The 144,179-nt window shown below is 44.1% G+C and overlaps 5 protein-coding genes and 4 non-coding genes across 17 annotated transcripts; 6 read left to right on the top strand and 3 right to left on the bottom strand.

Moving 5' to 3' along the window:
• Positions 1–22,602: 22,602 nt before the first annotated feature.
• LOC117901935 (cytosolic non-specific dipeptidase-like) lies at positions 22,603–24,247 on the top strand. The gene has a single exon (XM_034812903.1). It carries the CDS (start codon positions 22,624–22,626, stop codon positions 24,148–24,150), a length of 1,527 nt encoding a protein of 508 aa, XP_034668794.1. The 5' UTR covers positions 22,603–22,623; the 3' UTR covers positions 24,151–24,247.
• An 8,143-nt stretch (positions 24,248–32,390) lies between these two features.
• LOC117902249 (serine/threonine-protein phosphatase 6 regulatory ankyrin repeat subunit A) lies at positions 32,391–52,310 on the bottom strand. 4 transcript variants are annotated; one of them, XM_034813504.1, is made up of 17 exons: positions 51,618–52,310; positions 50,135–50,236; positions 46,367–46,468; positions 45,012–45,128; positions 43,243–43,335; positions 41,946–42,159; positions 41,563–41,858; positions 40,997–41,299; positions 39,512–40,939; positions 38,917–39,453; positions 38,650–38,856; positions 37,887–38,580; positions 37,394–37,480; positions 35,852–36,063; positions 34,265–34,393; positions 33,742–33,850; positions 32,391–33,423 (listed from the first exon to the last, which is right to left on the bottom strand). In XM_034813504.1, the coding sequence occupies exons 1-17, from the start codon at positions 51,993–51,995 to the stop codon at positions 33,161–33,163; spliced, it is 5,271 nt and encodes a 1,756-aa protein (XP_034669395.1). In that variant the 5' UTR covers positions 51,996–52,310; the 3' UTR covers positions 32,391–33,160. The 4 variants fall into 4 exon arrangements, with proteins under 4 accessions (XP_034669395.1, XP_034669394.1, XP_034669393.1 ...); XM_034813503.1 differs by lacking the exon at positions 35,852–36,063 and adding an exon at positions 35,266–35,495; XM_034813502.1 differs by lacking the exons at positions 35,852–36,063; positions 37,394–37,480 and adding an exon at positions 35,266–35,495 and having other exon boundaries at positions 32,392–33,086; positions 33,206–33,423.
• Positions 52,311–53,122: 812 nt separating this feature from the next.
• Positions 53,123–54,886, top strand: LOC117901189 (cytosolic non-specific dipeptidase-like). Its single transcript, XM_034811841.1, has one exon. The coding sequence runs from the start codon at positions 53,123–53,125 to the stop codon at positions 54,884–54,886; it is 1,764 nt and encodes a 587-aa protein (XP_034667732.1).
• A 1,288-nt stretch (positions 54,887–56,174) lies between these two features.
• On the top strand, positions 56,175–59,309 carry LOC117902250 (medium-chain acyl-CoA ligase ACSF2, mitochondrial). The gene is made up of 3 exons (XM_034813505.1): positions 56,175–56,415; positions 57,487–58,939; positions 59,000–59,309. Exons 1-3 carry the CDS (start codon positions 56,342–56,344, stop codon positions 59,261–59,263), a joined length of 1,791 nt encoding a protein of 596 aa, XP_034669396.1. The 5' UTR covers positions 56,175–56,341; the 3' UTR covers positions 59,264–59,309.
• Positions 59,310–59,358: 49 nt separating this feature from the next.
• On the bottom strand, positions 59,359–143,557 carry LOC117902248 (mucin-6). 6 transcript variants are annotated; one of them, XM_034813493.1, is made up of 10 exons: positions 142,844–143,557; positions 120,683–124,104; positions 102,634–102,782; positions 89,626–89,763; positions 83,825–84,007; positions 67,442–67,740; positions 67,154–67,375; positions 62,737–62,932; positions 61,981–62,671; positions 59,359–61,909 (listed from the first exon to the last, which is right to left on the bottom strand). In XM_034813493.1, the coding sequence occupies exons 1-10, from the start codon at positions 142,850–142,852 to the stop codon at positions 60,880–60,882; spliced, it is 6,339 nt and encodes a 2,112-aa protein (XP_034669384.1). In that variant the 5' UTR covers positions 142,853–143,557; the 3' UTR covers positions 59,359–60,879. The 6 variants fall into 6 exon arrangements, with proteins under 6 accessions (XP_034669384.1, XP_034669385.1, XP_034669388.1 ...); XM_034813494.1 differs by lacking the exon at positions 89,626–89,763; XM_034813497.1 differs by lacking the exons at positions 102,634–102,782; positions 120,683–124,104; positions 142,844–143,557 and adding an exon at positions 91,537–91,877.
• On the top strand, positions 86,301–86,371 carry Trnag-gcc. The gene has a single exon. It is a non-coding gene; the product is annotated as a tRNA-Gly (tRNA).
• On the top strand, positions 86,636–86,706 carry Trnag-ccc. Its single transcript has one exon. It is a non-coding gene; the product is annotated as a tRNA-Gly (tRNA).
• On the top strand, positions 86,942–87,012 carry Trnag-gcc. The gene has a single exon. It is a non-coding gene; the product is annotated as a tRNA-Gly (tRNA).
• Trnag-gcc lies at positions 87,595–87,665 on the bottom strand. Its single transcript has one exon. It is a non-coding gene; the product is annotated as a tRNA-Gly (tRNA).
• Positions 143,558–144,179: the final 622 nt, after the last annotated feature.

Raw genomic sequence — 144,179 nt, 5'->3', positions numbered from 1 at the left:
AACGGTTTTTCCATTTTTCCATTTCCAATTGTATTTTTGCTTTGTTTTATGGCAATTATATTTGGTTGGGTTACGTGCGGGGCCATGCCAGTGTGCCGCCCACACACACGCTCTCGGAAACAGCCGGCACCATCAGGTGACAATATTATTTTGTTGCTTTGGGCCTGGCCCATGCAATTAGAGCGCAAACGGTTTGCATTTCGATAATTTTAGGGGCTTAGTGAGTTGGCTTAAAGGCAGAGGCGTTCCACAAGGGGTTGCGCAGAAAAGGAAACAGTAAAAGACACTGAGAAAGAGGCTTCATTGGCATAACAACCATGTTGCTGGAAGATATTGTGTCATTAGATGCTCATTACTTAGCCCATTATTCGCCATGGTCTGCTTATCCCTGATCCACCCATCTAAACACATATAATAAAGATATTCCACCCCCTAACTCCACCTCTGTGACAACTTCCATTGAGGCTCATGTACTGTATCTCTGGCTGACATGCAATGAGTGCCATTGGAGGAGTGTAAATGTGCGATGTGGGACCGCCATTACGACTAAAAATAATCATTTCAGAGGGTTACCAATCATCATTGGGTTTTTATCGTTGTCTGGTTGCCGCTTTGTTGCTCCACCTAATTGCAGCACGGTCTTTCAACCTACATAGAAATCACATGGAATAGAACTCAAACTAGCCACATATTCTCCTATAAAAGTTGTGACTATTGTTGCAAAATTACGGGCACTTTTTGCCGTGGAGCTTGTAAAATCAATTGGATAATGCAAATTGAAAAATTGTCGTCAATCAGCGCAATAGAAATGGAAAACAATTCCATTCAATTTGAATGCCATAAGTTGTTAAATGTCTCACAAGTACAGGGTAGTGAGCCTGTCCAATTGGTCATCAATATCTGTGTCCTGGAAGACGTCAAATTAGCGCAGACATTGGCAACTCCCTTAGACGACTCTGTCTGTGTTCCTCCATGCTCATAGAGTTTTGTCGCAAAAAGTGCGCGAGACGTTTAGACAGCTGCCAAATGCAATTTCGCGGCAAGAACTTTGCTCTTTGCGGTCAAAATATTGTTTCGCTGGCATCTAATCACACTCTGGACGGAGGCGTCAGCTGTCTGGCGGCGAGGTGCCCCTGGCTCGATGTCTATATTTGTGGCAGTCAATGTGATTGATGTCTGTGTCTCCAGTTCTGGCTCAGTCCCAGTCTCAGTCCCTGGCCGTATCCGTGTCCGTGTATTAAGTTGTAAAGTCATTTTGTGACAGTTTTATGAGCCAACATGTGTCGCGGTCTGCCAGGGATTCGGTGGATGTGGCTGTGGATGGGCAGGGTACGGCTTAATCATTTCCTTGGCAGCGAGAACTGTTTTTGGGCAAAAACTAATTTGAAGTTTGTGGAGCTAGCTGTCTCCTCGCAATTTCATTTACAAATATGGCAGGCAAATGCAAATGTCGCTCTATGAACTCATCCTGCCGTGATGTCCTGTCCTGTCTCCCTCTCCCGCTCCGTTTCCCTTTTCCATTCCGTTGTTTGTCCTTTGTTTGCATTTCGTTATTGTCTACATAGCAGAAATCATTGTCATTTCCACACGCAAAAGTCATTTGGCACATGTGACACCCTTTTCTGGCTTAAATTGCTTTGGCTTCTTCTTTTTTTTTGTTGCCAAGCTTTCCACTCCGATTGGCCTGGCTGGAGGTGGAGTGTGAGTGTGTGCCAGCCGCTGCTATCCGTTATCCCTTCGGGCCTGCTGTATCCTTTTAAACCGTGGCAACATTTGCACATGCATTTGTAGTCAATATTACACACGCTGGCACAAATATTTCAGCCCAAATGAAGAGTTTCCTCGCATCTTCCGCCTCGGAGCAGCAGCCACCCAATTCTGCTGTCCCTTTGCCGGGTTCAATCAAAGTCCAGAGGCCACTAACAATTTGACTACTAACTGCTTTTTCTTAACGCTCCGTTGGACTTTTATTAAGCCAGTTGAAGGGCTCTGGCGCTGCGTAAATTGCGTAGAAATATTAGATTGTCAATTCGCAAATTGCTGTGTGTGTCAATGTGGCAGAGAAGAGAAGTAAATTGAAGAATATTCAATATTTAACCACAAGCTCGTACTCATACTCGAAGACTAATCGGTTGACCATCAGCAGACATATTCCGCATAATTCTCCCAAGTGCAGGACACACTTGGACACAAAAAGAATGACCGAAAGACATGAGGAATAAACTTTGGGTCCGAACGTGGCGGCCATAAACCTAAACTTTGGCAATGCTTATCTCTTGAGTCGGAAGCGAAATTGTGGATATGCAAACAACGGACAGTGGAGTTTTCAAAACTTAATGTGATTTCCTATTTATGGGATTCCCCGTCCCAACCCCACAAAACAGAAACCTCTTTCCACTGGCACACACGTCGTCCAATCCAACATATGGACTTGCGTAAAAGTTTGGCATAAAAAGAAAAATGGTAAACCAACTCCTGGCCCCACCCCGACTCCGACTCCGACTCTGATATGTAAATCCTGAAGAGATAAGGCGTCGGAATAGCACAATGACAGCCGCAGGAATTGACCAAATGGCCCGGGCAGGGCCAACAAAAAAAACTTGATGCAGCTTTCGGGTGGGAGTTGCTGGAGTGGTGGGTGCCAGAGATACACGTAAAGTAATTTCATAAGTTTAGCAAATCACGAACCCAAGCAACAAACAACCGAGGGAGAACTCTGAAAGTTCCTTCTTTTTGCGGCCGCTTATTGGTCCAGACATGGGTCGCATATGTTATACTACGGACCATCCTTGTTCTTGTTATTGCTGCGGTGATTTAACATAAAAAGGTAAGCAACAAAAAGGAGAATTAGAAATGATGCATCTAACATTTGGACTACGGGATACCCGGGAAGCGTATTGCAAATGCTTTGTATAAAGAGATTTTTTCTGCATTCTGGAGATGCTTTTTTTCTTCATTCTGTCTTTCAAAATATTCAGAGCAGAACCATTTAGGGTAGTCATTTCTCTGGTTATATCACTAAAGACTCCACCCTAGCCATCTCCAGCAACACTTATCGACTGATCTGTTCAGTATAGTGGCTATTCTCCTCTGTTACATCCATTCCATCACATCCAAGACATCCTCCTTAAATGCCACAACTACCAGGTACGAAATGGCATTGGGGAAACTTTTGTTTTATTAGTTTTTCTTTTGTTCCGTGCTGTTTTATTATTAGAGCTGGACAAAACGAAGTAATGCCGAAAGCATTCCACATGACTTGCAAGTTTTCTGCTGACCAATGTCATAAGGGTGATGGGTGGGGCGGGGGGGGGCGGGGCAGGTGGTGCTGCCTCGTGCGGCTGTCATGCGTTCAATTTCGAAATGGTTTCGCATAATTTGCAAGACACCCAAGTCCAAGTCAGAGTCCTGGACCATTTGTGCTCAAAACTGCGTACGAAATCCATTTCAAAATTAGTTTTTTTCCCTCATCTCCGTTGGCTACTGTGTTGTTGTGTGGTATTTTATGACAAATTTACCTGATTTGATTACATTTTGGACCTCCTACCAATAGGAGGCTGCTTAGGCGCATTAGAGGACAGTTCTCTTTTTGGGGAAAATGGCGCAGAAACACAAAATACTCGTAAGAGTCTAACAGGTTGAGTTAGTAGAAGGCTTAACTGGAGAAGGCCCATGATGAGTGGATGGCAGCACAAGGAATTACTGGTTTATGGGAAATGGATTGTAGGAAATGGGGATTACCCGAATGTGGGCTTGTTGGGTATTTTACTAGCAAGAAGAATGAGAAATCTTGCAACTGACATTGCTGTTTTAGAAACTTTAAACCTGCATCATGATCCACGCTCCAGTGGCTGCTCTCGCGATGGATCAGTCGGACTACACTCTGAGCAAAAGTTAACAAATTCACGCCAAGTCACCTCGAAATCAGCAAGAGACCACCCAGCCGATTGACACTGAGCAGTGCACACTGTACACTGTACAGTGATGGCCTGCTAAGCCTGCTATACAGGCTGCCATATAAGGCCTGCTACTCCGGTCTGGGGCATTCATATATCAGCTTCAATTCCATTCGTCATGGCTGCTTAATGAGCTCCGAGTTGAGTGAACGACGATGCCATACAGGAGATACATTTCTGTATGTATTTGCGCTGCTGGCGAACTTATAATCTTTTCTTAATCATTTCATTTGTTGGCCTTTTGCACTGGGCAGCCTTTGTTAGCAGTTGGCAGCTTTTGGCAGTTGGAAGCTGACGCTGCGTTGATTGACGTCTCGCATTTAAAATTGGCTTTCGTTTCGAGGCGAGTCGAGTCGAGACGAGACGGCACTGGGCTGCCAACAGTTGGTCATGATCCCGCAGGGGGTTCGGGCATATTAGTCAAGATCTTCTCCTCCACACTCTTTACACTTTTCACGCTTAGGCCCATACCGATCCCGATCCGGATCCCTCATCTGCTGCTACCATGCATCTGACATTTAATTCTCGCTTAATCACTGTCCGGCAACGGTATTCCTGGACTCTGCTGCTGCTGCCGCTTCCTGCTGTTCTGCCGTAAGTTGACGGGCTCAGTTTCGGGATCCAGCCACATGCCCCCAGGCCTGTCAAATGAAAATTTCATGCCCCAGAGAGAGAGAAAGAAATTCGTATCAAAAATGTAAAAGAATGCGGCCTGAATGAAAGTCACACACAAAAAAGAAATGCACCCACAAGGCACATTGACAAATTAGGCTCATTTGTTGGCAAGTCGCGGTCAAAACAAACTCCCAAAGCGGGGCAGGACAATGCGATAAAGATCACTTAGTGGCTACGGTCAAGGGTGCAGGAGACTGCAGACGGAGATGGATAGGCATATGGAAGCATCGGGAGTACAAAGGTGAATTCAATTTGGATCTAAAGGAGCAGCTTCTGTTTAATCAAGGGTTGTTTGTGGGGAGATTTCAAAAGGGTTTTGGATATAAAAAATGTGTCTACCGACTACCTAAGCTATAGAACATGCAGAACATTATTATACCATACATTGATGCCGTATTAAGGGGCTAATTAATTAAATATAAATATGTACAATCCCCAAGCAACCGTAGACACCATTTAGCTTGTCTTTCCGTGCCACCCACATCGATATTCAAATGTGTCAAGTGATCCCACCTCCAGCATCTCTAGAACCATCATAAATTGTCCCACTAGATCGTGCCAAAAATGTAAAGAATAGAGAGGGGCACACATTGTCCATTGTGATAAATGAATCCGGCACGCTGTTCATCAGCTCGGGACAGTTTGTTTGCTCAAGTACCGATCCATTGTTGGGCTGCAACCGAAACCGAGCCACAAGAGACCACAAAGGGAGAGGCTGGGCCAAGCGATTTTCAGCTTTTCAACGAAAACCAGCAGTCCCCGATCAATCGAGTGACTTTTTGCCAGGTTAACACCTTTCGAGACCATCGGGTACCCAGAGAGACCAAAGACCATCGTTTTTGGCAAGCTGCATAAATACTGGAACAAAAAGCCGCAAACAAGTTTCACGTGAATTCGGGCCGTAAAGGCAAAGGAGATTCTCTTCTATTTGCACTAATGAGCAAATGCAATAAAATCATTCAAACAAAACCCAAACCCTGCAATTGTTCGGGCTCGTTCAGTGTTTGGTGTCCAATTGTGTTGCCCAACCACATGAAATGCCAACACACAAAACACAGAGAAAAACTCACACACAGACTCACACCCAAGGACGATATGATCCTTTGAATGAGGGGAGTGACAGAGCTCTGAGATCTGAATGTGTTGGATAAATGACTGTTTATGTTCTCGCTTGGCTTGTGAAGTTGCTCATAAATTACATCCAGAGAACGAGAGCGGGAAAGATACTCTCGCACAGAGATACAGATACTCCTGTCATGGCTGGCAGCTGGCCGCCGGCAGCAGCCTCATCTCTGCTTTAATTAGTTGGGCATTTTTATTGTTTTGACACAGCGAACGAACGGCATCGACTCCAGTTACATCCCGAGGCTTATTCCGCATCCTTTTGCCTGCTTTTCAATAAGTCAGCGTACGTATAATCAAACTCGATCGGCTGGCTGGAGCCCGCCCCTTCGCTTGCCTATTTATGCGCCGACTTTCCATGCCCATGCTCTCGGTTAGGCATCGCACATTACGTTGATTAGTGTGCGGACCGCTATAATTACCAACGACAACAACGACGATGATGCCGATGCAGATTCTCGACAACTTCAACGGGCATTCAAGTGTAACTTTTACATAGATGAAGTGGAGATGCTCTTGCGGCAGAAACTATGGGTTCAGGTGTGGGAATTCTTCTAGGCAGCAAGGCAGCATTCAAATTAGGAATCCTTTCAAAGCATCTACATTAAATCCTCTATAGTAATCTCTCTTTACTCAACCAACTCCACGATCAAGTGCATATACCCCACCAAACCTATCGTTCCACAAAAATTGCCTAGCGGTGAGCTGCAGACAAATTTACAGCGCAATCAAAGCGCAGCCCGGGCAATGTTCGACGGTGTTCGTGGTTCGTTCTTTGGTGGTTGGAGAGTTTAAGATTAAACACATTTTGCATTTAATTTGCCATAATTATGGCACTCAAAGCCGTGAGGAGAGGACAGAGGGAACGGAGCGTCAGCCGGCAGCCGTTGATGGCGCCAAATTAAGTTATAAATGAAGTTTCGGCGTCGCTTCGGTTGCATAAAGCGTCAAAAAGTGTTGTTCTCCAGTGGGAACCTGGTTGCACAGTGTCCCAGCCCCTGGTCAACATCACACATCCACAAATGTGCTGTGCAACAAAACCTGGGCTTAACAATTTTGTTTTTGGTTATTAATTTGCCTTCAGTTTTCGTGTGAGTTATTTTCTGTTGGCTCCAAATTAATGTTGCTCAATTAATTTGCGCCACTAAACGCTTCAGTTTTTCTCTGTTTCTTTTTTTCTCAAATTTATGTGTGGCCGAATGTGTTTTGACCAGCATCTGAGTGGGCCACACATTCCCGCACTCGCACTCGTATCATGTGGGGTTTTTTTTTCTATTTTGACGGCTTATTTCGGTCACGGATCTCAGCAGAGACAAAGCTGTTTTAGATAGGTGTGTAAATGTGCCAGAGGCTGTATGTGGAGGATTGGAGTCTTGAAATATTTATGGAAAAGAGATGGCCATTTAATCATTCGTTTGGTTCTGGCAGAGGTCAAGAAATTCATTTGAATGTGGTAAAAATTCCATTCTCTTGCATAACAAAACATTTTCCAGCCTCTTCTAATTCCTTCTAAATAACAGCATTTTGCTATATTTATTACCACACCGAATCATGCAGAATCTTCCCCCCCCATTTGGCTAATTTCAGCACTTTGACTCTTCATTATGTGGCGGCAATTATTCATGAGTGTATTCATTTACATGCTGCGCCCGTCGTGTGTGAATGCAATTGTGAATCGCATTTGCAATTGCAAATGTGAAATGCATTTTTCAACACTTGCGCCGTGCCAACTGCCGGTGCATTGAGCGAGAGCGTAAATAAGGAAAAAGAAAACTTCCTACCGGCCGGTATTTGTGCCGGGAAAACCTGTTAATTACTAACAATTTGTGCCAGCCTGCTGCGTGTCCGTAATTAGCTTTAGCTGCATTTCCATTGAAAAGCTGCAGCAATTAAAAAATAAAACCACAGAGACCGGCACACGCATTGCCAACTGCAAAGTGTTGCCAACTTAGCGTACAAAATTATGACACACCAAGAGATGCAACCGCAAGAGAGAGCGGAGAGGAGAGGCAGAGATCCATAAAGCAAATTCACCTGGAAAGACGCCCGAAAGCGGGAGTCTCCTGATACAACTCTCTGTGTGGGACTCTGTGGCTGTGTCGAAAGCCCGGGCAATTAAAATTCAAATTGCATTGCAACGAACTTAATTGTAGAGTGTCATAAAACGTATGCAAATAAAAGCCTCCGGGCTCCCTGGGTGAGAGGCGACCTAATAATGGGTGGAAGAATGGATTGTAAACGCTTGGCGAACTGCACTAATGAGAGATTGCTAATTAGGTGTTCATGTGTGGTTTAGCGATGGTGTGCGGAAGATTGGAAGCTCTCGAAGGCGGAAGCAATAGCCCAAGCTCAAAAGTGACCCAAAAGGAGACCAATCCAATGGGTTAAATTAGCGTAAATAATACTGGAGCAATGGTTGGGTGCATGTAATGAGCTCGAAGGTTTCTTAATATTCTAAAGGTTGAAATCTTCAAAAATTTATTCAGTTAATGATTGAAACTCCACCAACTGGAGGGACTTTTCTTTCTTTTATCATATTTTCCATTACATTTTTGTCTTTCCTCTCGGTTCGTCTTCACACACATCTTTACGCATAAACACATTGCCGATTGGAACAGACTGTGGGCCAGCACCACCCAAGTCTCGCACCACTCTCGTAGCACTCCACCTCCAAGCCATTTGCCACTTGCCACTTAAGCGCTGCATGCAAAGCAATTTAGTCAGAGCAGCTGCGTCCTTCCTGCGCCACGTTCCACATTCATATTGAGGCAAATCCCTCTCAAACCCGGCAGTGAGGTGGAAACTTTATCGAATGGGTGGGGGAGGAGGAAATATCTATATAAATGAAAAGAAAAGGCAAAGTAAAAAACGGTGGAAAAAAAAGAGAATACAAATAATAAAGTTCGCTTGTCAGTTTAGCAGCCATTTTGCGGTTCCACGGGAAGTTTTTTCCTGCCATTTTCCACCCACCCGCAGAGGTTCGACGAATGTACCTTCAGTCCACCCACTGCCAATATACCTAAGCCCTCAAACCCCCGCACTCCCCCAAACCCCTGCACATCTCTTGGTGCTTATCCGCAATTTCTTTCCGCTTCGTGTTCACCTTCCGCCTGCAAGACATAAACTTTTTTATGGCACCCACTGTCTTTTCCTCTCGGCTTGATAAATCTGCCTCAATTTGCCATATCGTGTGGGCGTGGCAGTGGTTCGGGTTCGAGTTTGGGTTCTGCTGGGTCTGGCCTATTGCTTTATTTACCTTTCCCTCCCCACGCCCCCCTGCTCACGTCATGAAAGACAAGTTTTATGTCAATTTTTTCTGCTTACTTAGTGGGCGGCTAGTTGTTGGAGGCGTCGCAGGAGGAGTGGCTTAAGCCTGATTTAGCTCTCATTACGCCCAGCGAGAGGGGTTCGGGTTCGGTGGGATTTGCTTTATTACAGTTTAATTAAATTTACCCCCGGACGGAATGTACCGTTGTCCGCTTGTCTTCAACGGAACGACTCAATTACGCAGTTAATCGTAAAAAAATCCTTGCACTGATTTGTTGCAGCTGAAACCGAAGCACAGAACAGAACGGTGGATGGTGGACGCATGCTTGGGCCATAAAAGTGCGCCACTCTCTCCGGCTATTATTGCTCTTCGAGTGGCAGTCGGACGAGGAGTTTGAGTGGGAGTTGCGAAAGCGGAGTGGTCCCTGCCGCTGTCCCGTTATCCTGCCATCCGGCGTGGCCTCAGGCCTCAGGTGCGCACGCCGGCGAGTTGATCCATTTATGGCCATCGTTTGGCCTTTTTTTTCTACGATTTTGCTGGCAATTTCTTTTTTCTTTTTGCTGCCATTCCTTCATCCACATACTTTTGCTACCCTATGACCAGAGGGTGGCTCGAACTGAGGTTCGTTTTGTTACGCGGGAGGGGTGTGGACTAGTCGGAAGTTCCTGGGTTATGTTTTGGGACTTATTTTGAATAATATTGAACTATCATCCTGAAACCCTCTTTGGTGAGAGCCTTTCAACAATGAATTTTCATCCCAAAACATCTGACTCTAGGCTTACACAGTATCCACAAGTCGACTCCTCACTGTTGTGTCTCCCCCTTGGTACATAATTTAAGGGATACGCGACTAAGAAGCTACATGACCGCAGTGAATGGAGCAGGGAGCAGTGCGGTCCGGCCTCAGCGCGGCTTCGCTTGGCTGTGGATCGGATCCCTCTGCTGTTGTATTAATTTGCCAGGATGTGCTGCTGGATGCTGCCGTTGGTGAGATTTACGAGCAAATCTCATGCAAAATGCAGCCACCGCAGCAAACCCTTTGTTAATCAAAGGACACACGTGGCCCGCTGGCTCTCGCCTTGATTACACTCCAGGCTGGCAATTAAGCGTATTCGTATCCGCTTTTGCGGCCATAAACCCGTGCACCAATCAAACGATTCCGGGAGCAGGCTGGGGCACGTTCTGGACATGCTTGTGGCAGGGGGGCACGCAGCAATGTAGGCAACACCTTGCCCCATCCAAGCGGGGATCGGGATCCCCGACAAAGCCGTCTAATGCTCGGGAAATTGTTTGCCTTTCGACTGCACACACAAAAAACCCACTAATCTATTTTAATTTGCTTATGCAAATGCCGAGTTGTTTACTTTTTGACACATGCGACGACCGCGAGTCCTTTTACTCCTGTCATAATTCCGCCGTATACCATCGCATATCCCTTCGGTGTCCTTTCATTATGCAAATGAGGGGCACACTGACACTACTAATCCCCGGTAGCTGCCTGCAATTATAAAACTAAGCAAACACAGCCAAACGGCGTGCAAATGTGACAGACCTTCGGCAGCAGTTAAAAATGAAATGCAAACATTAACAGAAAGGCCTGTGGACAGTATGGAGAGTAATTTATTGGGAGGAGGGTTCAAGGAAAACGAAAGCCATTTCATATTACAGTTGTGAATCCTGAGGGATTCGGTAAGGGCATCTTTGACTCTGATTGGTTTAAAGTAACTTCCCGTATGATTTTTGTGTTGATTCCTCTTAAAATATATTCCATTTCCTCTACGTCTGTTCGTACAATTAGATGAGATGGCTAGTTACCAATTAAAACGAATAACATTAGGTTTGTGCTAATATCTCGAGCACTTCATCAGAGTGCCACCTCTCCACTGCCTTGGCCCTGCTGCAATCCGATCCCCGTACATCGGTTCAACCCACTTAGCTATTTCACACCTTATTTATTGACCATTTATTCGTATTCGGTTCGCATTTCGTGCGCTTTCGGCATTTATGTCAAGCATCCCAAAAAGCGAACCGCCGCCACAAGATGCGCAGTCGGTGATAATTTCGCAGGGGGCTGGCCACACTGGCCGGGGCCAAAAACAGGCGGCAACCTGGCCGCACTCGCAAGCGTTAATGTGAATTATTAATAAGACAAAAGGCAGCGGCAAAAGGCGGCACTCTTTGATGATGCCTGGCTCTCAGCCAAACTTCGATATTCTCTGGGCCCCAGAAAAAAAAAACAACGAAAAGATGACCACGACTGCAGCTTCAGCCTCAGCTTCAGCTCCACTCCGACTCCCAGCCCGGGGTCTAATCAAGATGGCGCACAATTGCAGCCAGAGCCAAAGCCAAAGCCACGGCGGCGGTGGCAGCGGCATCGGGGCTTGGCGTTCGCTCTTTGGCGCGAAGCAAACTAATCAGGCGGTGAGATTTAAAAATTAACGTAGCTCAAAGCGAGATGCAGCCACAGCAGAATTTTGTGTGCCTCGGCCACGGCTCTGACGCTGACTCTGGCACTCTGTTGTCTGAATGGAGGGACGACGGCGTATTGTGGCTGCGAGGATGCAGTGAAAGTGGGTTCGGTTTTGGGGGCCCCGTTGATTTAGGCGCATTGCCGATAAGCAACAGCGAACACATTAAAAATGCATAAATCAATGCGATAAACATGATTTGCCGCATGTTTTATTGACTATTGTTGCTTATTCCCCTCCCCCCATCTGCGCCTCTTCACACCGCTCACCTCAATTGTCTTGGCTTGGTCTCTGGCTGGCGCGATTTCCTTTTTGGTCTTTTATTGGCCAGCACGATTGTGGCCCCAGAGGGCTTATTTCACATACATTTTCCCGAGTTCTTTGACTCTTCATGTGGCTGTGGATGTCACTGTGGTGCAGTTGCAAAAATTAAGTTGTAGAATAAACAAATTGGTGTGCAAGTCCATTGTTTTGGGATGGCATCTAATAATAAAATGGTTATCTGTTTTATGTTGTAACCTTTTGTGAACCGCATTCAATTGTTTTCAAAGTCTGCCCAATGTCTGACTGTAGTCTGACTAGTCCACAGCCACTGGAAACGAAAAACAAATGTTCGAGTACACACAAATATGTATCATTATGTTCCACATCCACATGACCATGCCCCATGAGTCCAAATAAAAGAAGGCCACTTGATGATGGTCGAGTGTCTGTATGAAAAGCACTCGAAAGATTTTTCCGCGACTGGCGCGCAAATAAATTGAAAACTCGTTAAAAATCCATAATGCTTGAGGCGGCACTCTCGAACGGGGAACTGGGCCTGGGACTCAGTTGGAAAATTCACTTTTCCATTCGCCTCGATGCGATATGGTTCAAGTCCATTGCGTTCAATTCCACTTTATCGTCACTGCGGGGCCATAAATCTGGCAAGTGGCTTTTCTGTGCACTTGCTTAATTAATAATTTTATGGCATTTTAATGGCTGGCCTAGCCAACAACAGGGTATTAATCAGCGGCGTGATCCATTGCGGTAGTCCGATCGGGCGGGCAGTCAGGGCGGTCTGCCAGGGCAGGGTCCGTTGGATCAGGCAATGGCCGTACCAATCCATTGATCTTGTGCGCCTCCACATCCACCTCCATCTGAAACTCTCGAGTCCGAAAGTTGGCCATTCTAGGCGCGTTTATCAGCGATAAATCTCTTTGTGTTTGCGCCGGCGCAAGTGAATTGAATTGAATTAAATTTTAATTAATTTTATCTGCACTTTGTGCCAAACACGCAGCATTCACCTACCCCAGACCAAGACCCAGAGCCACAGCCCATCAGCCTCTCCCTGTCTGTTGGGGGGGCAAAATGACTTCCCGTCGATCGCTGTAATTGTGGAAAATTGAAAATTACCTCCTTCCCCCAGACCCCTCTCCGCTGTCAATGCTTTGATCTCTTTCTTCTGGTTTCTGTTCGATCCGCACAATGGAATTTCTTTAAGCAAATCGACGCCATGCTTAAGCATTTTGGCAGTAAATTTCAAAAGAAATTGATAAAATTCATTATGCCATATACAGCAGCCTTCCTTTTGCTCTGCGTAAAATGTTTATGGCTGAATATTTTACGATGAATTCTTCTGGTTTGGAGGATAGCTTTTTATTTCCTTACGCTGTGTAGAGAGGAGCATTAGCGTTTTTTTGAGTCATTTCGAATGCGTCAATCGCTGGGAAAGATCATCGACGATGACCGTTTGTTGTGCGGAAACTTTTCAGTTTGTCGGTGAAAGTGATTCATTTTTGGGGAAATATAAAAACACTTTTAATATTTTCTAAGAAATTTTGCAGAGTACAAAACGAAAGATATGTTTTACTACAAATTAAGTACAAATAAATAAAGGCAGACATTAAAATTTCTTATCACAGAACTTGTTCTCTTAACAGCTAATCCCCATGTTTTCAGCTTCTCTTGGATACGGATTTGTTAACCATTTCTATCGGCATTCCACAGCCATCACTCTAGGAGTATTTCCCCTGCTTGATGCCCGAAAGCCAAATTGCCTTACCGCTTTGCCTTTCAACATGATCGCACTTTGGTGTTACCTTCAAAAGTGCTGACCGACTGGCTGCCTGGCCCGGCCCGGCCCGGCCCGGCCAATTGCTTTCTAACCCAATTCAAATGTCATTTAAATGTCAGAAATGTTCACTTCGATTTGTTAACAATGGAAATACATTTGCGTGGATTCCGCTTACAACGAACCCTCGAGGCAGGGGCAGCGGCAGGCATTCTAAAATTAGCTTTCAATCGTGGACGAGTGAGCCTCAACGGCGCGTTGAATGTTGAAACAAATTTGCGCTTAAATTGTCAATATGACGGAGACCTCGATACCCTCTGGATAAACCCCTCTCTGTCCACCCATTCCAAACGAAATACACATGAAAAGCGCCGCTAATTGTCAAAAATTGTTGGACATTTACGTGTGTAGTGCGTACGCGAGTTTGTGTCGATATCTGGGAGTTCCACTCCGATAATGGAGAGTGCCCCGGAGTGAGGTCCAAATCAATTGGCTAAATGTGTGTGGTCCGGTCCGCATTGGGTCAACGCTTTTGCTTTGATTTCCCAACTTTTTCAGCTGAATATTGCGTGACAGTTTGTTGAATAATTTACGAATTGTCTGCCGCTCGGAACGTAGAACCGGAGAACTTTCAATGGGTCTATCGGGGCTCTGTGTCTCTTCCTCTACGACCATTACCATTATTTTTTTTTTGTTATTTTCACGCGCACCTAAACACACGCAACACAATTTCGGGTATCTAATTGTCCGCATAACTGTGTCTGGGGAAAACATTTACATAAATGTGGAAATAATTAAACATGACACAAAAGTTTTCACATCGCAGGGAAATTTGTTGTGCGGCAATTAGTTGGTTTAAATGCCGCATAAATGTGCCCCCAAACCAAGGCCCAGAGAGCTTGTCAATTACGCGTAAAATGGTCGTCTGGTCTGGTCTGGTCGCCATTGTCATCCCGCCAAGCCCATCCGATCCCATTTCTGTCGCTGCGCATGCGCAACTTTTTGTTTGATAACTTTTTGGCCAGACACGAAATCAGATACTGTACCCGAGAGACAAAATTATAATTTTAATGAACGGTTCCGTCGCCCGAAGCGATTGTAATCTTCCATAATAATATTTACAGTAGTAATCTACCTCGAGCGATGATGGCGCAAGGTGTCGCCATCGATATGCAACCTCCATGCTATCCCATCCCATCCGATCCCATCCGATCCGAAGTCAGGGAAGCCGAAAATGATACCATAGATAGAGCGCATTCCTCATGGCTACCTGAAATAATTGCTGGGGCAGCTGTGCTGTGGCGGCAGGAAGGCAGGAAGGAAGGATGCCACACGGCAATGGGGCGTTCTGCGGTGGCATACAAAAAAAATAATTTGGCGTTGATTGCCATGTACGCGCTCATGTGGTCAACACCCAAATTTGACACCAAACGTCTCCGCAGACCTGCCCGATAAATTGTGAATGATAAGCCCCATAAAAAGGGGCACACAGAAGTAACCGAACATTTTCCTTTTACTTATATATTATATAAGAATTACTTTGGCCAGTGGGTAGGAGCCAGGAAGCCTTCAGCCAGCAACCGAAATACATAAATAAGCCAAAGGGTGATGAAGTGTTTCTTAATAAATGTAGATTACTCGAATTAGCTGCACGTAATTTGTGGTAATTATTTTTATATATGCTGGGTAAAAGTTGCTGAAATTGTAGATCCCAAGACTGATGTTGGGAAGGGTTTAAAGTTTCAAGTTGTGGTGAGAACTTTTAGTTCACTCTTTTAACTTAATCAGCTGCATTTATTTGTCTCTGAGAATCAATACCTTTCCTCTCTGCTTCTTCTGGTTCTCCCCTTCTTCCTGCAGCTCCTTTGGCCACTGCCTATTTGTTTCCATTCACAACGATTTCACCCCTGGGAGACGGCCGTTCCTTCAGAGAGTCAGTGGCAAATCTGTGGCAACGCAGAACATAATAAAGATTCCGAGTTAAAAGCGGCGCGCGCACAGTAGCCATTGGGTACCGTTAGTTGGCCTGGTTGGACCGTTATTTCTGCTAATTTAGCGGCAGGGCACAAACGGGACAGGGACCAACAGGGGGGCGGTAAAGAACCACAATGTAAAAGGGCCCAAAGCCAAATCGAGTTGAGCGAATCTCCAGACAATGAGGCCCCGGGTGAAGTCATTAATAAGCAAACAGCAAGTTGTCTTCCCATAAGTAAATATCCTTTAAGGACGCAGTCTCCGTGTGCCACACCATAGGGCACCATAAACATGCCGTACTTATGGCTAGCAATATTTATGCACACACATTTCAGGGCAGGGCAGGGGCCACTTTTCGATTCTGCATTCCCGATTTGTTTTGTCTTCCGCTTTGTCCGACTGAATGTGTTTTGCCATGGGTCCTGTCAGCTCGGACAACAGGAGACAAAGCGGCGTCGTTTTGTTTTGCACACACCAACTCCAAGGCCCAGGGCCAACTGCAACTCAAACGTCGCTCAGCGGGATCCCGAAGCGGGACCACATGTTGACAATACTCGTACTCCCTCCCCCCCTCTCTCTCTCTCTCGCGGAACAGGTGTGAAGAGATCGGACATGTGGGTGCAGCCGCCTGAGCAACAACTGTCCTCGCATTAATTTTAAATATTATTTTGGCAGCTCTTTCCTTTAATAAATGATATTTGGCATCCCATTGTTGGCGATTCTTGCGACATTTTGTTTGCCCGTTTCGCTGCGTCATATTTTGGTTATTAATTCTCAGCAAAGTATGTGAAAATCTTTATAAATATATCAGAGTTTCTTTGCAGGTTTCACAACTACAATCTAAAGTCTTTTATTCTGTATTAAATGTGCTTTGAATTTTTGTTTTCAGCTAAAAATCGTGTGACAAAATTCCAGGTGGAAGAAAGTGAACTCTTACTGGGGAATATATCCTTTTTTTTTTGGTCCTGGCAGCACCCCAATAGCACATTCGATTCATTTTTTATTGGCTAGCTATTGGTCTTAAGAGATGAAATAGAGTTCGGCTCTGCACAAAGATCTTAAGCCGAAGATTTCAAATAATTTGTATGCAAAAATGTGAATTTTGTTAGCCAACACAAAAAGGGCTGAGGCTTCGGTGGCACTCTTCAATTTCCATATTCGAAGTCATAATAAATGACACTTTTAATCATTGCATATTAACGGACTAAGCCCCGACGGACCCGCACTTTGTTGGCCTGATTTATGAACCTGACAGCGACATTCAACCAAAAATAACTCATTAACTAAATCCGCATTTAATAAATGCCAATAAGCCTGCGATGGCTAACCAGCCAAAGGCAGTGGAGAAGGTAAGACAGAGCCAGAGACAGACACAGGCAAGGAATGGCTACAGGGATAGGACTGGGGACGGGAACGGGAACGGGGACAGGCCCAGACAAAGTTGGCAGTTACAAGTTACAAGTTACAAGACCAGCAAATTAATCACGCTGACGAATGCGACGTTGTTGATGATATTGGTCGACTGATGCTGACATTGATGCGGCTGCCACGAGCGACTCCGTGCCCCCAGGCAACGCAGCTCGCAAAAGGGTATCCAACTGTGCACCAGGGCATCAATCTGCGGCCTGGCTTGGGGTTTGGCTTGGCTTGAATCTGGCACTGTGACTGTGACATGCGTGGAATGCAGCCAGAAACAGCCAGAAATCAGAATCAGAAGCGTTGACATGACAACTTGAGATGAGAGCCCCGATAAGGTCGCAGCATTGGATATAACTTTCTATGGCGCGAGCATGGAAAACCTTTTTAAATCGCTATTGTCTGCTGTCTGCTGTCCGCTGTTACCCAAAAAAAAACCTCCATCCCGAATTGAATCCAAACCCAATCCCCAGTCACGCAGTCAGGCCTCAACTTTGACTTGTTTTCACGCCATTGTGATCATGTTGGTGACTCGTGCGCTTAATTTCAACAATTTGTATATGAAATGCAATGAGTTTCTAGCCCCAGCTCCAGCTCTGCATTAGCTGCGAGGCCTCTGTCATTGATTGATTGGGAATTGGCTATGGAGTTTCGAAAAAGCTTTTCACTCAACTCTTGTTGTTGGCTGTGGAAAGGGGCTGTGGCTGAGGCTGTGGCTGAGGCTGTGGTTGCTGCTGCCAGGCCATGGAGGTTAGACATTACGTAAATCCATTTCTTGGTAAATGATGCTGACAAGGCATTTGATTAACACGATTAATTGCTGATAAAAATGTCTGACAGTTTGTTTTCTTCTCGAATATTTATGGCCCACTACCGGCGATACGCCCCAGGATCGCGCAAATATTAATATACCTTATAAATATTAATTGAAAAACGTTCATGCTCCACTCTCTGCCACTCTCTCTGGCTGCTGCGTTTCAATTTGTTATGAAAAATGCATTTCTCATCCAGGCTTCCGCATAAATTCATCAGTGGCCCAGCTCTGTGCTTCTGTCCAGTGGCTGTGGCGCCAGCTGGTGGCCACATCAGTATCATCAGGCAGCATCAGGAGCCACCGCGTATCAGACGCCACCCATCGACTACTGTGCAACGGACATCCCGTGGCGGCCACCCAGGATCGGGGCCGAGGTCCAGGCGAGATCCCCGAGCCCCAAGCCCCCGGCCAGACCGCATCAAACGGTGGCAGGCAGCAGCTGTCAACTGTCGCACACGACTTGTCCTTGTCAGTCAATGGATTGGCGTCCGCCTGCTGGCATGGGGCACGCGGCTGCACACTGCACGGGGCTTTGAGCATTTTCTATATTAAACTTTCACATTTTGTGACATTCGGTGGGGGGGGGGGAGCTGCAATTGGTATGCAAATTGACATTGGCGATGGAGCGGCACCAATTTCGGCATGCAAACTTCTTTAAGGCAAACGAAAATAGATCAAGGCTGGCCATAAAGGATTAAGGCAGGCAAAAAGATGATTCTCTAGAGATTTATTGACTCAAAACTAACAGAAATATATCCAAAAATAATCCTAAACCCATACCAACAAACTCGCAACCAGAGAAAATCCAAAATAATTTCATGCAAGCCCGAAACGAATATTTTCCTCAAAATTATTTGTTAAAAAACGAAGACAGAGAGTGAAGGAGAAGCGAGAGAAGTGCATCCCCCACATGGGATAATACGGTTCGAAGTGAAAAGCGAGCAAAAACCGATCTTCCGCTTAACGTGTGCAGTCACAGATACTTATGCTGTGAGATACATTCACACAAAAAGAGATGCAGCCACACACATGTGGCATCGGTTTACATGAAATGCGTGCAGCGGTTGAAAATTGGGCAGAAAGCGTGCTTAATTGTGAAAGAAAGTTCCATTTACGAGACAGACACACAGAGAAATTAGATGAGACTCAGGCTGAGACTGAGACCCGATCTCAGGCCTTGGAGAAGCATTCCAAATCGGTTGGGAATGACACAGGATACGCCCACTTCCAGGCACTGGCAAGTGCAGGAGGCGTGCAGTAAAAAAAGTGTGAAAAACCACACATTCGATCCCTAAGTCATCCATCAGAAGGGGATTCTATGGTAATCCCATTCACAGGCTGCCAACTGTGGCCTGGGGATAGGTAAGTAATTTTAGTAAAATTAATTATGTACATGTCCGGGGATGAGAGAGGGAACTTCCCTCGACTTGCCGCTTCATTGGCAGCCAAAACAGGAAAATCGATCCCCATTCTGTGTTGCGTTATCTATAACGGACCAGCTCGCTGTCATGATCGATGCGGATTGGAACAGCAATTGAGATAAGCCTCGCATTTCAGCCATTTTTTCTAGAGTCTACAAGCGGCAGTCGCTCTTCTTTTTTTTTCGTGTGCTCTGTGGGCGTTGCTTCTGCTCCATCATTGGCACTGATTCGTTCAGCCAAAAAAAGATACCAACCGTTTTGCCAACTCGTTTGGGCACCCGAAACTGGTTTGCACTCTTCGGGTGTCTTCTTCGCGGCTGCCTTGTTTGGGATCAGCAACAGCATCAGCAGCTCTTTAGCGCTCGTTCCCAAAGCTAAAGTGTTGGACCAGACCTGCCCTCGGAGATCGGAGACCAAAACCAGATCAGGCAAAGACCCAGACCCGATCCGACGACCAGTATGTACTTGTCATGTAGTTGCTTTGTTGGGGCCAGGGACTGGGCCTTTTTGAGTGGATCTTTTATGGCTCTGCCCACTTTGGAGGGCCGGTTTGCTGCCATGCCTCTGAGTGTTTTTTGTGTGGAGGTGGATCGAGTGGGCTGTGATCCACCGACGGGCTTCACGAACAATTGAGCTTGGTATACATAACTCAGACTTTGATCCAACTAAACGCACTCCAAATCACCATTTAAATTCAATTTAAATCAAATATTTATCCAAATTGACACTCATGAGTTGGGCATTTGGTGAGCATTTAGAATGTCTGCAAGAGGCCTGTAATTTGCCATGTAAAATCGATAATCATTCACAGCATTTTGTGTAAAGTTTTTCCGTGGCGCCGCCCACATATGCCACACATAAACCGCACAAACAGCAGACAGCAGACCTGCCACAGCATCCAACATCTACCTGGGCGTGCCGCAGTCGTGGGGCTGTAAAATTGTAAACAAAATGATTTGCCATAAAATTATCATAATGCCGCTTGAAATGCGCCAACAACATGTTGTCAACGGCATCGAGCTTTGGCCCGAGAATCCATCCCACCAGCCATCCATTCATATTCGAAACCATCCATCGAATCCCAACTTTGAGGAGCGCAAATTTGGCCGATGGCATTGTCAGGTCTGCCATCAAATTCTCTATAGATTCTGGCCCACACGTTAACATTTTGTAGCGCCGAAAAAGTTTGAAATAAAATTTCAATTTCTGGCTGTAATTATAAGCGAAGAGCAGAAGCAGCAAAAATCCCAAAATTTACATGCAAATCGGATTCTGAACTGCGAGCTGCGCCACGCTATGCTGCAGGAAAAAATGCTCAACACTTTGGCTGGCAAAGTGCTTGCCGCATGCAACATCAAAGTGGAAATTAAATGCGCGGTAATTTGGCAAAAGGCTCAAAGGATGCCGGCCTATGCCGGCCCCTTCCGCCAAGCGTGTGCAGGTTTTTGCCTGCTCTGCTCCTCAGTTCTGTGATTACTGATTGAAGATGCACTTGGAGTTCATTGGCAAAGTTTAAATTCTGTGCCCCAGTACTTTGATAACTCTGTTTTACACATCAGCATGCTTGTTCGGCTCATGCTGGAGGGGACACGAAATGGTTGGCTATTTATCGGATGCTTGAATGTCAATATATAAGTGCCATGATCAGAGTTTGTAAAGATTAAAGATCGGAATAGAATGGAATGCATTTAAATCAGCCGTAAGTAAAGCGCTTTTAATTACCAGCATCAATAAGTAATATCTACCCGTAGAATGGCCATCCCTCGACATGGATGAGCACTTGGCATGCAACATGTACATTTCACCAATAAAAGCGCTAATACATAACTTTTGTGGAGTGCCTTCCACCATGTCCAGCCCAGAGGCAAATCAAGCATGCACTCATAATCTTTCGTTCCCTTTTCCCCTTTTCCCCCTGGGTTCTGCGAGTTCTACCAGCAGATAAAGCTCGTTACAAGGAGGGGCAGAGCCTTGAGCGAAGACTCCCCGAGGTGTGAAATCGTCTTGTCATTTGCCGTAAGTGAGCAGCAGGAATTCCCACTAAGTGGAGGCCCAAGTCGACACAGTGGTGCCAGGAATTAAATAAACTATGCAACTATTATTTATACAACAAAAGAGCCATAATGCACACTGATTTGTGGTCCAGTTTTTCCTCACAACTGCATCCACACAACATTTATTATAATCCCAATATAATATATCTCCCATCTAATCGTTTTATTTGCACAAGTGTTCAACCGGTTTGCTCCACTGGACTGGACTGCAATGCAAATGGAAAGATTTCCTTAGCTAACTAATCCGCAATTGTGCAATATAATTTATCAGACAGCATTTGTAGAGCATTTGTTCCAATTTCAGGCAAAGGAATATAAATATCATAAAAATGCAGAAGCATTCTTTAAAATTATAATTAATTGGGAGGTGTATTTACCCCCTTTTTGAAGATATCCCACACCACTGTGCGTGCTGCCCCAGCAAGTAATCAAGAACACCTTGGACTCTTTGGGGCAGAAACCCAGTCAGTTGTCATGGGCACAGAACACAAACAGAAACAGGAATGGGCAGAGGGATGGTCGGAGGTGGCCAAGAAGTGCATGAGGCAAGTCCTGTTGCGACTTGCAACATTTTTATGATGATTTAGCATTCGCCTGCGGAGACAGCGCCGCGACTGCTGTTTCTGCTGTTGCTGCCGTGGAGCGATCTCCTCTCTATATAGCCATAAAATCGTGTGACATATCCGCAATTTTTCAAGCCACTCGCGCATGCGTTCGAGTGTCGAAGTCGGGCTTAACGGCGCTCCCCCGCTGGCAGCTGAAGCCACTGCACTCTAGAGCATTCTCCATTCTCCCGTTGCCGTTCGCTGGAAAAGTGTCAAAGCAATTTGTTGAAGCAGCCGTGAATTTGTGTGGGCGGCTGATTCGCAGAACGAGCGAGCACCCAGCCGCCAGAACGCCCCCGAAACTAGCGACGACAAAAGCTTTCAATAGTCCATTCGGTGTCCGTTGGTTGAGGGGCAATTGTTTTCCACCGAACCGATAACCATCGATGCAGAGCGACGGCGGCCCACGCCAATTTGTGAATTTGAACTTGGATTTGTGAATTTGTTTCGGGGGCCCCACAAGCAACTAATTGCCGCCGATAATGCCGCTCGATTCTCTCATTTTTGGCAAACTGCTGACAAATTATTTATGATATAATTTGAAATTTGGCTTTTGGGCTAGACAAATTACCATTACCATTATTACCATTCTCTGCCTCTGCGTCTATCCGAATGCGATAATGAATTATGTGACTCTGGTGTCGGACATTTAATTATTTTTACTCCGACTGACTGCCCCGCACGACCTTCAGCTGTGCTTCACCTTGGCACCTGTGCCTGAGTTCTCGAATTGAGTGATTACAGACAAAATTCATTTGTGATTTGCATCAAAAAATGTCTACAATTTCCCCATAAAAATGTCCAAATTAAATTTTAACGTGGTAGAAGCCGACGAAGGGGCGACGAAGTCCGTCTCCTTTGGTCCGAACTCCCCGCTGAAGCGCCTCTTCCAGATGGTTGTGATCAAGCGCGAGTGCTACGTGAACGATCTGTGGGAGCTGGTGGGCCACGAGACGGTGTCCACGCGGAACGAGAAGCGCGAGGATATCAGAAAGTCCGTAGACTGGTTACTGAAGCGTCTGGCGGATCTCGACGTGGTGGCCTTTGGGGAGCATCTGGGCATGCAGATAACCGAGTCATATCAGACCATTCGCATGCCCAGGGTAATCATTGGAGTGCTCGTCCATAGTCCCAGCAAGCCCACCATTCTGGTGTATGGCAACCTGGATGTGGAGGAGGCTGTCGTCTCGGATGGCTGGGGCACAGATCCCTTCGTGATGACGGAGATCGGCGAGTATCTGTACGGACGGGGTGTGGCCATGGACAAGGGTCCGCTGCTGTGCTGGCTGAACGCCATTCAGGCCTACAGGGACGCAGGGCTGCGGCTGCCCGTTAACCTCGTCTTCGTCATCGAGAGCATGGCCCACTGCGGCAGCCTGGGCCTCGAGACGGTGCTCAAGGAGCGCATCAGCTTCTTCCGCAATGTCTCCTGCGTGGCCATGGCCACTCGTCGCTGGCAGAGCGCCACCACCCCGGGAGTGGTGTACGGATCGAGGGGCCTGATCTACTACCACCTGGAGGTGCAGTGCTGCAACCGCGATCTCAGCAGCTTCGAGCACGGCGGCACCATCTTCGAGGCCCTGCCGGATCTCTTCTACCTGCTCAGCTCTCTGGCAGATCCCCAGCTGAACATCCTCATCGATGGGGCCATGCACGCCCACCCCGTCGACCTGAATGCCGTGCGCTGTGCGGACTTCGACTACGCCGAGTTTGGGGAGAACCTGAAGGTGCCCCGCCTGCCGAACCGCAAAAAGAAACATGTGGCCCTCGCCGAGAACTGGGCCATGCCCCATCTCTCGATACACGGCATCGAGGGCGCCAACTCCGAGGCAGATGTCCGCTTTGTGATACCCCACAAGGTGACTGGCAAGTTCTCCATTTCGCTGGCGCCCAACCAGAGGCCCGAGGACGTCACAAAGGCGCTGCAGAAGCATCTGGGAGTGGTCTGGCTGCAGCGGGCATCGCCCAACAAGATGATGCTCTGCGAGAAGTTCGTCATTCCCTCCTGGAGTGGGCGCTGCAACAGCCCAGAGTATCTGGCCGCCACTCGGGCCATGGGTAAAACCTACAACGTGAAGCCCAACTTTATACGAGACGGCGGCTCGCTGCTGGCTCCCTCAATCTTCCAGCGGGTGCTCGACAAGAATGTGGTGGTGCTGCCCATTGCGGAGCACGACATCGGCGGGTGTCCGGTGAACGAGCGCATCTCGGTGGACAACTACATCAAGGGCTCCCAGCTGCTGGCCGCCTTCATGTGGGAATATGCCCAGGAGAAGCCCGAGGGCGATTCTGTCCATGGCATGTGTATGCCAAATGACGGCTGAGCGGTTGAGCGGCTGAGCGGCTAAGCGGCGACTCCTTTGTTCTATGCCGTCAACACTAAATACTCACGTCAGCCAATAAATCCACTTCGGTTCGCAATCGGGAGATCTCTGGCTGAGGTCGGGTCTGTGGCTTCCAAATGGGTTACCCTGGAGATGGAGCTGAGGCTAAGACTGGAGGTGGAGCAGGAGCTGGAGCTGGAGCTGGTGCTGGCCAAAAGCCGGTTTCCCTTTAGGTGTCAAAAGCAATAAAACGCCGGCCTGTAATCAACGCGATCCTAAATAGGTGTACAAATTACACCAAAGTCCTTAATTATAGCGAAACCGCCATCGTATCGTCCAAGCTCCAGCTCCAAGCTTCACTCCACAGTGGAAGTCCCAGACGCTTAACCACAAAACGCCATCGTGATCGTCTTGGCTCTGGCTCTGGCTCTGTCTCTGAATGTTTACAGGAGGTTCTCGTCTCTCGGTGCTGGATTCTTTCATTCCTTTGGGTTGTGTGTGCGGTTTGCTCTCGTAGTACGAGTAGGCTTGCAACTATTAAGAATTTGGCACGGTCTCAAGCGGGGCTCCTACTGCTGCTGTGGCTTATAACTTACACCCAGATCGATCAGTGCAATTGGTGTAAATGTACTTGGCCGCAACAGCACAGAGAACGGATACAGGGGAACAGAGCCACATCGTCGAGGGCCAGCCAGCCAGCCAGCCAGCCAGCCAGCACTTGGCGCTCATAGTTTGGTCTCTTTTGGCCATGCCGCACGTTCGTGCTGCGAAAATTACATTTGATCGATTTGATCGGCGCTACAAGATCAAAGGGAAATGAAAGACAGCGACGAGAACGCCGACGCGGCCACAGACTCAATCCCAGTCGCAGTCGCAGTCCCAGTCCCGGATCCAGATGTGCGGCAGCTTCATCTGCGAGAACTCTGTCGAGGACCTTTGCTGGCGTTGAGCGTTTATTTTTTGCAGCTTTTTAATACAACAGATCTGCAAGCATTTCAGCATTATCATATTGATTGTTAATGGAAAGTGCTTAAGAACTTTGATGCGAAAACTTGCTGAAGAATGTAAGACTTTCATTTGGGATTGGAGACAATAACTCAAACTCAAACTTTGACTCAAAGAGTGTGTAGGCCAGAAACCATCTTAGAGATAAGTGCACATTATCTGTAATTATATTTTGATGTATTTTAGGGGTGGTAGAATATATATTTGGGGCTATCCCAACAACTTCCAGAGAGACATTAAGATATCCACCTCGAAGGTTCTTCTACTTCGAAACAGATTCTGCAGCCCATCTTCCACCTCTGAAAATTTAAATAACTTCTACTCTATTTGAAAAGATATTAAGAATTTGATGGCTATTTTCATTATAAATTCCAGATGAATGCCTCAAAATGTTTCAAGCCCTATCGACCCCTTGGCCACAATCGATCTGAAAGATAACTTTTCGACTGCCGCTGCCACAGATACACACTAAAATGTATCTCAATCTTTGGCGCTATTTTGATTTTCAAGTTGGTGCCGCTGCCACTGCGCTGTTGGGCTAAAAAGTGTGAAATGTGCTTAGCTAACTGGTGGACTGGTGGACTGGGCTGCTGGGTTGCTGGCAGTTGAACCCTGCCACACGGCCCCTGGGCTGCAGTCTTGGAGTAGGGCAGATGGATGCACGTAGGTCGACAGATAGGTAGCCGGGCGAAATGGCCAACGAGCCGTGGCCATGTGCACTTGGTAACGGTAGGCGAGGGAAATTCAGCACGCACGACACACACAGGGAAGACTGTGTGTGGGGATGGGAGGGGTCAAAATAGGCGAGTGTGACCATAACTTATGCGCAAATGATTCGATTTGGAGGCGTACCAAATGCAGATACAGCTACCCAATAATGGCCCCCGAACGGGTCTCTCTCCATCTACCGCAGAAGCTGTGAAAGTTGCACCGACTCGAAGCTGCGACTCCAAAACTGCGGGAGAAAGAGTAGCAAATTTGTAGAAAATTGAATGCCACCTACCCATCATCAGTAGCCAGTTGGCGATGGAGAGACGGAGCTGTAGATTCGGCTGACCACGTAGGCGGCACACGGATGCCAATGTGTAATTTTTGTGAATTTATTTTATTTGGCAACAACTCAGTCGTTGCTGACTTGCAGCTTTACAAAAATCACCAGAAGCAGCGGGAATTACAGAAATAATTGGGCAGCAGGCAGGCTGGCTGGCAGGCGGTGGGAAAGATTTCTCCCTAGGCTCTGGCTAATTGAAATTCCCATGCTCATCGCTTTGTGCCTCTAATGGCGACCCCAGCTGCCACACATTCGACCAGAGAGACACAATCTGAATAGCTGGCCCAGCCAATTTAAGCCAAATCGCATAGCAACACGCACTTTCCGCCACTCCACCACTCTGCACGCACTCATGGACTAGAAAAACTGAAGGAATGGGAACGGGAACGGGAGCGGGAGCGGGAATGGAGCAATGTCCAGCACAGGACAACAGGCCTCGGACTCTGACTCTGATTGTGCCTGTGATTGTGATTGTGTCCGTGTCTCTGGTTGCATTCAACAGCCATTTTCGGTGCTTTTAATTGTCAGTGACAAGGCTGGGAGGCCCCACAGTTCCTCCTCCTCATTCTCCCCGGCACGGCAATGGCCATCGGAATGGTTCTCATGTGACCTCGTACTCGGAGCGGGGTTCTGGCTGATTTGAATGCTGCTAACGAAATTTAATTGGCCTCTAAATGATTTTAATTGTGCCACTGATGCTGGCCATAAGTTACAACGCAAATGGCCGGCAATTGTAGATCCCACAGATTGCAGATTCGCCGTTCGTGTTGCACTTGAAAATGGAGGAGGCAAATTGCAGGGAGGGGAAGCTGCAGCTGCAAAGCTCTAATGAGCGGTAGAACACATTTGAACTGTGTCTCAGATTGTTGTTCATCAGGGAAAGGTTAGATAATTCTTTGTGGCTCAAGGATCCATTCGAACCTTTGCATATTTGTTGTACAAAACTTTCCCCATTCAAATTAATCCGCTGCACCGCACTCAGCTCTGTCATTGCCATTTCATTCGACATCAACGGCGCTGCTGGTGCTGGCATTCGTCATCCTCGTCGTCAGCGTCATGGCCACCGCCCTGTCAAAGTGCCATCAACATTAACCCAAATGAGTGGAGAGACGATTATTAACAATAAGACAGAGCAACGCCCCAGTTCCACTTGCAAATTAATAACCTTTCACCTGAGTTTTAATTTAAATTCCCGCGACTTATCCGCCCAACCATAACGATCTGCCACGGATCCACCTCTCAGCGCAGGCCACGGCAGACCTCCCATTGGAGACGGCTGTGAAAACCTTCGTCAAGGGCTCTTGTCCCGCTGCCTGGCTGACATTTCAAATTTCGCAAATGTCAAAAAAAGGAAACCATCGTCTGATAGCCGTGGCTGCTGCTCATTTGTCTTCAAATTTGCCATAACGGTGGACCGAGAGCCGCACTTTTTAACACTTTTCACTTAGGCGGCGGTCTGTCACGGGAGGCTCTCTCTCTCTCTCTCTCTCGTCGTCCCCTATCTGTCTCCCTGAGGAGTGGATGTGAATGTGGATGTGGATGTGTGGCCAGGGGCCAAATCTAAATGCTCTCGTGTAAGACCAAACGGAGTGCCGACCTGGCCGAGTCATCAAGCCCTGACCCACCTGGTGGCTCCTCTTGGTAGTTCCTTCTCTGCGGACCGTTCACGGCACGGCATGGTCTTCAAGCTGGAGCTAAGCTCTTGGCTCACTTTCCAGCCGTTGTTAAATAATTTCACAGTCTATCAATTAGCGTGGCGATCGCGTCAGCAGCATCATGCTGGAACAGTGGTTGCAAGTGGCAAGAGAATGCATATTCCGCTTTGGTTTTCCACATTTTTGCACACCACAACGACGTGTGCAACCACTGTGCATATGGTGTATGGTTGTGGGCAATTTTTCATAATGTTGCAGCAGCTTTGGCCACAGTGAGTGCAACGGCATAGAGCACTGGACACTGGACACTGGACTCTGGATACTCTGGCTCTTATGACCTTAGGGGGCTGGCAAAAGGTGGTCTCGCTGATGGCTTACGTCTGCGCTACTCATAAAATTTCAATTAATCTGCGTGTCACTGCACACAGACAAAAAGCCACAGCCAGGCATCTGTGTGTGGTGCTGTGCTAAATGGCAGCTACGGGGCTTTAATTAAATACTCGCACCGGAGATGCTAGCTGGAGCTTGGCCTGTATTAATAATAAGCCTTCAGTTTCCTCTGGCTTAGCCGATTATAATCTTTGGGTCTCTGTGCATCTTTGGGAATATGCCCTGGGGGCAGACAGCAAGCCAACAACAAGTCCGAAACTCGCACACAAATTAATCTTCTTCAAATTAGCATCTTGATTAGCCAATGAAATGTGTAACCCATGCCCGAGAGCCACACTGCTACCCGAGATCTCGGGGAGTTCGCTATAAAAATCAACAGAAAATATTCGAATTCGTTTGTGATGATCATTGATCATTTCTGTTTGCCAGCTCGAGCTGCGACTCCGTCTCCGTCTCCGTCTGCGACTGCGACTTCGATTCCGATTCCGTTCGCATGGCTCTGCTGTTGATGTGATTACAATAATTAATCTTGCACGAGATTATTGTTTCTCCCAGCCCAAAAACAGCCAACCAGCAGCCATCGCACGATCGCCCAAGACCAACACCAAGACCCAGTTCGGAGTCAGCGTCGAGAAGTTTTGAATCGAGGCTGGGATCGCTGCTGTTTGGCTGGTTTCCTCAGGGCGCCAGCCACGGGAACGGCGTCAAATTAAGTGTTTGTGTCGCTGGCCATTAATCAAAACATATCACAAATTTCGATATGAAAAAGTGTTTTGTATATCAAAGCAAGCCACAACACACACACAAACGTGTATCGTCGTACATCGCGTACAACTTGTTCCATGTCGTGTTGCCTGGGTGTCGTCGTTGTCTGTTCATTTATTTACATTTGATCGTACTCTCCTGCGTTTTTGCTGGTCTGCAAATGTCACCTGCTGTGCCAACACCACACACATGTTGGCTCCACTGATTCCACTGGCAGGCCGGGCCGGGCCGGCCCGAGCTGCTTCCTGGACAGGGAGGGGCCCGCGTGCAGAGCCAGAGACCGGAGACCCAACCTTTGATGAATGATGGACAGCATCTCCGTCTCTGCCAGCATCTCCGGTTGGGCTCATTCATTTGCTGCATTTGAATTCATTTGAATCGGGATGCATGCAGCTGGCGTTTTGTTGGGCTACTGAATCGGTGGGTTTGCTTGGCCCGTACATATCCGACGGCTGAAATTTATTTACTGCCTAATTGCTGCTTAAACAGACACACGCTTGTGGCCATAGGCCTTGGCTCTAACCACAGCCGAAACTTGTTCACTTTTCGTACATTTTATCTGTTGCAAATATCAAAGACAACGACAGTCGCCTAGCCAATGTCAACAGGCGGCAATCAGGTGACAGCAGCAGACGCAGAGGCAGAGGCAAGGCATGGGGCAATTATGTATAATAATATGTGCAACTGCAGCAACTGCAACAATTGACCACTTGAGGTTTTCAACAAGTTTAAGCAGAATGTGACACCTGCAAGCGAGTGTGGCACAGACCACGACAAAAGCGGCAACAGCAACAGCCACAAGCTTCAACTTCCAGCTTGTGGCTACAGTTAAGGCCAAATTAAAATGCAATTTCGAAGTTCAACACCTTGGTCAATGGGAGCCGAGCCGGACGGGACTGGCGATGTGGTTTCTGTTACTGCCGCTCCGCTAATGACATCTGTCTCGGTATATAAATAAACTATGAAGGAGACAAATAGAGTCAAGTAAATTGCGAATCATTAGTTTTATAGAACCAATTATATTCCATAAACGTAAAGATGTAATCCGAGAGGAAGTTGTTACCATGCCGGGCATACAGTTGCCATTGTGTTACTGTTTTTAGTTGTGCATATCATTTTATAGTTTATTTTTATAGCTTGATTGAACGATTTGGGCATACTTTGGAAACAAGTATTTATAGGATCTATCCCTGAACGCGTGTCCTTATGGAGGTTCAAACAGAATTTGATCTTTATAGCAAAATAATTCGTGCTAGCTAAGCTTCAAACCAATTTTATGGCACCTCGTTAGCGCCGCCAAGTTGGTTGGCCATTTTAGGAACTTTGACGTAAATTTTAGGAACTCGGACGGCAAAGTGAGAGGGTTTTTACATGAATGTATTACACAAGACTTTATGCATGCAAGTACTGGCCCCACCTATTGTAATAATATGACAACAATTGTACGTGTAGGTTACATTTCTTTGACATATTTCCTACATCTCCTCACACATGTACGTGTATGTGGCGCCATCATTTATGCACACATTTTCCTGCACTGATTTCTAATTACATGTAGAGTATATGTAATGTGGAGAGTAGAATGTTAAGTGTAACGACATACGTACAGTGGGGAGCAATGATGAGTACATGTTCACATTAACTGACTTTCGTCGCCCATAACTTCTAAACGCATAATGCAAACGTAACCAATTTTTTTGTAGATATCAATCACTCTATCCTTAACAAATAGGCAATACCAGAAAAATACAAATGTGAAGCTTTTAAATAGCGAAAAATAAAAAACTAAAAAAAGTCGCATGTACTCATTTATGCACTTTTCGTTGTTTTCACTTATTTAATATTTCAAAATTTTCTAATCAACAATATGCCTGCAGATTTGATGTTAAATATTTTTTTGGTTATATTCTAGTAATACTAACATCAAATTAAGACATTTCTCATAATAATCGAAGCAGATTTCATGAATTTATTAAATAGTGCCTATGTTGTACCTGAGACAGAAGAAACAATATCCAGAAAATTTAAATATTATTGTGTAGCTTACTGAAAATGGCTATACGACAGCTAATACTGCTGAAAAACATGGCATTAGTCAATCGGTGGTGATCAGAGCGGAAAAGACGCGAAATTTTGTCCCGAAACAGCAAAGCCAAGGTCGCCCTAAGGCGCTAGCAGACCCAAAAGCCACACTAATAATGTCGCATTTTAGTAAGAAGGACTTTCTAAGGCCCAAAGAGGTTATTTTCAATTTTGGTCTAGATGGCTAAGTATGGCCATCGTACCACCACCTGAAACATTCTTACACCATTTAACATCTACCGGCACTTTTCGCGTGGTAGGTAAATAATGGTAAAGCAAACCCGAAATTTTCAAATTAGCATAAAAATTTGACCACGGATGATTGAAAACGTGTTATCAGGTCTGATGAGTCCAAATAATCATATGGGTGGCAGTAGTGTTAGCGTAAGTCCGAAAAAAGGCTTTAAGGACATCATATCAAGCAAACCATGATACATGCCGGTAGATGTTAAATGGTGTAAGAATGTTTCAGGTGGTGGTACGATGGCCATACTTAGCCATCTAGACCAAAATTGATAGTATTATGCGAAAATAACCTCTTTGGGCCTTAGAAAGTCCTTCTTACTAAAATGCGACATTATTAGTGTGGCTTTTGGGTCTGCTAGCGCCTTAGGGCGACCTTGGCTTTGCTGTTTCGGGACAAAATTTCGCGTCTTTTCCGCTCTGATCACCACCGATTGACTAATGCCATGTTTTTCAGCAGTATTAGCTGTCGTATAGCCATTTTCAGTAAGCTACACAATAATATTTAAATTTTCTGGATATTGTTTCTTCTGTCTCAGGTACAACATAGGCACTATTTAATAAATTCATGAAATCTGCTTCGATTATTATGAGAAATGTCTTAATTTGATGTTAGTATTACTAGAATATAACCAAAAAAATATTTAACATCAAATCTGCAGGCATATTGTTGATTAGAAAATTTTGAAATATTAAATAAGTGAAAACAACGAAAAGTGCATAAATGAGTACATGCGACTTTTTTTAGTTTTTTATTTTTCGCTATTTAAAATCTTCACATTTGTATTTTTCTGGTATTGCCTATTTGTTAAGGATAGAGTGATTGATATCTACAAAAAAATTGGTTACGTTTGCATTATGCGTTTAGAAGTTATGGGCGACGAAAGTCAGTTAATGTGAACATGTACTCATCATTGCTCCCCACTGTACATATCTCGTTCCAGATGCTCGTTCGGGTTTTCAAAATTGGAATTCAATATTGATCTTCGTATACCACAATCTTGATGGGGCGTATGTTGCCATACCATTTTCTTCAAATATATCTTATTTATTTACAATTAAGTACAATTAACAATTTGTAGGCGTAGGTTTCTTATAAAAAATGAATCAAGCTTAGAAAATACGAAATTTCTATATTCTGGACAATGAGATCTGGAAAACAATGCGAGATCTGGCGGTATTACGATACAAAACGGTTTGGTTTGACGAAACTCCGACTGAAGCTAAAGTTAGGGATACTTACAGACTAAGATAATTAGTAGCTATGTTCGATCGCTCATCGTCGGATTCAGCTTAATACAAAATGCTAGGAGTTCGTTCAAAGAGTCGGGCAAAGTAGTCCAAAAAGGACTCATAAAATTGACTTATTTCAAAAATATCGAATATGGAAAACTTGTTTTGTTGTTCATCATTCATAATTGTCGTAGAAATGATATCCAAAAATAAAGAAACTTATCTGATGAGGCGCTTCGCAGGTTACCCAAAACAATTTCAATATTCTAGCTAAATTAGTTTACCTTAAGGCCACAGGAAGGTGAAGCTTAACTTAGGGTTAGTGCGGCTTAGCAGTAGGTTCGCTTAGAGTTAGTGTTAGGGTTAGGGTTAGGGCTTAGGAGTACAGCACAGGACAGACAGTACAGGCGGTTGGATAGTCGAGAAGAGATAGAGAGAAGTTGGTGGCGGAAGGATAGTTGGAAGAGAGAAGACAGTAGACAGTAGACAGTGGAGTGAAGTGAAGCTTAGACCTGCAATCGAAACTAATTTAGTAAGAAATCCAAGGGAATGTTTCTGTGGTGTTCCATTCAGAGTGCGAATTAATCTATTTGCGTTCCGAGGCGGCCTTAATGGCGGCCCTCTTTCCCACCTGTTGCGGCGGCTGCTGACCCCCGCTGCCCTCCTGGGATCCGCTCTCCGCATCCGAGTCCTTGAGGGAGCCGCCCTCCTCGTCGCCCACCAGAGCTCGATACTTCTTGGCAATGGCCTCCCAGTCGGCCACGTTCTCGATGCGGTTCTGATTGGCCTGCGAGAAGCTGGCCTGCGATCCCAACGGCGAGAGATGCACCTGCGACAGTGCCACCGAGTCTGAGGGGCAAACAAAATGGGATTAGAAATGCCAAATTCCCCCCAGCCAGAGGGTGAAGGAAGGTTGGAAGTAGAGGAAGAACTTTTGAGCTAGAGCGAGCCAATGTTTAGGAGAAAGAGAGACAGGAGAAACAGAGGAGAAAGAGACAGAGACAGAGATCGCGACAGTCTTACACGTGAAGAAAGAGACAGTTAGAGATGGAGATGGAGATGGAGATTGGTTGACAGCCCGCTGTTAGCTACAGAACTCCCGCACTTGACCAACGGGGGATACCCATGCTATCGAGTAGCAACTGCAGCGATACATACTTGTCTCACCTTTCTTGATCTTCGATAGCCACTTGGCGCCGGCCTTGGTGCGGGGACTGGCCTGACGTATTCCCATCATCTGTACCAGACTTGGACGCTTCTTTTTCTTCATGCGTGCCTGTGCGAGGCGTTTGGCGTTTGTGTGAGTTTGATCAAGATCAAGGCGCATTAGACACAGGACATGAATGACATACAAGACAAGAGACACAACATAAACGGCGATCAGCAATTGGTTGGACATCAAAAGCATATTCTCAGTGACAAGTGCCAGAGTGCTGACAGGTGCTCGGATATCACAGAAAAGTGCCAGGTGGAGAGTGGGTAGGTGTGTAGAGTGCAGAGTGGTGGCTGGACAACATTCACAATTGGTGAGATTCCTTTGCGGTTGTTGCCAAATTGCTTTAAATGGGTTGGGGAAAAGGTCAGTAGAGGCAGCGGACTGCACCCGTCCGAAGGACAGTTCTGATAGTTGGCAGATAGTAGACAGAATACGATAGACAGAGAGCGTTGCTTGGGGAATTCTTCGATTTACCTTGACCTTCTCGACGATCCACATAAACCAGGTGGTAACTAAATTAAGCGGCGAGGGCGCTGTTGTGGTGCGATGCATATTGCGTATAAGCTTTGACAAGCCGAATTTCCACTCGATGTCGGATTGTGCCTAGCATTTCATAGGTTTTGTTTTGTTTGGCAGAGTGTTTTGATGCGTTGATGGTTGGATGAGGCATGACATAGGAGTACAAGAACACAGAGTAGATACACGGGATGAGTTTTCGTGAGCTGAAGCCGGGTAATTTTCAGTTTCTTTCGTTTGGCTTATAAATATACGTAACTTAAGAGCTGCAAAAAGGATCAATAAGGGAAATATGCAAATGCAGACGCCCGTTTTGGATGGCAATCTCTGCTGGAAGTTTCTCCCGAAATTGTCATACAAAACCTAACGTGTTCATTGGTATATCTCTGTAGACTTAGGCCTAGGACACACAAAACACAGACACATATATGGACATGCAGCAACACGTTTTAAAGCATGCATTGGCCAGCACTGGCTGGCTGGCTCCTGCTAGGCGCTAGCTGTTCGTCTAAGGCTAAACACTAAGCTTTACTGTACTTCCAACTGCATGGGCTACTGGCACTAGTACGAGTCTAAGACGGCTGTGTGGCTGTTTCGGCATAGGCGTTTCCATCTTTGAGACACAGTTTGCTGCGAAAGTGTATCTCTCAGACTTGGCTAGAGGTTTGAGTTTTCCTGAATGAAACCTGGAAGATGCAAGTCTGGCAGGCGGTTGATGGATCTACAGAATGTGCCAGCAAAAAGTTCTCTAAGTTCAATTCTCTAAGAAATCTCTAATAACATTTCGACAGAACATCTCAACTCAAAATCGTTGCTTTGCTGAAAGAGACTTCAAGATTGATTATCATCATATATAAAGAAGATCCTTAGGTATAATAATATAATAATATTTATGTATGTTGTATGTATAGCAAGGTTGAAAAAGGATTGCTTAATAGAAGCGCCATTAGCAATACTACCTGGATTCGTTGATAGGTGTCTGACATCATAGCAATCAGCAGGTTAATTAGGACAACCACCGACACCAGCATGTAAATGCCAAAGACAATTTTGAACAGATACTCAACCCAGTACGGTTGAGTGGGCGTGGCTACATTTTTGATTTTGTCAACTTGCGTTTGCTCGGTCGTCGTCTGACCGAACACGGCGAAGAATAGCAACTCGAACGAGTTTATCGGATGCATGCGCACTGTGTCCAGATATGCCCCATGGAGAGACACCCCCGTTTCCGGACACGCACACACACCGCACACACACACACACCGTGGAAATTATATTGAAAAATAAAAAGATAACGGACGCCCATTTGTGCGACGAGCGGTTGGCCCATTCGTCGACCAACCCCAAGGAACGCCAATTGTGTTTCAAATTTTGACGGTACGGTCAGGGTTGTTGTAGTTATTACCGTTAAAAGCATAAACAATAAAATCATTCAATAACAAAGAGCAGAGTTTATGTATAATATGTTTAAGTAAAAGAAAGAGAGAGGCAAAGAGAGAGAGAGAGAGAGAGACATATTGGATTAGTGGCCTTGTCAATACAAACCTGAATGCGTTGATAAGTATCCGACATCATGGCAATTAGCAGGTTAATGAGTACAACCACAGACACTAACAAATAGATGCCAAAGACAAATTTGAAGAGCACCTCGGTCCACTCGGGACGCAAGTGTCGCATGGGATTGATGTCCAGGGTGGTCGTTTGTCCGAAGACGGCGAAGAACAGACGCTCGAAAGCCAGAAATGGCGTCATGGGTCCTAACACCGAACACATTCACATTATTCATTGACATTGACATTGACTCATACTTGATGCTGGATGGCATGGCTTGGCATTACACCGCATATATGTATATCGGAGAGATACAGGCATGGCACAGGCGTGTGTGCGAGATACGAGCGGTAGTAGTAGTAGTAGTAGATTGTTGGTTACATATTTTTGGGTGGATGGGTGAGTGCGTGTGTGGAAAACACGTCAAAAGCGGCAGCAGAACACATTCGCAGAACGCAGATCGCAGATCTCGCATTGGGCAGTTCGAGGATCGTTATATCAATACGATTCGCTTCGATTCGATTCGATTCGTTCTCGGGTGCAGAATTTGGTGGTGGGCAAGCGGGCGGGCACAAGCTGGAAGCCCCTGGCAGGCGGGCATTTGCGAATATTTATTGCAGAGTATACGGCGCATGATAGTTACGAATAATATTCTATATATTTAAACAGATTTTGACTTTGGCTAAACATCAACATGCAATATTGGAAAATATCAATTGATACACGCTTCAAGTGATTTTCTTTGGATAGACATCGACTAAAATCAGTAAAAGGAAAATTATATCAAAGAAATTTATAATACAAATATTTACTGTTGAACAGTTTAGACGGTTAAGGGATCGGAAAACAAGTTTATTTAATTTTAAAGAATTTTTAAATGGAAAATAAGTAACTTTTTTTGGATTGACTAATTTGTTGCTACTTTGCTTAGAAAGATTGAGTGGCAGTTGCCTCGAAAATATATAAGTGTCCATGACATTTATTAATAATAAAATAAAGTATAAAGTAAATAAGGTAAATAAAATAAAACTGAAATTGTTTTCATAACTTTTCTTTCATTTAATTTAAAATCCAATTCAACTGAAAACTTCTCGCTGCACAAGTTCATGTAAGGAAAGGAAAAATAAAGTTATAAAGCTTTGGGTATGATACCTATGATACATTGATCCACAACATCAAGGATATAGAAAAGATGGGAAGGACCCCAGGGTCCCTCTCCGGGAGTCCTGCCCCACACAGAAAACATGCCTCAAACGAAAGATTTTTGTAACTGAAACGAGCAAAGGCTAACGTAACGGCTGTTTGTTGTAAGGAACGAGGTGCGGGGAGCTGTTGCTTTTTCCATAGCACTGGAAAATAAGATGACAATAAAACTTTTACGCACAACATCGAAGGCGAGGAGGAGAGGAGCGGAGCGGAGCAGTGGAGTGGAGTGGCTCCAGCTCCGTTATGAGTAGGGGTGGGTAGGAGCACATGGGTGGACCATGCAAGGCAGGGAGAGAGAGAGAGAGAGAGAGAGAGAGCAATTGGACTTACGATCATCTTTGTGCTTGCGTCGGAACTCGCTGAAGCGATTATCGACATAGTTCTCCGCTGGAGGGGGTCGCGGAGTGGGCATATCATCTGTGTTTGATGCATTGAGATCAGAGAGAATGTGATTAGTATGGGCGGGGAGACAGAGAGGGGGAGCGAGTGTGGACACGACATCGAGGGGAGGGGAGGAGTTGGTTTGGTTTTGCTGTTGTTGGATTGGTTTGGTTTTGGTTTTGGTTTTGTTATTTGTACTTGTTGAGCATGCAATTGTTGTATTATGTGGTTGTACGAGTATTATTTCTTAGGTGAACATTGAGCACACACATAGACAGAGTTCATTCAAGGAAGGTTAGATACAGATACTTATCAAGACACATTGAACACGTTAAAGGAGGAAGTTTTGCGAGAAAACATTCCAGTAAAGAAACAGAAAAATGGGAACCAAAAACTAACGAGAAGTAGACTGGAGTAAAGCAAAGCAAACGTCTGGACTTACCGTCGCTGAAGTAGCCCCGATTGCGGTTCTTCTTCTCGAAGCTCCGCAGATCCTCCGGCGAGAAGTTGGCAAACGACTGATTCAGCGCCACTATGTGCATGGAGAAGCCGAACACGAAGATGGCCAGCACGGCCAGAAAGCGTGCCAGATCCTTCAGCAGGTCGCCAATGATGATGGCCCAGGGCCCGAACAGGTGGTGGAAGGACAGAAAGTCGAGGATTTGCACGCAGGCCAGCAGGAAGGCCAAAGCGAAGCACTGATTCCGACAGTACACCAGCGTGGGCCAGTACTCCTTCGAGACGAACACAAAGGCGGCCACGTGCACGCCCACCCCGGCCATGCCCAGCAGCAGGACCAGCACCTTGATGGATCCCAGGCCGGACTTATCCGAGGGATTCGTCAGCTCGAACAGCAGCAGTCCGCTCAGCCAGATGAGCAGCCCGATCTCGTACCAGTAGGGCACCAGGCTGAGGCGCAGCACCGGGTAGATGGGCGTGATGCCCACGATGCTCAGGTGGATCATGAGGTAAATGTGCGAGGTGAGGTACGACATGAACTTGATGATGGGCACCTTGTTGAACTTGTGGCCCATGGGAAAGGTGAACCCAATCCACACGGGCGGACACACAATGAAGGCCACAAGCAGCAGCATGATCTTCCAGGAGGCCCAGGTCAGGGAGCCGTGCCAGAGTTCCTGCAGAATCAAGCAAAGTTTAGTTCAAGATTATTCCAGTGGGACGGGGGACTCCCTCATAACACACACTTGAAGATATCGCTGGACCACTGTGTGGGCAATGACCTCCTTCTGCTCGTTCTCTATGAGGACGTCGAGGAACTCCACGTTGCGTTTGTCGGTGGCCTGCAGGATCTTGCCCGCTGAATCGGAGCCGGCAGCCAGAGCCAGCAGTTCGGTGGCCATCGTCTCGCATTGCTTGCCAGCAGCCACCAGATCCTTGGCGCGTTCTTTTTCCTACAAAATACCAATAAAGGTAAAGGGATTCGGAAGGGTAAAGGCTCACAGGAGACTCACCTTTGTGGATAGAACCATGTAAATGTTGGACAACTTGGCGGCCGTATCCACTGGTGCTGGGGACACCAGCACAAACTCCTGGATGGGCTTATTGTTGTGGTTCTTGGACACAACCATCAGATTGTAGACGAAGCGCTTGTCCTCCATGAGGCCGTAGGTGTCGTGCTCCTTGTTCATGAGGTAGCGCAGCACCTCGTTGTGGCCCTCGGAGGCGGCGAACCAGATGGCCGCACAGCCATAGTTCGTCTCGGACTTGGGCGAGGCACCGGCCTCGCACAGCAGCTTCACCACCTCCAAGTGACCGGCTTTGGCAGCACAATGCAGTGGCGTCCAACCGTTGCGATCGGTTGCATTTATCTCCGCGCCCTGTCCCAGCAGAATCTCCACCATCTGGATGTGGCCATGCATGGCAGCGATGTGCAGGCCAGTGCGGCCATTCCTATCCGTCGATTGGAGGAGTTCCGCCGACCGACTCAGAAGCAAACCAACCACTGACATGTGTCCGCCGAAGCAAGCCAAATGAAGTGGATTATAGCCCTGCAAATGTTGAGAAATGTTTCATTGAATGTTAAGGGAATTTTCTATATGGACTCACGTTTTCCGTTGTCGCCGCATCAACCTGTACGCCCGCCGAGTTGAGGAGCAGCCGCACCACATTCTCGTTGCCCGAGAAGGCTGCCAGATGGAGGGGCGTCATGCCCGACTCGGTGCCCAGCTCTCCGAACAGGCTCTGCCCCGTGGGCGTCTCCGATTTCACCGTTGCGGGGACACTCGTGAGGAGTTCTCGGACCGTGTCCGCTTGTCCGTAGTACGCAGCCACATGGAGGGGCGTTAGACCCAGCTTCTTGCTATTGATCCTCAGGGAGTTTGTGCTTTTCAGCACATCCAGCACCTGTCCGTGTCCGTTTTGGGCTGCCAGATGGACGGCGGTGAAGCCCGCCTTGTTCTCCTCGGTGCAGGAGGCGCCGGCACGGACCAGGGCCTTGACCACGTCCGCATGCCCGCCCTCGGCAGCCAGCTGCAAGGGCGTGGCATCGGTCAACTTATTTCTAGCCGAGATCACGCCAGACCGATCGAACTTCATCAGCTCCTCGATCACCTTCACAGATCCCTGCATGGCGGCAATGTGGGCGCAGGTGTTGCCGTCCTTGCTCGTCGCATTCACCAGCGACGGATGCTGTTGCAGGAAGAGTTTGGCCACTTCAGAGTAATTGTTCTGCGCGGCGACATGGATGGGCTTCTGGCCCAGGTCGTCCGTCGCGTCGATGTTGGCCCCCAGCTCGAGCAGCAGCTGGCAGACCTCCATCTGGCCACTGGCCGCCGCCAGGTGCAGGGGCGTCTGCTTGCGCAGCGTCAGGATATCGATCACCGCATTGTGGTCCTTGATCAGGAACTTGACCAAGTGCGTGAATCCGTTCATCGACGCCAAATGGAGGGCCGTGCGCCCCACGCGCGACTTCGAATTGATGAAGGCCTTGTTCGTCAGCAGGGCATCGCAGACGTGCAGGTAGCCCCGCTCGGCGGCCAGGTGCAGGGCCGATCGGCCCTCGGTGTCAAACACATCGACTCTGGCATGATTCGCTAAAAGGTTGTTGACCAGCTCCATGTGTCCCCGATGGCAGGCGATCAGCAGCGGCGTCCAGCCCACGGACGACTGCCGGTTCATCGCCTTCTGGATGTCCGTGGGATTCATGTGCGAGATCATCTCCATCAGCACATCGTTGTTGCCCGCCACGGCGCAGTAGTGGAACGCCGTCTCCAGCGCGTTCTTGGTCTGCAGCGTCACGTCCGCTCCGTTCTCGAGGAGCATGCGAACGATCTGCTTGTCCGACTCCGGGATCTTCACCTCCTCCTTGGTAATTTGGCAAGTGTAGTGCAGCGCCGTGGCGCCATCGTCGTTCACGGAATTAATGTACGTCGTGGCCTTGTCCGGGCCGTGCTTCTCCTTCACCGTCTCGATGAGGTGGCGCACGATCTCCGGGTGGCACGAACGGCAGGCCATATGCAGGGGTGTCTCGCCCGTCTACAAAGAGAGTTTATCACTGAATAATGCATCTATAGAGATCATTTTTCTACTCACATTGGACTTGTACAATGGATCTCCCTCGTCCTCCAGCAGCTGCATTAACGTGGCCAAATTTCCATGACGCGCAGCCACATGAACCGGCGTGAGGGCGTCGTCCGTCGTGAGGTTTGGACTGGCGCCCGACTTCAGCAGCATGAGGGCACAGCGATCTCCGTCCTTCACTCTCGCTGCAATATGCAGCGGCGTCTCTCGCAGCTTTCCGCCACGAACATGGACATCGGCACCAAATCCCAGCAGCGTCTCCACAACCGCAGGCTTGGCCGACTCCACGGCTATGTGCAGGGCCGTATAGTTGTCCTAAAGAATACTCGAAATATTATCTAGATCTACATTCGAGAAGGAAAAGACCCCTGCTTGGCTGACTGAACTGGGATGCTGCATTCCATCTGCTTTACTCGTGCCAAAAATTAACAAAAAGGCAATGGGAGCGGAGCTACCAAAAGTCTTAACAATCGGATAACTATTATATTATACGATAATTATTCTCCGCATCTTGTAATTCTGCTCCTAATATATACTAAGATCTATAGATTGTATTGTACAACCTTCCCCCAACTCACATTCGTGGTCACGTCCACCTTCTCGCCCTTTTGCAGCAGAGTGTTGATGATGCCCGTGTGGCCGTAGGCGGCGGCGGTGTGTATGCTGCGGGCACCATCCTTGTTGGGCATGTGGAGGTAGACACCCTTCTTGAAGAGCATCGTGGCGCACTCAGCATGGCCATTGAGTGACGCAATGTGCATCAGTGTGCTGCCATCCTTGGTGCGCTCGAAGATGCTCGCCTTGAATTTGTCCGCCAGTATTTCGATGACATGCGCATGCCCATTCTCGGCGGCCAAGTGCATCGGAGTGCGATCTGCAAAACGAAGCGGAAAACATGGAATAGATGGCATTATAACTAGCATTATCCTTGGTCCAGTTTCGGACTGGAACTCGCACTCACCTTGATTGTCCGCAATGGACGCTGAGGCACGCACGCCATAGAAGTACTTGAGTAGAGCCTCATCGCCCTCGGCGGCAGCGATATGCAGTGGGGTCTGTCCCTCGCCGTTCTGCGTGTCCACGTTGGTGCCGTAATCGACCAGGATCCGGACCATGTCCACGTCCCGCCGTCTGGCGGCCAAATGCAAGGCCGTGTCTCCATTGGCCGTCGTTGCCTGCCAACGAAATTCGAGCATGAGAAATTGCACTTCGTTTAGCGCATTTTATTTTAGTGAAGCGGAAGGCACAGGCCAGGTATGCCCCTCCCCGCTGTTGAGCTGCGTTTTGGCCACACATTTGACCCAGTTTGCTTGCCGACTGATTGCGTGTTCTGCCAGCGGCCAAAGTCAACCTCAACTTTAACTTTAACTTGAACCCTAACCCGCAAACTCCCTCGGGGCACCCCTTTCGGTTAATTTAATCGACACGCATTGCTCTTGGCATGTGTTGCACTTCAACTTCGCGGAATTGCCACAAAGTTGGGCTTCACGCAAATTGAAATTTTTGCGCAAACTTTGTCAATGTCGCGCACTGTTGCACTTTTCCCTATTGCCCCGCTGCACTGTTGCCGCACTTCACTCTCCATCGAGTGCGTAGCGCAGAGTAAAGGAATTTACATTTTTGATGTATTTACTTGGTTTGCGTACAGCTCAAGGCTCAACATGTGGACACAATCTGACAGCCAAGCTGGACACTTGATTGGCATTAATGAAGTTGGTTGTAAGGCTTGAGGCCTTGGTGGAACTTTGAGGTGTCTTGGGGGTTCTCTAGCATTGAATTTTCCAATTGCCAAATGCGTAGAATGTGAATGTGAATTTGCATGCATGATTTATTTGGTTGGCAGTTGAGATTGAAATCTCAGATGAGTTGAAAGTGATTGCTACAGAAGTAGGGAGTAAGTTTATGATTTATTTGCTAAGTTTCTTGCTCTGTTCTTAGAGCTCTGAAATAACGCTTGGCTCTCCAATGTACTCGCTTTAATCTCTTCCCGAGTCAGGAAGGCATTTAGAGCCCTTACTTCGACTCTAAATTCATGCCTATTCCAATTTGTGGGTTCTAAGTCCGTTTGAAGTCGATTTTATGTTACAGATACCCCAGAAAACTTTCCAAGGAAGTTTTTTTACAGCTCTAAAATATGGCCACAAACAGGATACCTTATCCATCTCTGAAATCCCGCTTAGAGCTGTATTAAGTGCATTTAAAATTATGGTTTTCGTAAGCGAAACATTTGTATATGTTTCATGTTGATTTGCACTCACCTTTAGTTGGTCCGCCGTTTGTGCAGAAAGCAGCTCTCTGCACATGGACTGATTGCCCGACTCCACGGCCAGAAGCAATGGGATTTTGCCACGCTAGGTGAGAGATATGTTGCTTGGTTAGCACACTAAATGCATAATTATGATAACCCCACACACACAAACATACACACACACACACACACAATCATAATCATAAATATCCAATTAGCCAATTCGAGCCTGAAGTGTTAACGGCAACATGTTCTTTCGCTATTTTTAGCCAACTTTCGCAACTTTCCGCTTCAACTTTGAAACTGCCAGAGGCTCCTCCCCCCTTCCACAACGCAGACAGCAGGAGGAGTGGGTGGGGGTGGAGCCATCGTTCCCAGCAGGAAGCGAGGGAAGTAAATCAAGTTGTACAGCGACTTGACCCCCTTTTTTCTGTTGGTATCCCCACCTTGTTGTTATTTGTTTGTTGTTGGCAACGAGTTGAGCGCCCTCGTGCGGGTGGCAAATTCCTTTCCCGAGAGAGAGAGAGAGAGAGAGAGAGAGCGCCTGGAATCCGCCTCGAGGTGCGTGCCAGTGTCATTGTGGCCCGAACAGCGTCGAACTGTTAAGCTATTTGGATGGTGTCCCGCGAAGAAAGAGACACCGCATCGAAGGCTAAATACTTCTTCATACTAATTTCGGCTGACAGTGCCATTATCGTGGTGTGGGTGCCGCTCTCTCCCTCTCTCTCTCTCTCTCGCTCTAATTGATTTAAATCAAGTTGCTGTTTGCCATTTACCGCATCGGAGCAGCACCAACGCATAGTATCGTATCGTATGGATGCCAAGCATTGTGTCTAGACAATCAATCGGTGGCCCGCGGATAGAGTCGATGGCAATTCGGAGTGTAATTTATGCGCTCCCCTCGCGTGCGTAATGGAAATATCGCCCCGTGCATTGGCACCCGTGCACGTGATGCGACAAATAGTTCCGCATTTCAGTTACCATTTCCCCTTTGTGGTTGATGGCGGGGACAGGGGAGAGCATTGTGCAGAAGGCGGGGTCCCGGTTTTCGGTTAGCCAATGCAAGTTAATCAGCGAGGCACGATGACGCTGATGGTAATTCAACTCTGACGGCAGCTCGCTGACTTTTCCAAGAGTTTTCTTTCGTATTTTTGCACTGTGAGAAAACGGAATAGCCTTTTCTTTCCATGGTTTCTAGTTTAACATTGCTTTTAGTTCTTTTTTTATGACAAACTTCTGTGCAGAAAAGTCATCCATAAATTCACAAATAATAAGTAATTAAAAATTAATTAAATAAACAATTCAACATGAAAATTTCCATCTAAATATACGATGAAACATAGCTACTATTCAGTGCAGTTCTCATATCAAAATCTCACAGTTATTTTGTTCATTAAGAAACAAATTTTTCTCAGTGCAAGAGGGACAGGACCATCTCCTATTTTTTGGTGGGCTTTCTGAATTTTCGGCTAGTCGAAATGCATTTGCTGTGGGCGGTTTTTGGCGTATCGATTTTCCACAAATTGTGTTTTCTTTATTATTGTTGATGTTGCTTGACTTTTTTGCATACATACTAAATATTGTTTTATAGTTCTTTTGGGGATCTCTGTTTACGTTGGCACCGCCTGGCACTGGAGTCGAGTGACTGCACTCTCTGCAGTGGGAGTTCGAGTATGTGCAGCTCTTGCAAGCGCAGATAACTTGGCATCAACACTTGTGGCTCTCCACTCTCGCAATTCATTCATTCACTCACTCACATGCACACTTGGTCACACTTACGCCGTCTGCTTTCACGCGTATGTCCTTGCCAGCAGCTGCGAGGAGAGTGCGCAGGATATTGGTTGCAGTTCCGGTCTGCCGACTTGACACTAAATGCACCGCAGTCTGAAAGCGCGACTGAAAGATGATACAAAAAAACGTCACATTAAATACGGATTTTCGTAGGTGTGCACACACTGGTTAGGTTGGGGTGGGGGGCACGCACTTATTGGCCTGGCAACACCTTAATATACGAGCAATAGACGGAGGGAATTATTGTGCTCTGTGCCGTCTATTTGGTTAATGTTCACACCCAAAAGACAGTTCCCATTCGGTTCAAAATCCCGCTCGCTACTGAATTGGTGTGTGGCTCGTTTTTGCGTTTATAAGCACATTCGTGTCACTTTTCCTCCTCTCCAGTTCAGCGGGGGAGCGCGCTAAGCTCATATCACAGATTGACAGCCAAAAAAAAGAGGAAAAAAAGAATGAAACTTATGCCACTACTCACACTGACAGGCCGCAGTGGGTGGCCACGGAGCACAGGAGCAGAGCTCTGGTTAGGAGAGCGAAGGGAGCGGCAGGTGTTGGTTGGATGGTGTAGGGGCAGGTGTGGCACGTGGATGTTGCCACGCACACACGCCAACGGCGAACACTTGAAACTTTGCTGTTGCCAAAACAAAAAAGTTTGCATCTGCCTCATACATCCCACCCGCTCTCTGTCTCTCTTTCGCTCCTAATGGGTGCTCTCTTCTGATAATCATCAGTAATTTAGGCACGGCACACGCCCCCCAAGCACTCACTGCGGCAAGAAAAATGAAGAAAATCGTATTAATTCTAACACGAAACTGAGAGGCAACAGAAAGACCCGGAGGATACCTAGGGGCTGCCTATTCCCAGGAGTAAAACTTGGTTACATTTTCTGTATAAACTTCAACTAAATCTTCGAGTTTTCGAGTTGTTTCTAACACTCTCTCGACACACTCTATTTTCCCTTCTCTTCCTTTAAAGCTGTGGCCATGGATTTAATAGGGTCGAGACTTTGCCATCATAACCTTGTCGCCAGTTTATTGTTGGCTGCCGCCAAAGTCACATGCAACATGCGAGCCACAAAGTGTTGCATCTTCGGGTCTGACCTTTGGCCCTGGCAGTATGCGTCTAATGGCCCCAAATTGCCCGTGAAGCATTCGTCATTAATGAAGCTGATAGCAGACCCCCAAGGTTCCTTGCCTCAATCGGGGAATAACCAAAGTGCTGCCATCGCCTTACGTGTCACCCCCCAGATGGTGGGCTATTAGGGAAAATTTCATAATAATACGAGTGCAGCGGCTACGAGAGTGATGGGAATAAATTGTAGATGTTTGGAAAGGAATACTTACGCCACCGGTGGAGAAGGGATCCACGCCGCGCTTTGTCAGCAAATATTTGACGACATCCTCGCGCGAATACATGGCCGCAATATGTAGCACATTATAATTATCCTGCAAGAGAGAGAGAAAGAGCAGAATGGAAGCTTAAATCAATTGCAATTCATTCGCAGGAAACTCCCGCACTCAGTGCCGGTTCAGTTCAATGGGTCAAAGTCAGCGCTGGTATTCGCTTTGCATGTGGAGCAAATCCGAGCCCAGGCATCAGGGTGTGGTTGTGCCTTCTTTGATTACTTAAGCCACAATCTTGCATGCGGACTTTCACTTACTAGAATTTCTTAATGGCCCTTGCAGTGGCCCAACCTCACATGCAAAAACTGCATCAGAGCTGCTCCAGAACAGCCCGAAAAGAAACAAAAACTGAAAGTGGAACGGAAAATTATGACCCTGACCAAATGACCAAAAAGAAAATAAACTTTAAAGATAACGTCCCACCAAATGTTGGCCTGTTTTTGGGCGACAAATGGGGATTATAGGGTGCGAAAGTGACTCATATGTGACTTGTGGCGATGGCACTAAATATTTATTGCCTCATATAATGAGCCATAACGCAATGTGTTAGCCGTCGACTGCTTTGACTTAATTTATAACTAAGCCTCCCCATTGTTCTCAACCAGAACGGAAGTGAACTGGTTTTATATGCGAAAGAATGTGTAATGGAAAGGTCTTTTAGCACTGTCATCGGGTTGGTGGGTGGAAACCAGAGCTGGTAAGTGGATACATTCGCTGAAGGTTTCTTTTCTGGTTTCCAACTTTAAGAATTCAAAACGCAAAAGGTGGTTTTCCAAGAAATTACAACTGAAACACCGCCTGGCGTGTAATAATCGAGTACTTTCCCATGGGATTTCCCCTTGAGCGTGGCGCACGTAGAGTGTGTGGGCTTCGTTGCATGTGAAATTTGCGGTTTCTTTTGGTTTATTTGCGAGTATTTCTGGCCGCAGCTTTAGCTCATTTGCATAAAACGAACGCAAGCCGGCCGAATAACGTCGAGTCGACGGCTTTGACACATGTCCAGAAAGGCAATCCAAGACGTTGCATAGCAGGAAAAACCAAAGCAAACAGAGCCACACTCCACGCGAGGAGGCAAGGCCTGGCCTGGCCTGGCCGGGCCGGGCCTGGACTTGGTAGCAGCGAGTGGCAGCCTGGCAGACAGATAATATTTCACGCGCTGTTTTGCATACTTTTTGAGTCAAGTCGTGGTGGGCCTCGTGGCTCGTCTTTGGGCCTGTGTCAGTCTGTTGTTACTTGGCGAAAAACGAAAGCAAAAACCGGAAACAAAACCAAAACGGAAGCGCAAATTTTCCAGCACATTTTTGCCTTTTGCCTTGGGTGAAAGGAGGGATAAAAGAGAGGCACGACCCAGTTTTTGTGGGTGTTTGCGGCGCAGATAAGTGTGCTACGCTTTCTTGGCCAGTTGACGCCCTGATGTTGCAAATGAAGTCATTCCGGCAATTACTATTACTCCGCATTGTCACACACCCTGCAGGAGAGTCAGAGAGTCCTCTTTAAATAATTATAAATCCGCATTCTTCCACACACCCCAGCGGCTAATGAAGTTAATTAATTTTTGGCACACGCACTTCTGTGGGTGGAGTGACAAATGATGGAGCACATTTTTATCCCGCTGTCAGCGCCACACATGGAGAGGCTTCGCAGTGGAGTCGTACTCCGTTTGAGCTTAATTAAAATTGCATATTAATGACGCCACTGGCCATAAAAATGTAGCGGATGTGGCGCCTGACGCCGAGGTCCTTCTCCTTATCCACACTCGAAAGGTCAGGCCCAAAAAGCCGCAAATGGAGTTCACGAACGGGGCGTACTTTCCAGTCATGTGCTTGATTAATTGGCTTTTAAGTTGCAAGGAGGTGTTGCCGTGCCACCGCCCCGACAAGATCCACCCGAAAGATGTTGAGAAGTTAAAAATGTTAATTAGCCAGCAGTTACATCATATAAGAGTATTCTTTATGGCCATTACAATGGTCACGACTCTCGGGCTCGACCTGTCGTGTTGTGTCGGAATTACTTTGGACTGACATTTGCCTAAATTGCAAATTGCTAATGCAATAAACAACATTTCTCTTTGGACAGAGGCAAGGCTGTAAGGCTGAGTTTTTCATTCATTTAGATGGCTTAGTGGCTGTAGCAAACATAAATGTAATTACATTCAGGAAAAAGTTTAGGGAGTGACACTAAAATGGGAAGATAGTATCTTAGAAAGGGGCAAAACCTCAAGTATTTCTCAGTAAGGTGTGCCGTGAATGGCGTAATGTAAGTATCTTTTTGTCACATATAATGTCATGAAAATAATTAAGTAAATGATGCAATCCAATCTTGAAGGATAGCCACAGAAGGAAAGGAAGAATATTCTGATATTGTGGGGCATTAAAATATGTAATTCAATATTCTTTCGAAAGATTATTAATGATATCTAAGGGATAACGATTGCGCTGTCAATTTATGGTAGATTCACTTTGTGCAGGGAGCATTCAGATGGGATCAACCAAAAATGTATCTACAAACAGATTTTCCTGGGAATGGGATGCCTAAAGATCATTTTGAAGGATGAAAAATCGTACAATAATGCCTGTTAACATTCAATAACAATGAAACACTCGTCAGTGCCTGTATTTTTGTAGTCCAACATTCGCGTGCTCAATTCTAACTTTAACATATCCCCAAAACTTAGTCGTCTTCCTCCATAAGCTAACAAGATTTCTGAGCATTATTTTATGAGCTGATGAAACAGAAATTTCTGTGTTTGTTTTGGTAATTTAATTCGCCAAGTCTGCGCTGGTCTCCCTGGGTTTGCCAACAATTATTTGGTAATTAGGTCAAGGATTTTTATCGTTTCAGGGCCCCAAAATGTAAGACCACAGGCAAGTGGAGTGCTCTGTGGTACTTGTGGCAGAGCAGCTACGAATGAAATGTGCTAAGTAATTGCGGCATGCAAAGGCACAAAAGCCAGGCCGGCCAAAAGGCCGCTGCCAATTGGTCACTTCATTTGCAGGGCAAAGGCTACGAAATCCTCCAAAAAAATTGGCAATAATCACGATTATAAATGGAAGACGATATAATGATGATGGCCATCATCGTTGACCTTTCATCTTCAAGATTTAATATGAATTGTAGCGATGACTTGAAGAGCAATTGGTTCTCGAAGGAACTTTTCTTACTTCTACTTTCTGACCGACTTTATATTTATTTCATGAGAGTGTAGATATGATAACATCCCCGCTTGTAGCTTCTATCTAAATATATTCCCTTAATGTTTTACTTTATCAAACGTGTAAACAAATCAAAGCAAGAAATTTCAGATGCCACCCTAAGGAACCATTGACGAAATTCCCAACCGGACTCTGGCGTGTTTACCCAAAAAACCAACTCGCAGTCGCTAAAGTTAACTGAATTCAATCCAACCCAACTCGACTCGACCATTGGCCAAGCTCTGTTCGGTTGACCCATTGAGGAGAGTCGCCGGGCAGCCGCGTACATTTTCCCAGCAGTGCGTGCGGAAAGTGCGTGGATGTGGCTGGTGTCGGGAGTTACCCACTGGCATTCCCTCTACGAGATTTAATTATGCGGTTTTTATTGATTTGACACAATTTCAGCGGCTACTGTTGGCACCGCCGGCTGAAACAGCTGGTCCGGACTATATCGGTCTCTTGTGGGTAGTAAGGAACCACTTTAAATTTCGATTGCTATTCTTAGCCAAACACTTACATTATTGCGGGCTCCCACATCGGCGCCCAACTCAATCATGCGATCCATTATGGCGGACTTGTTGTCCTTGGTTGCGTACATCAGCGGTGTCATGCCGGTATTCTGAAACGGAATATGATAGAGATACAATCAGAAATGTAAAAGTACTAACATGAGTGAGATTTTCTTGTAGCAGAAACATTTTGAAAGCAAAGTCCACTAGTTCTATTTCTACCTTCTTCAAAGTATCCCAAATTACCTTTCTGATGTTCGCACATTCACTTCAATTTTAGCTCCTTAAAAACGGATTAATTCTAGTTCAGAAATGTTACATTTAATAGCAGAAGAAAATTCATTTGACCAACCAACAGGTTCCCATTGTATCATTAGCTACTTTTGGTACCAAAATGGCTACAGAAAATCCAGATGCTGTTTGTAGATTACTTGTAGACCCATGTATTTAAATGCTAGAAAATAATCTAAAATAATACTTTAATATTTACCAAGTTCTCTAAAGAATTACTAACAGCAAACCCCTGTTGATATCCGAATCAATTTTCCCGAATCTCTGCCGCTTGACCCCATTCTCAAGCAGTCCAATTCATTATATTCATCATCATTATCATGGAATTGGAATGGTTTCGCAATCTGCAGCTGATATGCGGTAGTACTCGTTCATTTACATACTCATAGATTCCGATTCCATCAGTCGGCTGAGCCTTTAGCGCAATTATAAGGAAATCAAGAGCAAACCCATCAAGCCGAGACCTGAATGAAAGTCTCGAGCAACTGCAAGTAAGGCGAAAATAGCAGAGGCAAAAATAGCTCTGGCAGCGTGGATGGAGGCTATATTTATGCAAATATCGTCTTGGGCAGAGTCTAGTCTGGCAGACGTATCCCCTCGTATTCCCTGTGGCTGGTTCCTTTACCCCTTTTCAATGTCTAGCCTGTAACCCTGCATTTGATTAGCATTCGGCTGTGGTTGTCCTCGACTGTGCAACGTTAATATTATGTCAACGACTTTTTCGTTTGATATTTTTATGGTAAATTGAAATCGAAGCGCTTCAATTTCCCCAATGTTTTATGAGTTTATCGGTTGGGTAGTCAGCGCAACTTGTGGCCGTGCGCCACCGAGGCCCAGACCCAGAGTCACAGTCAGAGTCAGAGCCGAGCCATTGCCTTGGCAGCCAAACATTTGGGACGCGCTATCAAATAACACTCCGGGCCTGGCCTGGCCTCCAGTTTCTGTTTCTGTTTCTGTGCACTGTGTGTCGTTATTTTGGCTGGTAAACAACCAGAAATGGGAAAATGCCGCCGACGTTGATAAGGGCGACGTTTGTACATAGCATACATCCTGTTCCCTATGCCTACTCCTGTTCCTGTTCCTGTTCCTGTTCCCTATACCTATTCCCGTTCTGCCACAAAATTGATTTTACAAATTACTCTACCCAGCGGCGGGCGGGTGAGTGCCTGCGGGAGTACGAGTTCCAGTTATACCACTCACCATATCGTGTATGCCCGCCAGGGGTATGTGGTTGCCATCTTCCCCCACGTTGGCCACATACTTCTCCAGTTTCTTGAGCTCCGCTTCGATGGGTGTCCACTCGCTCTTCATGGCCAGGCTGAGCACCTTGTTGGCCGTGTCGCGTATGGAGGCGCCGGCACTGGGCGGCTTGGGGGCCGGAAAGAGGTCCATATCCTTTTTGTCGCCATTGCTGGAGCTGTCGTCCTTGGGATCGGAGTCGGCCTTACTCGCGGGCGTTGCACGTTCGCTGGGCGTTGCCGAGTCGTCCGGCGGACCGGTCAACGATGAGGGGGTCTTCCGGCCAACGCCAGCGCCCCCGGCACCGCGTCCACCACGTCCTCCGCGCGGCTGAGACATTCTGCTGCTGCTGCTGCTGCTGGTGTCCTCAGGCTTCCCCGTCCATTACACAAGAACGCCGGGAGGAAGAGCAGGAAGAAGGGGAACAACGGGTGGGATGGGATGGCCGAAACACTTTTTTGCTCCAAGCTAATTTATGTTTCCATTGTGCGGTTTTCGCAGCTTATTTCCGGATTATTGTAATTCCTTTATTGATTTGTGATATTGTAAAATTTGTACTTGGCACTCGCTTCGCACTCGCATTGCACAAATTCTGTCGGCCTCCGCATTTTACCAATATTTGTTACCAACAATTTGCATTTTCATTGGCAACACACTCACACCAACTCACTCAAACACACACACATGCAGGGAGCGAGACAGAAGTCAGTATTCGGAGAGGCAACAAAAGAGGTCTCTTGGCTTCAATTTGCCTTTTTGCAGCCCACTTTTCTATATGTTTGCTGCCTACAAGGAGCTGTAGCTATAGCCAACACATCCGCTTGTTATTATTCCACTTTGATTCTTTCGCTTTCTTCACTTTTACTACACAAATTTATATGTTTAGCCCCTTTTATGGTTTCGGTTGCGTGTGCGTCAACGGTTATGCCCCCGCTCGGCGGTCGGTATGTAGTGTGGTCCTTTGCCCCGTTCGACCACTGCCACTGATGCCGCAGCTCCAACTTGCACTCGAATTCGACTGAGAGCCACCAACCGTTTGCAACGAGCGTCTGCGAGTTTCTGATTTGCCAGCCCCAAAACTGCTTGCCACAGTGCCTCAGGTGCGACTCGAGTCGCCGCAGCACCTTGGCAACACGACGAAAGAGCCTCCGGCGGCAGCGAGCATCCGCGCAAGCGTCTGTTTACAATTGTTGAATCCCCACTCCCGGATCCACATGACACAGTTTTTGGCGCCAAAAGCGAAGCAGAAGAGGCATCCGTTTGGGCGAACTTCTCACGTTTCCTTGGGATTTCCACTCTCTCTCTCTGGTTGATTTGGGAACTGAAAGGGGTGATGGCTGAGAGATACATTGAATGCCTTTGCTTCATCGAAAACTACGCCATTTCCCATTTGGCTTTCATTTAAAAAATACACAAAATTGACCAAATTTGTGATTACAAAAATAAAACCTTAAAAGAGCATCAAAATGATTTGCTGGGGCCAGCGTAATGAGTGCGGTCTGCTGTGCAAAGACGACAGCTTCTGCAGATGCGGCATCGGGGAATGCGTCAAGGACTTTCCGGTTCACGAGCGTGTCCATTGGAAGGAAACGGAGCTGGCGGATGTCGTGCACGCCGCCCACCTGCGTGGCCACGAGTTCCTCAAGAATCTGGCCTCTCTGGTGCAGATCCGTTCGATCAGTCAGGGCGTGGAGTACGAGACGCAGAACAGGCAGATCGTGGAACGCGTGACCGAGCACCTGGCCGAGATGGCGTTCATTGTGGAAACGATGGAGGTGAAGCCCTCCGTCGGGGGCAGCGAACAAACGCAGTATGTGATCTTTGCCGAATACTTCTCATCGCCTGCCAAAACCAATGTGGTCATCTATGGCTACCTGGACGTGCCGCCCATTGGCGAGGAGGAGAAGTGGACCCACGATCCGTTCAAGATGACCCAGCTGGATGGGACAATGTACGGGCGCGGAGTGGCCACCTCCAAGGGTCCGCTCATGTGCTGGATATACGCCCTGGATGCCTGGCAAAAGGAGATCGGCGACCTGCCCGTGAATGTGCGCTTTGTGATCGAGACGAGCCACTACCAGGGCAGCCACGGACTGCGCGGCGTCATCCACGACCGACCGGAGTTCTTCCGGACCGTGGACCTCATCATTCACTGCAGCCACCTGTGGATTGCGGAACACGCGCCCATGGTCCCCACCAGCCACACCGGCTACATCTACTTCGAGCTGGAGGTGCGAGAGAATAAACAAGCCAGTCCCGAGAAGACTGCTACAACGGGCCACGAGCCCATGACCGAGATGTGCCAGCTGATGAACTCCCTGATGGACATCAAGAATGGTGTTCTGGTGAAGGACATCAACAGGCATGTCATGCCGCCCACGCACAAGGATTGGGACATTTTCTGCCTGGCGGAGGTTGGCACCTTGGAGTTCAAGGACACCTGCGACATCGATCGCCTGCCGTACGAGCGGTCCAAGCAGCAATACCTCAAGCACAAGTGGTGCCTGCCCAGCCTGTCGATACACGACGTTCGGGTCTACCAGCCGGAGAGCATTCGCAGCCTGTACAAGCCCACACGCATCGTGGCAAAGTTCTCGGTGCTGCTGGTGCCGGAGCAGAGCATGGAGTACGTGAGGTACTTGGTCAAGGATCACTTGGATCAGGCCTATCTGCGCCTCAAGTGCGTGCACATCGCCCGCATTCGGGTCGTTGACCAGTTGGCGCCGCTGAACGAGTCCCGCCACGACATCTTCCGCAAATCCTTCAAGGACGCCTTCGACAGGGTGTTCGACTGCAAAGTCCACATACCAGACACCATCACCATCAGTCTGCCGATCGTGAACGATCTGCGCAAGTTCTGCATGCCCACGGCACACACTTTGGCGGTGCCCTTCGCCTCCATCCACAACCGCCCTTACACCGGCGACGAGTCCATCAGCGAGAAGATGTATGGCCAGAATATGGAGCTGTTCCTCACCCTGCTCTACGAGATGGCCATGCAGGGAGCGGACTGCAAGTGCAAGGTGGAGCAGGACTACTGCTTCAAGCCGGGCCACGGCTCGGGCAGGGACTTCAGGCACATGGTGGACCTGGTGCAGACCACCCACGTTGTCCTCGAGATGGATGCGGCTGTCAATACAAAGAAGGAAAAGCTGCGCGAGACCCTCAAAAGGTCGCCGGACGCCAAGGACGTATTGCTCGGAGAAGACCGGGAAAGAACGCTCCAATAAGTTGCCACACAATTGCCGGTACTGCTAGATGTGTGTGCCAAAATTGAGTGTCGTGTGAAAGTCGTTAAGGGGTATAAATAGACCATCAAGGTCAAGCAAATAAAATGCTTAATGCCCATTACGGGGGGGCATTGGGATACTCAACCTTACAGCTGCGATAACACAAGTAAGCATTGAACGCACGGTGCTGGGTCATGTCTGGCTCACCTTATCAAAGATGCCAGATAATGCCAGCCGACTGTGTGGTACTAATTCTTATCTTCTGGGAAACATACCAAATCAAGTGATTAAAGGGTGAATGTGTGCAGACTATACATGCAAATATGTATAAATACTAGACTCAATGGAATTATATTTAATTCAAATTTTGTTTGTCTCTCCTCTGCTAAAAGCGTCTGTCTTTCACAGCTCTCCTATTACAGCAATCAAAAACGTGAATTAAAGTGTTTTCATTTGTATGTTGCATGTTTATTCTGGACATGTGAACTTTTTAAACATATCGAAAATATTGTAAAAATGGTACCGATATTGCATCGTACATTATATGTATAACTCTGTCCTTATCATCTAATTAATTCGTTTATGTACATAGTATGTGCTGCAGTATAACATTATTATTCCACATACAAACACACAAAAACCGTCAGAATCCCCAACAGCTGCACGACTCTTAATCTTCAGTAAGTAAATAGCGATACACCACATAAACAAGCCACTTATATATGTACAGACATGTATTAAATTATATTACCTACATATAAAATATTTATCAGCTGCTGTACAATCAGCAATCTAAGGTGTATTACATTATCACAGATTTCATGGGCAATAACAAACTACTTCTGAATATTCAGGCCCACTCTCGACTCGACAGATCACTGAAAAACTGAGAGACATAACCATACACAAGGTCCACCCTAATCGGGAGAGAGAGAGAGAGAACGCACAATTTAGGCAACTCATAAAACTACGAATCACGCCATAACAGAAAAAAGCTGCAAACATTAAAAACAACAAAAACCGGTCGTACGCCCCGCGACCAGACGAATGCGATTATACAGCAGACGCTGCGACAGCCACACGTGCTGTCTTTCGGGAATGGCAAACATAGAAAATAATAACAACAACAAATGAAAACAAAGCAAAGCAAAACAAAACGAAGCTGCCGTAGATCTTGTGTAGTCGTGAAAGAGAAAAAAAAGCTAATCACTAAAGCTACAGAGCGGGTGAGCAGAGCAGACCAGATGGGGCGACGATTAGAATGCCGCTGCTTATTCTGTTTTGGAACTTGGCGAGCGGCGGACGTCGAACTAGAACAAATACTTAACAAGACTTCAACTGAATAAAGATCGTTAGAATCGTTGAAATTAATTTAAATACCAGTGCGGTGTGGTACAAGTGAATGTGTGAATATTATGAACATTTAATTATAGTTTGAATTGTGTGATATCAAACATGATTAATAAGCGATTGCAGATTGTGTCTAGGCATGTGCTTCGACAGGGATTCCTGCTCCAGGCTAAGCGCAGGTAGGAACACCCTAAAGTTGAATCATCCATGAAACTCCTTTCAAGGTCATGGCTTCCCATGGAGGCAGCAGAGCCTTAAGTGCTTGGAGCCTTAAGATATTCCCACACCAAGATAAAAGTTCCAGGCAATAAATGCGCAGTTTTGACTGTGGCCTGTTCGCGTATCCCCCTCCATCCCCCGTTTAAAATCAAAATTCTGCACATAATGTTGCGTAATCATTTCGATTCCAGCTGAATTTTTGGTACAGTTGCCCATTCACAACTAGATCTTAGACCTGGAATAACTATCCAAGTGCCACGCCCCCCGTCATATAGTGCCAAAAATAGAACAGACTTGTGGCAGACTGGTAGTTTTTAATTATCGCGAATTAAATTGGATGACATCTGAAAGATAAGCGCACATTTGTGGACAAAAATTTCCATTCGCCTGATAATTTATGGGAGTGAAGACCCTCAAGTGTTAATTGATATTCGATAAACGCGTGCCGTGCCTCAATATTTATTTGATTTTTATCAAGTGTTAATTGATATTCGATAAACGCGTGCCGTGCCTCAATATTTATTTGATTTTTACAATTACATGCGTACATCTGTAAGTGAATATATGTACATAAGTATAGGTACCTTGTAGATCGTTGTTGGCATCTATTATTTCAATTATGCAACAATTATATTTGAATGTGCAATGTAACTCATACATTTTAGTTGTTGGGTAGATTAGATTGGTAGCTCAACCCCCAGCAGCTATCAAACACGCTTACAGCTTGCCAGCACATAATTCGGTGGAGAGAACACTTGCAATAAAACCATAATAATATCACACCATCCCACAGACACACTCACACCTCAATCTCATGCCATACATGAAGCTTTCTCTCGTAGCAAAAGCTTTTACCTTAGCAAAGACGTGAACCTCTACTGAGCGCAGATGCAGCCAGCATGCTGGGTGGGAAGAGTTTTTGACACGTAGCCAGCTCAGCTGTAAAAGAAAGGCAAAAATTAAGAAATTAGTCCCAGATTTATTTTAACTGATAATATTAATTTATTTATATTTTTCTCTTTCCCTTTTAGTGTCTCCACGTCCATGCCAGTTCTGATCAGCTACCGACATCATATTGGCAAAGAACCTCTTGTCTATCGCACTGTGGGCCAGGAGTTGGAGCTGTCGGCGTCAAAGTATGCCGATACGGAAGCCATTGTCTCCTGCCAGGAGGGTAAGCGCTACACCTTCAAGGGCCTGCTGGAGGACGCTGACCGTTTGGCAGCGGGATTCCGCAAGTTGGGGCTCCAGCCCGGCGATGCTGTGGGACTGTGGGCGCCCAACTATATGCACTGGTACCTGGGCATGATGGCATCCGCCCGGGCAGGCCTCACTTCGGTGGGCATCAATCCAGCCTTCCAGGGCCCCGAAATGGCCTACTGCCTAAATAAGGTGAATGTCAAGGCCATTGTGGCTCCGGAGACGTTCAAGACACAAAACTACTACGAGATTCTGCGCAGCATTTGCCCTGAAATCGCTGATGCCGATCAGGGAAAGATCAAGAGCGAGAAATTCCCACACCTGCGCTCTGTCATCATCGACAGCAAGGACGGCCTCAAGGGCGCTCTGCGCTTTGACGATTTCCTCGATCTGGCCAGCAAAACCGAGCGTGAGGAGATCGGCAAGCTTCAGCCCACGATCAGTCCCGAAAGTGCGTGTAACATTCAGTTTACGTCGGGCACCACAGGCAACCCCAAGGCAGCGGCTCTCTCTCACTATAATTTCGTGAACAACGGCATCCATGTGGGCAATCGCAACGAGCTCGAGGGGGAGAGAATATGCGTGCAGGTGCCACTGTTCCATGCCTTTGGAGTTGTGATCACGATCATGGCCGCCTTGAACAAGGGCGCCACCCTGGTATTGCCTGCGGCTGGCTTCAGTCCCAAGGACTCGCTGCAGGCCATCGTCAAGGAGAAGTGCACTGTGATACACGGAACGCCGACCATGTACGTGGATCTCGTGAGCACGCAACGCAAGCTCCAGGTGCCGTTGGGCAGAATCAAGAAGGCCATCACCGGTGGGGCTATAGTCTCGCCGCAGCTCATCAAGGATGTCAAAGAGGTCTTGGGCGTTGAGGCTATGCACAGTGTCTTTGGTCTGACGGAGACAACGGCCGTCATCTTCCAGTCTATGCCCGGCGACAGCGAGGACAGAGTACTCCACACTGTTGGCCATCTACAGGACCATGTCGAAGCCAAGGTAATCGACTCCGAGGGCAACGTTGTGCCTTTGGGCCAGCCCGGAGAGCTGTGTGTCCGCGGGTACACGACTATGCTGGGCTATCACGGTGATCCGGAGAAGACAGAGGAGACCATGGGGAAGGACAAGTGGCTGCGCACCGGCGATCAATTCGTGCTGGAGGCCAACGGCTATGGCCGCATCGTGGGTCGCCTCAAGGAGATGATCATTCGCGGCGGTGAGAACATTTTCCCCCGAGAGGTTGAAGACTTTTTAAACACACATCCGGATGTGGTCGAAGCTCATGTGAGTTCTAGTTGAAGTTAGACTTTAACAGATTAATGAATGATTGGATTACTTTTTCAGGTAATTGGTGTACCCGATGAGCGTCTGGGTGAGGAACTCTGCGCATTTGTCCGCCTAAACGAGGACGTTGATCCGGCGACGTTCACCGTGGAGTCATTGCGAGCATACAGCAAGGGAAAACTGGCGCACTTCAAGATACCGCGCTATGTGTTCCCTGTCGAGGCATTCCCCAAGACCACCTCTGGAAAGATCCAGAAGTTTAAGCTGGTGCAAGAATTTAAGGAGCGTGTCAAAGGCAAGGATCGCGAGGCCGTTAGAGTTTAGAGTTTTAGATGTGTAAATTGAACAATAAATTGTAAATGGAAATTCATTGAATAGTTTCTGAAACAATTACTTATTTATTTAAGGGCTTCTTGAAATTATTTAGCAAAAAATATTTATGGGGTTTTATTTGTTGCAACTTTTCTGCCGCGGTTTACTTTGATTGGCGCTGGCTGGGGGCTGAGTGTCCCTCTCAGCTGTAGTTCTCTCACACATAATAAAAATAACATACTTAAAAGTTAATGACAATGCCTGCGTGTTACAAAGTGTTGCGTATCCCGAATCTATACATATAAAACTCGCATTCTTCGGATACTCAAGGATAACAACAAAATTAAAACATATTCAACTAAAGTTAATACAAATTCATACGTACACGAGGATTATTATTATATTATATATGTATATGTATAGCTGAGAGAGAGTACTCTCGTATAAACTAGGATTTTAAACAGTTTCAATTTGCATTTTCCTTTCTCATTCCATAAGGCATTAAAAACTAAATAATAAATACGCGTACATCTAGAATTTCCATACAAAACACAAGAATAAAGCTTAAAGATCTGACATACTAATTGGTACATTAATTATCATAATTATTATTATTATTATTACACACGATTAGCGGGCGTTTAAGGACATCGAGTGAATGGATTTGTTGTGGGTTTGAGCTTGGGTAGGAGGATTACCATCATTGAGAATCGCTAGAGGCTAGTATTTGGATTGGGATTAACATATATGTATGTGTATGTACGATATCGGCGAGTCGCGGTTAGAGTACAATTTCAATATCGCCACGGTACGTGGTATAGTAATAAGTTTTATGCAAATATTCATACTGCTTCAGCTAAATGCTACCCATTACATTACTGCAGGAGTAATGCTCTGCTCCTCGTACTCCTGATTAGTTTGAAACATTTTTAAGATTTATATACTCGTATTTATGTGTGTGTTTATGTTTGTAGCTGCTATGCCCTAAACTTGGTTTAGCTTTCTGTATGTTTAATGTGTGTGTTCCATTAAAAAAGTTAGTGGTATACCATAACATTTATATGCTCTGTTCCATATACTATAATCCATATAATCCAATATTCCATATCCATTCCCATACTCGTATGACAGACGGACACTGTGACGGCTCCGCTTGCAGTGCTCTAATAGCTGTAATTCTTTAATCTGTTATATATCCATGCATTATCCTGTTATACGTAGTTAAAGTTGGGGGGAGCGTCTACTATATTCTACTATAATGCTAAATGCAATTATTTACACACAAACATTCTCAATTCTGAAATATTCACTATTATATTTGTTTGTTTAAATTATATCAATAATCATTTTGAAGGGTACTGCTGAAAGAATTGCCAAGCTATGCTTCCCCTCTGACTTCCATTTCATGTTCTTTCACAAGGTGTTTAAGCGCTTTAGAAGCTATCATCATCATCGTCCGCATCATCGTCATCATCCTCATCGTCGTCGTCGTCGCCCACAATGAGCTCCTCCTGCTGGACATCACTCACGGCATAGGCGGCCATTTCGTAAGCCTCTTCGGCTGCCTCGGCAACGGCAATCTGTTCAATGATTGCCCGCTCCTCGTAGCACACTCCCGGCATGTCCTGTCATGCCTCGGCCTCTGCATCGGCGGCATCCTCCGACCAGCTGACCTCCATGGGTGTGCAGGGCAGCGCCTCCTCAATGGACATGCGGGAGGACGGCTGCTTCGGTCGCTTGGACAGGGAGCCCACCGAGGCCGTGCTGGAGGTGGAGCTGCGCATCATGTCCTCCGATGAGGCCGAGCAGCTCTCGTCCTCGGAGTTGGCACCGGAGACCATGGCCTCGCCGGCCGACTCCTGAATCTCCTGAAACTTCTTCAGGGCATTCGCCTCGGACGACATGAGCTTCATGGTGGAGCTGCGCGGACGCATCTCCGACTGCAGCGTGGGATGTGGCGAGCTGGAGCAGACGGGATCCTCGTTCCAGTCGGGCAAAATCAGATCTCCGCCCAGCGTGGCGTCGGACGTGTGACGCTTCTCGCACACAGCGGACGTCGAAGCCGAGGCCTTGATGCACATGGAATGGGATCGGGTGCGGGACTCCGACTCGCCACTGAGAGAGTGACTGCCACGCATCAGCGCTGTGGCCGACATGCTCTGCGAGAGCGGATTGGGTCCATTCGATGATGAGCTGCCATTTCTGTGAGCCGACGATGCGGTGCCATTCCTGAGGGACGACGATGAGTGGCCATTGGCGTGTCCATTGCTGATCGACTGCTGCCGGCGCTGGATGGGACTGCGCTCGTTGCTGCCGCGTAGGGATCCATTGCGACGCACCATCTTAGCGGAGCTCACCTTGGGCGTCTCGCCATCAATCTCCAGGGTCCAGCTGATCGAGTCGTTCCTCTCAATCATTCCCTTGATCATCGGCGATGTGGGCGACGACGATGACTCGTTGGTGCTGCGGCTGAAGCAGTGCGAACCGTCCTGCGAGCTGAGGGAACGCTCCTGCAGCCGCGCCTCGGCATTGTGCAGCTTCTCGGTGCGCGTCCTGAGCAGGTAGGCCATCTCCTCCTTGTCGAAGGTGAGACGAGTGCGCTTCATGCTCTCATGGTTGTAGGCCTTCTGAAGTTCATCCAACTTTTGTTGAGTTTCCCTGCGAGAGAAGAAGAAAGGAGAATAATTAGCATGGAGTTCTTTTGGGTTGGGTTTCCTTTTGGTACTTACTTTTCTTTCTCGGCTTTGGTCTCTAGTTCTAGCTGCAGCATCTCGTTCTTGGACTTAAGCAGATCCAACTGATTGGCCAGCTTAAGGCGCTCCTCGCCCTCGCGCTTCAGGTCCGCGTTCTCCTTGGACAGCGTGGAAATCTCCGCCTGCTTCAGCTCCAGGACGCAGCGCAGGCTGTCGGCCTCGCTGGTGAGGCGGCACAGCTCAGCACTGGTGTCGGACAGGCTGGTGCTGTTGCTGGTGCAGGGACTACGCTGCTGGGACGAGGTTCGCAGCACGGATATCTCGTCCTGAGAGAGCGTCAGACGATCGCGCAGATCACGCTCGCTGTACTCTGTGTTGGCCCGCAGCGTGTTCAGCTCCTTGGTGAGGCTCTGGATGCGCTCGTTGAGCTCCTGTTCGCGCTGGGCGCCCTCGTGAATGCTGGTGGTGTGGATGTTCTTCTTGCGGATGAGTCTGTCGCGGAGCTCCTGCTCCAGGACCGCGGCCTTTTGCAGGCGCGACTGCAGATCCATTATCTGTACCTCGGCGGTGGTCAACTGATCCTGTTTGAGGGCCAGCTTGTGTGAGACCTCCAGCTGGTAGGCCGCCTGCACCAACTTGTGCTCCTCGTCCTTGGCCCGCAGCTGAGCCTCCAATTCGCAGAACCTTTGCTTTGCAAGCATTTGCACCTCCGTTACTTTCTCTTCAGCTAAACAAAAGGCAGATCTTTGGGTTAGTTTTGTGCAGCGAATAGATATAAATCTGAATGCTCACCTTGCTTCAGTTCAGTGCGATGCAAGTGCTCTCGTTCCTGCTGCCGCTGCGCCCACTCCACATCCTTGGAGTGCAGCTCTTGGCGCAGCTCCTCGCAGTCCCGCTGCGTCTGCTGCAGCAACCCAATCGTCTCCTCCAGTGCACTCCTGTCCCGTGCACACTGCTCTTTGGTCTCCGCGCAGGAGCAAGCATCCAGCTGAAATGGCAAGAAGGCAAAATCATTGTTAGAGTCGCTATAAACTGCAGTTCGGTTCGGCCCTGGCTGGGCTCTACCTGTACCGCTTGAGCAATTACAAATATATTTTGAAGAGTCTCTTTTCTTTTTGCACGGAAGTCGAAACAAAGGGAAATTGTCAAGAGCGAGGGAAATTCCCTCGGCAGACAATGACGAGGTCTAGACGGATGGAGAGGTCTGAGATGGGTCGCTTGGGAAAATCCCATAAATAAATGCATTTTTAATTTGCACAAGAGATTTCCACGGGCTCCGCTGCATACCTGTTGCTGTGCATAGCCCTGGGCATAGGCGATATTATCCATAAAGTTGCAGGGCATCCTGCTGTTGGCTTGGGTGTGTGGCCCCGTCCAGCTGATCAAATCAAAGTCCATCGTCTGGGAGGACAGTTTCTCGTTGGTGAAATCAAAATCGGCAAACATATTTGCTCTCGTTCTGTGCGCAGTTGTGTGTTGAACACGAATACTTGAAGTAGACTGATGGCCCAACGCAGGGAGCGAACTGCTTTTATACCCAAAGCGGCAGGTAGATCACGGACAAGGAAGAGATCTTGCAGGTAGCTGGATCAAACGAAACTCTCCCGGATATGGTGAGCAAAATATTTACAAGGGATTTGGATTTATGAGACGGAGACATGGACACGACGCACCAAATAAAAATGCAATTTTTAAAACATGCTGCGAAAAGGGTTCGCCAGTTCTGTCCTGGGTTTTGCTTCCTGCCCCAGTCCGCGCATGAGCAAAAAATACTAGAGGAAAATATGTAATGTGGGTGTAGCCCGCAGTGGCCAGGGGAAGGGTTGGACTGGATTCGCTTGGGCCACGCCTCGACAGCTTTCCAGCTCCGTCCAGCCCAGGATCGGCTTAGGCCTCGATCGCTGGCCAACTTCATGTGGTTTCGGATCAATCGCACAATGTGCCATTTGCTGCATTGGTCACGCGCTGCCCAGCGAAGGGACAGCAACTGCATTTTGGGGCGGCTCAATGTGGGTGTCTTGAATGCACTTCAAATTCACTGTAATGGCGCGCACCTTCTCTGCAACACTTTGGGTGGATGCGTGTCGAAGTGAGCCGTGAGCGCCTCAGAGGCACGGGCTGGATGGGCTCATGGTTTAGTTCTAAACACTTTTCGAGTGGATGTTTCAAATTTGATTTAACGAAAACCAATTGCAATTTGCATAGCAGTTTACTGGGCACTTGAGGGACAGTGCCGAGCCTCTACCTTAATTTAATTTCATTTTAAATCCCAAAACTATTTCCGAGACTATCAAGATCAATGGCAGACAGTCGACAGTCGCCTGGTTAATCCCGATCTACAAATTAAGAGCTGGCCGACCAATTGCATAGTGATTGCCATTTCCATGACTGCAGCAGTCGCTGTTTCGCTGTCCAGCAAATTAATTGCCATCGTGTCGCAGACTCAGTCACTGGCTTCGAGTCCGACTCTGCTGCAGACGGCTGACATTTGCTGGATGACAGTCAATGCAGACATCAACGGAGACGACAACTAAGACGAAGACAGCGACAATTACCTGACAAGGACGTTGGCAATTAAAGTGTTGAAATCGGTGACTTGCCGCCGGTGAGAGAGAGACTGGACCAGTCCACTGACTGGATTTAATCCTTTGGCTACGAATTGAGACAATTTCATGTTGCGCACTCTGCCATCTTAATGGATCGGCAATTGTCCTTCAGCGGACACTAAAAACCTCATAAAAACGAGCACGAGGCAGCTCGGCAATTCTACTTCTAGCCTTGTCCTTCCTGGCCTAATGTCCTTGCTGTTTACAGTATGGTACGCGTATATGTGGAGGACCTTGCCGCCTGTTTTTCCACGGTTTTCACACCAAACTGTGAAATCTCACTGGCTCGGATCATATCTAAATAAATATTTATGTTCCGTGCCACTGCCACATAAGTTTAGGCTTTTAGTGGGAAAATATTCAAACGAGGCTGGCCGTGTGCTGCCATCGCGATTTCCCGAAATCGTTATCCCGAAATCCCTCGCTGAAAAAACAAATCCCTCCGCGCGTTGCATGTTCGCAGACGGTAGCCGCATGCAACAAGTTACCCAAATATTGTGGTATGCTCTGCCACTCCTGATTCCCGATATCAACTATTTACATATGCACTCGTAAATATGTATATTCACGGCTCTCATGGGCCGGGCTTGTTTTTTCGAAATGTGAGTAAAGTAAATATGGGAAATGCACAAAATAAATACACAAATTGCATTAGGACATGTGCAAGCGCCAACGGGGAATATAGAATATTAAAAATTCAAGCGAATGCAGAGTCGATTTTTTGGCTATTTTATTATTACATTTTAAATGGAATTAGGAGCGCTGGAATCTGATTGAATATTTCATTTAAAAATGTGCTAAAAATTGTATAATATCCACACACAAACTAAACAAAAGACTTAGTTAATCTTTTTAGGCTTTCAGTTTCCCCCAGACTTCAAAGAATTTCGTTACCGAAAAGTACATAAAAAAGAGACTAATTTGAAAACTTCCGTAATACTTCCTGTTGCTTCACTTATTCCTTTCAAATTCCCCCAGCTCAATGTGAAAATTTCCGAGCAACAGCTTAAGGTATTCGGGAATTTTTCTTTATTTTAATGACTTTCCTTTCAGACCAGAACAAAAAAAGAATACGAGTAAGGGGAAAGGTTCGCAAATGGCCAACGCAAATGACATCAATACAATGGCAGCAGCTGATGGCACATATTGTGCAAAGGCAGGGGCATTATGCTGTCATCTTTTCATTGCATAAGACTGAGTTAAATCTGAAAATATCCCACAGATACAGGCAGCAGTTGCAGGAGTTGTCTCTTGCTTGTGTGCCTTGTGTGGCAATTGTTTCGATTATCCTCGAGCCTCGAAGCCAATGGATTTGCGCAATTGTTAACATTTTGCACGACTCAAAAGGCTTTGCTGCTGTCCAAGACACAATGTGCCTGAGGAAGTTTTGTGTTCTGTTCACTGAAAGTGGCTTTAAAGTCTCCACTGCTCTGTTCTACGATGTTCTTTCGAACTACACGAAAGTGACAAGTTCGGACAAATCGCAATTTGGCATCCTACCTAAAGCAATTGCGGTTGAAAAGTCAGCAGACAAACAACATCATAAATCGATTTATGATGCCCGGAGGCGATGATGTCTCAGAAGGATGTCTACTCCTCCACATTAACCTCACATATTCGCATATATGCAAATGTTAAACTAATGCTTTTCGCGTTTGTTGCTGATTTTTATGACCTTGTTATTGGTATTTAATAGAGGGCCGCCGCGGGTAGACGACCCTTCGAACAGGTAGTGTGTGTCTGCGCTCTGCTGGATAAAAAAGGATGGCCAGAACCTTGTGTTCAATCAAGGAGCAAAGCATCATGACGAAAAGGGATTTGTTCTCCACATCCTTTCAGTGGCAAATCTCGACAAAACTCACACGTGGCCTGGAAACTTCATTTGTCTGATTAAATCCTTTACACCGCAAATGGCAAACAATTAATTGAATGGATGGAACACGTTCTCGGTGTCTCTCTTCCCTGCTTGAACTAGAATGTGCCACTGGCTCACACCCTTTCATTTTGCGTTAGAGAAAGGCTTTCACACAGTTCCACATCCGCACAAAGGGAAAAGGGAAATGGGAAACGGGTACCTCTGGGGATTTTTGGTAGCATCTGCTGCCTGCGAAACTTTTGTGCAGCATTTTCAGTTTTTAATTAGTGCAAACACAAAAAGTGAGCCCCGGATCAGGTTCCGTTGAGGTTGAGGTTTTGGTTTCTGTTACTGTTTCGGCTTAGTCCGCACTGACACAATTAAACGAAATTAGCTCAACTTTAAGCATAGATTAAGGCAAATTTCTCAAACAATAGCAAGTCGGCCGGTCGATCCATCAATCCCTCGCAGAACATGTGGATATGGCAAGCCAAAGGGAACAATTCTGGAATTATTAGAGCAGGTGAACCCGTCCCCGGCACACACATATGTATGTGGAGGAGGACAATCACAATGGGCTGGGAAAGAGACTCGCGGATACCCTGAAAGATGCTCAACTGCAAAGGGCTGCAGAGACTCAATATCTAGGCATAAATCCGTGGCGCCTGCTTCAGCTAAATCCCCTCACTGATCCGCTACACATCGAAGAGCCGCACTCGTTGGAGAACACTCTTTACTCGGTACTAACCTTTTGAGACATGTACTGAACCATTACAGCGAGTCCCATCATCTGACGCTGCTCCTGCTGCCTCTCGTTGAGGTTAGCCTCGAAAAACTCTGCCAAACGATCATAGTCCAGCACATTGTTTTTGGTGTAGGGCTTCAGGGCGGGATACTGGATGGTTATGTCCACCCGGGGATGGGCAAGCACCGTCAACGAACTGCACGACTTTCCAGTGACATCGCTCGACTGCAGAATTATAGGAAAAGTAATTATTATAATTAATTTTGTGAGAGTAATAACATTAAATCTTACCTTATTTGTACTAGTTATACTACGGGCTATGTTCTGCGGATCTTTCGCATCCTGTTTGAGCATCTGTTTGTCTGATCCTGTCTGTTTCGGGGTATTGACGGGTTTGCACTCGCATTTCTTGAGCTTGGGCTCCGTCTGGCATTTGCAGCCAATGTCGGCGGCACCGCAAACGCAGAGCGACTCTTGGCTAAGTGAAGCCCGTTTCGAGTCCCTCGGCGTTGGCGGTGTCGGGCAACCATTTGAGGACTGTCCTTTGAGCTCCTGCAACTCCGTTTGATCCACGCCAGAGCGCAGCGATTCTGCAAAGAGATGGAACATCCAAATGTCATTAGTCAAGGGCCCATGATGAGGAAATATACATTAAATGTAACCCATAGATTAGCCCAAAACAGTCCTAAGACAACGACATTATGCAACTTTCCAATGGCGAAAGTCTTTGCTCATTAACTCATCTCCCAGTTGAAGATAGACGCGAAGACGCTCCTCCGCCTCGATGAAGATTAACCAAAAGATGAGTTAACACTGCTCCCCGATGAAGAGGAGGCTGAAGATGAGCTAACGATGATGAGGTAGGCCATGATTCATCTAACGATGAGCCGCACTCACTCTGCCCCCAACTCGTCCAAGCGTCAAGCAAAAAATGAGTAATTGCCTCGTGCCTCGAAAAAACAACTAAAAACCGCAATGGCAATACATTTTCCTTTTGCATAATTCCATTGACAAAAGGGAAAGCAAGGCAATCTTCGGCAAATGCCGCTACGAGGTGTAAGAGCTGCCACACCCAAAACACTATCTGGTGGTAGTAATGCCATAGGTCGGTGCCGCTGCTGGGGCCCATCATCATCAATTACCAGACGCTCTCTGTCCAGCTGCGAAGCTGTCAATTAGAGAGGATGCGTGGCCAGTTTTTTAGCCAACAAATTGGCCTTGACAAGCCCCAAGATAGGGAGGCTCCAAGACCCAAGCCAAGAGAGAGAGATAGGAAGTTAGGAAGAGGTGTGTTTGGGGTTCAGTAACCGCCATGATCCATCCATCGATCAGTCCATAATTTACACGATTTCCTTACAAGCCACGCGCCGAGTTGCGGTTCCAAATCGAAGCTGGTCTGGTCTGGTCTGCTCTTGGACCCAGCCTCTGCGGAGCATGTGTCTCGCATAGTCAACGGTTGACGGTTTTATGTTGCCACATAAATTTACGAGCATAGCCAAAGCGACATACAAAGTTGCCAATGTTTGCACAAGATTGGTTGGAGCACATGTCTCATATGACAATTGCTCTGGTCTCCGGTGTACCAGGAAAATTTGTTACTTGTCTCATATGAAAGGGGTGGAGTTGTCTTCCGCAGTTTGCCAGACATAAGATCATTACCGCCAGATGATTATTCAAATATTGAAAGCAAAATTGCCTTGTCACCAAGGTTTAGGTGAGCGGAAAACTCCATTGACAACTGGTTTTTCCAGCAAGATCACAACGAAAATGTGGGTATAAATATATAATAATTAAAATCTAAACAATATCAATCTGAAGCTCAACGGTAAGCAAGAACCTTTCCCTGCTTATTTCCCTGCTCGGTAGCACTGCCAAATATTTCACTGACAACTGTTCATAAATTGTTGCACAAAATTACAGCCTGCTCTTGCTTTAAGTGTAGCTATCAATGCATTAATTCAATTAATGAATTAGCCGACGACTGCCGCTGACAGGTGGATGCAACTGGAATTTGAGTGGACAAAATGTTACTTTCGGTTTCAGCCACCATTAAAGATTGTGTAACGTCAATAAATAAACGACGCGTGTTGCAGGAACTCCAAGACGAGGTTTGATTGAGAAGAGTGCAGGTTTTGGTGGCTCAAAAATACGAGTAGTACACGGAGCAGTATTTGGCAAAAACATTTATCTTTGAACAGCCTAATCAAGGTGGAATTATACAGGGGAAGAACACGGGTTTTTTGAGAAAATGTAGCAAAGGTTAGACTTGTGTTGCAGAAATGACAGCAAAGCAAATAGGTGCTCCCTGGCTTTCCCATTTCTGGAATATTTTTCCAAGAACTTATTTAATATCTAGCAATTATTAATGAGGGAACCTTCGACACTGTCATTGAGGAGCGGGCACACCTGATACCACCTCTCCCCTGTACTTCCTCAATGACACACGCCGTGCGAGCGACTCGAACGGGTCTGGCACACGACAGGCTCATGCTCATTCGAGAATTCAGCCAAGAAACAGAACATTTCGCATGGCAATTAGGCAATTAAATGACATTAGCTACGACCATTTAATTGCAAGGCCAACAATATTTGCCATAGCTCTGCTCTCACAGCTCAGTACACCTCGAATGGCCGGACCCTGCGTAATTTCCAGCAATTTCAGCCAGAATATTCTCACGGTTCGACTCTCGCGGGTCCTTGTCGAATCGCAACAAGTTGCTGACAGGCTCAACCTGGTGACAGCCGAGCCAACGGGTGGTGCTCGCGGGGAGTGAGACCCGAACCGCGATTCCATTCCATTTGGACGATTTTATGGCACAGAAACCGACCACCTCAGTAGTTATATGGTCGCCTTCTCTTTTCACAATTCCTATTCCCATTTCCCATACTATTTTTCACTTGGTTTGGGAAAAACTCAACTGCGGGTGATTTCATTCAGAAATTTGATTTTTGGTGGTGTGAAAAGTGTTTTTGAAGGCGTGGAATTCCCTAAATAGTTGAAGGGAAGGTAGTGACTTCATTAAGGAAACGAATATTGGTTTGAATTTAATTCAAGTTAAATCCTAACCTAAATTAAATAGAAATTTAAAAGATTTACGCGTAAAACTAAATAGCAGACAAATAAGTGCGTCAAACAAAATTTCACTCAACTCTCATGCAAATGCAAATCCCAACAGCAAATACAATTTTCGTATCTTTTATGGGCATTTTGCGCCTTAACATTGTTGGCGCATCAGTGGCAGACAGCGTCTGTTCACCTCCTGGACAACTCTCCCCCATACAATATCAATCAACATCAAAACCAACTGCAGCACACAACACAATCCATTGAATGTTCAGAGTCTGCAGTCTGCACATGGGGTTTGGGCTGGTGTTTGGGTTCGGTTTCGGTCAGCCAAGCTCATAATGACGGTTTGGTTTGGGTTTGGTATGGGTTTTTGTGTTTGATTTTCAGCTAAAAACTCAACATGTGTCAAACTGGGACGGTGTTGCCAGTCTCTCGCGGTGCACGGTGCATGGTGGGCTGTGATGCTGTGACACTGAGACGGACAGCTGCCTGGACGGACACTGTCCGGCTCTATGGATGTTTGCAGCGGCGCAACGACGTTTGGGCGACAGAAAATAATTGAAATTCCAAAATATCTTATTTGGCATTAGGCAGCTGCCTCTGTCTCCGGCTCATTGTTGTTTTTGCCATTTAAGTGAATTTTGGAAAATTCAACTCCAGCAACCTGTCCCAACCCGTGGCGACCTACAAAAAACACGTCCGTCCAATGGAATTGGACGAGCAACAACGACTCGAAACTGGCATTTCAATTAGCTGCGTTTGGAAAATGCTCAAAAACCCAAAACAAAAATCACTTCACTTGACTCGGACCCGACTTGCCTCGACTTGAAAGCTAAACGTCGCTTGTCTCTGTCTCTCGTTTGCAGCTGTCTCTCTCACTGCATTTGTAGCTGTCTGCTTGCCCTATCTCATTGTGGGTCTCCATCGTGTCTGCTGTCTCTGTTTTATTTCGCGCTTAGGTCGATGGACACAGCGCTTTTTTGGGGGAAATGGGGCTGAAGGTGAGGGTATACGGTAGGGGTAGACACTCGTCAGCCTTTGGGGTTTAGTGCTGTGTGTGGCAGTCCATTTGGTGCCTTGCTTTAATTGCAATTTAACAACAAATTGTTTTAGCAGCGAGCCACAAGCAGAGACAGCCCCTGGCCCCAAACACTATCAGTGGGCGAGAGTCAAGTGGCGGGCCGCAAATTTGTGCAAATTTGTACTCGACATGAGAGCATTTGAAGGAACAATTTAATAAAAAGTTGTAAAGAATGCAGGAAAATCTTTTGCAAGAAGGAATTTGATTATAATTTCGATAAGGCCTTAGCATTTTTTTTCCTCTTTTCCTCCTTAATTGTCTAAAATAATTTACAAACGATTTCGTTTAGAGTTTCTAGCAATAGTTCTAAAAGAAATTCACTGAATTTTGTTCAATAAAAACATTATTTTTATGATCTACAAAAAAATGGGGTTGGGATTGACGTCAATCAGAAGCAAACCAAACGAATTAAATGTAATTTTCCGATTCGTTTTTCTTCTAGAACACCTTAAAAAAAATTTAACCTCAACTGCAGGCTTAAAAGATTTTAAAATACGAGTGAAAGAAACATGTTCTTTCTTCTTATTTATATTCAGTGTCACATTTTGCTTAAGCAGTAAGAAACCAACCAGCAAATGTTATTCGTTAACAGCACTTCCCTTTAATTGAACACATCCCATTAACAAATCAATTCAAATAAGGCTCCATCGAGCCACTCCACTTCTTTATTTTCACTCAATTATGCATTCAGCCAGTCGGGAAGCAGCAGCCAGGTCATTTGTAAACAACTCTCATTGGATAAACATTAAAGAAAGGAACCGAAAGAGTCAACAACGCAGAATAAGGCCAGAAAATGGCCAATGGAAAATCGTTTCAGACCATTCGCAGTGCGGATGTATACAATACCATCAGTCGATTGATTTCTGCTAAATGTCAATCAGTTGCACGACTAAAGGGAAAAGTTTTTATGATGGGCGCGGAGACAGACAGAGACAGAGATCGCTTCGAACTGCCAGAGTTGTAGGCAGTGATGAAAGATACATATCAAGGGATTTATAGCACATCAGGGCAAGATTTTCATATCACTTATTTCAGCGGCATATTGCCGCTCATTGCGTATGTGTCTGGACAACAATGCCTATGGGAACGCACACATTTCAAGGTCGTAGAGTCGTCGTCTAGCTTGGCGCATTTCCATTTATTTTTCGCCTGTCTTATTTTCGACTTTGTTTCTGTTGCAAAATAAAGACTTTAAACATACTTTTTCGTTTTGGCTCAAGTTCTAATGATTATTTTTAGATAAGTTGTGCACGAAAACCACTTCTGTTCTACGAGTTTCTTGGCCAACCAAAAGTACAATGCCAGATACGAAAATAATGCAATCAAAAGCGAATTTGTCTAATTAATCATTACATGACTGAGTGGGGCAGGCGGCTGCGTACATACAGATACGTTTATGTCTATGATTTTCCAATGTTTGGGTATATAATGTATGTATGATTGATGTACTTATATTCCTTTCATATTATTTTTGCGGTTGCCACACAGCGGAAAGAAAAATAACAAAAATCCCACGATAGAGAAGACCGCAGAGAAAAAAGCTGCATGACTGGAAAGCCAATGAGTGAGCAAAGGAAATGGTGAAATGAAAAAGAGAGAATACTAATTGTGCGTGGACAAATGGAAGAACATGGAGAATGCTGAATACCCTAGAAAGTATCTAGATTAAGCGGTTAATTATTCCTTTCAATAGAAGACTAATTATTCTTTATTTGTAAACACCTTCTATGTATAGTCCTGCTATCGAAATATATCAATGTCCGCCTGTTTGTCCCAGTGATTGACAGAATGATTCATCACTGCACAGCTGAAAAGATCTCTGCCCTTGGTCACTTCTGCACTTCGACGGGCTCCCTCCCAATACTCTTTCACTTTTATTTTGTTGGTTACAGGGTACACACAATCTTTTTGCCAAAATTCATGTTTGTTCTGTGGCAAGCTCTAGGCCAGCCGTCAAAATATGTATTATTTTTCATTTTTGTTGCTGTATGCGATTGGCTTTTAATGCTTTTGCTGGTCCTCTTTTATTTATTTTGCACAATATTTTGTTGATGCACGGGCGCCAACTGCATTAAATGTTGGTTGATTGAGACAGTCGGAAATTGCGTCGCAAGTCACGAGCAGAAATATTTCGACAATCGGTAGCAGATGTCATGAAAATGTATTAAAGTAGAATTTTAATCGGTTCCATATTGAAGCAAAGTGTTTTCGGTTAATATTTGAATGGATAAAAAGGGAAAAAACGCAACGAAATTTATTCTTTTTCAATTTTTAAACTATATTTTTTCAGTTCCATCAATGAAACAGTTCTAAATTGATATGTGTATTCCCAGCACAATTTTAAAATGCAAACGGCAATGCCTTACCGCCAATTCCCTCATCCTCGGCATGCTCATCATAATCGCAGACGTTGGCACTAGCACAGTCACCCACAGCACCACCTACTACTGCACCACCCGTTTCGTACATTTCCATCATTACGGTACTTGCACACTGCTTCCGCTCTATTTGGTTTAATGTGGCCAAAGGCATTCAATTAACAGAGCCATAGCGGGACGAAGAATCCCGACTTTGACGTTTGCCTCAAGAGCGGGAGCGAGGGAATTCGATTTTAATTGCCGACCCTTGGGGACATCCTTAATGAGTAAGAATCCTCTGGCAAGAAAACCCCGTATTGTGGGGCTATTGATCCGTCACAGATGCACACGCACACAATTTTTTATTATTGAATCACATCTTTCTTTTCCAATTTGTAATTTTCCGCACACGCGCAGCTCCACAAAAAATAAATACGCACTAAGTCAACAACGAGCTGACGGTACAATCGCGCAAACTTCTAAACATAAACTGTTAATGAATTTAATTCAAAATAAAGAGGCGCGAGTCGCCTCACAATATCGGTCGTTGTTCGTTTGGGATCGTCGTTGTTCGTTGCTCGTTGCTCGTCGTTGTTCGTGGGCTTCATTTGCTGTATATTTTCTTTGGGGCAGCGGCAGCATTTGCTAATTGTGGCGCTGATTTCACCACATGGTGGATTATGATCGCCACAAGGCGCTGATCAGACACAGAGAGAAAATGTAATTCAGAAATTAATATCCAACGCCCTCTCGTTTATCAGAATCTACTGCTTTCCAGATTAAGTAATATTTGGGTACATTTGCCACTTAAATATGAACTGCTTAATGAGTAGAGATGACACTTTTACTTTTTAATGACATTTTTCTCAAGAAAACTAAGAAAGTTAAATCATTTTCTGCGATTGGGTCATAACGCCTTTTTTAATCTTTAAATTTTAACAAGTTCCTATAATTCAACAAGTAAATTGGTCCATTTCTCACTCTCTATCAAAATGTTATTTAACTTTCGACTTAAGATAACTTAAATAAGTTTATCAAAATAAAAATTTGCGTGGTTTTGAAACTTATGCCAACATTATACAGCGAAATTCTGGATGATCCCAGACAAAAAATCACTTTTATATGTAACAATTGTCAAATCCGCCAATCATTCTTCTCAGTGTACGTCATATTCATACTCGTGCGTACACATGTGCACAGCATTAATGAACAGCGCGAAAAAAGTGTACAATAAGCAGACCCAAGGCGCGTAATTGCAAAAGAGACACAAACCCAACTCCCACTCTGACGTCAGCATGCGTACAGAAATGAGCAGGAATGAGAGAAAGAGACACATTCCCAATGAACAATTGATGATAAAGTTACTGCTACTGGGCTGTTGGGATGGTGCATCAATGAGGGTCACTTAATTGCCTTAGCAGGCGGACAATGAGCGAACCACTAGGCGCACGAGCAATAATTAATTCATTTTTTTTCATTTCATTTACAGTAGCTGTAAGAGAAGGCGTGCCCCGAAAAAAATACAACTGGGATTCAACTTCAGACTGGCGTCTAATTAATGACCCAATATAAATCAAAATTTAATGCCACAAAATCATAGCCCGACAGAGTGGGGTCACATCCCAGCAGCTGTTGGACGCCCACGCCCAAGTGAAAACACAGCAGAGACCACAATTATATATGGCTTGGCCGGAGCATGGCCCAGTGAACTTGTCAACAAGTGTTAATTGCAAAGCCAACAACATGGGATAGCAGAGAGAGAGAGATAGAGAGAGAGAGTGTAAGAAACAGACCCCAGACCTCAGAAACAACGTCGCACGTCGTACGTCGCTCTGTGCGTAAGTCAATAAAAAACACTTGGCATAGTTTTTGTGCTGGAAATTGCTTGGGTCTTGGCTCTATGTCTATGGCTTTTGGGTGTCTAAGTCCAAGCACGAAGCGTCGCGACAAACTGGCGAAAAGAGAAATACGCATTTGGCTTATTGCAGAATAAATGTAAAGACAAATTAAAGTATGAAAAAATGGAGATATGAAAAAAGACGACGAAAAAGTTATTAAATTTGTCACGCACAAATTTCAAATTATAATCCGTAAATTGGAAGTTTGGGCAGCGAAGCGAATTTTTGAACATTTTGTGCAAAATTATGAAATTATAATTATTTTAATAGCATAATTTGATGTGGGATTTGGTGGAGATCCCAAGAGTGTAATATATTACAAATATTGAGAGCACAGAAAAGGTGTAACTAATTCCACACTTATAATTGAATGAAGAAATAGTAATTAGGGGTGGAGCTGAGGATGCGAAGACCAGAGCCAGAGGAGGAAAATGGAATCTAAAATATCATTTTTTGTACACTCTACAGGTGTTCATGACAGATGTTTTCCATCGAACCCAGGCATGGAAACTTCCCCCGTGGATAATAAAAAGCCTATTAAGATGCATATCAAAACTCGCGCTAAACTCAGGTTATCAAAATCTCATTAAATCAACATAAAACTCTTACTAAACTATCATTTTGTATCTTCTTCCATAGATCAACCCATTTCCATTGGAAAACTGTACCAAAACCCCTCAATCCCTTTTTGTTCTCCTAAGCCGATTTGAAATCGATTAGTGTTAGCCATAAATATTTTATGGCTCGACCTTAATTATGGGGTTTGCCAATGAAAAAGAAAACAAGTTCAATGCGGCTTATCTTTGCATTTGGCCTGGAAATGGATTGCGCATACGCCGCTTGACAATTTGGCCCGGGGCCAAGGCACATCTCGATACTGAAAGGCATTGATCAATCAATTTGCAGTGCTGCTCAGCGGTGTCTGTTCTCTGGTGGAGCTGCCGCAGCAGATGCAGCTGCTGCTGGCAACAATTGGTTGTGCTCTGCTGCACAGAAGCCGCCACTTGGTCTTGGACTTGGCTGCACAGAGCGCAAACGCTATTGTTGCCGCTACCTCTACTTGTTGTAGAGGCTCTCTGGCGTTGCCTCTACCTCTGGTTGGCCTGGCCTGTGTTGCACAGCCTCCATCGTGCTGCCACTTGTGACGCTGCTGCTGTGGTGCCGTTACGAGGTCTGCACTTGACTCCATTAGAGCCGAATCAGCCGACTGCCTGTGTATCTGCCTCTGGCCCGGGTCTGGAGGCATGTGTGGTCACAGTTTGTTTGCGCCAAAAACGCAACAGTACCGTTAATGAACGCCGCACAGCTATGATTTAATTGTCTTCGGTATTTCACATGCCGTTCCCCTCCACATTTTCGATTTATTAATTAATTTTGTGCGAGCAGAGATTTATTAGTCAATCGTTTGCGGTGAGTTTTGAAAGCATTAAGTGAATTTTTATCACTTGGTTCCACTTGAAAAATGCCTAAAAAGCGAAATGAATCGAAACAGCCACCAGCACAGTTTTGTCAGCACTGTAAACAAGCAGTGTATAACAGTTTGATAAATCAGAGCAAAAATCCTAAATGTCTCTCACGGCGCCTGCGTTCTCGTCCCGTGGCTGTCATAGCTCATGCACAATGAGTGTCAGTGTGTCAAATGTCCCACATAATACACACACACACACTCAAACAGGGCAGGGGAAAAAGTACATTATGCAATTTTTATGCTCTGGCAAGGAGCGTTGTGTTTTCGAATGGAAGTTTGTAACGGCAAAATTGCCTAAATTCTAAATAAACTTAGCTGTGGTCATTTCTTCATCGGAACTGTTTAATATTCAGAAATATTTCAGATCATGTCTCTTGTCTATGAAGGCAATTCAACAAACCTCAAGGAGCTGTTGCATTTATCAATCTAGAACTCGGAAAGAGTATATTTAGCTGCGACTCCAAAGCCTGCCATGCCTCTTTTATGCTGAGGCACACAGGCGCGAGAGGGAGAGAGAGAGAGAAAGTGAGTGAGAAAGTGTTGTTTCTTTTGACAATACTGTTGTTGGGGTAGCTGTGAAGATGAGTCATCGTCATCATTGTCCGTATGTCGGGGTAGTTAGTCATCCAACAGAAACTTGAGACTCTGTACAGGACCCTTAGGAGACCAGACAGAAACTTTTGCAAGAATTATTTTCTAAAAAATCGATAATGGTCCAAAGCAGCGGAAGGGCCGAAGAGGAGACACCAAGCAGACCATAAGGTTTGTGGCTGCCACGTATTCTTGTTGCGCCTATGCGTTGGGGGGCATGCGCACTTGATGGCCAAATGTTTTCGTGTAAAAGTGTTAAGAACCATAAATATTGAATGGGCCACAAAGTGCCCGCTAGGCTGCCCATCAGTTAAGCAATCTGGCAAAACGATGCTGCGGAAATCGGAGCATCAATCGAGGTTTCTAATGCTCTACGAGACAGGGATTCAAAATGGGGACAATGGATAGAGGCATCGTGCCTGGGAATGGTTAGTTCTTGGGATATTTGAGGACATCTGTATGCTCAATCACTACCAGTCGAGCTCAATGATAAAGCGCTTCCAACTGACCAACTTCACTAACTCAAGCTGCCGCAGAAAAAATCAAAGCCAAGCGATTTGAGACCCTTAATTTATCAAATCTCTCAATTACAGCTCTCAACATTTGGCCAATCATGTATTTTTCCAAGCGATGACAAGACAGTGGTGACCCAACCTACACACAAGCCAAATAAATGACTTGCCGAATGAAAAATGGTAAAAACTCCAGCAATTAAATATTATTTTTTATTTTCCCGTGCTTTATTTTTAGCATTTGGCTGCTAAACCAAAACAAAATTTCATAATTAAGCTGAGATAATGAAATGGCAGCCAAGACATACGAGAATCGTATTTGCAACACTTAGCGCTAAGGTCCCAAGAAATAGGCGATTGAAACACAACAGCCAAAGCAGAGAGAACAAAAGTTGATGTCTGGAAAACTTGTAACGCCCCGTTTGGCAATGGAAAGAACAGATTTTCTATACCCTACAAAGGGAGATTGCCGACGGCAGATTGGCATCTGCAGAGGAGCGAAGCCGATGCCGATGCCGTTAGACATGTTTGTGTTGCTTTTTGGGTTGTGGGTCATGCCTAAGTAATTTTCAAATTATACAAGAGTCGGTGGGTCTCCGCTGAATTGGGTTGCCCAATTCAGATCTCGCGTCTCATCTTTCACTCTTGTTAACCAAATAGCCGCCGGCCAGACCCCAACAAACCCATTGTTCTCTGAATCACGAAAAACTAACTTCAAATGGGTCACAGCCGACGGTTGAGGAGGTATCCAACCATGGCAATTATCAGTTGGCAGTGTCCCTTGGTGGAAATTGATTTTTTTTGTTTCATTCATGTGACACTCACCGGCATCGCCGCCACTTCGTTTCTTATCGGAGAGCAGGGATTTTTGTTTTCGTGGCATCCGAAAGGAGTTCCAGAGAAATGCACTGCTGGCCGCGGATGAGGACGACGCGGACGGGGAGGAGTTCTTCTTGCTGAACGAACGGTACATATCCATGTCATTGGGTGTCGTTGAGGATGCTCCCGTTGAGGCAATCATGGACTTGGTGGTCGGTATCCTTGTGGCTGGCATTAGTTTGCTGGCTTTTCCCACATTCATGTTGATGTTGTTGTTCTGGCTGCTGCTGTTGTTGTTGAAGAGCTTTTTGATCCCACTGCCAGCGCCTCCTCCTCCTCCTCCTCCACCCACTGCTGAGGCAGCAGCTGCTGCTGCCCCGCCACAGCCTATGCCCGCATAGATTTTTCCGTATTTCACATCGTTCGGATAATCCTTGTAGCTATACTTCTTGGCCTGCAGATTCTTATGATTTTTCAACATTTGTTGGAACTCTTTCACATCCACAGCCGTTGGCAACGAATACGTGGGCTCGGACGCGCTTTTTGTCGCATTCAGACTTTGTGTCGAGCCGTAGAACACTGAACAGTACTCGTTGAGGCCCATTTTTGGGGCATGCGCGCACTCAAGCAGCGCAATTCTCTGCCTAGCCACTGGACCACCCAGTGCTTGTCCAACTGTAAAAGCGTTATACGAGGGAGCTTGAGACAGCACAACACCAACAACGATAGAAAAGAAAACACCACAACGGTCGGTCCCGCACACGTCTGTTTGTTTGAAAGTTCAGCGCGCGACTAACGTCTGGGCCCCCAAGCCGCAAGCAACAAATGGTGGCTAGGCGGCCGGCACCGGCTTCAACTTCAATCGCGACTTCAACTGCGACTTTATTCGCGACTGCGGCTTAAACAGCAACTGCGACACACGAAAACCACACAAAGCAATTCGAAAAACTCCACACTTACATAAAGTGAAATGCAAAATGGACATCAAAGAAATTTCATACGCCAAATGGATGAGAGAGGATGCCAGGCAGAGATAGATTGAGGCAGAGAGAGCATGCTTTTGTCTGGTCAAAACAGTATTTTAAAACATATCTGAGCTGCTTCAAATCATGTCAAAGATTTATCATTTTAATTTAAAGAACTCACTAAATATGGAAGGGTGAGGAAAATTGGGTCATAACTGAAGCAAAACTTATCCGAAAATGTATTTCTTGATTAATAGTTTCATTTTGCATTAAAGAATTGTAGATGACGGTAGAAAATGATTGTTGAAGTCAACGTAAGCATAATTCCGAATCATAATTTTAATTTAAAATATTTGAAATTTAATCAGAGTTGCAAATGAAAGGCAAATATTTGAACAAATATTCATTGGAAACACCAATAGAAATTAAAGAAAAAATTTACTATTTCAAAGCCAAAGACAAATAAATCATAATTCAAATAATAGGTTCAATTATCCCTTTCCCCAAAGTTGATGCCCTCTTCGAATGTGACACTTGAAAAGAAAGGTTTGCCGCACATCGTTGTAATTATGGACTTTGTCTCCGTGACTTTCGCGTCACACTTGGCCAACAGCAAAAGTAGTTTGGCCATTGACTGGCTGTCATATGAGCGTATGCAAAATAAGTATATAAAAATGAAAACTTTGGGTCTGATTACCTGTGGAGACAAAGACAAAGAACGATGAGCAGAGCAGCCACAGCTCATTAAAAGGCACGCTCCACTTAGAGAACCTCTGCGGCTATTAACCTTATCAAGTTTGTGCAGTTTAAAACTGGATAATTATGCCATTTTTTATTGAATAGAATTTGCAACAAAAAAACACAACCAAAAAACCTGACCCCAATTCGTGAAGTCCAACATAAACCCAATTAACTCCCACGAAAAGATATCCATCAATTATATGACTCGCAATTGATTAAACAAATTTTCTTGGGCCACCGAATGAATTGAAAGCATTAATGGAGCTGCGTGTGCCGGATATCGAGGGTAATGCAAAAATCGAAAGTTTTAGATTAAAACGAATTCGGGGACTTACATAAGTAAGCCGCAAACAATTGTAGAAAGCTGCTTTTATTTCCCTCTACTTTATTTCGAATTTACTAGAATATCTTAAATAAAAATGAGTACACCCGAAAAAAAAGCAATACAAAACATATTCATAATTAGCAGAAAACGAAATTCTCACGCTAGAAAATAAGTGTATTCAGACACGGAATTACACAAGCCCTAAGAGCCTCGGTTTTGGGCCCGGAGATCTCAACAATTTATGCAATATTTGGCTATGGTTTTAGCCAACTTTTGTGTGCAAATAAGCCCCACAGCAGGGAGAGGAAATCTTCGGCTTGCATAAATTGTTCATGCGAATTAGGTTTGTGAAATATTTGCTGACAGTTCAATAAAGTTTTTTTTTCCTGTATCCCACACTTAAATATTACTTAAGTATGTTAATGTGTTTTAGACGTTTCGCATTGGTTTAATTAAGCGAGAATTTATTGCGAGGATAGGTTCTATGAATGAAGAAGATTGATTGCTATGGGAAACATTAAGAGCAAAGGACCTTAAGACCTTAACTCGCATGCCTCGAATACCTTCAAAGCATTTCCACCGACCACCAACGACGACAGATCTTAAGAAACCCAAGCAATGGTTTTTAATAAATCTTGAGGCCTGCAACAAGCATTTCATGTGTGGGCCCAAAATGAGTTGCAAAGTGATTGTAATTGTAAATGGAAACGATCATTATATACTCGATACCCATTGTAGTAATGACTTTATGTACGACTACGTTTGGATTGTTTTGTCGATTTTCTGTGGGGGGTTGTGCTTTGGTTACGCATGGCAGATACCCGCAAAAGAAAAGTAAAAGTCTTTTCAGTGCAAAAATACTGGAAATGTGCGTGTTGGTGTTTGATTTCTTGCGGAGCGGAGCTCTGGGAGAGGCGGCCATTAACGTTTTTTTGCAGTTCGATTGGGAAGTTAATAATATGCAATGGGAAAATGCAAAGCATTTGATAGATTATGATGATACGATGACATTTTCAATTGCTTCTGCAATGACAGCCAACGCGTGCCATTAGCACACAAAAAAAGAAAGAGATTTGTCAATTAATTGAATTGAGAAAAAGCGTGAAAAGCGGCCATTAAGAGCAGCGGAGCCCACACACTTCCACTGGCGACAGCGAAATCAATGAACTTGATGTGTGTAGGCCATAAATTAGAGTGAAAACAAGCCGTCAGATAATGGGCTGGCGGGCCACAGCAAACACACACAACCAATACAAATAATACAAAATAAAGCACATAGACACACACACACCACAGCGAAAAAAGAGTTTGCGTGCTTTTCAAAGATTTTATTTTTAAATGCCCTTAAGTAAGGGGCTATGTACTTAGCTAGAAGGCGTCAAGTCAGACACCAGACACACCGTAGCACCAGATAGATTAGATTGCCAGAGGGCAGCATGGCATTCAACACTAGCTTTAACAATCAAACAAGAGTATTCAATATTCGTTGCCATAGAAACCGCACTTTCCCACAACTTTTTTCGCATGCGGGCCCCTACAATCGCGCACAATCAAAACTAAATGACAACTTAATTGATCGACTCCCCCCGAAATGGTTGGTGTGAAAGCAATAAATAAAATTTGATAAAATAGTCAGCGAAACATTTGTACACAGCTCTAAGAAAGTGGTTTGAGCATGCTTTTAGGTTCCCACAAAAAGTGAGGAAGGCAGTCAGTCACTCGCATTAAAACATTTAACAAACAATTTAACTTTAAATAAGCCAAAACATTGCAGCGGTTGGCCAAGGGGCGTAGAGCGGAAGGTGGGGCAATGCACACCAACGCCCAGAGTAAAAAAAAAGAGGCAAGAACAGCAGCAACTCGTTGAACATCAAAGCAAATTTCGTTAATGCGGCTACGCGTAGCGGCATAAACAAGCAGTGACATTTGTGGGTAGACCCAGAGGGAGGCGTCAAGCAGAGGGTACTGCTTGTGCGTGTGGGGCATTATGTAGAACCACTTGCCGTCTAGTGTGGGGGTCATGCTCACGATTATATAAGCACCGGAGGGGCAACAACATGAGCGCGAGATCATTGTAAGAGTGAGGCAAGAAGTTGGCACGTTGCTGGCTAATTTACTGGCTACTCAACGGCTGAGTTATGATTGAAAGACGAAGAAACGCTACGATCGTGGGATACCAGGGATTTCGAAAATGGACCCTGGTTTCTTTAATATACTAAAATACTAAAACAATAGACGAGAACCATACAAATTAATCAGCACATATTAATGACACTCAGACCATCCCCAATGGAATATCAATGCACACACAGACTCGCACATAAATGTTGTGCACATCAACCCACTGCAATATTGTCACTTTTCCATTTAAAAACTCTGCGAGGCACTCGAACAGGTGTCGAAACAGGGCCAACAGTGTGCAGATAGACGGACATGTGGCTCAGGCATATTATCCCCAAATGGCTAATTAGCTGCATTAATATTAATCACAAAAGTTGCTCAACTCTTAAGCCCTAAACTTTGCCAGTCGAAAACTGTCCCCAGGAGTCCATTTTGCAATTGCCAGAAAAAGTTTATTTTTTTCCACGTCCATTGTGACGGGCTTTTGAAGTCACAAAATTTACGACAGACAATGGGGTACGAAAAAATATTAATTCGATTGGCAACGAAATTATTTTGGACTTGAATTTCGTATGCTTTCACTTTGTTCGACCACGCCACAAAAAGTACACCCAGAAAAAGGGAAATAGGAAACAAATAATGGGGTTACAATCGATTGGAAGTGCTCCAATTTTGAATTGCCATCGTTGCTACTACAATTATAATAATGTTCGACCTTTTGACGCTTACCTTCGGAAATTTTAACAATTGGGGAGCTCTTAACACATGCAATTTTAAGTTTAGCTTGCGGCGATTGCTGTTTGATTTGAGTTGCAGCTGGACTTGCAGACTTTGTGGCAGCGCCCTTGGTGTTGTTACTAATACTCGCTGAAGCCGGGGTTGCTGCTGTTGATGTTCCATTTAAGCGTTTTTCTGGAATAAGAAAACAAACAAATCGAATACATTTTCTTGTTTCAGCCAGGGTAAAAATATAAAAAGATGTTGCCAACTTTTAGGCAGCAGGCAAAAATTGATAAGACCTAAAATATGTTAACTTACTGGCTGCTGGGGATATAAAGCTTTTCCAACTATTTCTTGACTTATTGCATTTATCAGATTTATTGCGGCGCAAAACTCTACGAAATATAGCTACAAAACCCATGATACGAATGTGATTTTATATTTTAGAACATCAACCGAGCCAAGAACAAGAATGGAACAAGTTGAAGATCCAGTAAGGCTATGGAATTACACAGTTGAAGAGAACACCAAACATGGGAAATTTTTTGCTGCTTTTAAAAACACATTTATATTTGTTGAGTGCTGAATGAACTTCACACGTCTGAAATGTATTTCATGGCTTGCTGAAGGAACAAAGTGATAATATTCCAAGCAAGAGATTTCTGGTTTCAGGCTATCAATGCACTTGAGCCGGCAAAAGGCAGGGAGCGCAGCAAAAGAACCAAGCGCGAGTTTTTGCGAGCCACAGCCCGATTCAGATTCCGCGTTACAGGCAACAGCATGTCATAATTTGACCAAATTAATGAAATCAAAAGAAAACCAGTTTCCGTTTCCAGCGTGCAACGTAAGGTGCAACCAAGGAGGAATGCATGCTAAAAACCGAAACACCTGTTTTTGGTCCAGATAAAGTGTCTCAGCATGGCAAGCAGTCACAAAGCAGTGCTTATAGGCAGTTTGAACGGAATATTATTGGTGGTCAGGCGAATGAGTGGTTTACTCTTTCATCTAATTATAATATATTTATATGTCGCCGCCGAAATGGATGCAGGTTTCCTTGAATAATTATCATAAAACAATACAGGTTCGCTTTAGTAATTTGCATTACAATGCGAGCACTTTTGCACAAGATAAGCGACAAGTGCCTGAACCTGATTTGCAGTGTCAAAGCAGTGCTGGTATTCAAGCAGTACTAAAATGTTGCCAGAGAGAGTTGCGTGCATCATGTAGAGCTTTAATGTTGCCAGCGTGTATCCAAGCAGGGTCTCTCTAGCTGAAATGCTGCCAGGCGATCTCTCTCTTTATCTTAAGCGAATTTCATTTCTCTTTGTTCTGTCAACTCTCTGTCAGCTCTCTCTTTTTGTATCTTGTACCTCTAGCTCTCAGACGGTACAGATACAGATACAGGTTTCTTTGAATAATTAGCATAATTTGCTGCTTTTGTTTTCTTTTGCTGCTGCACACAACTCGCTTTTGTCCGCTGGCCAAAGCTGACCTCATGGATTGTCCCGGGACCCGTCTTGGACATCCACCCAGTACTCGTATATTGTTTTAGGTAATTTGTGCTCGTGCCTGGAACTGAGGAGGAGCTTGTATTTCAATGCTAACCGCAAAAACAAGCCAGCGCCAGAAGCCATAAATGGCTAGTACAAGTCTAGGCGGCAAAAACTACCAACTACAAAACAATGAGAGTTGTTCGAGAACGTCAACGAGTGTGTATGCCCATGCCCATGCCGAAAAAAGAGTTTACAATGCCATGAATGCCAATGTCACAGACGGGGCTCTAAGAAACACAACTAAAAACAACCCAGCGATCAAGAATCGGAAGGCAGGTTCAATGTCACAGACATTCAACAGTAACGAGCTCTAATCGAGTAACGATTTTGCTTTCGTTTAAGAAACTTACACACGCGTGGGACATCGGCAAGCAATTACCATGTGAAGTAACCGGATCTCGCAGATTAATCCGTTCCCGAACGCTGTCTTCAAGTACGTGGGCCTCTAAGTATCTCAGCGATAAAAGAGGTGAGAAAATGCCGACGATTCAATCGATCTTGCAAAATTATGCCAATGAACATATCGCTTTTATTTCTTTGCCAACTTGATGAGAGTAAGCGCCAGGTAGACGTGTGGGTTGGTCAACAGCAAAACACTTTGTGTAGGTTTATTTCAGGCACGTTTGCCCCATAGAGGTGTCTGGCGAATACTTAAGAGTGCTGCGATTATGTGATCAAAAGCGAGCAACCTGCGTGCAATTAGCGGGAATTACGTTTCTTCATGGGAGTGATGGTTGGGAGATTAAAGAAACAATGAACCCAGGAAAGATCAAACAATAGAACCCCCTGTTATCTGTTCACCTAGTTGCTTATGATAGTTTCAAAGTTGTGGAACTTATAGCACGTATGGGAAGCTTGCCCGATAGTTAATCTACCTCAAAATATATATAACTTCGTTCGTAAAACGATTTTGGGAAGATCTTCACATGCAAGCATCGGTGGTTCAGTGGTAGAATGCTCGCCTGCCACGCGGGCGGCCCGGGTTCGATTCCCGGCCGATGCAAAACAATTTTTTGTTCCTTGTAATTTGATATTTTACATTAAACATGAATTTATTGCTTTAAAAAGGTTTTCTTTTGTTATAAAGACGATGACATTTCTTCTCTTTGGAGAGCACTACTATAGTGAACTATATTGATCTAATAAAAGGAACTCAATGCTTAACGAGGAGGAACGTTCTGAGTCGTTTTAGAGTGCAGTTTTTAAATACTCTAACGATCGTAGATTATCTTGTGTAAATTATTTTGGAATTTTAATATATATTCTAGCATCGGTGGTTCAATGGTAGAATGCCCGCCTCCCACGCGAGTGATCCGGGTTCGATTCCCGGCCGATGCAAACTATTTTTTTGTTAACCTTTTTTTTTTAAGTTTGCTTATACATACGTAAGTCTGACAACTTTTAAAACTTATAAAATCCCTTCCAAGTGTCTTTGACAAATACCTGTTTTTCTAAGCTTTTCCTTTATGTCGTCTCTACTAATTCCGGTTATGCTTGCAACTTGCAAGTCTTCTTCAAAGATAATGGCAAATTTTCCGGGTCGAGTGGAAAATTTTGGTTATTTTTCGCACAAGCATCGGTGGTTCAGTGGTAGAATGCTCGCCTGCCACGCGGGCGGCCCGGGTTCGATTCCCGGCCGATGCATATACACTTTTTTGATCCATTTTGATAAATCTCTCAAGTCTTTAATTGCACGAAATTGCATGTTGGCTGAATAAATCTTAATTAGTGGAAAAAATGCCAGCCGCCTCGAGCGTGAGCCAAGAGAGTCTGTGCATTTGAATATGCAAAACACGTTCCAGCTTCGTTTTTTATTCGCTTTTGTATTTTCCCCGCGATGTGAAAATAACTTGATAAGCATGCGCATGCGAATACTCTGCGGAGCTCTGCATTCACTGGAGATCAGTGATCGGGGAAAGGGAGACGAAAGCTAATTTTAAATAAGACTCTTTCGCATAAAAATAGAATTGGCAGAGGCTGGGCCCTACTTAGGGAAGACTGCGACAGCGATCACGAAGGAGGAGGCATTCTCTTAACGACTTCCAACTCTGCGACATTTCGAGCAATTTAACAGCAACATCTCGCCGGCTGCGCTGCCTTGGAGGGGCGGCCACACAATGAATTTCCCTATTAAAGCTAATTTATGCAAAGTTGCAAACATTCGCGCACGACTCTGTAAACAAAGTAATAAAACTTGTAGGCAAAAAAAGCGAACAAAAAGTCAGATGCATCGGCCGGGAATCGAACCCGGGCCGCCCGCGTGGCAGGCGAGCATTCTACCACTGAACCACCGATGCTTGTGGTGGTTCCAGGGCGTACAGTATAAAAGAATGTAGGAACCCCAGTGGTTCCGTGGATCAAGCATAAATATCTGCACTTATGCATGCATGTTTTCCGTATTTCGTTTGGCCCACTTTCGTTGTTGAAATCTATGAATGGGGTCACGGAAATTCTATTATAGAACATGCCAAATATGTATAATAAATCAGATAATGGAGTTTGCCCATTGGAACATTATTATTAATTGAACATGTGGCAATGATGAAGATGTACACATGTACATTTCAGAGCATCTTCTAGCTGCTGATTGACTTGAAGAGTTCCTCATCATCTCTTTCAAATATAAATCATTTGAAGAGTCTTTAGAATGTTGGATTGGCGTCAGAAGAATAACATATGCTCATACATAACTATTTATATGTAATGAAATAATTCAGATACCCAAAAGCATTCAATAAACTACAGTTATTAAAACATGTGCCAATGGAATGCTTTCGCAAATAAAGTTAGAAACAAAAGTTTCCACAGGCGTGAAGAGAAATACATACATTCTTCCAAGAGCTATCTTTTGTCTCCTTCATCAGTGAGTATTTCAGAACAATTTATCATTATCATATTTTTCTCATCAGAACTATGATTAATTATGCGACAAGACAGATAAGCACAAGTCAATTAGTGCAGAAAAACTCTTAGTTCAGTGTGTACATATTTACATACATGCATACATATGTATGTACGTATGTATGCATGTACGAGTATGTATATGTTTTAGCTGTAGTAAAATGAAGACATTGAAGCCCCACTGGTTCACTACGAAGAACTCTTCAGATCATCTCTGCAAAAACTTCAATAATAAATCTACAGCATTCGCACATCTGGCCCAGTGAAATCATTACCTCAGTCTTGTCAGTTGCCAGGATGAGTCACTGGAATGAGTCAACGATGCCAAATTTGTGCACAATTTCCAGCACATTTCGCACAGATTACCTCTGGAGTTGAGGCTTGCGGGACATGCTGCGTGGCGGACACCTCGGCAGCTGGCAGCTGTCCCATGCCCCACTCACAGACTTGCCGGCGTTTCCTTACGGCTAACTGTGGGAATCGAGCGCTAAAGTGTTTTCCTCTCTCGCCAGCTGCGCGAGTAGCGGACACTGAGATCTAAGACACGCCCTAAATTGAAATATAGCGGGCTGATGCCGGTCTGGCCACGACACATTGATAGGGTGAGGCGGGCTCACTCTGGCGCTGCTATTTCAGCAAACTCATCGAGGGCAACCAGTTGAGCGTCTCACCTGAGCAATGAATTCGCATATAACTCTTCCTGGAGCTGGAGAGGTGGATGGGGGCCAGACAAAGGGCGATTCCACACAAAAGTTGACACATTTCAAGTGGGATTTCACAGAAGCTGCAAAAAGACTTTAACTGGTGACGACTGTGAGAGTTCGGAGAGGGACTGAGCTTTGATGGCAGGTTTAATGGCAGATGTTAGCTATAATTCACTCTTCAAGAGCCAAACCCAGTTTACATTGATGTGGGAAAACCTAACGACTGCGTATTTTCTAAGAAAATGATCTCAACGCACTTGGAAGTATAATTTATTATTGCTTTTCCATATTAAAACTTCAAATTTCCTACTTCAAATACTTAGTGGGGCAGTTTTCTGAAAGAAAATCTTCCTTTGACATTTCTCTCGGAAGGAAAAGTTTTGTTAAGCTTTATTCATTCATTCTTTAGCATTCAATGTACATACATAGTACTATGGGGTCACAGAAGATTCATCTGACTAAATCTATGGGTGATAATATACTTATGCCACCACATAAAACTTTTAGTGGAACCCAAATCGGATTCCAACGCAAGGAGCAATCAATGCAAAGCAATCTAAAAGTGTCTACCACATTGCAGAATATATGACCATATCTATTACTCGTTCATAATTTACATTTTTTGTGGAAAGTATTGAAATTCTTCACTTACGTATCGATGTAGGCGTGGTCGTTGCAGATGATTTGCTGCGTGTGGATTGTCCCTTGGCGGTCTGTTGGGTCTTTGGCGGCGGGCCCAGATCGGTTGGCGAGATGCTCAGATTGCGCACATCACGCTTTTTGGCAGCTCCTGCAAATGACAAACGACATGGGGAGACGGGTGTGAACAAAAAATGCCAAGTAAAATACTTTTGTGTCTCTGCAAGCAATCAATATGTGGATGATGATGATGTATAATTTATGCGGGAACACGTTGCCAGACAACGCGAGGCTTTCGAGTGTTTTTTTCTTGGTGTTTTTTCTGTGGACTTTTCTTGGGTTGGGTTGAAAGGAGAGTTATGTGCTCTTACAGAAACAACACACTCTTCAAATTTCATAAATTGTTTTCCTCTTCCCAGCTGGGGGTCCTCGCCCCCTGTTTTGGGGCTATTTGCATTCCCAATGTTTTGTGGCTTAAAACAAAGCGTTTCCATAATTGAAGTGTCTGCACCCCAGACCCCATTGCTCCCTTCATGGAGACCATGGTAAAACTTGTTGGATAAACATGCATGAAAAAAGGGTGAAATTATATTATGCGAGTGCATGAATCTATTAAGTTGCTACTCGGGGGTGGGAGACTGAGTTCCAGATGAAAGGCATTGAATATCGCTTGATATCGCAGAGCCCTGGGCTCTGTTTATGGAGTTTTAAAGTGCACTTAAGTTTTCGAAAGAATGAATGAAGGAATCGTTATGATTTGTAGATGGGGAGCACTCCACTCTAATCAAGCTAGATGGAGTTTCTCTGTGGTCTTAACTAATTGTACAAATAAATGAAGTACATATTATTGTACATATAATTGTGGATATACTTATATGAATGAAAGCCAACGAATGATTTGATTTGTTGTAACTATGCTCCATCAACCTAAGATTACCTTTCCACAAATGCGTATCTGTAGTAGTGCCAATCCATCATATTTTATTGGCAAGTATCGTGTCTCCTCACCACAATAATCAACTTTGATTCAAGTTCACGCAGGGTTCCCCCCTTAACGAGGTTTCATTGTTGGGCCTCCACTCAATGAATGGCCCCTGCCATAGGCACAGACCTCGCACTTGTTAGACATAATTTGTAGCTGCTCTGGGGCACAACCAGGAGGGGCAATGGCAATCAGCCGTGCGAGAGCCAACACAAATGCATTTCCACAGCAGAAGCAGCTGCAGCAGCAGCAGCAGCAACAGCAGCAGGGAAAACCTAATAAATTTTATTTTTAGCTGTCGGCTAATTGTGCTGGACATGGACACTGGGAAACAGGGAAATAAAAGTTGCACGCCCAGCTTAGGCCGAATGGAAAACTTTTATCTGCCGCTGTGAAAACCAAAGAGCATTGCGCCGAGTCACGTAATCCTTATGGGGCTTTTATCAGCAACGATAAGCCATACCACAGCCAGCAGACAGCAGACGGCAGACGGCATGTGGCATGCGAAATAGTTTTACAGTGGCGGAAAGGACAAACTTTCCCAGCGCTCAATGGAAATTTGCGTATCTCCTGTTGGTTTTAGTCCATTTTTTAGCACATTTGCATTTAAATGTGGGGATTACATGAAAGTGTTTGTTGCATTATTTTAAATAATTGTTTAAACCAGGAACATATTGGAAAGGGCTTTACGAATCAACGTTCTATGTTTGTCCTCAGCTAAATGTTAAAGAAAAACCATTGATGCTTTTTTATTGGCAATTTTACATCCCTTTATTTCCCTTTTAATTTACTCTGAGTGGCATTGAAGTCTTTTACAAATGAAACCACTTTAAGCGTTTCTACCCGCCATGTGGGCTTATTTCATTACACCCCAGTCACATCGGATTAGCATTCACCCATACATGTACGTGGCTCCCCTTACACCCTGCCGCCGTCACTTACCTTTCGTCTGGGCTTTGGTGGACCGCTTCCCAAAGCTGCCAAAGCGCTCCCGCTCAATCATCTGCGAGTGGATGTAGCGCTCGGAATAGGAGCGCGACAGTTTCTCCTTCGAGCTGTGTGCACCCATTTTTGCTGCGGCACGTAAGAGTTTTCCTCTCGAGTGTGTGTGTGTGTGTGCTGTATTATATGCGGAGTATTGTCTGATCGATATCACGATTGGAGATTTCACTTTCACAGGCTCTCGAATGCATCAACGATTGTCGGCAGTGGCGGAGCAGACGGAAGCGGACACAGAGACGAAGGCTACACCCGCGCACAATCTCCAGACGTTGGCGATGGCGGTAGATTTAATTTGATGTTGCCGTTGACAATTGCCGCTTGAATGCATTTTGTGTGGATTTTTTATACTTTACTATATATTTTCCTTTTTTGCACAACAATTTATGCTCTGTGATTAACGCAAGGTTGACATTTTGAATGGCTGAAGTTGAAGCTAGGTAAAGTATTTTCCTTTTGTGTGGACTTTTGCGGTGACTGCAGCTGACATTGAATGGATTTATAATGGTTAGATTTAATTGCCATTCACTTGGGGGACCATTAACCGATTCAATTAGCCGCCTCATTAAACTGACTCCCCTCCTCTACATTTTGCACTGTGGACCCCACTCTAGTGACTGCAGACAGACTCTTTTCCCACCCACAACTGCTGCAGTTGTGGCTTTTAATTAAATTATTTTAATGGCGCCCAACATCCATGGGATGCTCTGCTTCATTTTTTATGGCATTTTTCACATGCTAAAGGCAGGCGGGCACTCGGAGAATGTTTTGATGGTGCCAACAACCTAGACACACAAATCGGAAATAGCCAAAACACTCCACACGCCTGCCATAAAAATCATTTTGTATTTAATTGAGCATGAGTCCCAGATCAGATGCAACTGCGTATATATTTGTCGAGTGCAAAACTAAATGTTGGATTAACTGCCGCCTGAATTTCGCAACGAGAATGATAAATGGCCTGCGAGAAGACACTTGTGCGACGACAAAGCGACCTCAATTCTCGATGCCGCGGGACCAAAACGCAAAAGAAATATTGTATCTGAGTGGAGCAGGTGCTTGGCATGGTGCTTTGGACACTATTGCAACACAATCCATATAAATCTACAAGTGAGTGGAGAACAAGTGCCACCAGGGAGTGATGCTCCGCCCCACTCCTCTTTCTTTGGATGGGAGCCGCTGACAGGTTTGAATGTCATCATAACTTAACAAAAGCAAGCCAACATGAAACCCGAAACGAAATGAGCTGACAAATTGCACGCCATGATTTGTGGCCCAGCATTTGAATGTGGAACACTACCTCGTACGAAAAAGAGGCACACATTTCCCAGTGGGTTGGAAAAAGGCAGCAGAAATATATTCCCTGGCTCAGTGGGGCTACAGTGAAGTAATGGTAGGTACTTTTTTGGTTATGAATAATTAGCGGTTAACGAATAAATCAAATTCAGTGTTGCATCAGACTTTGGGTGAACAGAGAATGTAGCAGTGGAAAATAAACCTTCAGTAGTTTTAAGGATCGTCTGCCAACCAATGAATTAGTGCTCCAATCCCGAAGTAAATGAATGGACAGGTAAACCAATAAAGATCATCGCCCCAGTATCCAAGCATCTATCAGAACCATGGAGCTCTATCTGGGGAGTACGGGGTCTAAATATCGCACTGCGTTGTTCCGTTTGGCAGACGAAGCGCAACCTCAATGCTATGAATAGCAGCGGCGGCCTCTTTAGTCACAGCATGTCAGAGCCATTGGGACAGTCGGAACAGTTGGGATAGTCGGGACAGACCGACAGTCCCTGCAAATGTCAGACGACCAGCCGAACTATAATTAGCCCCCAAACTGAAACACGAAAAGGTGTCAAATGTTTGGCTGTGCAGAGCGTGCAGCGAGATATCTTAGATTTTATTGTTTCGTTGGCTCTAAATGGAGGACTTGGAGTGCATAATTCACACGACTGAGCACGAGATTCAATACCAAATGTCAGACCTCGAATGCCGGAAGTTTTCCCCCGACATCATTTGAAACGGAAGCGGGGGATATACGAGTTTGCGTGTAACTCAAGGGCAACTTGATGAACTTTTGCTGGAACTCTGCGCCTGGCAGCGCAGCCCGATGATCCGAAAGTTGAGGAGGCAATTGCTGCGGGCTCCATTTAATTTAATATGCAAAAATTGAATTTGACTTTCAATTAAAAGTTGGCCTCTGCTGCCGCGTGGGCGTGGCGTGTGCACATTTTTCACTGGAAAGCTCGCTCGCTCTCTCTCTCTGCTTCACTCCGTCTCTTCGTTCAGGTGGGTGCAGAGCAGCGGAAGCTGCAAAAGCCATTAATCGAAAGAGACAGTGCCCAAAGGAACTTCCTCCAGCTACCACGACAACCTGGTGGACGACGACAGCATAACGAAGGTGAGCATAAATATACATAATTTAAATGGCAATGCTAGCAAGTGGCAAGTGCATACAAAGATGATGGGAGGCAGTGCCAAAGAGGGACACGCGAAGCGGTTATCATGTAAATTAACAGAGTAAAAATAAGACTAACCGGTTCAGTGGTGGAAACGGTAAAAGAAGTGGAATAAATAATAAATTTCAACAAAGCTTCAATTGAAACATATTTTCCTCAATTTACTCCGCTTTAAGATTTTTAAATACGTTCCAATTTAAATCCATTCAATCTCTTTGCGTAATTTAAGACCCCAATTCAACTGGTATAATCCCTCTGATTAAACAAATTGAAGCAAATCCCAAAGAGCTATTTTTTATGGCTTCACACTATCCGCCCCCAGAGAGACATAAAAACAACGAATGCTCCCCAATGAATCCAGCGACTCATTTCAAACTGTTCGAACTCCGCAATGGACCTCATTTTTTATATGATTTTTTTATATGGCCGCATAAAAAATGTCCATAAATTACGGGTTCATTGCTCCCCGAAGAAGAGCGTTTGTGCAGGACTCCGCGGACAAAACTATAAAAAATTAACAATTACTGCTCCAAAAAGAAAAAAAAACGAATTTCTACTTTTTATTAATGTGGCAGACATTAAAAATGTTTTGCACATGCAAAACACCGAAGTAAACTCTTACCATGGGGTCCCGAAAACTGACCAGAGCGCACCCCATGCAGATCCGACATAAACAATCATTAAACTGCATCGCATGTTGTGCCGGCATATAATGGGAATGTTCCATTAAATTTCAGTCAAAGAAAAACTGAGACATAAACCCACATAAAATGTAGTTTAAATTGCCAAAACGATGTCATTGAAATGGTTTTCCCTGCCTGCTTTTATTTGCTCCAGTAAATCTAACAAAAAGGGCGCTGGGCCAAAAGACAAATTTAGCTGATGGCATAGATTTTTGTTTGAGTGTGGGCCTGATACCCTGTTACTCATTAAATGGGTCGGCCAGAGCGTATAAATATTTAGGAACTAGAATGGAAAGATATGCAAAAGATGATTGGAAGAAGAAACGGTTGGAAAAAGTGGCAGAAGTAGAGGCAACTTTTGGGACAGACTTTGTCTGGTTTCTTCCTAATGATTTTAGAAAGTTTGAAGAATTTGTATGTTAATTTATTAAAGATATGTTGCGAAGTTTCAATTCAATTTTTAGAACAGTTCCACTCAAGTAATACAAATAAAACAGTCTAATTTCCATTATAGTTTTACACAAAACGAAATGAAAACTTTCCCCATAATTATTTACAAACTACATTCCCTCGGCATTACCATATTTAATAAAATTTTCCACTGCCACCAAGTACACCCCAGGTCTAGCTATCTCCCAGATACAGCGAGACTTTTATTGCCTTCTGCCGCTACTTTATATGTAACAGAAGTGAGGGAAATAGAGGGGGAAAGGCAAATAGAAATGCAAAATGCACTCATAATGCAATTTTATTTTTAAAACACTGTCGTTTGGCCCCGGGGCTGCTTTTGAGAGGGGGGCTGAAAGGCACTCATTTTTTGTATCCACAATTTCTTTTTATTTTGGCACACTTTGGGGCAGACTGACTGCAGTGAGCGCAAGTGGCGGCAATTTGTTTTAAAATTATTTTCATTAAGCAAGTGTATGCACAGTGTCTTAGATGCATATATGAACATATGTACGAGGCTCTGTGTTTTCATTTTAGCAGTTTCTTTGGGGCTAAATGGCATTAGGCAAATGAATGTGAATTTATTAAGCCAACATTCGCCTCATTTTCAGTCGGCTAATGCCAAAGCATCCATTCTGCCAGTAGGTTGCCATTTGCTTCTTCCAAGCAGCCTCGTTTTGTTGTCTAATTGAGCTGTCGACATCAGTTTACCTCTAATTTGGTCAATTTGTGCAAATAAGTCTGACGGTTGTCCTATAACTCACAGACAACAAACAAGTTGCTTTCTCAGTGTTCATCCATAAACAAAGCCAAAACATTTTGCAACTGATGGATAAGATTGGACGGGGGCAGATTACGCAAAATGTTATACAATAAGAAAATTATGAGTATGAAAATAAGGCAAAATACGCAGCCAATGATTTGGGTGGGAATAAAGTGGAAATTTGTATTGAACTTAAGGTATAAGACTATGCGAAGCTTTCAGGGATATTTTATAGGTTTAAAACAAAATTTTGTTCTCATTATATATGTGGGCTGGCGATCCCTAGACAAAACACCAAAACGAGCAAGGGCGAATTCGCGTCACTGCGAATTCCAAACGCGAGAGCAAACGCAAAGAGAAAACGAAGGAGAGCGAATTGAGAGCGAGAGCGGACAACCGATCGGCGAGAGCGCTGAGGGAGCTTTCGAGCCAATCCGACGGAAAAGGTTGTGTGCGCGACCAGACGACGAACGACGCAGAAATCGAATTCTTGTACCGTTATACCATACAACATTTACTTATAAACAATAAACATAACCCCCTACAAATATTACAGATATTTCAAATGGAAAATATATAACTCTCAGCATTCTCTTGATATGTCCCAATATTTGTCTTTCTAATATAAAATACGAGCAGAATTCTCCACATTTTCTCTCATAAACCTATCAACAATCTCCAAGCACTTAATCAAATCAGTTCAATCTGTTGAACATAATAAACCACCAGCACTATCTACGGAAACTTTAAAGCTGCACAAACCCGCGCAGTCATGTAAAGAGTTTAATTAATATTGGGGCCAACGAATTGTGTGACACCTGATAAAACCGTCAACGAGATTTCCATTAGACAACAAGAAACGTTTGCTGTGTGTCCAAGAGTGTGAATGTACTTGGAGCTCTAATGAGTGACGGCAACAGCGACTGGGGATTATTGATGAGGGCCCATGAAATGCTTCCGGTTGTCTAACAATATTTTTGAAGCGACCGCACGTGCGACCCCCAAAAAGAAACTTTGGCACCCGGCGACTTGTGTCTGGGGACTGGCCACTGGGCACTGAGGACTCTGGGTTGAGTTCGTGTCATTAAATACACATTTGAATGACAATTGTTAGTGTAAGTACTTCTTCCACTTCTGCCTCGGAAACGGACTCGACTCGGACTCGGGCTCGTAGTCGTACTTGAAGTTACGTGACTGGGCCACAGGAAGTGTGTGGTAAAAGTTGAGCGACTCTAACGACCCAATTAATTGATTGAATTAAGCTGAAAGTTAGGTGGATTCAGTGGGTTAATGCACTTTATGACTCTGCATAGAGGAAACGCATTTGCCCATTAATTGACTCACCGTCTCACTCGCATTTGTAAGACCATAAATGCAATGGCTTATTGTGATATGCAAATTAGCCACAAATGCGTTCGTGTTCGTGTTGCTGGAGCGTTGGAACCAGCGGTGAGGTCAATTCCCCAACAAACAGACATCATCGGGTCTGTGGGGGTCTTATCTTGAGGTCTGTGGGTCTCTGTGGCTCTCTCCCTGCCGTTAAACATTCAACAACTCAACGGAAAAAACTTTGTCCAGCCGCTGCCTTAGCTTTAACTGCTACGATCAATCAACACACAAAAAAAAACACCGAAATGCAGGTGAATCCGAGTATTGTAGACTCTGGTTTAGATAGTGACTAGGAAATACCCTATTAAAAGGGTAATAAAAACAGCAGGGGGAAGACTTCATACCGAGCATTAAAACGATATCGGGAAGCTTCAAGTAAATCCTGTTGTCAGTCAGTTCAAATCAGTTGAAGAATAGTTTCGTTTACGAGAATTTCGGAATTAAAAAACTAGAAAAACTAGAGGGTAGCCCCAAAGACTAAATAACAATACCTCATGGGATGATGCACTCCAAAAGAATTTTATAATAAGCAAGAAAGTAAACTTCAAAATGATTAATGGACTGTTGTCTAAGATTAAGACCTCATAATACTCATGTTGAACCTGATCTTCAAAGAACTTTATCCCATTAAAGCTCAATGCCTTCACTCTACCAAAAAAAAAACCGATGAACTCTTCAATGGAAGAATGTTTTAGATTTATATTGAAACATGCAAACCTGCAAGCTACTTCAGTCTTACATTGTAGAGTATATAGAATTTAATGTTGGCGCTAGAGAAACAAAACCAAACACGGAGGAAAAACTGCTCGTTAAAACTGACAGCGGCAAAAGAGTCTCGGGCGTTTTGGACACGCTAGAATTGAAATGCGATACAACCGTCGAAGCAACAGCAACAGCAACAACCGACAGCGACAACAGCCACAGCAAATACATGCAGTCGTCGTCAACATTATCAACACATCGTCCAAACGTGCAGCGCCGACAACAACAGCAGCAACAGCAACATCCACCGAGTTTTCTGCCCAACTTAGTTAGCTTCGAATGGAACCGAAATTGAAAGAGGAATAGGAATTGGAATTGGAATTGGAATTGGTTCAGTGACCAGAGGAAATTTGTTGGCCCCAGCATAAACAGCTGATGAAAACTGATTTTGTTTTTGTGTTTGTTGTTTTTGGCTGTGGCCCGTTTCGGCTTTTGTGATTGGCAGGCACATATTCATGGCATATAAGCGCTTCATTATGGCCAAAATGAAAAGTGTTTCGCGTTCGTTTCTTATTCAATAAAGAAAGCCATACTGCATTATGCAAAAAAAATATCAAAAAACAATACCATAACGATTACAACAACCGTGCACTCAACAAAAATATCAAGTGAAAGTTGACAGCAATCTTGAGATACTTATTTTTCGGCAGGGGTTTGTTCCAGCCAAAAAAAAACAAACCAAAAGGGTATCAATTTGTGGGGTGGTCACCAGAGAGAGATTATGGTAATCGATAGTCTATGCGGAATTATGGCCAAGAGGCACACGACCCGAAGGGTTCAAGTTGTAGAAAGAGAAAGATGCTATTAGGATCGCTGATCATTGTGGATTTGATGCGGTTGGGTTGGGTTTGCTATCATTCTGTAATCTAAGAGTTTGCCATGCCCCAAAGCATTTGTTTACAATTTTTAGAAAGGGTATGAAATAGGGAAAATTTAAGGCTTATAGAAAGCAAACTATTTACTATTAAAACTTAATTTTAAAAACTATTAATATTTATTTATTAATTACTAAATTCTTTGCACTTTATTTGCATTTGCAATGCTCGAAAACTTTTTCATACTTTTGTAAGTTTTGCCGCACATTTCTCACCCTCATTTCTTGAGTAAACTTTTCTTCACTCCTGGCATTTCATGCTGAAAAATTCCTTGATTGAAATTCAACTTTTTGTGTCTTGCTGGGCTGAGGATTTTGCGCAACCTTCACTTTACAAAAATGTTGGCAAATTGAAAAGATGTCGGCGAAATACGATTTCTATGCATTTCATTTTGCGGCTCTTGCTGTTGCTGTTGCATTGCTGGTATTTTGCAGCATAATTTTTACAACATAACGCCCACAACACTTTCTCGCATAGTTAAGCGAATTATACGAAACGAAACAGAAACAAGCCATGGAAAATGAAAAGAAACACCCAAACAAAAAGAAAAACACTCGTAGTAGTCGTATTTCTGTCCAGCATTATTTTGCAAATTTCCCACATAATTATTAAGCGCCCCAGAAAGAGAGAGGGAGCGAGAGATGGAGATGGAGATAGAGATAGGGGTAGAGGTAGAGTGAAACGAAAGCAAACAAAAGACTTTTTCAAAGCAGACAGCGGACGGAAAAAGAGACGGCACCAAGAGACCGAGCCCCGTACCCAGGAGAGAAGCTTCCCTAAAGGGGAGCTGCTTCTGCCCTGCCCCGTCAAGCCGGGCAGGATTGTACATAAAAAGAGACAGACAGAGCGGCAACTGAAAGAGACAGCCAGCGAAAAAAATGCAAATATGATAATAATAATGTAAAAAGCACAAAAGCATGCCAGCACGTCGAGTGAAAATTAAGAAAAGAGTCGCTCAGAGAAAAATGTTGGTTGTCTTCGAGCGTCACGTCAAGCGCAGAACAGAGCAAAGAAAACTCTGATGAAAATTATAGCAAAGCAGCATCTACGCGACTCAGAGACACACATGGCCAACGGCAATGGAGAGACAAGTCACGAGACACAGAGAGAGAGAGAAGAAACGAGGTAGACAGGGCCGGAAACAGGTGTCGCCTCCTGCACTTTGCTCTGCATCTAGAAAATCCCAGTACCACATCACATAACGATCTTAGGAAAACATAAATTAAACCTTCAAAGACCATTCCATAGTGCTGCCCATATGATATTTTATGGCTCTTATCCGCTGAAAGATGAATTCTTTTGTGTGTGGAAGCAGTGTAGCACGCCCACTAATGATTTCCTATCCCACTGATCGGATTACCTTTGGGGCGGAAATATAATCGGATAGAGACAGCTTCTGATGCTGTTAACATTCTTTTTTAACCATCAAGTATTTGTCAGCACTGTAAGCTATGCAGATCTATTAAGACTTGGTTATGATTTCTACGTTGGCAGCAAAATGTGTTAAACTTTAGGTTTTTTTTAACCAGTACTTAACCTAACTGCAGCAAAAAAAACCCATAATAAACTCCAATCACACTGATGTCATTGCCTAATGAGATCATTAACTCATTTGAATGCTGAGCACTCCCCGAATATTCATCTCAAAGCAGCTTAAAGCTACGCTTCAGCTGAGTCCTGTCGTCCGCGGATTAACCAATCATTAGGGGATTACATTACAAAGAACTTTTGCATGGCCTGGCCAAAGGTGAGCTGTGGCCAAGTAGGCAGGCAGTGAGCACCCCAGACTTCGACTTCGACTCATTCAATGCTGATGAAGTTTGATCTAAAACTTTGAACAAGAGGCACGTTTCCAGCGATGCATAGGTAAATTAACTTTCTCCTCTCTCTCCCTAGCCTCCTCCTATCTTACAGGTTCTGTTCGACAAAGGCTAACGGTAACTGGTAATAGAGAGCCAGGGCAACAGCCATTTTGCGGCTTCAGATGGTTTCAGTCAGTCTTTTGCAAAAGTTCGTGAGAAAGCCGGCCCGGCCCGGCCACAAACTGTAACAAAACTGATTACGACGCTGGAACCAACATAATTTATGGCCAGCAAGAGGCGAGCCGAGCCCCATGCCCAGAAATCTCAGCTAAGAATAATGCCCTCGGTGTGAGCGAAGGGCGGGAACCAGAGCACCCACTGATTGATTGATTGAGCGCCTAACTTAATGCGATTTTTACTTTGGAAGTTCATCAAACAAACTTTGGGCAATGTCAACAAAATAATCGAAATGTGGATGGGGCTGGCTTTGGAGATCGAAACTTTGGGTACCCTTGGTACACATTTTTATAAGGAGTTAGATGATAGATGTTCAGCCCTATAGACTCAATGTGTATGAACCTACAGGGTATAAAATGTTAGACTGTTGGCTTTGCAAACATAAAAACACAAGAAAAATACCCCCTGCAAAAGCCACTCTACAAAGCCGATATTTGAATACCGAAAAATGACGTCAAGGGCGAAAAACGGAATGCACTCGAAAGGTGGTTGGTTGGGTTTTATTTTTCAATGGTTCCGTCTGCTGGTCAGAATGTTTGCTAGCCACACTTTTCGAAACGAAAACAAAACCCAAACCGGCATTCTATGGAAAACGTAGCGCGAAAAACCTGTTTTTCCCTTTTTTTGTGCTAAGAAGTTTTCCTCAATTAGGGGTGAACATAATATAAAAGAGGTAGTCCAGGCACGGGTCAATTGAATCGGTCTGAATGGCAGGCAAATGAATAAAACCTGTGAATGATGATTCATACGTATTCAGAATTGAACCTGGAATTGATTTTTTGTGTTTATTTTGATTGATTTTTGATCACACACTGGTAACACCGCACAACCATACACTTTTCGGGGACGGCCTTATTTCATGACCAATTTTGGTAATTATTTCCCCCCGTCGATCACGAAAGCGCGATCTAATCAATATCACGGAGAACACGCCGACACCAGAAACACCGAACACAAAACAACGAGACATAAGAGACACGGAGCCCGTGTAAGCGAGAGAAAAAGCGGCCGCAGACTGAAGAGACGACACACAAGAGACAAAGTGCAGGCAAATGCCGTTTTATCGATTCCAGATACATTTGTATCTACCAGTACGGTCAGAGCACACAAAGCTCGCTCCCTCGCATGCCACAATGGGGGTTACGATACTCTTAACAACCAGCTGGTAGTTGGTAGGAAAAAGCCGGTTCGCGGCTTAAAACTTTGAACATTCTACTCAGCGGTTTCAAAGTTATTTCTCCTCGAAGCCAAGTTTATCTTGTGGCGAGAGCAAGTTTCGTTGTATCTCTTAGATGTGGCGAAGCACATGTGTCTGCAACAAAAACTGCTTAGGCCAACTGCTTGGCACTGCTTGGCAGTACTGCTTGCACTGCTTTAAGCTTTATAAGCGATCTTGGATACTTCAAAATGTGTAGCATACTTTTAGTCTGAGTACAAAAATGCTTCTGTAGCAGCCATGTAAAGTAAGACATGTACACAAATGACAAACAATAAATGCTAACAAATGTTGAACAATTTGCATTTCAACAAATTAATTAAAGATATTCTGTTTTGTTTTAATAGATATGAATGATGTATGCTTATGATGCTTTTTGTGATTGGATAAACAAAATTAATACTTACGCAGTGGAGTTTTTGCCAATAGCTTTGGTGAGCCATTTCCAGACGCAGACGCTGCTGCCTGTGTGGCAGTGGCAGTGACATCACCGCTGCACAACAATCGCAGATCACTGTGCGAGGACTTGTGGCTATCCTTGCTATACGAGTGTCCACTGTAAGGAGAAAGATAAATAAAGATATAAAGATAATAAATAAGTGCTGAGAAATACTTTTCTGAGATCTAGGAATATCCTTCGGTACAAGGTTGTTCAAAACCATCCGGAAACATCTCCTTTTTAGGTAAATATTTAACAAACAATTTCCCTTTTACCCATAATTGCCAGCTTAACAATCATATGGTATTTATGCAGCTAACAAATTAAGGAAATAAAAGATTGTTCACTTATTTGATCGACTGCTGGTTTTCTTTTCTTTATACCCAAAATTTCTCGGGCTTTTCCAACACTCAAAAATGTTTGACTTGCCTCGACTTGAAAGCCACAAAGCTGTGAAATTATGGAAAAAACAAATTCTTCACGCGCCGTAAAGCAATCACAAAACCAACAAACAGGTGAAAATCGTAAAATCAATTGGGGAAAAAAAACTAGCCGAAATTTATTACACCACCTTTTCCGTTAAGTGGGTGAAATTTCCTTTTCGTCGCCGTTGTAAAACTATTTTTCTTTTGGCATTTTTAACCAACGACTTCCGCCGACAGCTCGCTAATTGAAAACATTACAAAAGAAAGAGAGACCGAAAAAAATGAAAATTTGCAGCAGGAAACGCAACAAAAAATTGCGCGAATGGCCAAAAGGAATTAGCATTGCCAACTGCGTTTCCGCTGGAAGGCAGCATAACTATAATTTTTCTTCGCGCATCCTGCGGGTACTGCAAAATGAAATGTAGTTTTGTCGCTTGGCAGTTGCACTTGTCAACCAGCAGCAACCAAAACATTTTTCATATTTTTTTAAGCATTTATGGGTTTGCTCTGCTGCTGTTGCCACGACAGTTAATTGAATTTCTTGTAGCATAATTAAATGCAATTATATGAAGTTGTTAATGCGTGCACACAGCATAATGGATTGTCGGTGGATGGATAGATAGTTGGTTGGCTTCAAAACATGATTGCAAAATATGTCAACTTTAAGTGGTTGCAGCAGAAAAACTAGAAAAAGCAAAGATGTTTAAAGAAACAGAGCACCCAAGTGGTAGGAAAAAAAGGCCAACTGGGAATTGTAGAGAATGATTTACATAACTAAATTTAATTGGTAATTGCTGGAACAGTTAAAATTCAGCAAAAAACAACGCAAATAGAAATTCTTTTTAAGCCAAAACAACATTCCGCTTGCCCCTTCCTTCCCCGTTTATTATTTTTAACAAAGCTGCCTTTATGTGCATAAAAAAGCAAACAATTCGATTGGGTAAATGTTTTTGTGCTCAAAAACAAATGTTTTCGATGAACCAGCATGGGCAAACCTCTGGTCCTGTTAAAAATAAATAGCATTTAATGAATATTTAATGTTACCTTTGGTCGGCAACTTAAAAGGAAGACAAAAAACTAAGACACGGAAAATCAATTTCTCTGCGAAAACTATGCCAAGACATTAGTTGTTTGCTGCAACAACAAAGATTGTTTATAGCCAAGCCCCGGCTACCGTTTGGCAATATTTTCACTGCCAAGGTTTGCTTTCTGTGTCACCCGTTTGTGCCTTTTAAGGCACCGCCTTGACCAGGCCTGAACGAGCCGCCAGCCAAGCCCCAGCTGGCATTCAAAGAAAATCGAAAACTTCCGCAAACAAAAGCAAAGAAAAAACCAAGTAACGAGTTCAGAAAATGCGAGTAATGAATAAAAAGATACGTTTTAGACATTATCCAAACCTAATTCCAGGAGGAAACAGAGTAGAGCACGACTGGATGGACTGGGGGTGGTGATGGGGGGGCTCCGACTGACCGGTAAATAGATTTAATTATGCAAAAATATAAAAAACGAACCCATCGACACGCTGCACAGTCCACTGAAGCGTTAAACATTGTGCGGAAATTGAGCGAAAGAATCGATTAAACAGAAAGAGAAGGGAAGAAAGTATGGAGGGCGGGCGGCAGACAGAAGCCCTCCTCGCGGTATAAACAAATTGTACATTTTAAATAGCACACCACACCAATGTCTGTGGTATGTTCATCGCATTAAACTTGTGATGTTGTTGTTATAAATATTTATTATAGCGTACCCATAGCCATCTCAATCCCATTTCCCTACCAATCGCTGCAACCACAGACAAAGTGCAAACGGGCGTCGAGGAACTGCTGAGGAGGATCCGAGGAGCTGTTGCAGTGGCAATGGTACGTAATTAAAATGCATTATTAATGAAATGCAAATCAACGAAAACGAGAGGAGTGGCAGTGACACGCAATAGGGGAAGCCTTGGATACACTTGTTATAAGTATGTTGAAAATTTAAGAATTTTCGTAATAATATTTCAATATTTGAATAAGAAAATTATTATTAAATAACTGATGTTATGCTGAAACTGTCTTAGATGTATTTCCGAATTTCCTTAATGGAGCTGCGACACTTCTTTGTTAGTTGCTGAAGCAGATTCTGTCATCGGCTATACCCATTTACCCTCTAAAGGGCGCATCATGCATAAATGTGCACATGTCAGACCCTACCCCATCACACGTCTCCACCCATATAGTCCACCTGTCGCTTTAGGTTTCCTTGGAGAGAACTACCTTTGTCATCATATCTCTTTCCACATACCCTTTGAACGATGCTGCCATTGTATTGTCGTGTACTTTCTGATCGGCAATTGATCGGCAAAACCACCAAGAATCCTTGACATCGTTTATCATTACAACAGTCCCGAAATGACTGCAGTCAACACCCATCCAAATGCTCCTTTAACAAGATGAAACTTAATTCTGCAGCAAGGACAAAAGGCGCATTAAAAGCACTGACAAAATCCATTAAAAATATCTGACAAGTGAGTCTCATGGACTGGCATTTGGCCAGGCATTCAATTGATCTTTGGCCTTTGGCAGCGGCTGGTCGAAAGAGTAAAAGAAATTTGTGCAGCAATTAAGTGACTTCCTCTCGCTGTTGAGGCCAACTTCAAATTGCAGCATCCTCAATAATTTAGCGTCATGTTTGGACCCCATCTACCTACAGCTTCTCCCCGCACTCCATTATGTCTGTATGTACTATGTATTATGCAATTGTTTGCCCTCTCCCCAGCCAGCCTCTCTTGTGCCACAGCCCGAGGCAGAATTCTCTGCTGAAACAATTCGTACTCTTAATGAGCTTCCATTAAACTTAATTGCAGTTGAAGTTGTGTTTGCATACTGCGTTGTATGCAGATGCTCGTACTAGTGCAGATATACGAGGATGGATGGATGGAGGAAGCAGCAATCTGGCAGAGTTTGCATTATGATTTGTCGTTGCAGAAATGAAAACCAAACATTTGATGGATCTGCAACTCCCTCGATGGGTTTCTCCTCCATTTAATTGAGATTTTAATACCCATTACTGGGGGCATTCAGGGGTATGTTTTATTTGTGGAAAGGTTTTGCAGAGCGAGAACTGTATCTGCAGATACTGCCGGAGAAATGGGTATTTTTAAAGCCGACTATTTCATTATCACTTCGTATTCAAGCACCCAGAGCTGAATTCCCATTGCAGTTGCAAATTTCTGAGTGCCTTTGAAGTTTGCTTTCATATTGAAAGATTATTTATCGTGATTCCCTCTACTTATATTCCTTCTGCAAGCTCATACTTTCACCCTGCCATAGACAATTTACTTTAAACGGTTTGATTGCACTCTTGCCTCTGCTTCTACTTCAGAGCTTTGCCCTCTTAACCTCAAAAAATGTTCTCCGCCCGCGAACAGAATGTAGAATAATTAAATTGTTCACTTCCTTTGCCGACCGACCGACCGACCGAGCGGCACAATGTATTCATTATGCGATTTCTTGCATATACAAAGTTGTGAAAATTCACATTAATCAATTCTTTTGTTCTTGCAAATACAAGTACCACGTATCTAGGTGACCTTTTGCATTAATTCAGACCTAATTGGTCTCTCTCTCTCTCTATTAAAGATAAAATCAACAATGAAAAGTAAGTTTTCATTCACAACAATCTCAAAGATAAAGACACAGAGAGAGAGGGAATATTCTTGGATGCTTTTGATTCAGTTCACATCAATTTGGAGCACAGTATGCTCGCATTTCCCATAAAGTGAATCGCCTTTGGTGACAACATAACCAGACGAACAACTTCCACTGCGTTGTGCCAACCAGATCCCCAGACGAGAACCAGGGGAACGAGCTTTTGTTTAACGCATGAGTTATTAATGAACATTAGCAGCATTTGATGTCAGCGTAAGCCACAGTCAGACCTGGCCAGGCCATCGCCATGAAATGGTAACAATAACGAACACCCCCCCACGAGGTGGGGACATGATGCCCAAGTGCTCATCTTGGAACCACACATACTCTTACTCTAATGGAAATCAATGTAGGGTTTTAGTGGCTTTAAAGTGCAAATAATTAGTGGTAGAGATTGGCTGGGGATTTAGGTAATTGCAGTATAAGGGAACAAGAAATTTGATGCATCACTTTGAGCAGTAAAATGTTTACGACTTAAATCTTCGTGAGCGCTAATATATTCTGCAGCTAAGTTTAAGTTCTGTTTGTCTTTAGAGGATCTACTTTCAAGGTAATTTACTATAAAAAGTTAAATATAGATAATCAAACCAAGATCGAAGCAAAATACTCAAGCTAATACTTAGTTTACCTCACATTAATCAGAGTTTAGGGCAAATTAAACTCTTAAAATTCTGTTTATAGATTAAAAGAATCATTTCAGTGGCTGTTTATTTTAAAAATTGTAACGCTGATGTCAGCAGAGAGAACCAGCCTGTCCCATTAGATTCACTGTGCAGACTCTCTAATTGGTTTTGTCGCTATTCCAATCGAAAAGCCAACCATATTTGACTAATGAGGCAACCTCTTTTCAGTCTGAATGAAACTAAGATTGCGATCTACTATTAAGTCAGCTTTGAAAATATTTCAACAATTATTGAAAGATGGTAAGACCACACATAATGATCTATTTTTGGGAAGAAAGTAGGCAGAAATTATATTTTAATAATGCTTTGAATGATTTTAGGGTTGAAAGATAATTTTGTTTGTAATTTGTAAAAATGTGGAGCAAAAATAGACTCACCTACAAATTGATAACGAAAGAATATAAATATTTAAGTGTTTATATTTGATCAGCTTCAAATGCACCAAATGCATGGAGCAGCTGTCAAGACTCGTTCTTCGGCAGTGAAACATTATACGATGCAAAGAAGGAGACGGAGACGCAGTCAACTCTCGAGTGTATTGACTTCGGCACATAGATGGGCATATTGCCTGGCAACCTGCTCTCTTGCTTTGGCACTCTTTCTCCTACATTAAGTCATACTTATATGGGCAGTGGGATATGCTTTACAATGGATCGACATCAGCGACAAAAGTAACGACAACAACAGCAGCATTGAGGTTAGGAAACCATTGCAAATAGTTGAATGAGAAGGCAGCACGCCACGAACACGACACACTGCGATTGTCTTCATTCAGACTTCACAGAGAGCCGACTACATATGGTCTAATGTCGGAAAAAATGCTACGAATGTGCAAATTGAAATGACTTGAGCGATAAGAAATGTAAATGTTACTTTTTTTGCTGTTGATTTTCCAGTGGCATCATTAGTTTGTGTGGGGAACATCCACTGGAAGTAGCTTCTGAAAGATCGGTGAAGATCCATCGGTGGGTTCGTGTCTGTCTTCATTAGAGGCATTGTTCTAATTTCCCTTCGCTGTTGCCCTGACTTGAATGTGGACCAATGGAACGCAAGAAAATAACTTAATTCCTTACTGAAATGTTTAGGAAATTTTTAAGCAAAGGTTTTGTGAGTAGAAATTGAAAAGGGAGATGGTTGATTGCAGAATTATCTTTATGGAACAAAGGACATTCGGGTCATTATAATTATTAAAACCACTTTGGAATATTTCAGCGATTTTTATATGAAATCTCTTAAGAATTATCGGTGCAGCATGGCAGCAACATTTCCCAAAATACACAAAAATATTCCATAAATTACAAAACAATCGTAAATATGAAAATTTCCACATTTCCCCAAGGTCTGGTACGCATTCAAAAAGCCAAATGCAACCAACCCAATTAGATGGAATTTATGTTACAATAACAAAAGACGCAGACTAGACATTCAAATGTACAGATTCGATGATATTGCGGTCAACCGAAGAATTGCTTTATAAACAGTCGCCAGACAGCGGCACTCCAGTCAAATATTTGCTATTCCCCGATGACCACAATGGCATTCAGTTGTAGGACAAATATTTGCTTTACTATTTCACATTTCTCAAATGAGAGCAAGAAAGAATTTTCGGTTCGGAAAACACTTAAGACATCTTTGTGTCCACATTTGGTCTCTCGACTGGAACGGGACTGAGAAAGCGGAAGCCCAAGAAACGCAAAAAGTGTCCATTAAAAACATGCATAAATGTATTAATTGACAAGAAAATGTTTCCTCACGTCTGGGTGAATATCCAAGATAGATGTAGCACAACAATGGCAGGAAAGCAAAAACCTAATTGATTCTGGGCCTTAGCAACCGGCGCCGTCTCGCTTCAGCGCCCCTAACTCTGCTCTCAGCATTTTCTACCCATGTTTCGTGGCTCCACTCGTACTCGCAGTCATTGTATCGTACCCGTACAATGGACGAAGCTGAGCGTAAACATTTCAACAACTTTTTCGCGGTTTTTCCTATGCGGTTCGGTTAAAGAATAGTCAAAAAAACATAGTTGGGGGCTTTGATTATGTTTGGCTTAGGCGAATGGGGAATGCTCTATGGTTGGGAGATAGTTGAAGGAATATGAAGGCTTTAATTGGGAGTGCTTGGATAAGGTTCAACAATTGATTAATTTTCTGCAAAACTTATTCAAAACTCTCGAAATCTTCCATGGCGCACCTCACATTTTCTCGTTTCACCTTGTCGATGTTGCCAGATGATTATGCGGCAGCCACCGACAGCGGGCAGCAAAATTTTTATTTGAAAAGAGCCCCCAAAACCGAAACAAGTGTTTTCCAACGCGTTGCGCTCCGTTTGGAAATGTGGCAGCAGCAGCAGTGGAGCTGCAGCCGCAGCCGCAGCAGCCGCAGCATTTTGCCGGCAGTCCTACTTTTAAATATAGAATTTGAACCAATTTCGCTTGCTCGCTTGTGATGGGAATGGGATGTGATACTGATGATGTTTGCTGCTCTTTCGGCCAGGCCGAAATGTTGTTTCTTTTTGGTTCCCAGCGCGTTGTTTTGTATTTTTGCCGGGTCCCGCCCGAACAGAGAAGCGAGCAAAAATAGAGTTTGAGTTGGTGCTGCGGATAGATGTGGCCCCGCTGATGTCGTTTAAAAATAAGCCATGTGATTCATGGGTCGGAATTATTCGACTGTGTATTGTAATATCGAGCATTGTGCCCTGCCCTGCCCTGTCCTGTCCTGCGCTTGTGGGCCAAGCAATCTGTTTTGTCGTGTTCGTTGGAGTTTCCTGATGGGCGTCTAAGTGGCTGGCCTGCAGTCGCTATACTCGTGCCATAGGACATAGGATTATTGGGCACAGCGTGGGTGTCTAAGTGAAATTGAATTGGGGTAGGTGCTCATAACATGTGGGGCCTAATGGGTGGTCGTTATGCCTGACAAAACTCAGGGTTTTGGGCTTAAGTTTCTAGATTACTATTCAAGTGCAGTAGCTGATAAGCTGGCAAGAGGTTTTTGGTTGGAATGCACAGTATGATAAGATAAAAATAAGTAACTAAAGTAATTTTCAGATAAGATGAAAGCTGACTAATTCTCACATTTGAGATAAGTAAAGATAAATGCAAAGTTTGTTTGCGCTGAATAAAATGCAAATGGAAGTCAAGGTGAACGGATACTTCATTCTCGAATTCAATCTGTGGCCTTTAATCAATGAATTACACAACCCATTGATAAAGCACTTTCCTTATCCATGAATGACTTTCACAATGTACATTTCCCACACACAAACACAGCAGAGCATCGTTTTCCCTTTCCATAGAACACACACAGCGGAACACACTCCATGAGATTTTCCCCCAAAAACTGTGGCGCTTTCACAACACACAAAAAAGGGGGGGAAAAAGAGCTGAAAATGCTACCAAATCACTTAAGCTCATTAGTTAATATCCAATTTATAAAGAAGTCAAGAAAGCAAGACAAAAGCAAAGGCAGAAACCACCAACATTAATCAAATATCATTGAAAAAAACGAAAAGAAAATGTTAGGCACAGCCAAGCAACAACAATGCAGGAAAATTTCACCAACTTGTAAAGCATTTTCCCCCCCTACAAAACACACCGCTGAGAGCAGGCGACAAATTAAAATCCTCAGACGATTGCCACACAAGAGATTGAATACTGGGGTAAGAAAAAATGGAAGGAGAGAGGGGAAACGACATGATGGGGAGCGGGAAAATTCTTGTTGACATTACGAAACATGTGAGGAAAATCGCATGCTAGAGATTTAAGGTGTTTTGGCAGAGAGCAAAAGTCAAAATGTTGCCAAAGCCCCAAAACGACAAGAAATCAATAAGAGAACAGGAAATGAAGAGAGGATTGTGGAGTCGAATAGTTAGATGCCCTTAAAGAGGAATTTTTCTGCAATATTATAATATTTACAACATTTCTGTTCTTTGCGATTTTGATCTCTTCATTTCTTCTTGTAATTTATACACATCCAAACATATTATAGAATTTCGAGTGTAACTCTGCCATCGGGTGGCAAAAAATCACTGAGAGAACAAGAAGAGTGGTTGATGGTGCCATGTGGAATAGGTCAAAGGAGTGACACATGTCGAGGGTTAAGTCTGATGATTGCGTAAATGCTCACGTGAGACATAACAGCGACATGGGGCAGGGACGGGGTCTCGAGTGGCACTCCTCTGATACCAGTATTTTCCCTGTTGATGGGCCCTGACAAATCATGATTTGTCGTCGATTCCTGTGTGTGCAGATGCTCGACAGTTCCCCTAAATTTCCCAGTCGCCTCTCCAGCTTTTCCACTCCCCAATTTGTGTAGTTTTCTTTTTCTCAACATCTCCATGGGCCGCCTGTCTATTGGTTTGTCGGTTCCTCACTTTATTTGACTCCACACACGCCATAATTTCCCACACGGAAGGCAATTTGTTTGCCACGCTCACAGAAATTTATGGTTTTCGGAGGTATTTCACGCTCACCCCGTGGAGGTGGTTTCCCTTAAGGCTTCCTTTTTTTATGGAACTTCATTTTTGGTTCAGATGATAATGTTAACGATGGGCAGGGAATACCACAGCGATGGAGAGGGAGAGCATTACTCAGCTGTGTATTCGCTGGCACTTAAAATGCCATCAAATGTCATTGGGCACGTGAGACTTTTTATACTTTCAGCCCGCACCATTTCCCTGGTGCCTTCCATCGGAATTTGGGTCAATTGTTGCTAATTGCTTATTAATGTCCAATGCCTAGCCCACAAAGTTGACACATATTTGAATTTAATTTGCAAACAGGCAAACAGGGAGAGTGAAAACGGGTTAGAGTTACTACTTAATCAGGCAAATGAAATGGCGAGAATGCCATGTAATTTATTTGTTTCGTAATTAAAAGCGACACAAACATGGCCATCAATAAAATCTACTTATTTATAGTGGAAATGGCACTTAATTAGGAAGCTTTCAATAAAGGAAATTAAAGGAATTCATTTAGTTAATGATTTACCCAAAATAATATTCGGAAAGGGAAAAGATGATGAGACCAATTTATTGTAAAGGATAATGGTAGGCAATTCGACAGCCAAATCTCAGGTTAATAAAATCTTTTAAAGTAATTTGAAAAACTAGAATGTGTACCCCATTAAAGTAAATAAATCCAGCAGAGAGAAACTAGCCCAAATAATTTGCATTTCAATTTCTATATTCACATTTAAATGAATACAGAAAAAACAATCATGCCAGCATATATTTCTGGCTTGCTTCTTGTTTGGATTTCCGTTTTGAAAAGCTGAAACTGCGAGTTTCGCATAAACGCATAAAACATTATATTTTTGGGTAATTTAGATCTTGATTTGATGCCGCAACTTCCGTTCCTAGATTCAAATAAACAATTCACGATTATTTGGTTCAAAATAAAAATACGCCCGTAATCGTAATAATCTAATAATGGAATACAGGTTTATACACTGTATAGCTTTGGCGAAATTTATTTGATTTATAATCGATACTTATCAGCCTCTTGTTCTACGAATAATTACATTAAATAGATTCGACTTTTATCTTTAATGTTAGGAAAAACATATTTGTACCCGTACTTTCAGGGTCACGGAATGAAAACTTGTGTAACCGAAAGAACCAAAATCCACGATAATAAGCCACGAAAAACACCTTCTAGAACCTTGAGTTTTGTTATATTTTCGGATTCCCCTTGCACTCAAAAGTCTGTAAATTTGCATGGTAATTCCGCGTCCGCTTCGCTCAGCTGCTAATAAACAATTTTCCGCAACTACTGGGCAAAGTTTACGGCCACAGAAACCAAACTTCATTACAATTTCAAATTTCAAGTCTCTTGTGCTCTTAAGAACCTCGAACCCCCCAGTAATTACTCCACCGAAAACGAAGAAATTGGCATAAATTGTTAATGCAAATGCGTCACTGTGGCAGGGCGCAAAGTCTAGCAAAAAGGTGAAAAAAGCTTGGCTTGAAAACTTCAACGTTCCCTGAATAAATATTCTAAAAGCGTTTGCACGCGGTGGGAATGGATTTTCCAATCGGGGTACCGAATGAAATGCTTAATTGACGTCGAAATGCAACAAAAGCTGCGAATTGCATACAACAAATTCATTAAATTTGATTGAAAATTGGATTTGGCTACGCTCTATTGAATTTCATCGTTCGCAAGCGGATTTTTACTGGGAACCAGCGTAGCTTTGGGGAGTGTTCTGGTTCCAATTTAACGGCTAACAGCTTCATACAACTCCCAACCAGTTTGCCCCATCTGCCCCAAAGGCACAAAAGATGATCAATTAACAACAGAAAAACAGCCAGTGCCTCCGTGCCCCAAGGGGCATGCAAACGAGTCAAATATTTAGCGAAATGAAAACCTTTTGTGAAATTACTAAAACTCTTTCAATGAAACTCGTTACAACGCCAATATGCAAATGTGTCGCAAAGATTTATTAGAATTCTAGGCTTAAGGCATCGCTCTCGACCATTTTTGGGTCTCGCCAATCAGCTTACACATTTGTCACTCTGGCAAAAAGAGGAACGATTTCTATGACATATTTTTATATGCGCATTATTATTCTATTTGGAGGCTAAAATTCGAAGAGAGATTAATGTGCGAACGACCGAGGACAATTCCCTGAAATTATGCCAAGATATTATTCATAAGTAAATCAATCAAGCGAAAGTTTTGCATCTACTCTGGGGACAAAACCCACCCAATCAGAGTGTCAGAAGTTCCGTTTATGGTTTAATTTGGTTTTTTTGCTCAAGGATTAGCCCATCCAAAGGTCTCACTTGTCAGAATAATAATGATTAATGGCCTTCAAGCCTGTGCAGCGTGTTCCACATTTCACACAAGCAAATGTGTCACTCATAAAAAGGTCAAAAGGGGAGTAGGGATTGGGTTCAAAGCACACCATAAATTCTGGCAAAGCCTATAATGTAGATGCTACTCTCCGACTGGCGCTGGAACTGGCGCGCTTTATGGAAATTTATTATTATTCAACGGCCAGAAAAGCAAAACCAAACCGTTGCCGCATACGCCCATAAATACAAGCAGATCATTGATTAGCGCATAAATATTCACACGACTGTCCATTCGATTCGGTTTGGCTGTTGGACCCCGGCACAAGTTCAGGGTCACCAAAGATACAACGAGTTTCGTCTGATTTACATCCATCTAAATGGCTCTCTCAACTTTGCGATGAGTTCAAGCGTTCAACCCCCCCCTTTTGTTGGTTTTTCCCTATTGTAAATTGGGAAAAGCAAACAAGAGCTTAACCAATTTTCGCAGCTTTACTCTGGGTATAAGTTTACGCAGTAAATTTACTCAAATAGTTTTTCCTGGAGTTTTTCCAACCGAGTTGTTGGCTACACACCACACTCTTCCTGAAGAACTTTTGCCAAAAATTTTATTTTATTTTATTTTTGTGGAGCATCTGACAATTGGGCTGAAAATTGCTCTGGCTGGCTTAACTTTTAACTTCATTTGTTGCCAATCAAATATTTAACATTTAACACGGCTTGTGTGTGTGTGTGTGTTATGGTTGGGTAATGCTGTTTCTTTTAAGGGGTATTCAGGAGAGATGAAAGTTGTATGGGGATTGTGGGAGGGAAAATAATACTACAGAAAATAGTTGACTCTCAAAAAAGAAGTCTCTTAACCCACCTTCAGAACAGCAATAAATATTTTTGTACCCCAAATAAACCTTACCATTTCATGCTGGCAGATAATTTCGTTTTAATTTATATTCAAATTACGGTATAGAAAATAATACAGAAAACAAAAATCATGCTCTGTTTGCTATTTTTTATTGCTATTTTTGTTTAGATTTCCGTTTGATTTCCCTCCGGAATACTCAAATAAAAACACATAAAGTGCTTCAATTTTCTGTAGTTTGTTTCTCTTGGATGATGGAGCAACTTCCGTTCCTCGATTAAACCGAAGAATTTATTTAGGTTCAATAATCAAAATGTTCTCTGAAACGATACATCCGAAATACAGGTTTTCACAGATCCAACATTTTGATATAATCAATTTTAAACTGGATTTTTAAGAGCATGCCAAATGCTCAGCATTGCCAGAGCGAAACCCTAAAATTGTATCTTCATTTGAACAAGCGGCAGCAGCAGCTAATTTAATATTTATAAACACTTATTTTCACAATCCCATTATAAATTTATGAATTGGCCAGCTATGCACACAGAAAAAAGAAACAAAACGGGATTTTAAAAATGCAAACAAAACTGAAAAGCGCAAAAAAGCAAAGGAATGAGCTGCATGATGAGGGTATTCGGAGAAATGTAGGGAGAGGAAATGGCGATTCTGTTGGCCTGTTCTGTTTCTCCTTTTTTTGTGGGCAAACATATTTACCTTTTTTACACAATTTTCTACACTTTCAATGGGTAACATAACTATGAAAGGGTGTGGCCAATGCAGGGAAAGAAAAATTATATTTTGTATATTTAAAATATGTATACAATTTGTTAGATAAAACCTCTTTACAACATATAGAATGTAACTATGCAAATATCGATCTCAAAGTGTATAGAAAGCTTCGTCTTTCATCTTTTAATCTTTGCCAAAAAAAAGAATTACATAATTCTGATGCAAACTTTTAAAGCAAAGAGCAAAAGGAAACTGCTTGCATTTTTAATTAAAAACTATGTTTTGTTGTTGTTGTTGTTTTTGTTGGTGGGCGTTAAATAGTCGACTTCTCTCGCTCATGGGCTCGCAGCTTCGGCTTTCAACGTGTTGACAGGTCCGCATGACACTTGTCACAGCAGAGCTGCGCGACTGTATGCCACCAAAGGCCGACTCGACTCCCTGTCTGTCCGCCGGGTACATGCCCCAAAACATAAAGCCGGAGGCTGCTTGCTGATGCTGGCTGCTCGCAAGACTTGGCAGATTGAAACGACTTTATTAGCAATTTCCATGCAGCAGTCGAACGTTTCACTCTCGCCGCATGGATCCAATTGAGTTTGATGGCTTTTATTAATAACACCATGACATTTATGGCCATTTTGTTAGCGCAACAGTCGTCATTGTCATTAGAGTTAAAACTACCATATCATTGCAAAAGGTCAAAGTCGTAAACACAGTATGAAATGGTGATGGCAGACACTGGGCCAAGAGACTGTCCATCAGACATAAACAGCGAGCGCAAGTAGACTTCGCTCGAAACTATTCCCCACTTTCTGACATACTTTTTCTCTCAGTGCAAAAATTCATTTTATGGCTCTCGCATCTTACAGCAAACGGTGTCTGAAGCAGCAGTCGAGAAAACAAAAGCCTCGCCATGCACGTGCTAATGAATCCGCTTACCAGACACAAATCGTTATTATGCGAGACGCGCCTAATGTTCGATTTCCCATTTTCTCCCAACTCTGTAAGCCTCCCGCCCAGACCTATTTTTGATTCCTGAGAGAGAGAGGAAATGCCACTGGTCTATTTCTAGATGAAAAATCAATATTTGCATTCGTGTGCTTTGAGTCTTTGGAGCGTAGACTATGATCTCGTGTACTTCCTTAATTGCTGTTGCTATTCTGTTGACCTTGTCGAAATTTATGATATTTATTCGTGTGGCTTTTGGCCCCTCTGTTTCGGATTGTTTATCTTGAAGTAACACGCCGTGTCTAGAGGTCTGCCCCTTGGCTGATAACATGTGTTCGCTAATGGCCAAAAGACTAGGGAGACCTAAATTACGGCTACGTCTGTGTCTGTCTTGTCGTTTCTCTCAGTTATTTACAAAGTTTGTGTACACGGATCAAAAATTTGTTTGATTGTTCCTCGCTGATTGTTCAAATTGTGATTAAAAGTTTTTAATGAATCTCTTGAAGTTGGAATTTTGTTTGATTTTTCGTCAAACATTTTGATTTTGAAATTGCTTTTTGCCATGAGTGGTGTGTGTCCATTGATAAGTTAAATTATCTGTGGGATAAACAAAGTTTCAAGCAATGGCAATGAATTTATAATGGGAAAGACGTAAAAAGCAGACTAGAATTTCTTTACCTGATAAGCGAAATATTTATGAACTAATACAATAATTTATTTAATTGCCAAAATGTGTCTTAGCTTGCTGAAATTGTAATCGAATAAGAAGTGGCATGAGATAACTTTCCACGAAGTGGCTCTTTGTGTAGTTGATTGTGGATAGCTGTGAAATATTCTTACTCTCAAACACGTAAATAAATATTTATATATATTATTGTATACCAACAAAATAAACGCTGTACCGCTGGCGGTTAAGCCGCAATTATTCATTACGACAGTGATATCATTTCTGGACTGGGGCTATAATTAAAATCTCTGTAGTAAGAGCCATGACGTAATGTTATAAATTGACAACAATCTCGTTTGTAATCAATTCAAATGTGGAACTATTGAATGTAGAACACTTATTAACTTAAAAGTAATAACTGTAGACCTCCTTTTAATCAGGAATACAAATATATTAATTAATGTTCGAGTATAACTTTCAAGCTTCAAAACCTTCGCTTCACTTAAACCCGATTCCCATTCTCAATATCACAAGATTCTCCCATTACGTGTAAGCATTTCATTCATTTACGTAAGCCCATGTGAATTGACAGTTGGATATATATAGATACATATAGATATGTACATATACACATACAGATTGACTCAACTTGAGCTTGGGTGTTTTTCACACAGTCGCGCGAGCCGGTTCCGTGACCCAAACAAAGCGCACACTACAAGATACATTCACATTGCTCAGTTTGTTATTGCCGGCTCCACTCGGCTCGTCTCGGTTGATAAATATATCTATAATATAGCTTCTGTGTATGTACATATGTACATATAAGCATCTATTTATTCGCACTTCAATTGGCTTGTGGCTGTGGCTTGTTGAAATCTTTGATGTTTGATTAGAATTGAAAGAAAATTCATTCAAAAAGCATCTAACAAATACAATTCCGCGAATCGTGGCTAACCTCTGATTAAAATCTCTTATCTAATGAATTTTTATTGTTGTTTGGGTCGTGTGGGGAAATACAACGGCAAAAAATGTTGATAATTTTCGAGGGAGAGGCTGTGGGGGATTCTCCGTGAATTGCGGATTGTTAGTTTGTGGTTTTTGCTGGCATTGCAATTGTTAGCTATCGCGGAAAGTTTGTAATTGAAAATGTTTTGCATGTTAACTGAACTGCGAACTGAAAAATAACATGAAAAAAAAGCCCTAACAAAACAAAAATGAAAAGATTCGCAGGTTCGCCGCCTATTTGGATACTCTTAAATATTAATTTGTTCTATGAAAAGTACTGGATAAATTATACAATTTCGTTATGGCTAGCTACAACATTTTTTTAAGGATTTGTATATGCATTTGCAGGGATTATTTTATGAACCCTAAGTGCCCTCTGAAAGGGTATAAATACATGCTTAAAATTATAATTTGTTCTGCCTTCTAGTATGTTCAACAATTTGTTAGATTGGTGACTCTAACCCTCACCCATTTACTTTGCTCTCTCCCCCTCTCTCTGCAAACAAAAGTCAAAGTGCAGAGGTATTAATTTCCAGCCCTTCCTCCCGCTGTTTGTCTCATTTCAGAGTTAATTTGTATAATGCATGCACCTGCGGGGCCTGCACAGAAATTGTCATTTCAATGGCCGTAAGCGATGTGTGTGTTCACATGACAAAACAGCACAAAAAGCTGCGCATTATAGACACTTTATAGCTGCGAAATGAAGCTGGAAATTAAAGCAAAGCACAAACACGCAGCGTTGCCCTCTCTTTTCACTTAAATTTCGACCAACTTTTGGCTCTACAGTCCTCAGACTTATCCATGGCTAAATGATGTTTAATACACGCGACACGAATACAATAAATTAAGTAACTTTAGCGTCTTTACCTCCTGCTGCTCTTTCCACAAATTCCACAAATTGTACCTAAAGTTCGTGAACTGTTTCGATGGCACTTTTGTTTACCGAGAAATGGGGGGCGTATTCCAATGTGGATTACCATCTAATTAAAGGCAATTCAGGGCAGGCCAATGTGGTTAATTTGTTGAACATTTATGTATATTCACACACACACGGACACAGCCAATGACGTCACAGACAGTAAATTAACGAAAAGTGCGAATGGAGCAAATTAATTTGCACCTTTCAAGAACTTTTATAGCAAAGAGAAACAAAGTTCTGCAGAGATTAAGTAGTTCAACAGATTGAACATAAAGCATTCCTCTCTTTTGTACTCAATTTGCAAATATTTATTTATTATCCCACTCATCATTATTCGTTTACTCTTGATTTCAAATTCTACGAGTGTTCTCTGATGAATTATTTAGAGACTTTGCTGCAATTCTTATCTACTCGAAGAGCCCCCTAGCCACATGGCCCTGAACTCATTAAAAACTTGGACAAGATTGCCATGGAACAGGTACAATATGTGTGTGCGAGAGTGCATTTGTGTGTGGATTGTATGGCCATTAACAAACATTCGATAGCCCTATCAAAAATACAAAGTGGAACACAAAAAGAACCCAAGAAATCCATCAAAAAAGGCAAAGGCATTGATAAGTAAATTGATAAGTTTGGTATGCTGTTAGAAGCGATAAGAAACGGCGCAAAAGATATGCTTAAAACAAATAAAAAGAATACTAAAGTGTCTTAGTAAGTCGCAGCTGGTGATACACTACGCTTTGGTTCTTTTATTTTTAATGAAAAATTGCTTTAAACTGAATTTCTACATATACTTTTCGTATTGCTTGTGACTGATCTATGCCGAAATAATTAGCAAAAACAATTTCATTGATTCAATTGAAATCAAATGAAGATCTCAACTTATTTACTTCTTAATCTTCCAAGTAAATTCGTCAAATATATTTATTTGTGGCTCCTACCGACTGACAAGCACTAAACGTCTTATTCCGATTGGATCTTCAAGCTGTTGAATCCCTCAAATTGCCTCAACCGTACAATTATCACAAAATATCATTCATAATCTATTGATCTACAAACATTAGAATCTTCTACACTCCCTGAAATATGTTCTTTTGATCTTCCCACTAATTGATAAGCATCGACGCAAATGTATGTAAATATTGGACAGGAAACCCATCTATTAATACCTCAAAAAACAGCAATAATATCGCATTGTACATTAAACAGCAAATTGTCAAATTTCACATCAGTTTTCACACTTCCATCACATCACGCCAGAACAACTCCCAAGAAAAACCCCTTCAAGATAAAATATCGTTAACTTCACTTACCGATTGATAAGCGTCGACTGCAATCGTTTGGTCGGCGGTGATGTTGGTGACGTTGGGGACTTGGAGCTAGACCGTATGCCGACACCAGCGCCGCTGACAACTGAGCCTTTATCCTGTGGCTGCCGCGTTGACGGTGGCGGTGATGGTGTGGCCGCCTTCGAGCCGGAGGTGGCGCTGCTGCTGCTGCTTCGCTTTACAACGAGTGGATGTCGCGGCACGACTTTGGGGGTGGCCGAGGGCGAACGCCTGGCACTGACACTGGGACTGCCCCGCGGACTGGGCGTGGTGGCCTTCGACACAGAGTTCGAGGAGCCCTGGACGGGAGTGGAACCCGAGCCAGAGCCCTGGACAGAGTTCTGGCCAGCGGCCATGGCGGCGCGTGTGCTGGAAACTTTCGATTTCACATCATTGTAGTTGGTCTTGATCAACGGCTTATTGCTGGCGATCTTATTCATAACGGCATCCCATTTATTGGGCGCATGCGATTTGCGAGACGCGGGCGAGGCTTTGCCACTGCGCGGCGATTTGGAGCTGCGAGGGGTGCCCGATACGTTGGTGGATCTTGCGGTCGTTGTGGTCAGAGCTTTGCACGACTTGGGCGAGGCGATCGACGAACTGGAGGAGGTGGAGCCGCGATAGGTCTCGACGGTGCAGAGCGACGACAGTGAGGCGTGTGGACGCGGCGACGCTGTGGGCTGAACTGAAAGCCCCAACGATGATCGGCAGCATTCGCCACCGGCGCTCGCTGCGACGGCCGCCGTCGGCACGAAAGCTTCGTCGGCAAAGCTCTTCGTGCTCCCCCCATCGACGCTGCAGTACGAAGTTCGATTCGAAAGCGTTGTGGCCGCCGAAGAGGAAGAGAGACAGCTGCTGGGAGGTCGCTGCTGCTGTTGCTGCTGCTGCGACTGACCTTGACCTCCCGCTCCCGTCTTGCGCATTGTTTGCGTGGAGTCATCCGGCGACATATCCACATCCGGATCCACCTCCAGCTCCGGCTGCCGCATCTCCTCGTCGCAACGATTCTCCACATCTGTGAATATTCCCGAAGATTCCATGCACGAATCCTCCATCTGCGGCACGGAGGCACTCGGCTGCATGGTGGGGCCGTACAGCTGTCCATCGATCACTTGGGCCCGTCGATCACCCCGCTGCAGCACATCATCCGCATCGGATTCGGTAAAGAAATCAGAGTCCGTCATTGGGTCCTGCCGCCGCATGGGCGCTGCCGGAGCTGCCGCTGGAATGGGTGGCGGAAAACTGGGCTGGCGGCTCACCCGTCCCAAATGTGGACCGTTGCTGGGTGAGTGATCCGAGGCGCCACGCGAGGCTGGACGTGACATTTCCCCGTCGCCCTGGTAGCCCGTGTCCAGGCTGGTGACACTGGTGACGCTCGTAATGAAGCTGTTGCTGAGCTTCGACTGCCCCGCAGAGGTGCACACCTGCGGCGGCTGGGGAGCGGCCTCCACCTGCTTCACAATCTCCGTTTTGATCTCGATGGGATCCAGCGGCAGCTCCTCGGGGGAGGGCGTCTGCTCCATTCGCAGCTGCTGCATATTCGGATGGAGCATGCGGTGTCCGCCCGCCGCCAGCTGCAGCTCCATGTTGTGGATGAGATTGTTGTGCGGCGAGTCGAGGAACTCCTTCATTTGGTCGGGCGTGAGGATGCCCAGGCTCTCGTCCATGTCGAAGGAGCTCTGCTTCTTGAGGAGCTGCTGCTGCAGCTGCTGCAACTGCTGCTGGGAGGAGGAGAACGAGTTGTCCACCAACTCAATGGAGCAGTCCAGCGTAGAGTCGGGCAGATCCATGCCAAAGCTGTAGCGTGTGCGACTCCGCGACGATGTCAAAGTGTTCTCCATCGTCGCATGGCCTTCTGCCTCGGGGGTGCGCGTCGGCAGCACCATTTCGCTTTGTGCCTGCTTCAGCAGCGGCGAGAGCAAGTGCACCGGCTGTGGCGTCTGCTGGCCCAGCCGCATTCCGTGCGGCGTTGTCGTCGCCGACTGCGGCGAGAGGCACAGCAGCGTGTGCTGGCCAATGGAGCGGCGACCCATCTGGGCGGCATTCCTGTGCGGCGTGGCCTCCATGAACTCCCGCGTCAGATTCAACAACTGGATGTGTCGTGCCGGCGACTGGAGGCCACTGAGATCGAGCAGCCGCTCCGTGTTTAGGGTGGAGTTCAGCGGCAGCTTCATGTTGGCCCTGTCCGGCGCCAGCGGCGTCAACGTCACGTCCAGCGTGTCGTCCAGCTCGGTCTGCGCTCTCTCTGTGGCGCCGCTGCCCTTGCCACTGGCCACCGCATCCAAGCCCGATGGCATGGACATGTGCTCCAGCAGCGGCAGCTGATCCATGCTCTTCGTTAGATTTCCCCCATTGGCAATAAACTTTGTAACATCTCCGGGTGCGTCGATTGTTTTGGTTAGATTTCCCATTCCGGTTGAGTGGCAGGCGATGGTTCTGGTTGAATCCTTGGCCTGGATCACCGGCATGGTCCTTCCCAGCTGCGGTGAGTTGTTGACTATGTGGGTGGAGCTGGCGGCCACAGAATCTTGGGACATCACATGCATCGTCTTGCCAAATCCCGGAGACAGACTCTGCGGCACAATCGTCAGCGTGGCATCTTTCGCTGGCATCCTCAGGGACGGGGATTCGTGGGCTATGGGCGAGCCCAGGGAGCTCATCTTGGCCAAGCCCTTCATCACCTGATGGGCCTGGTCCAGCATAGTTTTGGGCGTATCCTTTAGGATGCGCGTGGCATCCCTTGCCAGGACCTGCGTGGCATTAAAATCCGGTGAGTCCATGTCCATGGTTTGACCAAATCCCATGCTGGAGATCCGTGTGCTCTCCAGCCGCGTTCGGTTCAGGTGTGGCGACATCTTCCTCTCCTCCTCCTCGTCACAGACGAAGGTCTCGGACCGCAGCAGGGGCATGGGTGTGCTGCTGGTCAACTGCTGGCTGCTGACCATCGCCCGCTTCCCACCCGGCATCGGCGTCACCGGCAACGAGCTCGTCATCGGCGATGGCTTGACACTGGCAGGAGCTGGCGATTCCCCTGGCGAGCTGCTGCTAATCATTCCATTATTGTTGCCAAAGTATTTCTTGAGCACTGTGGTGGTCCGCTTGCTGAGCAGGCTCACAGCATTATTGATCCGCTCGCCGCTGGCGCTCTTCTTGATGCTGCTCCCCAGATCCCTTAGCGGCCCCGTGGCGCCGCCTGATGCCGCATAAACGCTGGCCGGACGCGTCTTGGCCGCTGTCGCTGCTGGTGTCAGTGCTGGGGCGCGAAAGATCTGCGTGGCCTTCAGCGTGTTGCCACTGCTCGTCGGCGGTCGTATGTGTGAGGTGGTGTTCGGGTTGAAGCCAAAGTTGCCCGGCTGTGGTATTCGGGATGGCCCATCCAGGCGGGGTATACGTGATGTGGCCGGATCCTGCAAAGACGCAAACAGAAATGTAATTAAGTTGGGAAAAATCTCAAAGATGCTTCAAATTATGCAAATCGTTCCAGCTGTGAGGACAAACACTTTCCCCTAGTCTTTTTTCTATGCATTGCTACTCTGAGAGAAATTGGAGCACAACAAAATAACAGAAATATTAAGAGGCTTCCTAAGGGATGTCTATCGGTTCTCCCTTCAGTTCTCTTATTGACTTTACACTAATTTCTTTCAGTGTAACTTTTGTTCATGGCGCCAGCCGGGTCCAGGCATCCATCCTAGTACATCCTGCACGTGCTCAGACTTTTTGGCAGTGGCTGCCGTGTGGCCAAAGTAGTTCAGTGGGGCGTTTCCACTTGGCACCAGTTCAACGCACTTTTAACCCCAGTCAGGGTGGGGTTTTGCCTTTGCCCTTTTGGCTGATGTCATCGGACATTATGCAGCTCCGTTTCACTCCGTTGTCTCTGCTGCAGGGTTGGTCCCGCACCTCCCCAAAGCTAATTGCAGTCTAATCAAATCCGAAAAAAATAAGTGTCAGCCAGGGCAGCAGGCGTTTTATGGCACCATCGAGCTGTTTATGGCAGCGACAAAGGGTGGGAAAAGTGGAAGAGTGTCTCGGCTACAATGAAATTATAGCAGCAAGGGGGGATATAATCACAGAGAAAGCTAATTGTGCACGAGCAGCAACGAGGGGAGGAGTCAGACAGGCTACAGGGTGGATTCTTGTGGTTCGTAATAGATAAGTAAAGTCTATTAGGGAATGGCAGTTACATAGGGCTCCCAGTTCTCATTAAGGGATTTAGTTTCAGCCTCTGAATGTGACCTAATGTGGAGAAAAGTGTGACACATTAAGCTGTGGAGGTCTTAGAAATGAAAATGGAAGTTCTACAATATTATTCAACATTCTCAGCTGGCTTAAAAACATTTCCTAAGCACCTAAGCACATTTAATCTCTTTCAAATGAATTCCCAATATCATCTCCCAGCATCAGCTCCAAAAAACTTCCATTTAATGTGCTAAATGCATGTCAAACAATCAAACTATCAACTCTGCCATCGTTTAGGCAGACACGAGAAAGTTTCTTCATCTCCTTGGACAATCTTTTGCTTTATTTTTATGGCTTTGGGTAGCACATTCTAAATTTGCTACATGCCACAATATGAAATGTACTCGATGGCAGTTTACACATGAGCCCAGGCCCGACTTAATCGAAAATGCAATTTTCAACAGACAAGTCAAACAAGCCGAGCCAAGAGCGCTGCTGCCATCGTCTCGAAGTTTCAACCTCAGCAGCATGAATGGGTAGAGAACGGGCATGTGGATGCCACACCCAGCCCAGGATGTCCTTGAACTTTTTCGCGTGAAAGTTTTGTACAGCACGGGAGCCGAGAGCTCCCAAACACCATCCCCCAAAAAGCGATTGTTATCAAGTGCAAAATGCACACAAAGTTTCCACCAAAGGCGGGCGGCGTGTGGCACAAACTGTGTTCATTTCTCAGCCAGCTACAATGCCACTCCACACTGCCACACTGGCGCTGGCACTGGCACCATATGTGGCCATAATTATTGGAATATGACACGATAACTGGGGGATTGGGGGCAGCTGTTCGTTGAAATTAAATGCGGCCGATAAGAGCGTTGGGGGAATTTGCATTAAAACCTTTTCCCCACAGCCAGGAGAGACGAGTCCCTTCCCTCCTGCCTGGGGCTGCGCAAGGGATAATAAAGTAAAATATTACTGATTAATCAATAAGTTATGGCGGAATTTTCATATGGCACAATTTGTGGGGGAATTTGTGTGGAATTCGAGAAGTTTTCGGTGGAAATGTTGGGGTTTTCTCTTACACATGGAAGAGGAATATTGAAAATTCAAAATGTGTGAGAAAAATTATGTTATGAGATGTCAAACGCATGTAGAACTATTCAAATAATATCCGAAAAATTTAATAAAAGTAGTAGACTGTTCAACCCTTCTTTTACGCCAATTAAAACAGAATATTCTAGAAGTACTTACGTTTTTTCAACTGTTTTTCAATGTATAAAAACGAAAACTTGCCCATAAAATATTACTTTTATTAAGAAACCCTTTCGCTAATTTATTTTCTATAAATCTTTGTCCATTTTATTTTATTACCCTTAAAATATATTGCAGCTTCGATAGTAAACAAAAGTCCAACTGCCAATTGGTACACTTTGTATCCAATATTTGTCACAACAAAATATATTTTACCGCGCCCGGGGACCGACAATCCGGAGCACAAACAACTACAAAAAGGGAGGCGATACGCATCGATTGAAACACAAATAAATGCTGTCACAACAAAGTGAAAGAAAGCAGCGAAACGAATACAGCTGACTACAGGCAGAGAGTGAGAGAGGGTGGGTGCAGCAGGATATACTTGGAGCAGGATATGCCACCACCCCTAGGACCAGTGGCACCACCAGCTGCATGTGGGTTAAGCGCAAACGCATGTCGTTTGCCCGTTGACAAGTCCGCGAAAGAGCCGAGCAGAATGGAACGGAACGAAGCAGAACGGAACCACAACGGAACTAAATAAAATTTTATCGATTTCCATACACAAGGATTTAATGTTTAGTCCATACATAAAGCGCTGGCAGCACCGCCCACTGTCACCATAGAATGTTATCCATTTCAATACACTTTCAGAGGGTACTACGAAAGTGCCAGAGGAATTACTTTCCCTCTAGATTCTAGAACAATCAACTGAAAGGGTATCATCATTTTCGAAGCCTAAAGCAAAGAATTCTTTCATTTTCTATGGATATTAATAGAGCTTAACGAGTGGCAAGGGGCGCCACTTGAAGCCAGATTTGGCCTGAGCAGTGCATAAAATGCAAAGACTTGCGATTTCTATATATACACCACCCTTTTGTATGCTACCCCTTGAGTACAAGCTTGCGGCATGCATAATTTGTATCATCCATAACCCCAGCAGCCACGTCAATCAATAACGATTTTCGTGGCGCACTCGAGGCTATGAAAAGGCAAGAAAAGAACGGCGAAAAATAATGATCAAATGGTTTAACATTGATTGAATGATTTTCCCCATTTCTCTATCGCTTGGAATAAGGAAAAAGGGGTGCAGGGCTCAGACTTTGGCGGTTTCCTATTTGATATTCATATTGTAAATCAAGGCTGCCATAAATAATGAAGAGAATATTGCGGAAAATCATAGTGACTCCGTGTTGAAGCGCACTAAGAAATGAATCCTAAGACAAGATTACAAGAAAAAATTCAAATTTTGAAGCCATGTTCAAATATCTCTTTCCACTTGAGCTTCAATTAAATTTCAGCTCTCTGCATGAATCAAATATTGTACAAAACAAAGCAAAGTCCGCAATTTTCCATCAGTTTTAGTTATGCAAACATTTCCATAGTAAATTTAACCAAACACTTGAGAATTTCTCGTAGATTTAAAGCTTAAACATATTGAAAAACAACACAAACCCCATTTGAAGTGACAAAACACAGGCCAGGCTCACTTGGAGGGCTTCCATAAACATATGCACATACATTACTCCAACAGACATTCACCCTTTCGGTTTACGACAGACAGCAAATGGAACTACCCCAATGACTTTTTACCATCCACCTACGTCCAGATCGAAACAGCTCAATCAACTTGACTACCGTCCTGTCGCCTCTTGCTCCTGTTTTACCCTCTCGTATATATATTTTACAGCGAAGGCTACAAAGTATTTTCACAAGCCATTAGCTTGTATCCATCAGCAGCACTAAGCTGTTTATCTCACCAACAGCAAGACAGCTGGAAAAGGACGAGTAAGAGAGTTTCAGTTACGATTTCCAGCGAATGGATGACCGCTATTTGGAAAATTTGTGGCATACTGGAGTCGAAAATTACCAAATTAAACGAGGAAGATTAGGTATTTACTGCCAATTAGATATCCTAGTCAAGGTCCCACCACCTTATTAAAAGTTTCAATAAGAAACATCCAGCTACTATTTCACTTTTGTTTTCGATATGCTTAAGCGATAAAACATTTCTAGATGTTTTTCCCATTATTTATGGGTGTTATTATTATCATTTCTTCACTTCAGTCACTGAGCATTGATGAAGGAAAAGCGTAAAGGAATCACAAAGCGAATCATGAACTCAAAGTACCCGAAAGACTCTCGACACTTGAGGTGATTTGATAAGGTAAAAAAGCCGAGTTTTATATTTTGTTATTTAATATTAGCACTTCAAAAATACACAAAAAACACCTGTGAAAATGTTACCAGTCATACCAAATAACTTAGACTAGGACTAAATTCCTAGGAACAGGACCAACTGAGCAGAAAGTGCTGTTCTTTTTCTGCATTGAGTAAAAATTTTAGTGTCAAAATGTGGCGCATACTTTTGAGAGACTGACAAAAATTGGCAATTAGAATAACGGGACTCACTGCATGCTTCGCTGCGCCATAAAAAAAGGGAGCATCTGGTAAAAATTTCGTTCAAAATTATTTTTTTGTTGCGCTGTGACAGCGACAGGATCCAAATTGTTTGGCACATAACATTTTTCATATCTTGCCAATGTGTGGACACAAGCTGTGACTTCTGCTAGACAACCATTTGTTGTTCTCTTTTTACCGAGTTTTATTTTGCAAAAGTTGCTGCAGGCGTGCGTAAAATTAAATCATTTTTATAGAGCCTACAGGCAGCCTTTACCAGCCTTCGCCTTGCACTGTCAGCCAGACAATTAATGTCCTAGTCGAACCATATATATTCTTCAGTGCAGACTGTCGGGCTCTGTCCAGACTGGAGATTTAGTTAGCATCTAATTTATGTGCATCTTGACTAGTTTTAAGTGGCAGCAGTTAAGGGAGAACACATGCTGAGTTACAGCAAAAAGTCTAGAAATAAATTCCAAATCTGCAAAAGTGGAATGGACAAAATTATTGCTCACTTTTAGGCGTAGATTAAAATTTCCCCTAGAGGCAATACACGCTGCCATTCATTGACTGAGCCTGGAGCAAAAAAAATGGTCTAAATAAATAGGGGGAAAAAGGAGAAGAAAGAGGAAAAAGGGACCCGTTTTCTTTTTTCATTTGTTTTGTTAAAGAAAAGACGAAAAGAGCCTAATTTTTATAGAGCCTACAGACAGATGGAGCGCCTTTACCAGCCTTCTCCTTGCACTGTCAGCCAGACAATTCCTCAAGTGCCTTGTAGACGAGTTTCTTATGATTGTTGTTTAGGCATTTTCATTGTGTGTTCCAAGCCTAGAAATTACGATTCATTTAATGCTGTAATTAAGATTTGACGACGCTAGGCACCGAGTTTATGTGTGTGGCACGTGTGGCAAAGCGGATTGCAGCTGCTCAAAATGTGTCCAGACTTTAGACATGAAAGAGGATTACGCCGGGACTAGACTTGGGCTGGAACTAAGAGGATAAACAGCTAATTATTGAATAAAAGATTACTGCCCAAATATATAAATTGAGAGAAATTTTGTACAAAATTCTGGAAAGTCGAAAAGGAAGATTCATTCTGCATCTTTTGGTGGAATAAATGGTAAACTTACTCAGCATTCTGCATTTGCAATTGAAATAGAACTTACATACAATAATTTCTTGCTAAAAAGCAACAGAAATTGTCTAAGAAAAACGCTATTTGGTATGTAAGAAGCATTTGGGCATAATTTATTTTGCTCCAGGGAACCAACACCAAAAGGGAGAGCCTTCCCAAGACTTCCCAGACGACTATGTCGAGGACGAGATCGCCATTTATCAAGTGTGCAACTGGAGAGAGGCAGAGATACGTGCACTGTTCGTACATCTCTCTATTTTCTTTGGCACTGCAAGTGCAGTTTATGCAATTCGCCAAAGACGACAAAGCAGAAGGACGTTCGAGGCTACACAAATTTAAAATGTAAATCGCTTGCTGCAACACAAGTTGTTATGCCCCACGGCCCATCTATAGAACAGCCATCGCCCAATCCAAATCCCCATCTTCATTTCATACACCATCAACATTTCTTTCTTCATTTTCGTCCCCAATCAATTTTGTAAATTGCATTTCCAATTGATTTGAAAGCATGTTGTTTCCCTGCCACCACACCGTGCCTCATCAAAGCTGAACCTTGCACCTTGCCATGCATTTTGAATAAGATGAGAAATATTACCGGACTGCGACGAGGCAGCAGCAACAGCAACGCCTCTGTTGGACAGGTGAAACATGGCGTATGCGCAATTTGTTGTGGTCAAAGAAAATAGCTTCAGTTAAGTGAACTGGAAACCAAACACAATCCACTCTGCACATCCATCAAAGTCAGGATAACGTAAATTGCCATTGGAGCGATGGTTTCGATGTTATTATTTGTGGGGAAAACTCTAGAAGCAATTTTCGGTGTGGAAAATTCGCGTATCATTTGATAAAATTACAGATAATCACAGGATTTTGTCAGGTTTGCAATTTGTACAGATTTTGTTGAGTATTTTATGTCTTTAGACAACATTTTCTTTGGTTTAAAATTAAACAAAAATCTACTGTTTACAGGGAAAATTCTATAAACGGTTTTGATCACATTAAACATTGTTCTGCTTTTTCAGATGGAAAGAATGATTTAAAAAATTGTTGCAGGCTATTTTTGTATTTTCCAATCAGCAACTTTTCAAGCGTGCTTACCGACTGACTGATTAAATGGCAAAAATTTAAATAAACCCGCGAGATAGCAATAAATCAGCAAGCCATGCAAATGTGCTCATTAAAAAAGGACTATTTTATAATCCTCATTAATGACAATTATTGCATTTTTCGTTGTCCATAATTGAACAGAAACGAATACTTGAAAAGTCCACAAATTTATGCACAAAAGCAAAACGGACTTTATGAGGCTGATGAACATTTTGTGGTCATGTCCATTGTCTGTACCAACATTTTGCGAGAGTTAGTTGTTGGCTGCTGCATTTAGGCCGTTCTGTTTGGGCTGTTTGTTGTTGCACATTGTTCAGTTTTAGTTTTCTGCGGTTTCCCTGAATGTGTCGTAATGCATTTAAGGGGACGCACACACACACATGTGGCTCGACTGCGGTTTTGTCACTGGAAATGTTGCCTGTAAACAACTCTGTCGTTCCACCTCTCGCACTGCACTTTGGTCTTTAAAAGAGCCACACGGTGCTGGTTGTGGATTTTTGTGTGGGTTTGAAGCAAAATTAAGAAGAATTTCTAAAGACAAAGTTTCGGTATAACCCCATGGTACGGTGGCCTTTCTCAGGCTCCAGCCCTGACACTATTAGCCGTTATGCTATACCGTAATTCATAAGCCACGTGGTCACGTTTTCCCCAAAGCTTTCGCCATGTTTCTGTCGCAAAATGTTGCAGTTGTCTTATCCTTATCCTTTTGTTGCTGTTTCTCTGCCACTCGTTAGCCCTGTCTAGTGCCAAAATAAAATGACACTGTTCTCCATGCGCGCCAAACTCAAATCGTAAATCATTTTTCTTCTTTTTCCAAAGGTAAACAATGTCACATAAGAGCCACACAGAGATGGAGAGTGTAAGAGCGAGATGGAGCTGGCAGAATCTACAACACACGTTGATATATCTACTCACATTCTTGCTGTTGTTGCCGCCCAAAAACTTTGACAGTTACATGCGCTGCACCACTGCAGAATGACAAACGAAAAAGGAACGGAAATTTAAAGGCTGATTCTGAGGGTCGACGCATGAGTTACCCTGCAGCTTTCGCCCTTGCATATAAGATACGTTTTGGGGTACATTTTCGCTGTGTGACAAGTGCACTGGAAAAGGCTCTACGATGTGATGATCTTGATTTTTGCTTCACTTCTAGTTAAAATATTTATATTTTATTCAAAATACTCCTGCACCGCTCTTTGCACTACAAACGTCTACCCCAAAGTGAGATTACCCTCTGCAATGAGTTGCAAATTATTTCTCTTTTCGTTTTTTCGTCGTTGCTGAGCTTCTGGTACTTTCCCCCTAGATATATGTACGTGCGTGACAGACAGAATGACGGCTGTGTGGGACCGTAGATGGCATGGATGAGGGCCGGGGTAGGATTTGGGTCAACTATCGACTGCCGTTTGAGCCCTTCCAACTGTCACCGACACACAACCGTCAGAGGTTCAACGAAAAATGAAAGAAAACCCAAAGCAAAAGTTGTGGAAAGTGTGACAGCAACTCATTGGAGATGGACATTTGTTAGGGTGGGGAAAGCCCTCAAGTGCATTGAAATTTGATTTCAATTTCCATATGATTTTGATTCGAGGCAAGCCATTCTGTGTGGAAAAGCTGTGGAAATTATGCAAATGAGCAAGAGTTTTTTTGCTTATTTTTGCGGCCACAGCAAGTGGTTTTCCTCTTGGGTTCATGGTTAAATTATGAATGATTCATTGGCCACTGATTGAAATCACTTGGAAAATTTAAATATTGCGGTGTGAGGGCACATTTGGGACTTCAATTCAGCAGAACTTTCAGACAGTCCTGATTCATACACAATGTGGCAACAATTCCTGTAACTTTTTACAGAGCTTTATACAAAGTCAATGTTCCCAACTTGAGTATGGAAAAATTCCAAAAAATAAAACCAAATAGTTTTCATTTTTCGTGCTGTGCTCACATTTTTCTCCTGCTGCTGCTGCTGTTCCTGCTCATCGTGCAGTTGCTTTGATCTGATGTTTGTCTAACTTTGCAATTTGCCAACTGGACTGCAGCAGAAAATGGTAAAAATAAGGGTTTTGCTCTCTGTCAGCTGCCGGTTGCCGCATTGCAAATGCAGCGTGCATAGTTTTCACTTTGAACTTTTAGCTGGAGCAAAAGTTTTTTCTGCAACGCATTGCATCTTGACTTCTGACCTCTGGCAACATTTGCAGATCCAGCAAACATATTCCACCCTATCTGGATCTGAGTTAATTGCATTATAATTCAAGCGAGCATCCGACGGCGAAACTTTTGATGCAGTTTACTCAACCGGCCACTCGTAAAGTTAATAAAAACCATTTCCATCTCAGCCTGAATTTGCTTTTTCACATAATTTAAAACATATGTTTGTGGGCATAAACGGATCACATAAAAAATTCCGTATTTAGGAAACAAAAATTTTAAACAAAATTAAATTACAGAGAAACTCATCGTTTTAGCGACAATTTCCCAACATGTGAAGGTACATTCGAAGGTACATCTCTTGGTATTTTTAGGTACAATAGGTACAAAAGGTGCAGTCATGCCCCTGCTGACTTCCGGCGCCTTGCATAACCATTGGATGGCCTCAGGCTCTAATATGTGCCCAGAATTCCAACTACACTTTGGATGCCCTTTGTAAATTCGCAAAAATTAGGTGTTTTATATAAAGAATATATAAATCTCCAAACAGTTTTAGTTTTTTTACAAACGAACTTAATTTCCATCCATCGATCTGCGCACTTGACAAGCGAATATCTTGTAGTCGGACGGAATACCGAGACTGTCATTAATACCCCTACTACTGCACTCTATACCCATGCCAAACAGCCCGAGGCATAGTTCTCCGAAGGTAGAACGGTAGTTGTCTGTTTGTCTGTGGCTAAGTGCTGGGAACGGCAGCAGGATGTATGCCCTCCTGAGTGCACGCTCAAGCGTAGACATCATACCGCCACAGAAGCAGCAGTCAAACGCTTTGTAAACCTTTTATCTTTCCACCTTCCTTTTGCGCTGGTCTTTGTCTTTGCTTTCGCCCAGCTTTTACTGGGGGTCCTCTTCAATTATGCTGCTCGAATGAAGCCAAAGCGCAAGGAAACAAAGAGAAAAAAGAGGACGAAGGTCGTTTCAGGGGCTCACAAATGTATGCTTCGGATTTTATGCTGGCTAAGAACTGTATTGTGTGCGAGTTGAACTGAAAATCTGATTCTAAAGAGTGTAAATAATTAAGGTATCATCAGCATTGGGCGAAAAATAGAACGAGGCGACACAAAATTGTGTTCTTTAGTGCTTAAAACAATAAGTAAAATAATTACTTGAACAAATAAAAAAAGGTTTTGTGCAGCCTTTGGATGCAAATAATTTTCTACATGTTATTGGATACGAGTTATCATCTTCTCTTTCTAAATAATTAGGTATTTCTCGCTCTGTTTCCGGGCATCAACCCGAATAGGAAATTCCTCTTTATTGCTGATTTTTGCTATTACATTTTCCTTGTACTTTGTTCATGAACCAACCAGAAGAAACTCACACAAATTAGAATTCATTTGCGCTGATGTCATAACAAAATCGCTCACAACTCCCCACAGAGTTGACTAACCTCAAATGTTCCACATTTTTTCTTCGCAACTTCTATGCCCATCCCCCTTTTCTGCCTTTTGTAATTTGCGACCCAAGACTATTAAATGCACCCAAGTTGTGTCAGCACCTCAGGTGTGTGGCGCATACGCACACACACAAATTATGAGCATTTGTTGTGGCAGAAGGAGAAGCATTAGGGGCCAGAGGATGGAAACAAGAGGAAGAAGAAGCGGAAGCACATGAGCGCCACCTGGCGTGCAAGTCATTAAGTGAGCTTGTTTAGTGTGCTGATTTTATGTACCCTGTAAAGGTATATGCGTGAGCTGACAGGCAGCATAAATCTCTCGAGAGCACTGCATTATGTCATAGAAATCTAAAAGTAAATTCTAAATTCTGATTATTATTATTATTTTTATAATTTCAATACTAAATTTTAACTACTTCCCGTGTAGCGGGTATCTGATGGTCTGTACCTTTTCTCTCTAACTTCTTTTGTCAGGAGAGAGCCCATAAAAGTGTTGTAACCCCACACACATAATTATAATGAGCATTAAAACGGACGCCTGTGGCCGAAGCCCAGCGTTGTCTTCGGGCCTCAAACGCTCCTTTAATACCTCCTTAAAACAGACCCGTGAGTGCTTTATGGCGCAACTGGTGCGAAATGTTCTAGAAGACAATATTAAAGTCAGAACGCAAAAACAACAAAAGGTCTGCGCGAGACAATGTCGGGTGTGGCGTCCCAGTAGGAAAATTCATTTTCTTGTTTGCCGTCAAGATATTTGAAACAATGGACTTAACATTTATTATGCCCCAAAGAAAAGAGAAGAAAATGCTTTAAGGATGGAGTTGCCAGGAGATTTTTAGTAGAGAAAAGCAGAGAATTTTCAACAAAAATTATTATTTATTGCTCTTTATCTTTAGACTCTTTTGGTGCCTTTTGCCTGTCAAAGATTACTGATTACATTCATATTCTTTTCTGTTGAATTCAACTCAAAATCACTGCATTTCCCAGCGAATATTTTGTATAATCTCATTAATGTTTATTCATTGGAAATAACACCCAACCCTCGCTCAAATATTGCCCCTAATTGCAAGTCCCAACCTGCCATAATTAAAGCTTAGTAGCCGCAACATAATAATCGTTTTATTTTAGGTATGAAAGCTTACAGTTAACCCGTACAGAAAATTTTCATTTTCATTGTTATTGCTCAGGGGGGGAAATCAACAACCACCCACCCACCCACAACCGCAAGCCAAACCAAACCGAAGCCACATTAATATCTGTGCGGTGGGTTGTGTATTTTGTGTACGACTGCGGCTACTTGGCGCTTACTCTGTGGCCCCGAGAACCACTACTACTACTACTACTACCCTGTCCCTGTGCCTGTGCCTGTGCGGGCACTGTACTTCCGTAATTTTAGAAGCTTTCGTCTTTTATTTTGCGCCTTTTGCTAGCTCATATTTTATGCCGGCATCGCGTGTCGAGCTCCCACTAGTGGTACGAGCCTTGCTCGTGCTTTTGTTGCTTCTGTGGCTCTATATAACGCTTGTTGCTATTGTCCGGGTTGGAGCTGTGCGCTCGTCATATATACATGGGACTTGAATTGGGTTAGTAAGTTCTATGGCTATTGTTTCTGCAGTCCTCAGGTCCCGCCTGTTTTCCACACTTTCGCATGGGAGAAACAATTGGCTTTCAGCAAGTGAAAATTTTCTGTTTCGGGCGAGTGTTCCTCTTCGTAGAATCCTTTTTTTTATGATTTATGGATGTCTCACTTACGGAAGCTTTCAATTTGCGTGAAACACAAAAAGGGAATTGGGTTTTCCGGTGTGGAATGAACTGGTTTTTTGTGCGAGGGAAAATGCTCTCAAAATGTTTTTTAATTGAACATTTTATGGTAGGCGAATTAAAGTAGATTTTTTGCATTATTCAACAATTTATTAAGGGAGAATCATTCCAATTTTATGCCAATGCCAATATTTATGGACACCTCAAGCTCAAACTATAATTATTACCTAGCCAATTATTTACTCAAGTTCTCATTAGCTTACATCCTCACCATCCGTCATCTTACACCCACTAGAAATGGATAATGAAGAAAATGAGTTGGACAGAAGCTGGAGCTCCTCCTGGGGGGGTCTAAGCGGATTTGAAACAAATTAACCGCACATGACAGCCGCCACAGGGATTTAAGTGCATCATCGCATGCACCGGGACAGGACAGCACCGGACTGGTCAGCGCAGACCAGGCAGAAAATCGAAATCCGATTCACCTATCCGTATCCTGCATCCTCTCTGTGTGCCCAACACACACGAGTGTGTGTATGTACTGGACAGACCTGCAAAGAGAGCGCCACTGCTGCAGCTTCTGCCCTGGCCTCGATGACAGGCGCTTAATTTTCAATTACAAACACATAAAGTGCGAGAAATGGACTAAAACCCAGACCCATCCACATCCACACAGTCCGTCCACTCGTGTTGCCATCATGTGGTCATGTGGCTGAGTGCACCCACACACACACACACACCATCGGATTGTTGCACGGTTTTTACACCTTTCAGCAAGAGTTTTTTTTTTTTTTTAATTTTGCCTCCCATCAAAATCAAATATGTACTCGGATGTTGCTGCGGTACGAAATAACAGGGAACAATTTCCCATTGGTCGGCAATTGAATGTGCAGCAGCCAAAGGGGAATACGCCGTAAGAGCCATGATTCGAGATTATGGCGTAGGCGGTGGGATACATTTGCAATTGCAATTTTACTTTGCGTAAATGAAGAACTTTTATTATGGAAAAATTCATAGATAAATAGACAATTGTAACTGGCAAGTGTATAAATGCTTTACAGCTAAGAATATCTGCTCACAGATCTGTAAACATTTATTTTTTCCAAGATATTTCGCCGTAAAACCGACAAAGAAAATTCAATAAATTCTTAAACTGATTTTTCATGACTGTTTTGTGCAGTTTCTGGCTTACACGTTTACCCCACAGTACACGCTCTTTAAAGCCAAGAATCCTAATCAAATTGAATAGATTTTTTGTACCTCCATTGCCACTACACCTTTCCTGGCCATTTTCTGGGGCACTCCTACTACAATTCTCAATAAAAAATTCAATTATTATCTGGGTCTTTCATGTTCAGCGCGCAATTTAAAAGAGGAAAAAGAATATAAAATAGAACAAGAAAAAAAACACAGCTAGACGGCATAACTTTTTATGGATCTGCACATCCGACAGACGGACAGACAGTTTTGGGCTGGGTTTTCCCTGTCGCAATTCCCCCCCTTTTACGGTTTACCTTTGGCGCCAGTTTTCGTTATTTTATTATTTATTGATTTATTTTATTGAATCTCTTGATTGCATTTCCCACGGCTTATGCTGATTGTGCTTTGACAATTAATTCAAATGGCTGCCATTAAATATTTGCGCGTGTTAATATTTAATTAAACTCAAAATTGTTTGAACATTTTTAATGTTTGGCCAATTAGAGCGTTAAATAAATTTGCTAAGCACAAACGAGTCGAATGCTGTTATGCAAATGAATGAATATCTTCCATCTACTTCTATCCATTTGCCATTCCTCAAGCTGTCCAAAGATATTTGCCAAGACGAAAGAAAAAACGCACAGAAGTTGGCAGGAATTTTCAGTGCTGCACAAGACACAAACAAAGGAAACAAATGGTAAAGTTCCAAAATGGAGAAAAGAAAAAACACCACAGTAAATTTATGGACGCCAGATAGAGCCTTAAAATGGGCATTTACCGGCCATTCTATACCCTTTCAATCATATACGAATTTTGTATAGAAACTTCAGAGTGAAAACTAAGGCAGGGTCCATATCCACAGTCAGCTTTCTGTTCCACTTTTATTCCCAGTTAACCTTCGTTTAAAAATCAAATCTCTTTCCGATTCCACTTGACCTTTGAACGCACACTGAGAGCATTATTTTGGCTTACTGAACTCATCCATTCACTGGCTAAACTAATACACCATTTGTCAGAACATTTAATGGTCTCCGGGTGGCTAAAGGACCCTGCAGCCAAAGGGCACGCAGCATGTCGGCTCCGTCTGCGGGTCAGCCCCAATGTTGTTTTTGGCTCAAGCGTTTTTATCTGCGCTCATTTTATTTATGCAGCATGTTGCAAATTCAACCGCAAAACTTGACGCCAGTTTGCTCCTTTGGCCAAGTTAATTAAATTAGTTGCAGCAGCAAGAGTACGAGTCTGAAGGGGAAAAATATATTTGGAAGGGAGAATGCTGCATTAGACAATTGGCAGGCAGCGAGGGAGAAGAAAATGTCTTCTGATTTGACTTAGGAATTAAATTTTGTCATGAAAATGGTAAAAGTTGTCAAAGAATTTTCCTCTTAAGAACCTACTCTTTATTTGGTGGATTTTCTATCATTTTAAACACTATTTTCTCTGTCTAATCAATGATGCATAAATATTTGTAAGCCCATCAATCAAAAGGCAATCGTACAACCTTGAACCCAGTGGCAACGACTGTAAAAGGTATACAACAAATGGACTAAGCTGCAGAATGATTAAATGATAATTTGGCAGAAGCAGCTGCTGCAATAGTGAGCCCAAAAATAAACACTATTAATTTTGGGGCAACAATGGCTGGGATCTACCAACCATCCAGCCATCCTCCTCTGTGTGTGTCTACAGCCCCTAAACTGTGTGTGTGCGACTCTCCTTTTATCGACAAAAGCCGCACATGTGCGGCACATTCTCCCAAAAACTTGGCCCTAGCACGTTAAAATGTAAGCCAGTTTGACATTTTGACAACAGCCCGAAGGATCCACAGCAGGGCAGAGCCACTGAGGCACTGCAGTTATGCCACTGCCACTGCCACTGCAACGTGGATGGGTGCATGTGTGTGTGCCATGTCTATGGCTGGCTACGTATTTTGTGTGCATTGTCGTGTCGTGGCCATGAATATTTAATGAAATTAGCTTAAGAATCTTACATTTGCCCCCCCGCCCTAGAACCGGCGGTAGCTCACGTAGTGCAGGCAGCCCACGTGTTTACGCTGGAATTTCAAATGAAAAACAAAAAAAAAACGAGAAAACGTTGCACGATGCATGGGGCACATGCGACGCCCACCAAATATGCAAGGATAATGTCTCTGATGAGGGTTAAGCAGCTGATGCTGAAGGATTCCATTTACTTTTAATTCACTCTCATTACATTCAGAGTTGGGTTCATTTTATGAGAGGCAAAAAAAACGAATTAGGATTTAAAATGTAGAATAATTTATTATCCTCAAATATGTTGCACTTTTTGTTAGGAATTTATTTCAAGGCTGAATATTAATTAAATTTAAATGAACCCAAAGTGCGGATGGGACTTTATAATAAACCTTTTCCCACACATTTTGGAAACTTCATTAATTAAAAACTTTTCATTTTCCATGCAAAAAGCGAAACTAAAACCCAACTCCAACCAAAACCAAAACCGATGATATAGCAAATTAGCATTGATGATATCGAGACGAGGTTTGCCTGTTTGCCCAGAAAAGCAAACAAACAGCCAGGATGCATTTGCATATTGTGGCAGGAAGCGCGTTATCAATAAATTTCCACGAGCCAAAAGCTGCCATAAATAAGGCGAGAAAGGGAAAGGTACACCCAGGCCAATGCCAATGCCAATGCATTTCGCGTAGAGTCAATACAGGAATATTCCACGAATGCCAGCATAAATCATAAATGGCAAACGTTTCGCGGGACTTCATGTGGTCGGGGCAGGTGGATAATCCTCTCCATATTGAAGCAGATGCTGCAACATATCACAAAAATGTGCACTGGCGGACTGATGACTGCATCAAAATCCAATGGAGGGAATTCTTAAAGCAGAAACCCGAAAGAGCTTAAAAGTTACTCGTTTATTCTCCGGAATTTGAGTTTAATCCTGAAGATTCTACATGGAAGATTCCCATTTTTAACGCAGGAAACTTCGAGAAACAGAAAACTGTTTTTTGCATGCGATATTTTCATGCTTTGCCGCACAGCTTTTCCGTATTAGTGGGGGGTAAGTGTACCACAGACAATATCTCCTTCGCCTTGTTATCCTTGCACTTGCAGGCGACTCCTGTGGTTGTGCCTGCTGCTGCTGTTGACACACAAAAAAAATAGAATAAAATGTGTATATAAGAGGCGCCCCCCAGTCGACAATTGTATGAAAGGAATATAATAATACTACTACAGGCTGGTGCACATAATGATATGGGGGCCATGACAAGACGACAAAGCCGCACAGCGGCAGAGGTTGCTGAGGACGGGCAGCCGAATGCCAGGGGAAGCTCTGATGATTATGAGCATGTCGCGGAAAAAAGGCGAGCCATTGAAGGATACAGCATGCCCCAATACCCTGTAGCCACAAGGGGAGAGAGTATTTGTTGAACTGAATATGAATGAAAACGAAATTGAAATTTCTTTGCTAAATAACTAAAAAAAAATAATCGGTACTATTCAGCGCGTCACATTACAGTTCAAGCAGTTACAAAACATGAGAGATATTTTCTAATATGTAAGGTTTTTCCTTACAAAAGGATAACCCAACAGTTCATCATTTCCATTTCCCCATTGCCACAATTGTATTTTGCCCTCAAGGACAACAGAAAAACTACGGCACACGGGGGAGTCTCTGGCCTGTGGTTAGCCTCTCCACAGAGTACATAATAATACAGGTCCAATGAGATCTTGAGCCTCTCGAGAACTGCAAAGTAGAATTGTTCCAACTTGCGTGTGTTTGTGTGTCTGAACTTGAGTCGCAGACATTTGGCCGCATTTTACATGAAAAACAAAATTTCATAGCCAGCCACAAAGCAAAATGGAACGAAAAGCTACGGGAAATGATGGAAAGTTAAAGATAAAGAGAAATAATTTTATATAGAGCGACAAGTGAAAAGGTAATTTATCAAGGAACAGAACAAACCCGTCACGAAACGAACAGGCACGCGACTGTTGGATGAGGTTCTCCAAGCCAGCACCCACACGTGCCCATCCATAAACTGACGCCCACCCATTCATAACCCACATCCCCAGCTCCCTCTACACACGTGCTCTGTCATAAAAAATGTATTGCGAAGTTTGCTTGAGCAGGGAAAACCCTAAGAAAAATGTTGCTTCTTTGGGTAGCCAGTGAAAAATGGCCGCGAAGTGCCTTGGGGCACTGACTCTCAATCACCCTTCCGTCCTTCCTTTTTGCGGACCTTTAATCGGTTGATTGGGATTGAAGACTTTTCTTGTTTTTCTGGCTTTTACGGCCGCGCATCGTAATGGTCTCCAGATTGAGCAATAAGTAAGATTTCCGGCTCTTTGAAGGGAGAAACACACGAGAAATGGACTCATTACCCCGAAGGCAGCGACTCAGAAGCGGTTAAAAAGGGGAAATTATCTTTCAAGTAAATTAATCTTTGGGCAATTTGTTCATGGATTCTAGCACCTTCTGTGCATAATCTCAGTAGACTCTTAGATCCAGAGAAATGCCCAAATGTTACATGAGCCGCCAGCCTCTTTCCATTATTTCTTCTCTTTGGTATATTTGCTTTTGCTCCTACACTTTTGTTACATTTTACGAAAACATCCCATCGTCTTCTACCTATTTTGCCATAACAAATTTTATTGCCACAACATTTTGTTCCATCTGCACAATTCTCGTTCAATTTTACACATCATAAAGTGCATGTGAGGCAAGTGGACGGGCGACAGGCGAAATCTCTCCATCGATTCCATTGATTCCACCGGCAATCCAAAGAAATCAATGCGAATTCAACGCATAAAACCCACAAAACATGCATAATTTATACAAGCAAGTGAAAACCGAACTCCGGCAGAGGCAGTCCCACTCCACATTGACTGCCCAAAATCCCATCCCAACCACCAACTCCAAGTCCACACACTCATTCTCCACCCACCAATACACATACACACAGAGGAGTACACAGAGTACACAAGCAATAAAATAAAATAGAAATTGACAAACATTTGCCAAGACGAAATTGTGTAGGTCTGGATTGGGTTTTATAGGAATATCCAGATTGTTGTTGGTAATGTCGAAAAAACTGCTATTAAAACTCTAAAGTACATCTATTAATTCTTATACATTTTTCACCAATTACATGTTTTGGGACTGTCTTTTGTGGACACAAACTTATGGATCTCCCGATATGAAAATAATCCAAATACAATCCAGAACTCTACTCTAAGTCGACACTCTAGCCTTTTTGTGTTAAAAGGTTAAGTGCCAAAATGTACAAATTATTTACCATTATTTTTATCAAAAATCTGTTATTTCTGCACACTTTTCTCCGTCTTTTTCCCACTGTGCCGAGTCACATCGCTCATGATAAAGAAAAGTGCCCAAAGAAGAGTGAGGCTGGGTGATTGGTCTTCTGACAGCTGTTTGGTTTCGCCATAAATAATTAATTTTCTAATAAAATTAAGAGCTTAGCTTGGGCTTCTTTACCCAGGCTTTAGCTTTAGTGTTACGTTACCTTTGCCATAATCGTTGTTTTTGTTGTTTTGTTGGAGTTGCTTTGCAGAGATAAAAGAATTTGCTGTGCAAAAAAGTCCGCACAAAAGCAAAAAGCCGTCGGCTTTTCGAGGGTTTCCAAATGTATGATGTATCGATGGTGTTGTGTTTGACTTTGTCGTTTTAGTTAATTAATTAAATAGGCTACGATTATATTATATTGATGTTGTGTTTTGTTTATGTTGTAATGTTTTTTGTGTGTTTGTTATAATGACTTCGAACTCTGAAGATCCGTTCAAAAATTTCTGCGAGCTCAAAAGGTAGAGCGAAAAAACCATTTATCTTTCCCTTTTGGTTAATGAACAATAATTAGGTTTTGTTTTTTCATTTGCTTTTATTTTGCATTTTGTTTTCTCCTGTTTTCTTGCTTTTTGGAATTGTAACGGTAAAACCACGAAACACAAGAACGAAGCGGAGCACACACACACACACGCATATACACATACACAGACGGAGCGCGGAAAACGAACGGACTAAAATCGAAACAAAATTCCAAGTTTAAGATCTGCAACTGCTATTTACTTTCTATTTATACACTTTTTTCACTGGTTCACTTCCTTTTTGTTATTGATTTTTATGGCGCGGTTTTTGTGTTACATTGTTGTGTTTTTTGCTTGATTTCTTCGTTGCTTGCGGAATTATTTAAAAGAGCAACATCAATGCGAGGGAACGAAACACAAACGGATGAAATTCCGGTAAACACGAAGCGGGGAGCGGGGGCAGTTAGAGATGATATATCGGATATCAATATTCTTGAATTTTGTTGATTAAATATCGGATATTTTAGTGTGATTTATCAACGGAGTTTTCTGAATTCAGAAAAAAATTAGACACTTTCTGCTGTTACAAACGGCGTCCGAGTTGCTCGGGACCAAGAAATATGAGCTTAGTGGGGACAGTGCGTCCAGAGCAGTGTTACACGTTTTTCCGGGGCGGCCACATATGTATGAAAAGCTAAGCAAGCCTTTAATTCAAAATATAGCAGGCTGCGCGCGCTGTTTGGGAAATTCTCTCCTGTGGCAAAACGTGCAGGGATATCCTCTCCTGTGGCTAAACGTGCAGGGACATTCTCTCACAGGGTGCTCATATTAGAACGCAAACTGAGTCGAGAGCGTAAATGTTATGTTAACTACAGCACAACACGTGCTGTTGTACGCAGCCCTAATTCAAATTAAAATAAATCATTTTAGATGTCAAAAATGTTTGAGAACTCAACGTTGTCACCGGTTTAAAAATAGGGCTGAGAAGTTCCTTTTTTTGTTGGTATATTGCAGGTATTTTTTTGACATATTTAAAAG

The sequence above is a fragment of the Drosophila subobscura genome, chromosome U (genome assembly GCF_008121235.1).
Source record: "Drosophila subobscura isolate 14011-0131.10 chromosome U, UCBerk_Dsub_1.0, whole genome shotgun sequence".
In the NCBI taxonomy this organism is placed as follows: Eukaryota; Metazoa; Arthropoda; class Insecta; order Diptera; family Drosophilidae; genus Drosophila; species Drosophila subobscura.
The sequence above is the reverse complement of the archived record's forward strand: the minus strand, read 5'-3'. Positions and strand labels throughout refer to the sequence as shown.

Bases quoted from the DNA above. Each gene is read 5' to 3' on its own strand.
- LOC117901935 (XM_034812903.1), top strand. From the start codon at position 22,624: ATGTCCAAATTAAATTTTAACGTGGTAGAAGCCGACGAAGGGGCGACG.
- LOC117902249 (XM_034813503.1), bottom strand. From the start codon at position 51,995: ATGTCTCAGCCGCGCGGAGGACGTGGTGGACGCGGTGCCGGGGGCGCT. The intron at 42,160-43,242 runs GTGAGTGCAAAT...TTTCGTTGGCAG, and splicing joins AAACGGCGGACCAACTAAAG to GCAACGACGGCCAATGGAGA. The intron at 41,300-41,562 runs GTGAGTTGGGGG...AGTATTCTTTAG, and splicing joins AGGTGGACGTGACCACGAAT to GACAACTATACGGCCCTGCA.
- LOC117901189 (XM_034811841.1), top strand. From the start codon at position 53,123: ATGATTTGCTGGGGCCAGCGTAATGAGTGCGGTCTGCTGTGCAAAGAC.
- LOC117902250 (XM_034813505.1), top strand. From the start codon at position 56,342: ATGATTAATAAGCGATTGCAGATTGTGTCTAGGCATGTGCTTCGACAG. The intron at 56,416-57,486 runs GTAGGAACACCC...TTTCCCTTTTAG, and splicing joins CTGCTCCAGGCTAAGCGCAG to TGTCTCCACGTCCATGCCAG. The intron at 58,940-58,999 runs GTGAGTTCTAGT...TTACTTTTTCAG, and splicing joins CGGATGTGGTCGAAGCTCAT to GTAATTGGTGTACCCGATGA.
- LOC117902248 (XM_034813493.1), bottom strand. The intron at 89,764-102,633 runs GTAAGTATTAAT...TGTCATTTGCAG, and splicing joins ATTGGCAAAAACTCCACTGC to GAGCTGCCAAAAAGCGTGAT. The intron at 62,933-67,153 runs GTTAGTACCGAG...TTGCCATTTCAG, and splicing joins TTCAGTACATGTCTCAAAAG to CTGGATGCTTGCTCCTGCGC.